We start from the raw sequence: 144,179 nt of genomic DNA on the forward strand, positions 1-144,179 counted from the left end.
TGTGATATCCCGAGACTTTTCCATTAAAAGAAAGCTGGCCCCTGTGCCTTTTTCCTCTCTCATTTCCCATCCCCTTCCTCTCAACAGGGCCCAACCCCTTCTCAGTAGCAAAACATCAGCTTCTTCAGGCTGAGACTTGTCTGGCTGGTTAGCTGTTGGCATCTAGAGCCTGGAAGATAACAAATGCTCAACACATCATGGCTGAAGTTTGCTGTTATTATCTTTGTTTTGTAGATAAGACAATTGAGACTCAGAGCTAAGTTCACCAGCTGGAGACTGGCCTGTTCAGATGGCTCCATGGTGTGTCGATGTGTCCTGTCAGCAACTTGGTGTGTCCTGTTCAGCTGACACCCAGGACTTTCTCTCTGGCATCTGAGGCAGATGGCCACAGGACAGGCAAAGCATGCTCTTTACCACTGAGCCAGGGGCCTATCAGGCTTCACTCTTCCTGCAGCTGACAGAGCTCCAGCCTGCCTCTCAGCTACATTCTGGCCATGGCTGCTGGACTTGGTAGTCTTTTAGAAGAGTTTGTGAGGTTGAATACAAATTGCCCACCTCTCTCACCTTGGTTTCTCAAGAATAAAGAATGAGCTGGGTGCGGTGGCACATGCCTATAATCCCAGTGGCTTGGGAGGCTGAGGCAGAAGGATTGTGAGTTCAAAGCCAGCCTCAGCAAAAGTGAGGTGCTAGGCAACTCAGTGAGACCCCATCTCCAAATCAAATACACACACACACACACACACACACACACACACACACACACATGGCTGGGGATGTGCCTCAGTGGTTGAGTGCTCCTAGGTTCATACCTCTATACTTAAAAAAAAGTGAGCTGTCACTTTGAAGAAAACTGCTGACAGTACGTGTTGACAATCATAGCACTCTGGCTTTCTAGTGGAATGACAGTTTTGGAAAACCTATTTACCTTTGTAAGCCTGATGGCTTCCCAATACTTAAGGACTTTTCTGATGAGAATGATAGTGATATTACTGAATGTGACTTTTTTTTTTTTGATACTGCTTAATGAAACATGTCAATGTCTGGAAGATTTGCATAACTCTGTGGACTAATATTTCCCAAATGCTTAATGAATGATGCCTTGAAAGCATGCATAGGTAAAAGATCTATTCAAAATGCAAAATAGACCAGTGAATTTTTATGGAACAGTATATAAAAAGCTCATTGGGATTCAACATTGTAAAGACCCTTTAGGAAACTACTACTGTTGGAGTTTTGGTATAGTAGCAAAGAAGAGTACCTAAAATTAAACTGCAAGTGTTATTAAAGTAATCTTTCTTTCTCTTCTATACATCTTTATATACTTCAGTCAAAACAATATAATAGCATTCAGATGCCAATGTGAGAATCCAACTGTCTTTCATCAAACCAGACATGAAAAAGTGTTGGAAAAATGAAAACAAAAAAAAAAATTGCTTCTCTTCTCAATAAATTATTTGTTTTAGAAAATATAGTTATTTTTATTAAAATGTTATTTATGTCAACAAATACTAAGTTTAAAATTGTAAAATTGTTATTTTTAAATGAGTTTACAACTTTTTAAAATTTCCTGGTTTTATTTTCTAACATAATGAATGTTGATGGGTGTAGCAAATGAAAGCAATAGCTCTTTGGGGTTCTAAATCATCATTATTTTTTTAGGAATATAAAGGGTACACCTTCCCATGCTCAATTTTTTTAAATTGCTGGTCTAGACTACACAAACAGGGACAGGTATTGTGGCTCAGAGATAGAGCACTGGCCTAGCACGGACGGGACCTGGGTTCAATTCTCAGCACCACATAAAATAAAGGCATCGTGTTGTGTTCATCTACACCTAAAAAATAAGTATTAAAAAAAAGAGTTAAAATTTTTGAAAAAAAATAGAATATACAAACAAATTCTTCAAATCAACAAGAATAAGATAGGATCCCAATAGAAAAAAATAGACAAAGAATGAAAAGGCAATTTATACAAAAAGCAAACAGACATGAAGCTCAGTTGAATACAGTGATATCATTCATAGAATGATATTGTTCATAGAAAAACCAATGTAAATGTGACAATTTATTTTGTGGGTAGTGCCATGGATTGAATTCAGAGCTTCCAGTGTGCTGGGCATGTACTCTACCATTGAGCTACACTCCCAGCCCCAACATTTCTTTATAAGTTGACAAAATGTACAAAGCCAAATAATGACAAGAGTAGATGGGGCTTTAAAAATAGAGAAACCGGGCTGGGGATGTGGCTCAAGTGGTAGCGCGCTTGCCTGGCATGCGTGCAGCCCGAGTTCGATCCTCAGCACCACATACAAACAAAGATGTTGTGTCTGCCGAAAACTAAAAAAAAATTAAAAAAATTCTCTCTCTCTCTCAAAAAAAAAAAATAAAGAAACCTCATGGGTTGCAAAGAGTGAGAAAAATAGTCATCTTGGAAAGCAATCTAGGAGTGGTTGTTTCAATTATATATGCACAATCCTTAAGACATAGCAATCCCACTTTTGGCTACAACTACAATAAAATTGCCATACCCAAGGCATCTGACTGTGGACAGATGCTAATCTCAGCTGTTTATGGTGCAGGTAGCTAGAAGCCATCTGTGTGCCCACCACAGGTGATGCGTTGGAAGTATGTGGATGCACACAACTACCAGATGGATGCATGCTGTGGGGCTATCACAAAGAAGCTAAAATCAGAAACGAGAAAGAGCCCGTGTTCATTAGTTTTCTGTCACTGTGACAAAACACCTGAGAAAAACAATTTAAAGGAGGAAAGATTTAATTTGACTCAGGGTTTCAGATATTTCAGTCCACGGCCACTTTGGTTCCATTGCTATGGGCCGGTGATGAGGCAGAACATCATGGAGGGGAGCCTGTGGCAGGGCAGAGCTGGGAAGCAGAAAGAGAGGAGGAGAAAGATAAAAGGAGAGAGGGGGAAAAAAGAGCAAGAGAAAGAAAGAATGGGCCAGGAACAAAACAAACTCTGCAAAAGTACGTATTCCATGACCTACTTCCTCCAACTAGGCTCCACCTCCTCATATTTTTATTACCTCCCAACAGCACTGTCAGCCGGGACCATTTGGGGGGACATTTAAGATCCAAAGCATAAGAGAACTGAAGTGATCCATGACACCATATCATTTATGTAAATTAAAAATATACTAAAAGCAATTCATCCTTTTCAGGAACACAAAGACATAAAGATCTTCCTTGTATTAGTTTCCTAGGACTGATAGGAAACACCAGAGACCAAGTGGCTTAAAACAGGAGAAATTTATTCTCTCACAGCTCTAGAGGCCAAGCCCGAGATTAAGATATGAACATGGTCGGTACCTTCTGGAGTCTCTGAAGAAGAATCTGATCCATGCCTCTCTAGCTTCTGGTGGTTGCTGCTAATCCATGGTTCTTCTTGGTTTATAGAACACATCATTCCAATCTCTGCTTCCATCTTCCTTCTCTCTGTGTGTTTCTCTCTGAATATAAATTTCTCTCTTCTTATAAGGCCATCACCAATCACTGGATTTAGGGGCCACCCTAATACAGCATGAACAAATCATAACTTTTTTTTTTTTTGAAGACACTATTGCCCTATTTCACAGATTCTGGGTATGCATGAACTTTTGGGGACACTATTCAACAAAATACAACAGACATATGAGAATAGTTGGCTATGTTGGGGGAGGGAAAAGGAATGGGAATGTGAGACGGAGGTACACAAGAGTAAACAAGCAAATAGGGAACACAGGAACAAGAGATGGTAGTCACAGCACCAACAGTGACTGCACACACACACTCAGCTCCACAAAAGGAACAATCAGTCTTGGCTCTAGATTCAGGAAAGCAACAGTAAACCAAACCAAAACAAAACCAGCAATGGGAGCCCAAACCGAAAGCGCTGTCACCTAAGGATTCTTCCTGCAATCTGGCCTTCATATGAGTTTGGAGCGAGAAGTCATGCTAATGAGGAGTTCCAGAAGATCCCAAGCAGAAAATTAAGTTCAAAGTCGTCATGATTTGGTCGTGCTTCCTGCCATTTGGCTTAAGTAAGTAAACACAGATATCCTTTGAAGAAAAAACTTTTAACCAAAGCCTCAAAGAACTTTCTCCATCAAAGTTCCTCAAAAACCAAGAAAGGTGAAGCAGAACATCTCTGTTGGTCAGCTTTCTACTACAACAAATACCTGAGTCAATCAACTCCTTTGGAGGTTTCAGTCAATGATGGCCCCCTTGCTTTGGGCCTGTGGCAGCACATCATGGTAGAAGCATGTGGTAGAGCAAAGCTGCTTACCTCATGGAGGCAGGGAAGCAGAAATAGAGGAGAGAGGAGAAAGAGAGAGAGATGAACCAGGGTCCCAATATCCCTCTCAAGGGCTCACCCCTTGTGATCTAACTTCCTTTCACTAGGCCATACCTCTTCCAACACCTCCCAATGGGCTGGTGACCAAGCCTTCATTGGCCTTGGGGGACACTTGTCCCAGCATGGCGATGTGTAACTTCCACACAAGTAGAGGGAGAAAATGAAATAAGAAAAATTTCAATCCATGTGAAAAAAAGACAGCAAGGAGAAAAAGTGACCTAGGGTAAAAACAATTTACAGAAAACACAAAAGGTAAAAATTGATTCAAATATATGAGCATTCATAATAAACATGATCTAAACACATCGCCCGAGACAGAGATTGTCAGAGGGATTTAATTCAGTTATATGCATTTTACCAGAAACATGAGGTCACAGAAACGTTGATAACATGTGGATGAAGAAAATTTTATTAGCAAGTAGTCCATGAATGTGCGTTCTTGGAATTGTATTTATGTAAGGCAAAATATGCTATAGGACAGAAAGGTTTACCAGGGTAAATCCAGAATGTAAGATTGAGTCAAATTAGAAATTGGTTAATATTATGCTTGACAATAAACAGGTTAAAGGAGGAAAAACAGGTTATCATTATAATAAGTGTAGGAAAGTCACTCAATAAAATCTAGTATTTACTCATGATAAGTATTCTTTGCAAACTAGGAGTAGAATTTTTTTTTTAATCTGATAAATATAACTGCCAAAGTAATTCACAATTAACCTCTCACTTGCTAAGCCATTACAAACATTTATAAGAAGTAATGATGCTTGCAAGAGCAGGCTCTTTTAAACTTCATATTGTAATCTTAACCAAAACAATAAATTAAGTGAAAATAAGACATTATTACAGAGATTGTCATTGCTTGGATATGAATATCTATGTAGAAAATCTGAAAGATTTAGAGGCAAATTATTAAAATTATGAAGAATTCATGTTGATATAAAGTGAATCTACAATATAAAATTGCATTTCTCTGCAACCATTAGTATATGATTTAAGAAACACAACATTTACAATTATACTGAAGATAAGGTACTTGGGAAATAAATCTAAACACAGGAGTCCAAGACCTTAACAGATAAAGTATACAAAACCTCATTTAGATCTTTAAAAGGGACCCAAGTAAATGAAAAGATATATAATCTTTATAGACAGAATGGTCAAATGTCGTAAAGGGATTGACATTCCCCAAATTGATCCTCAAAAAAATTGATCCTTTGGACGATCACAAAGTAGTTCTAAAATTTTTATGGAAGATTAAGGGGCTGAGCACAACTCCTTTCTAAACAACCACCATTTCTGAACAACAAACATTTCTAAACAACCACCCAGGAGGATGTTTACTGATACAAAGATTTAAGGTGAAGCTGTAGTAATTAATATATTGAGGGTCCTCTTGGATGGAGTCTTTGATCAGATTGTCCCTGAAAAAGCCATTTCCCTTTCCTTGGCTCTGTGGCAGGAAAGTTCTCTCCCAAAGCTCTGCCACCAGATGGGGAGCATCACCCACAGCCTCCCCACTTGCCTGAAGCAGGTGGGAGTAAGATGCCAATCTCATTGGTGCCAGTGAGACTCGAATTCTCAGGGTCTGCTGAGGTGTAGCCTTGCATAGCATGAGCAAGGCCCTAGCATGGTGCACACACTCATAAATTCTCTGTGCTTTTTGAAATTTCCCCCCTTCAACTTGGAGTGAAGGGACAGGTGGCATTGTAGGCCCTTCTCCTGTGGAGGTGGGTGGGCACCGCTATAGCCTTGCTCAATACCTCCAGAGAATCTCTCTCTTGCTGCTTTTTAAAGTCATGGAGGTGATGACCATCCCATGCTGCAGAATTACTGTGTCCCCTGCATGTGTAATCTACTGCATAACTTTGTAATGGGGACACATGACACCTACTATTGTCCTTAGCCTCTGGGACCTTGACCAAAACTGAAATGCTGAGATAGAAGGATGAGTCACATTTGATATCCTGTTACAGTGATCTCTAAAAATGGTTGGAATTGGGAGAAAGGATCCGATCAATTCCTACTTACTCTGTTCTTATCTGTTTCCTTCATGTGGGTGTTTTTGCTAATTCAGAATGATTATTTTTTTATTGGCTGTGACATCAAAGTACAGAGCTATCTGTGTGTTGTGTGTGGACTTCCTTCTTCATGTGAAGGTGATTGGTAGCTCCATCAAGAGGGGAGTAAAATGGGCAGAGAAGAAGACTCATACTGACACTCGTCTAGCAGGCTGGAGAAAAGGACAGAGTGAGTAGCCATCTGGAAGGAGCCTCCAGAACCCTGTGGAAACCCAAACGTGGTTGCTCTCAGTCACATTCGGGCATTTGCCAGGGGCTCTAGGGTGCAGGGGGAGGGTTCTTTCAGGACATATTTCTATGTGACCGGAAGTTGAATTCATATGTTGTAAACAATACCTTCATCCCAACTCCCTTGATTTTCCTTCCATTTACAGAGGGTGTGTGTGTGTGTGTGTGTGTGTGTGTGTAGAACAGAGAAAATTCCAAGCCAACATGTTCTATTGCAATGCGGTAACCTGAAAGGTGCTTTCTAATAGTCCATTTGTTGACCAAAGGTTTATGGCAGATTTCTTGGGTGCCCCGGCTTATAGTGGTGAAAATAGTGGATGCCTCTCCTGCCTACCTGGAAATTACCTGTCATTGATATTAATCAAATAATCATACAATTTCAAGCCCTGCTCTGTTCTAGGAAGGAAAAGCAAGAGCAACATGAAAGAGGATATTAACTGTGGATGAGGGGCTTTCCTGAGAGACTGGCATTTGAGCTGGGAATTGAAAGGAGAGCAGGGATTATGAGGCTAAGGGAAGATGAGGTGGAGGTGAGAAAAAGCCAGCCTGATGATGGAATGTCAGGATGAAACACTCCGTTGTGGCATCCCGATGGAGGTAAATGCAATTTTCTGGGGTATTGTTGCAAAACTCCTGCAACATAGACATCAGGAGGTCCAGGACTTCCAGCAAATGACCCTCTAATTTGTAGTTAGACTTATGAAGTGAACCTTCCTCCTCTGTTATTGACTTTTCTTTTTCTGTAGACAAAGGCATTTCTGATGTTATGTGAAAACGTGGAATTCAAATGTGGTAACTCTATGAATGTATAGGCTAGCTCACTCTGCTTGGAATAATGATTGGAAATATGGTGAGTGAAGTCAGGAAGGTAGTCAGGAGGTAAAGACAGGGGACTGAAAAGGAGAAAAGACCTCCCTAAACCAGACTTGAGGTCTGAGAGAGATTAAAAATACTGGTATGATATCAGGAGGCATGAACCACCACGATAATGATGTCAACTCAACAGCTCATTCACTTTGTTACAGGAGACCAAGAAGAGATAGGGTAAGAGGAGAGGTTAAAAAAAAAAAAAGAAATCTAATACTTGGATGCAACAAACAAACAAAACCAAAGACAAAAACAATTTGCCCAAATGCCAAGTTGGTAGGACATGTAAGAGCCCAACAATGTGGTGAAGAGCAAATCCCAAACCTCAGTGAGCACCCCCTAGGATGAGACATCAGGGAGCCAAGGTGACCCAAGGCAGTACTTCAGACATAGATGCTTGAAACAGGGGTGGAAGAGTTCTGTGCTATATGTAGCTCCTGCTACTCTGGTACCCTTGGAGTGAGATCTTTGGCAACAAGTTCCTTGGAGGCAGACAAGTATGGTTAAAACCCTTTGAGATGGGAGAAGAGATAGCCATGAATGAAAGACACAATGTCCATGTGAGGGGCTCACATGCCCAAGAGGGATTCACCGCCATTGCAATCTCTTTTTCAGGAACGATGGAGGAGGGGAACCATAGAGGAATGGTTTGAGGATGCGATTAGTAATAGTTTAAGTTTAAGTTGCCTAAAGGTGAAATAATCATCATTAATAGGTATAACAAGTTTATTATTGCATGTGAGCAAAAAAATGTCATGGGGGCCACGTGGAACAATTACAGTATACCAATCATCAGATGAAATACCGTGTTTTGTATTTCCTATCAACTCTGAAAGGCATGATGCTAGTGTCTGGTATTTTTATGCCTTTTCCCCTTTCTGCACTGCCCACTCCTCTTTCTTCAATCTTTGTGGGATGATTTTGGGTAGATTCTGTCAAAGAAAATGAGATCCATTTGGAGGAGATATCTGAGTAGTTTGTGTTGGATTGTAAGGCTCTGGATGGAGGTTGGGGTGAAATATTTGCCTGGAAGAGCTGGAATCAGTATTTTCTGAAAGCTAAATTCAAAAAGGGAGAAAAGGTCAGATGCCATAAAGGTAGATCCAGGAAGGAAACGAGGTATAAGGTGGATGTATTTGTCTATTTTCAGTTGTTGTAACAAAATACCTGACCTTGGGTGTATTTAGCTTACAGCTCGGGAGGTCCAAGAGCATGTTCTGGTGAGGGCCCCCTTGACTACATCACATCATGGCAGATGGCTTCATGGCAAGAGGGAGAGATCACACGGGTAGATTGGAAGCCAGAGAGCTTCAGGGGTCAGGTTCCCTTTTTTATAACAACCCACTCTCATAGGGACTCAGTCCCTGAGGTCATTATGGATTCCTGTAATTAGGTTGTTGGGCTGCAGTGCCCCCCACAGCAACCTAATTACATTGTGCTAAAAGTTTCACCTCTGAAAGATTCCACCATCTCCCAGCATTGCCAAACAGAGGACCAGGCTTCCAATACATGATTCTGTGGGGAATACTCTTAAATCATGCTCAGACCCTAGCAGTGGGTAAAAGTAAAATGTTTGGGAAAGTGGAAGAAGGGGAAGGGAGAAAGAGAGAAAGGCTGAAGTGAGTGGCAGGTGCAGAATAGAGAGTCTCTATGCAACAGCTTGGGCACTTGGAGGCAATGGCAGGGACATCCACAGTTACTCTGTTCTTGGGGCAGTGGTGACTGGGCAGGAGGGTTGTACTTGGGTACTGCAGTGTCCTGATCCAACTTTCCAGGAGTGGGGAGCCTGTTTGGAGAGTCCTGCTCAGGAAGGTAACTTAAGAAGAATCCAGAGCATTTCTGGATAATTTACACGTGAACTTTTGGAGACAATACAAGGTCTGTTCACCATTCAATTAGAATGGCAGAGGATGACTGCCTAAGAGCAAACCTTCCTGGGTACTTTCTTGCCTACCTCACCCAGCTGGGCACTGTGCTGAGTGTTTCTTGCATGTTGACCTTGTCAGATGGCAGCTGTCTTTTTGTTTTATTATTACAGTTAGTTGATGAAACTGAGATGACAGGAGGATGAAAGTCACAGCCAAACTCATTTAGTGACTCATGGCTGAGGTGGGTGTTGAGGCCATGTTGCCTCACCCTGACTCCTTGGACCTGGAATGCTGAGGCCACAGGGTGTCCATGCTGGAAAAGGCACCTGAGGTTGGTTCTCTCTGCACAAGCTCTGTTCACAAAGGAGACAGCCACGGCTGTCAGGGTAATACCTGCTATGTCAAGGAAATACCTGGCTTTCCTCAAAGTTTACCAACCAAAGCAAGCATCAGAGCTAGGATTGGGAAGCCCTGCATTCTGCTCTTTCCCTCTCCTTTGGGTGCTGAGGAATTTTGGCTTCTTGCCCTAGTCCCACTATGACAGAGGAGTAACCCTCAGGCTCTCCATTTCCTCTAGTTAAATTGGAGCCCTTGGGCTTGCTGGCTCCTGGGCTCAGGTGGTATTATTATCAGGATTAATTACATGGCTGGAGAGGAGGCCGAGTCTTTTCCTTAGGATACAAGGCCATGTAAAACGCTATTAACATTATTATTTTTTCCCTCCTCTCGCCATGCACAAAAGTTAACTCAAAGTGGATCAAGGAGCTAGATATCAAATCAGAGACTCTGAGTCTGATAGAAGAAAAAGTTGGCTCCGATCTACATATTGTGGGGTTGGGCTCCAAATTCCTTAATAGGACACCCATAGCACAAGAGTTAATAACAAGAATCAACAAATGAGACTTACTTAAACTGAAAAGTTTTTTCTCAGCAAGAGAAACAATGAGAGGTAAATAGGGAGCCTACATCATGGGAACAAATTTTTACTCCTCACACTTCAGATAGAGCCCTAATATCCAGAGTATACAAAGAACTCAAAAAATTAGACAATAAGATAACAAATAACCCAGTCAACAAATGGGCCAAGGACCTGAACAGACACTTCTCAGAGGAGGACATACAATCAATCAATAAGTACATGAAAAAATGCTCACCATCTCTAGCAGTCAGAGAAATGCAAATCAAAACCACCCTAAGATACCATCTCACTCCAGTAAGATTGGCAACCATTATGAAGTCAAACAGCAACAAGTGCTGGCGAGGATGTGGCGAAAAGGGTACTCTTGTACATTGCTGGTGAGACTGCAAACTGGTGCGGCCAATTTGGAAAGCAGTATGGAGATTTCTGGGAAAGCTGGGAATGGAACCACCATTTGACCCAGCTATTGCCCTTCTCGGACTATTCCCTGAAGACCTTAAAAGAGCGTACTACAGGGATACTGCCACATCGATGTTCATAGCAGCACAATTTACAATTGCTAGACTGTGGAACCAACCCAGATGCCCTTCAATAGATGGATAAAAAAAAATGTGGCATTTATACACCATGGAGCATTACGCAGCACTAAAAAATGACAAAATCATGGAATTTGCAGGGAAATGGATGGCACTAGAGCAGATTATGCTAAGTGAAACTAGCCAATCCCTAAAAAACAAATACCAAATGTCTTCTTTGATATAATGAGAGCAACTAAGAACAGAGCAGGGAGGAAGAGCAGGAAGAAAAGATTAACATTAAACAGAGACATGAGGTGGGAGGGAAAGGGAGAGAAAAGGGAAATTGCATGGTAATGGAGGGAGACCCTCATTGTTACACAAAATTAAATATAAGAGGTTGTGAGGGGAATGGGAAAATAAACAAGGAGAGAAATGAATTACAGTAGATGGGATAGAGACAGAAGATGGGAGGGGAGGGGAGGGGGGATACTTGAGGATAGGAAAGGTAGCAGAATACAACAGTTACTAATAGGGCATTATGTAAAAATGTGGATGTGTAACCGATGTGATTCTGCAATCTGTATTTGGGGTAAAATTGGGAGTTCATAACCAACTTGAATCTAATGCATGAAATATGATATGTCAAGAGCTTTGTAATGTTTTGAACAACCAATAAAAAAAATCACCAGTACAAAAAAAAAAAATATATATATATATATATATATATATATATATATATATGAATAAATACAAAAAAAATTATTATTTTTTATTTTTATTTTTATTTTTCAGAGTAGAAATTAGAAGTTTATTAAAGGACAGCAGAAAAGACTTCTCCCGGAGGAAGAAGGGGACCCAAGAGGTGGAATCCGTGGAAGGGATGTTGTCTCCCCTTTTTATAGTTCTTTCAGTGATGGAATGTAAGTGGGAAGGCCCGAGGGGTGGGACACAGGTGGGCCAAAGAAGTAATCTGGTCAGGAAGGACTTCTGAGTCAGCACCTTTTTGCTGGGGGCTGTTCATTAACATTTCTTTGAGGTGGACTTTGGCCTAGGGCCTTTTCGGGACTTCATTAACATTCCTTGAGTTGTCTTGTGTTTCCCGGAATCATTGCCAGCATGGCCTCCATTTTAGATTTCACTCGATATTATCTAACTACACTGACTACCTAACTTTAAATCTGGCTTCATTCCCCCCTCTAAGTTGGGAACTCCTTACTGCTGTAAGGAAGGGGGGCGAAGAAGATCTTTCTGGCTTCTTCAGGCTGAAAAGGGACGATGTGGGGCAAGCAGTTTGGAGTCCCCCTTTAAAAATCGGGTCTATCGAGTCGTCCATGATAGAAGTCTGATTGAGAAGTAATAGTCTGGAGGGCCATTTGAGTGATGGATGGTCTATAAGAGAAACAAGAATTCATTAGTACTGGAACCATATTGATGCAGCAATAAATGCCATAGCACAGGAATATGCCAATGAGTATGATGGCAAAGACAAAGACTAACAATGTTTTCCACCAGGAAGTACCAAGAACCAGGACCTAAGATGTTGTTTCCATGACAAAGTTGCTGAGGACATGGCTTCTATCTGAGCATGTAAATCTTTAAGGACATTTGTCACATTGCCAGAAATGTCAGGGATGTAAACACAACATTTAACTTTTAGGGTTACAGACGTCCTTTCCCTTAAGATATAGTTTAATAATTTAATGTCATCTGATCTTGCAAAATCCTTTTACTAGTATGACCTCTGTGTCTAATAGAGAAATCTTTAATTCTGTTACTTAGGGCTGGATAACCATACTTGCAAACACTAAGCCTACCTGTGTAGGTTAGAAATAAAGGCCTTAAACTAAAAACTACTCTGGCAGTTCCTTTTGATAGTTATCAGGCATTCCTGTCTGAGAATCTCTTTTGTAGCCTCCAGTTTACTTATTTTTGGAAGTTACATTTAACTATTATTATTATTTAAAATGTCCAGGAACAGCTGTGCTTTGGCTTTGACTGTCTTTGCTAAGTGTTTAAGATGAAGCAAGTCAAAGTGACATTTGTTTCTATCTATTGTTAACAGTCAGCTGAGTTTCCCTGGGAGTCCTCGGGGAACTTCACAGCAGCTTCTCAGTTCTGCTAGTGCCATTTGCGCTAGGATGGGTCCAGGCCTTACTTGACCATGTGGCTTCCCTTGGAAGCATCAGGGATGTCTCCCTTTTCTGATGACTCTCCTCTTCACAGCAAATGCACTGATTGGCTTTCTGTCCTCCACTGGTCTCATTAATCTCCCTGATCGGGAGGTTATGTGGCCTAGAGTTGCAAAGCTCTTTGGAGAAGTCCCCTATTCCCTGATTCAGACTGACTCAGAGGGCAAGAGCCAAATATTGGTTTTCTTGGCCCTTTTAATTTAACTAATTTTAAAACTTAATCTTAAACATCCAGCAAATAAGTTTCAACAGCCTTATACTAAGAGTACTGGGCTTTAATGTCTATCTCTCTATCCTGTAGGTGATAACTCCTTATCTTAAATTAACCCAGGTTGTGTGTTCTTAAAGCAGTACCTCTGCAAAACATTAACAGGCAATCTTAAATCATTTATAAGAAAACTACAAAATAAAATTATCAAGAGTAAAAACATATTTAGTTCATGTAATAGCTACCTTGAATTTTGGTAGAGTTATACATTATAATCCCTTGTTTGAGATCCGGGTAATCGTGACAAAAAACTACTTTTGGACACAACTTTAACTGTACTGAAATCTGGCCTACTTCTTTCATAGTCACTTTCACATGTAGTGAGATGGGACAGAGCCTTATCTCAAGTAAGGCAGGGCTCTTCATAAATCTTAAGTACTGTAGTTCTGAAACTGATCTTTGCTTTTTAAACATCATTTTACAAAGCCTACATAAATTGTTGCTCAAGTTCACATGAATATTAGCTAACACAATATAATATCACACCTAAAACATGAATTAAAGAAAGGCTGAAAGCTTTTAACCTTTTGTAGAAAAGTAGCAAAGTACTTTTGTGTTTTGCAATAAAACCTTCACACAAATTAGGCTCTCATTAACTTAAAAATACATTTAAATTGTATCTCAGTGTAAAAAGTAACATAGAACTTTACATATCTTATGGATAACAAGTCCAGTTATAGAATACAAATGATATAAATAAATCAACATGTTTTTCTTTTTAAATCTAAAATTACCATACAATTTTAGAACACCAGCTTGATATAATGCTCTTTCTAAAGCTTCTAACTTACAGACTTGTATACCTGGAAGATATGGACACATTAACACCACAATTACATTGATGTTTTTATATTAACCAAGTTTAGCTTTTAAAGAAATAACATAGCACAATTCTCTAAAACAATGGCACTTGTTTGACCAGCTGTTTAATTTCTTTAAGATTACTTGCTCAAAAACTTACACTTATAAGCAACTTACAGAGACCTTTTTTATATCATTTACTTAAACCCTCTTAATTACTTAATCATATAGACTCTTATCCAGAAACACATTTTCCCTCTATTAAATCCATATCTAGAACCTTCTAGTTTCTCTTTTTTATCTGTTAACCTCCTTCTGTTCACATTTTGAAACAATACTTGTAAATTTTTGAATTTAAGCAGATTTAACATTTTATTAGGGCCTTTTTGAACATCTAGAAAAACTTATAAGCTTAATTTTAAAGACATCTTTACTTTCATCTGTTTACCCAATTTAAATTGAACCATTTGAATCACGTGAATCAAAGATATTTGGATCCATTTTAAAAAAATTTTTCATGAGCGCTCCTCATCTGTCAATTGTCATATCCCTGAATGATATATGGACATACACACAGACATACCGACATACAACACGTAACACAAGTGTAACACAACACAATAGTAAAGGCCTTGTAGCTTTTTCAGGTGAAATCTCATTGCAATGTTTAAAAAAAACTCCAGTTGATCAAAAATAGAACTTATCAGAAAAACATTAACTTGTCTGTAGGATCAAAATCATGAGCTCAAAAAAAATACAGAATCTAAGAAAAAGCAAAAGTTCTAGAAAAAATTGACCGGCCAGTAATTAGTAAATGCCATACAATTTACTCTTTGGTTTAATCTAGTTTGAGTTCCCATAAAAAGACACTTTACTCTTTTTTCTTGGGCCTCAGATCTGTCTCATACTGAGTGCTCTAGGCTTCTTCTATTTGCATATCAACTTAAGTCCTGGCTGAGGTCTGGAAGGAACTGGGAAAACTGGAATTCTGAGCAGAAACCTCATGCCTAAGGCATTTTAACCATAAGTCACAATTTTCAGGTTTGGATGTTGAAAATTATGATACAAGTTTAAGATACAATTTACAAAATTTCATACCTTTACATTTTCCTACACTAGAAAAACTTGCTCACACAAAACTGAAAATAGGATCTTTCTTGATAATATAAAAGCCACCATCAGAAGAAATTCCTTCAGGATCATTAAGCTACTTCCTTTGTTCTGAAGTTCCTAAAGTAGTATTAAGTTACATTAAATCACCTGAAAAAAAATCTTAAAAGAGAACCACACTACCATGTATATCCAAAATTAAGCTTTAAAAATTTAAGACTGTTGCTATTCAATGTTATTTCAATAAGCCAGACCAACATTTTTTTCCTAAATCTTACACACTGAGGGGAAAGATACCATATCATAATTTACTATCCTTGCCCAAGTTAATGCACTGGTACCCCTAGTGAAATCTTCTCAGGCTACCCAATTCAAAATAAAACTAAATGATTGGGAATTACTTGCCAATTTGGAAGTAGAATTCTTTTAATTTTCTATCCTAAGTATTTAAGTTCTCCAGCATGAATTATCTGAAATCACAAACTAAACAATTACCTAACCCCAAATTTTAACTGCAAGATTATGCAATGCTTCAAACTCATTTAGATACCAGATTGTTACAATAAAAAAATCTTTTAGATACACATTCAGCCAAGATCATCCCCAAGAAACAATCTATAATAACCTTTAAAATAGAGAGACCAGATAAGAGAAAAATCTCTCCAGGTTTTTAACTTCCATTTAATTATGACTCCTATCAGTGGCACCTTAGATTTCCCATGAATGGACCAGATGTTTTCACATAGGGGCAGCTATAGGTGTAAAATCAAGGGTCTCAGTGTGACTGACTTTACTGCATTCAGTGTCCCTTCTTTTTAAGTGGACAGAGATGGAGCAATCCTTACAGTGCAGGGAAGAATGAGGAAATTCCCCAAAGCGAAAATGGCTCTGGCAGCTGCTGGGAATCCTCAGTTTCCCTTTTACTTACAGGATTAGCTCCTTTGGATAGATCCAATCCCAGGCAATCTGGCATATCTCCTAATTTTCCAGTAGAGTCAGTTTTTATCTGCCTTAGGTCTTGAAGGGGGAAGGGGGTATGTACTTTGATCGGCCCAAATTTTTCTCTTGATTCTTTTTCCTCAGTGAGTCCAAGATTTTTCTCTTCATGGCAGATATCATAGCTAAGTCTACTTTACACTGTTGGCATAATTTAGGATTTTCCCTTAGAGCAAAGAAAATCTGAACATACAGCACCTCACACCATTTCCTTTTTTTGTAAATTTTATCAAACTGTAAAATTGTATTAAATTGATATTTCCCTCTGGTGGCCAGGTTTCTTCATCAGAGAGTTTGTATTGAGGCCAGGCCAAGAAAATGAGGCGCTTTTTCTTGAGCGTCTGAGGTTCAAATTTATCCCAATTTTTCAATACACAGGCTAGTGGTGCACCTGGCGTATTGGAGAGAGAGAAGCTCCCGTCTGAGTGAGAAGAACAGGACTCAGGCGCCCACGCCGCGCCGGAGAAAACTGTTCTCATTAAGGATGTCTCCCTAAGCTTGAGCTTCCTAAATGGTCCAGAAAACCCGTCTCTCACCTTGCTTTGCCAAGGGGTTTCTGGTCCCCTTTAGCAAAGTGCTAGGGTCTCAGTTTGCCCTGTGCCAGAGACCCTGGGAGGATTCAGACTTAAGGGCATTACTGCTTATCCTCCCGGCCACTAAAAACCCATTGCAAAAGAGAATCGTGTGCTCTTTTGTTGCCTTTGCTCTGTAGACTGAAGGAGCCGCCTAAGTGTTAAGGGATATCTACTGGTTGTAAGGTAGCAGATTACCAGAGGAGTTGATTCTAAAAATGCCTCTCTAGCAGCTTAAGGAACACAACACATTTTAAACATTGGGGCGGTAAAACAGACTAGTGAAATTTACCTATGCATCTTAGGGAACCTGGGCAGATTTTACTAATTATCCCATGCCTTTCTCTAAGTCCTACAACCTTAATTGCTAACATTTCTGACCTGCGAAGGAAGGGGAGCATCCAGGAGGAATGGATGCGAGGTTGGGAGTGTTGCATGGCCCATACGGAGGCAAATGTGATTGGGGCTTTCCCTCAGTGCCATTCATCTACCGATCACCCTAGATACCCCTGAGGGCTGTCGGGAGGGGGCTCAAGAGAAAGGAACCTTAGGAATCGTCTGAGTGTAGCCCAGACCGGAATTCCACAGTTGTTCCAAACTCCTTCCTCCACCTCCACGCATCCAAGGCAGATCGGGATTCGGGACACTGTGTACTCACGCCAATTGCTCTCCGGGCCCAGACAGAAAAGTTGGAAGCGGCTTTGGCAGAACCCAACATGCCTGCTCTGTATTGAACAGGTGATTGAGAGCTGCCTAGGCCGGGAAACCTCTCACCCGAGTCTTGAAGAGTGGCGGCTGCACTAATTGCGTTTAAGTAGCCGTCGGGTGCCCACCTTACCCTCCAGAAAGAAATAGAGAGAAAGATGCACCTCAAACAGACATGGGGTGCATGCACTTACCTCGGTGTAGAATCTCGGTCTGGGACCTCCAATATGTTACCGCTGTTGACCGGTGACGAGTCCTTGATTCCCCAATGTTGAAGAATAACACCAAAGTAGTACGCCGAGGCAAGGTCAGAGTAGAAATTAGAAGTTTATTAAAGGACAGCAGAAAAGACTTCTCCCGGAGGAAGAAGGGGACCCAAGAGGTGGAATCCTAAATTATTATTTTTTAATTGCTCTGATCTATTTGTAACCAGGGCCTATTAGAATGATATTAAAAAATAAATAGAGAAATGATCCAAAGTTTAAACTGCAATTCTTCCTGCCATTTCCTGCCAGCATAAGGAATATTGAATTTTCTATCGAAGTGCTCATATGAGATAAAAAATACCTGGGTAGAGGGAGCAATTTGCTACTTAAATTGGAACCTTGCAAATCAATTATCAGGAACTGGAGCATGCATTTTTCTACTAAGCCAAAAAAAAAAAAAAAGTATTCTTCAAAATGACACTTGGCTGCTCACCATGTCATCATCAAACCGGGAGTGAGCTCCGGTATAGAGGCTGCACAGCTAGGTGAAAAAGGGAAGAAAAAAAATGATCTGAAAAGCTATAAATATTCTAAGACACACGATTCTACATTTTCAAGATTGAAACTAGTGTTAGGAATCCAAAGAGCTTAAGAAAGCAAGATTTCACTCAAATTCACTTCTTTACTGAATCATGCAAAGCAAATATCCTGTTTCTTTGGGTGACACCTAACTGCTTAACTCAAGTCTAGAATCTGGGGGTTGGGGGTGTGGGGACATATAACAATGGAAAAGGAAATGGTTCTCTCTGCACAAGCTCTGTTCACAAAGGAGACAGCCGTGGCTGTCAGGGTAATACCTGGCATGTCATGGGAAAGGAACATAGAGGGTCTTGGGGCTAGTGATTCTCATCCCAGCTGCCCAGTGGAATTTCCAGAGATGCTTTTAAAAATCATGAATGCCTAGATCTGATGCAGAGAGATTCAGATTCAGTTGATCTGGGTTGGAGCTCAACCGCAGTGATTTGAAAGAGCCCCAGATGATGCTTACATGCAGCTTCTCACAGAGATGTGGTGTAAGAATTAACTGAAATGACTAAGAAAAAGCCCACCCAGGACAGGACCTGGCTCAAGCAGCGTGGCTTCCCTCCCTTATCTCTTCTGGCTCTCCCTACCTCTCCCGCACTCTCTGCCTCCCTGTATCCCGTATTCCCATTCCTTGTCCTCTCCCCCAGGCTCCTGATGAGCCAGTGTAAACAAGTCTTTCCCAATCCCTTCCAAGTGCCTGTGGTTATGTATGTGCTCCTGTACACGTGTGTGTGCATGTGTACAGGTGTTTGGGTGGGAAGAGTGGAGTCTATGATTTCTGGCAGAGTGCAGGGTGCTTGCTGGTCCTTTGCCCCTGAGGGTACCTTCTTGGAACATTCACTGTCATTGCAGTTAAAAGTTTTTAATCCACAAGCACAGAGTGTCCTAGACGTGTGACAGATGACTGCGTAGGGCTAGAGTTGCATGTTTCCATGGTCTGGGGGCTCACTGGAAATGAAGAAGCGAGGTGATTGTAAGGGGTGAGCTCAGCATTTGGTCTTGTTCAAGTGCCTTCCAAGGGAACAGGGGCAGCCCCAGGGTCCTGTTTGCTGGAGGCAGGGCAGAGCAGGTATGCAGCTGGCTAGTCCTCAGGAGCCTTCTCATGCTGCCCTCAGGCCCTCGGGCCTGACTCTACTACATGTTTGGGCACATGGAGGTGAGGAGGCCCAAGCTGGAGTGTTCTTTTCCATCATGTGCTTGGGCTTCTTCAGCTCTGTGAGGGCAGCAAGGGAAGTCCACCTGGACTGGAATTTGAGGTCTTGACCTTTGGCAGAGATGGACAAAGCAAAGGTCGCCTCTTGGATTCTTTAAAATCCCGTGGCATTTGGCTATGGGGTAATTTTCAGATCTGTTATGAAGAATGGGCATCTCAGCTGGGCAGCTGCCTAGAGAGACCACAAGGAGCCTCTTCAAACAGCTGAAGAACTTCTTTGAGTAATTAGTGGACCTAGGATCAGCCCTCAAATGTCCTCTTCAGGTACCAGGTGAGGGACCCTTCTGGGACTTGCTAAGTTCCTTTGTTATAACTCTCTTGCTAAACATATTTGTTTGGTGATTTGTTTGCCTTTGTAGCTAAGGAGTGGCACTGGCCTGGCCCTTCGTTTTCTTTTGAAATTGCGGAGCACTTGAGAAACCAAGTAACCTTGGAAGTTTATCCGAAGGAGCTTAACTTTTTAAGAAGAGCTTTAATTGACCATAGAAATGAAAAAGTTCTTACCAAGGACGGATATTGAAAAGACATACATCAATGATTTTATTTCCTTATTGCTGTTTGTATTGGAATTCAACTCTTTCAAATGAAGAGTCTGGGTGTTGGAGAAAAATTATGGGCCACTTCTGAGATTCACACCCCTAATATGGTGTATCTAGACACAGAGAGAGCTTTTCATCAATACTCTGCCAATATTAAGTCTGCTGCCCTCCGGGATGAAATTGCCTGGGTGGGGAGAGTAATTTGATCTTGGAGTGACTTTAATCAATGTGCTTCTGTTAAGCAAATATTTCCAATTTTTCAGCAGGTTTGTTTGCTGTGTAAATTTCTTTTCTCTGCCAATATGCTGAGCTGGCACCATTAATTTCCACAGGTGGGACAGGACTGTTGGCTTCCCTGGGTTACTTTTCAGCATGTTGGGGACTGGGAGGATAGAATTTCATGAGCCATGGCAGCCAGCTGCTCAGCACCTGGGGCAACGTTTGCAACAACTCGACTCAGGGTGACCACCCTCTAACTCTGAGTGCCCCCCACGTTGCCGAGGAAGGTTCAGTTGTCTGAGGTTTACTTTGGATGCATTTTTAATCACGGTGGTTGGCACAGACAGGAAGGCTGAGCCAGGAATGAAATATCTGAGAGCCACAGATGTTCCATCTGGGGAAATTCTCTGGAATGTGGTCCGCTGAAGGATCTGCTGGTGGCAGCGGCCATGATCCAGGCTCTGTTTCTCATCAGTCAGAAGCTTGGGAGAGAGAAGTTGAAGGTTTTGTGCCCTGGGTTTCTTTCTGGGTCACTCAAAAGTGGAGCTGTTGTTCAAGTTATGGAAACAGATTGCATAAAATTCGCTCAAGGGGAAGCATCACATCAATGCATTTTTAGCCACTCGGTTCCTTCAGCCCTCAGCAGACAAGAGAAAAATTCCCTTTGAATGGATCTTTTAAGTTTATATTGCCAAGAGACAAATGACAAGCAAAGCTGCAGGATCACAGAGGGGACAGGACACAACCCTTGTGTACATGAACTGCCCATGGCACATCCATACAGTGGCCCGGAGGTCATCCCAACACCCCTGGGATCTGTTTGGTCAGCTCTGCTTTTCCTGATAATTCTGGGGATATAGGGAATGTATTCCCCTCCAGTTTTATGCCTCTTCAGATTTTTCCTATCATCAAGGCTTAGCCCAAGTGCTGGTGGTCTCAGTGGGCCTAAGGCTCCATTCAAAGGCAATTTTTCTCTGCTGAAGCCTGAAGGTAGAGGAGCTAAAAATGCATTGATATGCTTCCCGAGAACAAATTCTACGCAATCTTTTTTCATAATTTTACCAAAAGCTTGGTCCTTGTCCCTGATGCCAATCCAATAACAAGGACACGGTTTTGAGAAAAGAAGATTAATTGCTTTGCTACAAAAGGAGAAATACAGGGGACTACTATCCCAGAGGCTGTGATTCTGCCCATCAGCAGGAATAGGGAGTGGGGCCAGTGGGGTGGGGAGGCTTTTAAAGAGGTGACTCAAGGCTATATTCCAGGTGTTCTCTGTTGGAGTAGTTGTAATTCACTTGGTAATTTCAGAGATAGTTATTTTTGAGACCTTCTGGCACCACCCCCAAAGTCTGGATTACTTCATTCCTATGGTGGGTATGTACTTAGGGACAGATAAATCTGCCCAAAATGGGGAAAAAGGGTAATCCTGTTTCCCCTGAGATTAGGGAAGGGGAGAGATTAGGGAGGAGCAGGGAGAGAGGAAGAGAAAGAAACAAGTCCATTTTAAAAATAAGTTTTAGTGGCACAGCAACAGGGCTGTATTTAAAGCATAAAGTGGGCCACTGTTACACCTCCCCACTGCCAATTTTTCCATTCCATTTCTATGGGAAAATGGGCAATGACTTCTCCAAGTTGCTTCCTGTTGAAAGAGGGCCAAGTTGTGGGAAGTAACCTAAAGTCCCTTGTTCTCTATCAGGTGGGGCAGGACAGTTAAGGGTATTCAGCATTAGAGCAGTCCAGAGGTCCACAGTGGCAGATCGCAGGTGACTGGACAGGCATACACAGGGCAGGGATCATGCTAAGACAACAATAAACACGACAGCAAAACATTACTTTCTTTGTAAACAATTAGCACAAAAACAATCAGTATTTCAGCTAGTCTCTGAAAACCGTGAAGACAGTAACTTTTAATCATATCAGTGAAAAATAGATCCGAGTTTATCAATGCAGGAGGTTAGGTAGATTTGTAGGTCTATGAGATCAGGTTCAAATTAACTCAGGGCCAACTTTTGATTCTAAAGTTCTTTGTGATCATTATTACTAGGCACTCCCACACAAGAACACTTCCTTTATAGTCTCCAGCTTTACTTACATTTGGTAAGGCTGACAAATGCACATCTTAAGTTACATTAAACAAAACTATTGTTTTTCCTTTTAAATGCCCACGTAGGACTGTGCTTTGGCTACACCCTCCTGCCAGGTGTTTAAGACCAAGTTGGCCCAAACTGACCTTGTTCCTAACTACTCTTCAAGAGTCAGCTGTGATTCCTTAGAGATCACTCTTGAGGATGTGTGTGAAGCCTCTTAACTCCTTTAGCTTTCCTTTACAAGTGGTGCCATCTGCCAGGATGGGTCAGAGTCTTGTTGACCATATGTGGATTCTCTTAGAAGCATCAGGGACATTTGCATCTTCAATGAGCCTCCTCTTTGCAGAATGTGCACTGGTTAGCTTCCTATTCTCTATGGTCCTCTCAATCTCCCTGACTGGCAGATCAGGTGACTCACCAGAGTTGCAGGGCCCCAGAAGGGTCCATCATTCTCTGGGTCCTGGCTAACCTTGGAGGGCAAGGGCCAAAATGTTGGCTGCCTTTTCCTTGGCCCTTTTACTTCCTTGACTCTGGTCTCCAAGTTTTTGATTTTAGACACCCAGCAGGCCAATTTCATAAGTCTTAAAGTGGGAGCAACAGGTTATAACTTCAATATCTATAATTTCACAGTTACTCATTTCATTTAGTTGGGGTCAGTATTAGTACTAAATGTCAGCATTATATCTGTCTTATAGGTGATGGCTTGTTATCTCAAATTAACTCAAGTTGTTTTCTTAGAAGCAGTACCTCTGCAAAATACTAACAGGCAACAGTTAGAAAGCTTATAAAGGAAAATACAAAATGAAATTAACTGAGCAAAAACATTCAATTTGTGTAATAGCAATGAACCAAGAAAAACAATTTTTATAATCTTCAACCTTTAGTTATATATTATATCTGCTCTTTATTTTGGGATCACAGTGATCTTCACAACAAAAGTTGATCTTCTGAACCCAACTTTAAGAGCTGAAGCCTAGCCTGTTTTGGAGCCATTGTAACATGGAGTAAGGTGAGAGGTAGAGCTACCTCAGATAAGGCGGGGGCTCTTGACAAATAACACAATACAATACTGCATCTGAAACACAAATCAAACAAAAGTCCAGGAGGGCTTTTAATTTTCTTTTTGTGTAAAAAGTGGCAAAATGCTTTCATGTTTTACAATGTCACCTTTAAACAAATCAGGCTCTTATTACCTTCTAAAAATACATTTAAATTCCAATTCCAGTGTGAAGAGTAACACAAAATTGTATATATAACTCATTGACAATAGGTTACTTTATCCAGTTATAAAACATTAAATGACATGAATAAACACAAACCAAATTTGTTATTTCTATACAAATCCTAGACTATTGCTACAGATAATTTGAGTTTAGAGAACACCAACTTGGCAAAGTGCTCTCCTAAGCTTTCCATTTAACTAAGTTTAACTTTTAAATCACAATTTATAATCCATAGTGCATGGTAACAATAATCACAAGTTTGCATGGGTTAGCAACAACCAAAGGATAGCCTTAAATCTCTTATACATTTAGAAAACAGTATTAATGATGAAATTGACTTAGTCAAAGCATACAGATATAAGACAGGTCTTCAAATGATAGTGTGGCCCTTCTACGTCAGATACAATTTATAAAAGAGAGCACTTTTTGGTTATCTTGCCACTAAACTTTCATTTTATAAACCTTTACACAATACTCAGGTAAAGTTTAGACAGATACAGTTCTCAGATGCATACATATACCTAGTCACATATATTTAGGGTGTCAACTATATTGTTATAACCTAAATAACAGTTGTTTGTCTAACCAGTTACAAAGTAACCATTTAAGACTTTAAAAACAAGTACAAGCCCTCTTTTAAGACTTATTTTTCACAAGTATTAAAACCTAACAAATACAAGAAAATTATCTTGATAAGAGCAGATCAACGTTTCAGTCCTTGCTTCATATCATCAATACAGTAAAGTTCAAATAACTTCATGCTAATTATAGCCAACTTAATCACAAACAAATTTTTGAGATTTACCTTCTGCAGACCTTAGACATTCACAACTTAGTTTACATTCTTAGTTTTGTCCTCTTTCATCTTGGACTTTAGCACAAGAAATATACTTCCTCATCTAGAAACATTTATTCTAATTAATTAATTTTAATTAATTAATTTCAGAGATAGTTATTTCTGAGATCTTCTGGCATTTCCCCCCCCCCCCCCAAAGTCTGGATTACTTCATTCCAATGGTGGGTAGGTACTCAAGGACCAATAAATCTGCCTAAAAGGTAACCCCCCTCTTTTTCCTGAGATTAGGGAAGGGGAGAGATTAGGGAGGAGCAGGCAGAGAGGAAGAGAAAGAAACATGTCCATTTAAAAAATAAACTGCAGTGGCACAGCAACAGGGCTGTATTTAAATCATAAAGTGGGTCACTGTTACACTTTCCCACTGCCAATTTTTCCATTCCATTTCTATGGGAAAATGGGCAATGACTTCTCCAAGTTGCTTCCTGCTGAAAGAGGGCCAAGCTGTGGGAAGTAACTTAAAGTCTCTTAGAACTTCTTGGTGATAATAAAGAGATCTTGATGAGTGAAGGAGGAGTATTATCAGAAAGCATGCAGCTCCTAAAATCTCTCACACCTCCAGGGTTAGATGCTACAAGCAGGACTTTTGCATAGGAGGGCAACTGGGAACACACATGTCATTTCTTCCTCTCCCTGATTTCCACTGAATGAAAAAAGTAGACCTTGCCTTGAGGCTGTAGTGTGGCATCCATGTTCTGGAAGCTTTCAGGGATTTCTGCTGCTTCTGGATTGAGGAGGAGCTCCCTTGTGACTCACACCTTGCACATGGACACAGTTTGCTTGGGAAGTTTTGCTTGAGAGAGCTCAGGGAAACTGCTGGGTACAGGCCTGTGTCCAAGGTTCCAAAAGGGGAGTAGATTTTGAAAAAAACATGGTTTTTGTTTTTAAAACCGGTACCCAAACTGGAGGATGCAAAATGTGATGGATCATAGCCATGACTTTGTGAACACAGGAGGAAAAATTTCCGTAGATGAAATGATGAAAATAAGCAATGCATCCCAACAATGTACACTTATCTGTGAGATGATGGCTGCTAAGTCCATTAGAGACTGTTATGGGACAATGAGATCACTGAGAGCAAGCACACAAGTGGAAGCGTAAAAAAAAAAAAAAAAAAAAAAATCCATCTTTTGTGGTGTTGCTTCGACACCTGAGCACCTGTTTTCAACCCTCCACCCACATCCCACTCCAGCCTGGTCATGACAGCAACCTCTGAGTGACATTAATGCTTATTGCAGGCCAAGGTAGAAGCATTTAACTGAGTTTGGAACAATAGGACTTTATATGCTTCTTATGCTTTTAAGTTTATGCTTGCTTGCCTTCCTTCCCTCCTACCCAACCCTTAACCAATGACTGACTGGATGCCTTGCCATGGTGGGTGCATCTTAAACATATAACTCACACAAGATACTCACACAAGATACTTTTCTGATATCACAATCTTCCTCCTCCTACCTCTATTTCTTTCTCTTGTCTTTTAGGACCTCATGCATGCTACCCGCTCTTCCCCCCTGTAGTGCTTTGCCTCTTTCTGAATTCTGAAACACAGCTGACTTTAAAGGATTCAGAGAAGACATTGTATGTCCTCTTCCTTGGAGGGGCTGGGGCTAGGGCTAGCAAAAGGTGTAGACCTCAGAGCTTAAGAAGGGCTCCTCTCCATCCCACCAATACTTCCTGGAGGCTCACCAGGCCTTGAAGCCATATGGCCTGGAGCCTCTGCAGGGTGCTTTCCTGTCAGTATGGGCTGTGAGTAGCCATGCATGCATGGCTGACTCCTAATAAGGACAGCTCTTCCAGACAACCAGTAGGTGCTGAGGCCTGAGTAAATCCTGAAAATGCAGACAAGAATTTCTGGAACATGTTAACAAAGCTCCTTGCTCTAATAGCTGTTGGTTCTGGATCCTCCTTGTAGTTCCCAATGGCTGTGGCTTTCAAAGAGCAAAGCAACACAACATTTTTTCCCCCCCAAAATATCCCATTCTCTCTTAATTTGGGCCTTAATGATATGATCAGAGGCCTTAGGTTTTTTTGACAGGACTCATCTCAAATGCCAGTGCTGGGCAAACAAAGATCTTCCTCTATAAAGTGAGAAAAAGGAGGAAAACATTACTGGATATATTTTAAAAATTTCATTTGAAGAGAAGACGGTCACTCTGAGGAATTAAAGTGAATCAATACCCAGAAGGTGGTATCTTAGTACATTCAGTCTGTCATAACAAAAACCTTAGACTGGGTGGCTTATAAGCAACAGAAATTCATTTCTCACAGTTTGGGAGCTGGAGGTCCAAGATCAGATGGCCAGCTTGACCAAGCTTTGCAGACTGCCCTCTGCTCACCTCGGGGTGATGATGAACTTTGCAGCTATTGTCACACAGTGGAAGGGAAGAACTCTGATCTCTTAGCCTCTGATATAAGCTAATCCCATTCATAGGGACCCACCCCACCCTTATGACCTAGTCACCTCGCAAGAGCCTCCCCTCCCTAATAGCACCACACTAGGAATTAGGTTTCAACATATACATTTTGAAGGGCGAGCCCAAGATTTCAAAACCATGAACTCTTCCTGAAAAACTTAAAACACTTCCTCGCTGTCCTTGACATATAAGGATATTGAGAATGAGAAACTTGTGGCTTAAAAGAATTGGCAGTTAGCAGTGAAGCTTATAAGACAGAAGTCAAAACAGTTGTTATTGATAAAACTGTTCAAACATCAAACTTATTCCTTAAATAGTAGATAAATGATGTTAAAATATAAATCTTAAATCACAGAGTATTAACACCCAATCTGGAGAATTAGGAAAAGCAAGGAAGAAAAAGCAGAAAAGGTGGGCTAAACCCCATTGCTCACAGGGTAGGTTTATCAATGCCATTTCCCTTTGACATTGAAAATTAGAGGAAAAGGAGCTCAAGTACACTTTTTAAAGAAATCACTTGTAGAATAGAAACAGGCACAGCTGTAAATCAGCGGATTAAATATATATATAGCATTTAGCATCGAGCGACCAGAGTTTTTGTTGTTACAAAAACCCAAAAAGGAAGAGAGCAGGGGAGCACGAAAAACCAATGGCAACTGACAGAAGTGGAGTCATTCAACAATAAATTGGCCATAAAGTCTAATCAGGGTCTGTGTGACTGCACAGAAATCCAAATGTTACATGTTGAACTTAAAAGTGAAATAAATGACATAAAATAGATGTGGGAAAAAAAAATCAAAGACAAAGCACAGATGGTATTTTTATTATTAGACAAAATAGAATTTGGGGCACAAAGCATTAAATGAAACAAAGGACTGACGTGTGAAAGCCACAGTGAGCATTTAGAAAGCATTACTTTGTGATGAATAGCAGCATAAAAATACAAAGTAGTTAGAAATATTGAGGAAAAGGTAAAAATCTAGTAGCAATAGTATAACTAACTGCAGTGTTCATCTATGGCTAATAAACTTTATGTAAAGAATATTTGAATAAATGACTTAGTTCAATTTACTAGATATAGAATTTTATGTTCTACAGGATACAAACATTTTCTCAAATTACTGTCCAAATTTTAAGAAAAGCTGATCATATACAAACAGACAGTCAATAAAATTCCAACATGTTAAAGATGGACATTTTTTAAAAAAAGTTTAAGATGAAATGTCACTGAGAACCGTGGAGTAGAAGGCTGTAAGTGTTCCTCCTTCTACTGAAGGGCAATTCTACTACTAAACTGTAAGATTCAACTCTTCCAGAAATTGAGAATCTAAAAGCTTAAACAAAAGGGCACTTAATGATGGGAGAAACTGCTAAATTTTTGTGACAGTGTTGTGGAGTTTTTGTTTCAACTGTCTCTAACCCTCCCCCCCCACCCCAGCCCCCCATTCCCCAACTCAGCAGTGGCCAGGGAGCTGACACCATCTCATGGTCTCAACGTGGCTTGTTGGTGTCAAAAGGGACAACTTGGGCCTTGTACTTAAGAATTTGTGGCTAGTGTTTCCACCGGTCTGGTGGTACCCTGAAGGACTGGCTGAGTCATGTCTTTGTTTCATCCCCACAGAACACTCTTGGGATTGGAATGACCTCCTGGATGGTGGTTGTCCAAAGCATATACTAGTTTTTCCTGGGTTTAGGGACAACAAATGAGACAAGTAGCAGACAGCCTGTAAATCCTGGGAAGAAGGAAACTGAGGAGGGAGATACATGGTGAGTCAAGGCTTTGAAAGTCAAGGCTTTGAAAGGCTCCTCAGTATAATGGGGAAACCAGTACATGCCTACATCTAGACGGGCACTCAGAGCAACCTGAGAAGACCCTGGCTTGCTGACCGGGCTGGTATGTAGGCTGTGCATGACAGGAAGACAAGGCTGATGCAGAATTGTAAGCAGAGAAATGTGGGGTGGAAAGGGCACATTGGTTCCCAGGTAATCTGCAAACATTGGGAGACTGTTTGATTTTGTTTTTGTTTTTCATTTTGTCTTCAGATATTTGAACTCTTGTCAAATCACCAATTGACCACTAAGCCAATGGAAGAGGAACTTCAGTGATAGCACATGACAAAGAACACAGTTCTCACAAAAACATTTTAGGAAAGTCACTACAACTACAGTCCCCCACATAAGTCACAAAATAAATGCTAGGAGGCAGAATCTGACTTTCAGAGTTACTACGTTATAATGTTAAAAATGTCCAATATTGAAATTTTAACAAGAAAATTGTGAGGTGTGCAAAGAAAAGAGGAAGGTATGTCCAATTCCACAGGGTAAAAAGATCAGAAACTGTTCCTAAGGAAGTCCAGGCATCGAACTTATGAGGCAAAGGCTTTTAAAATTTAAATCAACCATTCTTAAAAATATTCAGCAAACTAAAGGAAACCAGAAGAATGGTTATCAAGAAAGAAATAGAAATTATTAAATGGAATCAAATAGAAATCCTGGAGCTTTAAAGTATAATAACTGAAAATTTACTGGAGGGATTCAACACTAGATTTGAGGAGGCAGAAGGAAAGAATCAGCAATCTTGAGAGTAGTTCAAATGAAATTATCTACTCAGAGGCATAGAAGGAAAAAAGAACAATGAACAAAGCCAAAAGGACCCGTGGGACATGATCAAACACTGAAATACATAAAAGAATGTGGGAAGAACTAAAGGCCCAAGTCTTCTCAAATTTGATAAGATACAAACCTACAATCCTAAGAAACCAATGAATTCCAGATAGGATAAAATGTGGAGATCCACAGGCATACCATAAATAAAGTTGTGATTTGTGGCAATAAAAACAATGAGGGGCCTGTAATCCCAGTGGCTCCAGAGGCTGAGGCAGGAGGAAAATGAGTTCAAAGCCAGCCTCAGCAAAAGTGAGGCACCAAGCAACTCAATGAGACCCTGTCTCTAAATAAAATACAAAAAAAAAAAAAAAAAAAATAGGGCTGGGGATGTGGCTCAGTGGTTGAGTGCCCCTGAGTTCAATCCCCGGTACCTGCCCCCACCAAAAATAAAAAATAATAATAGAAAAATGGGGTGAGGGGAGCACAGAACTGTATAAAAGCAGACCATTCAGATATTCTTGAAGCTAAGTTGGTATCTATGCAAACCAGACTGGTATAAATTAAGGATGTTAATGGGAATCTCCAGGAAGCCAGTAAGAAAATAGCAAAAATGTATAGAAAAGGAAATGAAATACAAATAAAACTAAACTTAAAAAGAAGCAAAATGGAATAATTAAGGGACAAAAAAAAAAAGGTAAGACATATAGAAGGCAAATAGTGAAGTGGCAGAAATTTATTTTTCCTCATCAGCAATTACATTAAATGTAAATGCATTAAACTCTCCATTAAAATGCAGAAAATATAAGAATGGATTAAAAACATGATTCAATTAACTATACGCTATCTGTAAGAGACTCACTTTAGATCTGAAGACACACATGGGCTAAAAGTTAAAGAATGGAAAATATATTTTGTGAAAATAGTGAACCAAGGACAGGGTTGTTACACTAAGATCAGACAAAATAGCTTTTGAGAGACAAAAATCAACAAACAAAAAAACCCAAAACAAAACTGTGTCTAAGGAAGCATCACTTTCCTGATCTTGTTCTTTTTCTTTTATGATTTTGTTCAATGTATTTTTAAGTTGGGATATAATAACATACAGAATAATGCACAATTTGATGAATTTTGTCAATATGTTTGACATCTATGTAACCAATCAAGATATAGAACATTCCCTATCATCTTTGACCAAGAATCTCAACTTCTGCATTATTGGCCTGTGAGGGACTCTTCATCTTTGTTGCAAGGGACTGTCCTGTACATCAGGGGCCAGTTTATAGAAACCTGGACCTCTACCTACTAGATTCAAGTAGCACCACAACCAAAATGTCTCCAGACATTGTTGTGTGCTCCTGGGGGGACAAAAGTCACCCCTGGTTGAGAACTGCTGCCATAAATGTCCCTTTTTGACCTTTTTCAATCAACCCCCATTCTCCCAAAGGTAACTACAGATCTGATATTTGTCCATACAGATTAGTCTTGAACTTGTGAAGCACAGTCTGCACTCTTTGGTGTCTGGCATTTTTTGCTCAACTTCCTGTCCATGAACTAACACTTCGTTGTTGTATCAGTCCCATGATATCAATATATCACAGCTTATCCATTCTCCTGTGGGGGCACCGATGGGTCTCCAGGGTTAGCTATTAGAAGGAAGCAGCTGTGAGTATTCATAATGTATAACTCTTTGTGTAAACACATGATTTTCTTTTTCTAGGGCTATTCTATTACCAAGGCACATGGTAAATGTTTATAAGATCTGCCAAACTATTTTTTGCAATGGTTATATAATTTTACACTCTCACCAGCAGTGCATGAGAGTAGCAGTTTCTCCACAACCTCCCTGACATTTTGTGTCATCTGTTTTCAAATTTAACATCCCAGGAGGTGCATGAAGCATTATCTCGTTGTGGCTTGAATTTGCATTTCCCTAATGACTAATGATATTGACCATCTTTTAATGTGTATATTTCAAATACACACCTTTGACAAAGGGTTTATCTCTAGAATATATGAAAAGCTCCTTGACGTCAATAACAAAAAGCAAACCACTCATTGAAAACAGGGAAAGGACTGAACAGACACTTTACAAAAGAAGGCAATATAAATGTCACATCAATTTTTTAAAATATATTTTCCTGATCACACTCATTACTTCTGCATCAGATGTTTCTCTTTAACAATAGTGCCAAGCATATTTCTAAGTACTTGACAATATTAACTCATGTGTCCTTCAATTTTTTCCCATCTCACTTTCAGGACAACCTCATAAGGCAGTATTATCCCCGTGTGACAGAGGAGGAAAGAGATGCTGACTAAGAATCACAGGTAGTCAATGAGGATGCAGGATTCCTGCTGAAGCAGCTTGACTCCAAGCTGTTAAGTGGTGTACACTGGTATACCTCTTGTTAGAAGGTCACTGCTGGTCTCTCTGACCTTTTAAGTACAGAGATTTTTTAAGTACAGAGGTGTTAGGTTTCTGACACCCAGAATTCAGGGATGGTGATTTTATTCTCATAGCTATTTCTGTTGCTGTTTGCTGTGATGCAATGTTTCATAGCAGTGGTATCATAGGGGCTGTGCCTTGGCTGCCCCCTGTGATTTAGGTGGTGTTTCCCAACTTCCTTTTGGCTACATATTTTCTTCTGGTGCAGACTGTAGAGTCTTCTTTTTGGGGGAAAAAAAGACACACTAACAGCAGCAGCAAGAGGTGAGACTTGGGTGTGAGAGCTGCCTTAAACCCAAATTTTGTCCATTCTAACTCAATATTTCACTCCATCGTGTTTCCTAATATCCATGCAAATTCTTACCCTCTTCTTCTGCCTGTTTCCCCAGACCTATTAGAAATGGGTTTTACTTCACCTAAAGCAAAATTCTGACTCACCTGGGTTTGCTGCATTACCTTTTCATACCCACTGGATGGGCCCCAGAGGCACTGTTTTATCTGAAACTACTATTATCACTTTCCCAATAATGGAGGATTTTGTAAGACTCTTCTCAATATTTTCTTATCTTTTTGAATTTGCCTCCTTTTAATAAAGCAATATTTGGGTTTGCTTTGGGAATAGAGAGTATATATGTATGAATAGACTCTTGGGTTTGTGCACAATCACAAATTAATGTTCATACAAGCATAGGGAACTACATTCATCCAATTAATCCAACAAACATTTATTGAGTACTTTCTAGGTGCCAGGCAGAGTGTAGACACACAAATGGAGTAGAATTGCCTGCTGTCACCTGGATGGTGGAAACCCTGGGTCAGATACGTTACATGCCACTTGCCTTTGAATCGCATAGGTTCTTCATGGTGAGAGAGGTAGCAGAGAGGGCCTCCCAGTGGCCTGGAGTGGGGAGCAGCCTTTCATGGCACAGATCTAGAGCAGGCCTACTCCACGTCAGCAGAGTGACTGACCAGTGTGCAGGCTCTAGACAGCACTACTGGTACATGGATGAGTATAGATAAAGGTGTGCAGCCAGGTGTCCAGTGTGGAGGGCAAACCACTCTGAGTGCTGGGCAAACAAGCTCTGTGGCCAATGGGCACAGGCTCTTTCTACTGTCTCTAAACAGTAGAAACAGGACTTGTACATCCTCCTAGGTATCCCCTTTCCACCCGACCTTTCTCCCCCTGAGATCACATGGGACTATTATAAAGACTTGAAAATTCAAAGAGTATTAAAATGAGGTTTTCTTTAAGCAGGCACATTCTCTCGTGATGAACAGTGGAGATGTTCCTCAGATTCCCTCTTCTGAAATAGTCTTTTGACTACTTTTTTCCCCTTTCTTCAAATATTTTGGAGGAAGTGCTGCCAAGTGGGTAAATACGGTCCCCAGGAGTTTGTGTTATATTTAGGAAGTCCTCCAAAAAAGTATCTAGAGTTCTCTGAAGACCCTTTAACACTTTTATTTAATTCATAATATATTAAAATTTTATAAAAGGAAATGTGCCATAGAGTAATTGGTGAGCCAAATTTATGAACCACCAAAATTCTTCCCTCTCTACCATGAAGGGCTTGGGGCATACCATGCCAGATAGCCTGGATCTCAGCTTCCCAGATGATGTGATTTTTAGCTCACAAAGCATTGCAGTCAGAAGGAATGGTACACTGAGGCTGTTCCAAGTCTCATGATGCCAAGGGAATGGTTTTGGTGGCAACACTGTGCTCCATGAGAGGGAAGTTGGTGGCTTTTAAAATTGTCTATTCACCTGGGCTGCTTCTTCCAAGGCCCATTAAAGTGAAAAATCAATCTAGAAGGTGGCACTTTCTCTACCCAAGCAGAGGGGTTCATGGTGTCAAATGCTCCATTCTCCCCATTCAGCAATGGAATTAAGAAGTCCACAGGTCATCAACCCATAGGAGAAGCAGCCACCACTGTTAGAACAGTTGGCTTAAAAGCAAATATCCTGTGGCCTTGCCCATGCAAAAGTGGCATGAGCTAAAGACCATGAGAGAGGAAGACCCAAGATGATAAAATGTGGCCAAGGGAATGGGGAAATGCTTTCATGTTGAAATGACACTTGGCTCAGATTTGGAGAAAGACTTGATTTTTGCCACGTAGGGAAGGGGGAGCCTTCCAGGTGGAGAACACACCCGGTCTCGGTGAGGATGCAAAGTAGTGCTGAGTTTGGAATACATGAGTGGGAAGCCAGGGGGAGCTGGAAGATGAAGTTGCCATGGTTGCCAGGGGCCAGGCTGTTACAAGTCTTACCCTGTAGCAAAAAGGATATAGACCTGATCTTCCAAGTCTTGGGGAGACATTGAATAGGTTGTGCTAGGGAGATGCTGAAAGCAGTGCTTTGGATAGACAGTGGCGGCAGAAAGGAGGAAGCCGTGACTTGTGCAGGGACTGGGAAGAAGGAATTACTCTGGGAAGAAATTTAAGTGTAATTGTGTGACAGCCTTTGTGGTATGAAGAAGCATCGTGCTTTGGTTCCTGACTTCTTGGGTATGGATCCTAGCTCTGCCTCTTCCTGTCTGCTTATTCTTTTCCAAGTGACCTAGCCTCTTTGTGCCTTGTCCCCACAAGGTATAAAGTACCTATAAAAGGAGCAACTACAGCAGGGTTTCCCAAGTTGGAAAATGCCTGAACATCAACTTGTCAATATGCAGACTCTGACTGAGTTGACCTGGGGTGGAACCTGAGATTCTGCATCTCTAACAAGCTCCTGGATAATGGCAATATTGCTTGTTCATGCACCAGCCTTAAGTAGGAAGGCACTTAATGACACTTTTGAAGATGATATGAGTAGGTGCATGCGGGAAACACCCAGGAGTGACATCATTATTATGATCCCCGAGAAATACTAAAAAACATGCCTCAGCTATTGCTTTTCAAATGTTTTGTACACTAGATTATAAAGACAACCACTTGGTACCCTGGTGCACTTTCTGGCCAGCTACCTGGAGAGGGTGGTTAAGTGTGGCTCAGGCAATCCAAGCCACCTACAACCTACAGTTTACGAAGGTACTGCTGTGGATCTTCCAGGCCCCACAAGTTAGGAGAAAGGACCAAAAAAAAAAAAAAAAAAATCTGTCCTGAGTAGACAATGAGGTTTCACGTGCAAGGAACTCCAGCAAACATGAGCTGACTATTAAGACTTTCAAACTCCAAGAATTTTAGCTGCTGTTCTATTTGGAGCGGGTCTGAGCTACTTGCTGGCTTTCTTGTAGAGAGGATCCTAAGTGGAAAAGCACACACTCAAGTTTTTGGAGAAATTAAGAAAATGGGACATATGAGACTGGATCCCAAAGAACAAAACCAATCCGATAAAATTCTATAACATTTTATATTTTTAAAAGTGAGGTTCTGGCCAGCAAAAAAAAAAAAAAAAAATTAAAAAGTTTCAAATTTTCCTCCCTCCCCCACTTTTCCTGCCCCAAGTCACATTCATCCTCCCTACTTTCAGCAGCTCTGCCCTTTGTGGAGAAGAATAAGTGCCCTGTGGGGAGCAAAGAGTGATTCTCCAGTGAAGAGCTTCAACAGCAGGGCTTCGCAAACATCACATTACATGCCATTTGACAGGAGAAGAAAAGACAGATTTTTAAGCAGAAATCCTGCAAGATGCAGATACTTGACCCTGTGAAAAGCCAGAGCAGCTGAAAAGAAAAGACCTCTCCAAACAAAACTACAAATGGCTCCAGAGATTCATTCCACAGACATTTCTCTATGGTATTTCTGATACATGTAAGGAACTGGGAAATAGTGATTACCAGGCTTGAAGCTTGGCTTGCTTTCTAATATCCGATTAGAAAACCATGATTGTTAAGCTGTATTACTTGGACCCCAAACCCTGAATAACACAGGAGATTAAATAAAAGACTGGTTTTGAGTGTTCCTAGTGTTCCAAATATACTTAGCACATTGTAGGCACTCCAAAAATGTTTGTTGAATAAATGAATGAATGGATGGATGGATGGATGGATGGAAAGATTTTGTTTAGGTAGAACCATGCACATCCTTGAGTGCTGACTTGGATTTCCACTTTCTTTCAGAAGCCACTTCTGTCTTCCCTGCCAGTCTTTCTAGATTTGTTGTTCTCTCCATACCCACATCACATTCACAGTGATAAGAGCCAACTCCTCAGTCACAGTATGCGTCAACCACTATGCTTCAGAGTATGGGGATTGCAGTCCACGCAAAACCTGTGAAAAATTCTTCTTGCTTCACAGACAAAGAAACAAACCAGAGAGTTTATGGTCCTTATTCAAGACTAGCAGCAGGCAGGTTCAGTGTCCCAGCACTTTGACTCTGGCCATTTCCAAAAAATCAAGGGGATGCATTTGTGTATGGTTCTCCATTTCTTCTGAGTTGCTTAAGCCACATACTCCTTGTTCCCCATCTTTAGACTTCCAGTTCTCAGGGGTCAGGTACTTTGCCATCTCTTATTTCCTTCTTTGCTCCTTCCCAAACCCCTCGAGCAGACAGATGCAGAGGAAGAGGGGCCTCGAGTGCCTGGGAGATCATCTCCCAGGCTGCATATGTGAAGGTGATGCTGCTGATTTGGGGAAGAGGCTTTGCCATATCAGCCTCCTCAACAACCCCAACACAGTTTCTGTGCACTATGCAATAGACACAAAATCACAGGGGTCATGGGGATTCTGGTTGGTCCTTCTGGGGAGACTTTCCATAATGAAATCTGTCTCCCTTGCTCCTCTCCCACAGTACATAAGTAGCAGCTCCAAGGGAGCAGGTAGGTTGCTGGCAATGAGGAGTGAGCTTATTAAGCAAGTCTTGGAAAATCTCAGCTCTTGGTCTCCTGGTTAACAATTACAGCATGGGGAGTCCTGACTTTCAACAGAAAAAGACAACAAAGTGAAGCATTTGCTAAGGCTCCCATGACAAGCTTTTTTTTTTTTGGTTGTTGTTGATGAGAAAGCTTCACTTCGCTCCACTCTGTGGGTGGGTTTTCCTCACGCATCCTTCAGTCTATGGGTAGAAGGTTACTCGTTGCCTGTTTTTTCTTTGCCTTTGGTCTGCCCTTGCCTACTGCGTCTCTCTCAAAACCACTCTGTTACAGACTCCTACACAATTTCCAACCTTTCCTTCTTGAAACTCCCTCCTCTCTTTTCTTCCATGATTCTTCAGGGTCTCCTCTTGTCCCCTCAGAAATGGACTTCTCCAGAATTACAGCCCCAGTGCCCTGGCAATGCGTCTTCTCTAGGCTCATCTCTCATACATGCCTGTTGTGCTGACCCAATAAACTGGCCACCCAAACACTTTCCTGCTCGCTCCCATGAGCTCTACTCTGGATGTCCAGGTTCCTTTATCTAGCAGGGGGCCTTTCACCTGGCAATTCCAGGGGCATGTCAAACTCAGAGCCACCAAATTGTCTTTACCCCTCAAATCTTCTTCTGACTCTCTTCTCAAGTTCTGTGAACAGTTCTCATTCATCTGTCATATCCCAGACAGATACCAGTTAAAACACATATCAAATTTTTATTGGTCATCTGTCGATCAGTTGTCTGAAAATGTGCTTGCTCCTTGGAGGGAAAGGGGAAAACACCGTGCCTGCCCTCAAGGAGCTCACAGTCTAGCAAGGATGGCAGATGTGCCAGCTCATGTGGGACCTGCCTGGTGGACTGGCATCTAGCCAAGAGGAGGCAAGGAGGGAGGGAAGTTTTTGCTCTGTCCAGGCAAGACCTCTTTGAGGAGTGGGCAGTATTTCTTATGGAGTAGGGGATAAAATAATTATTTAAGTTGAAATTTCTGTGCATCATTTGCAGTATTAGTGCTAGGGCTCTAGGATTTGAGGCACACTTTCCATTGCAGAGTGTTAGGGTAATGTCTGAGAAGTGACTTCACTTGATTCCTCAAGGTAGAGGGTGACTGATGAGGAGACCAGGTCACTGTGATTTAGCTCATCAAGAAAGGAATGAGTGGAGAGTGGAGAGAAAGAGCCAGCTCCTCTTCTGAATTGTTCCCTTTTGATTTAGAATCCCATTTCCTATTACAGGAGGATTGCCTCCCCCACTTTTTTTTTTTTTTTTTTTTTAACTATAGAGCTACTTAGGGATCTATGGGAGCTGTTTCAGGCCAAATTTGCAGACCACTTCTGGCTACCTTGTGACTACTTTAAAATAGTCCACATCTTTTCCATACTTTTTATTTTATTAAAACCAGAAGAGGATGAGTTTGTTTATCCTCAAAACAATTCAGCTCCCTTTCCAAGAAAGGCCTCTAGAGGACATGAGGACAAAGCCTTCCATTTTACAGGTGAGGATACTGAGGCACATCTATGGGGCCCCCTTGGCTTGGGCGAGCTTGCAACCAGGGATCAGATAGAGCTGGGACTCAGAGGGTGGCCCTTTCAACACCCTGTCCACATTATTTTTCCAAGGCTGGGCAAGTTGCTGAGCATGTGTCTTGTGCTTGAGTCTGTTAACACTGTCTGTGGGTGGGGTGACCATCTGGATGGGGCCCTCCTGTCCAGGCCAGCTATGCTGAGAGCTGGGTAAACAACCAGGTGACTGAAATCTGAGGCAGGGCGGTAAGGTCTGAAAGAAAATCAGCGCGGGTGATGTGTACCCAAAGGAAGGATGTGCTTCTCCTCATGGGGAAAGTGGTCCCATTTATTGAGCCCCTATCATGAACTCAGTGCAGGTCAAGCGGGGGACATATATGATCCTTATACCATCCCTGTGAAACAAGAGCCACCTTTGCTTTGCAGAAGAGGAAACTGAGGCACAGAGGGGAGTCACGTGTTTGGTGAGCTGCAGAACTGAGGCCCAAAGCTCCAATGAGCTCATCCTTGAACCCCCCCTGATCACTTCTCCATGACCTCGTGGACATGGGTGCACTGACAGGGCCACCTCCTGTCCTTACCTTCACTCCAGTTCCCTTTTTCTTGAGAACTTCTCAGTCATCCTCTAAATGCACCCCTCCCCTTCTGTCTACATGCTCTCTGCCCAGGGAGCTGGGATTCTGTTTCTTTCTCCCTGCAGCAACGTTCACCAAGATTTTCTCTGAGCTGGATATTTGCAGCTGTCTGCAGTCCTTACCCCTCGAGATGTCTCTCAGCAGCAGTTGATCCTGCTGGCCTCCTCTGGAGACCCTGCCTGTCACTTCTGTCACCTGGCTCTGGAGACTCTAGTTTCTGCAGGGCAGATGATAATTTCCATAATATTTACAGCTCCATTGAGTCACAAGTGAGCCCCCATCTCTGAGCACCTCTTCCTGGTTTCACCATGTAGAGCGTGTTCCTACAATATAATGCTGTCTTCCTGTTCCAAATTGGACCCAGGGTGGACATTTGATCCCAAAGGCAAGGAATGTATTAGTGGCTACAAGTGCCCAGAGTCTCTCTACAAAGAATTTCATTTGAGAACTGCAAAGTCTAGGTCAGTCTGCTGTGTTCTACAAGGGTAGAGATCATGCCATGACCTCCCTAAGACTGCAAATGTGGGGATAGAGAGCCACAGAAAATCACAGATGTCCCAAGGAGAAGGGAGCTGAAGTGCTGGACACAGGTCACCTGACAGAAGACTTGTAAGCCACGCCAGGAGGGCACGGGATGGAGGAGCTGAAATGATGAAAATAAGCAATGCATCCCAACAATGTACACTTATCTGTGAGATGATGGCTGCTAAGTCCATTGGAGACTGTTATGGGACAATGAGATCACTGAGAGCAAGCACACAAGTGGAAGCGTTAAAAAAAAAAAAAAATCCATCTTTTGTGGTGTTGCTTTGACACCTGAGCACCTGTTTTCAACCCGCCACCCACATCCCACTCCAGCCTGGTCATGACAGCAACCTCTGGGTGACATTAATACTTATTGCAGGCCAAGGTAGAAGCATTTAACTGAGATTGGAACAATAGGACTTTAAAGTTATACTGAATGATTCCTTAGAAAAAGTCCTAGAGTATTTATATTATGGTCTGTATCATACTGTTTCACCAACCAGCTTAAAACAATGTACATTAACTATGAAAAATCTCTAATTAGATTTATCCCACTTGCTGGGACTCATCCTGTTTGTGTGCAGGTCATTTGATTTCAAGAGGTTCCCTGAAACCTGCCTGCAGTGTTCTGTGAACCCTGGGATCTGCTTTAGTAATTTTGTTTTAATGGGCGTTCACTTCCCAGGCCCAGCACCTGGGACCTGTTGTCTTTTCTTGATGTGCTTCCCTTAGGCTACTGAAGTCTATTTTGTGCCTATGTAGCTCGAAGTGCTGAAAAGTACCCGATCTCTTAGCTTCTTATGCTTTTAAGTTTATGCTTGCTTGCCTTCCTTCCCTCCTACCTAACCCTTAACCAATGACTGACTGGATGCCTTGCCATGGTGGGTGCATCTTAAACATATAACTCACACAAGATACTCACACAAGATACTTTTCTGATATCACAATCTTCCTCCTCCTACCTCTATTTCTTTCTCTTGTCTTTTAGGACCTCATGCATGCTACCCGCTCTTCCCCCCTGCAGTGCTTTGCCTCTTTCTGAATTCTGAAACACAGCTGACTTTAAAGGATTCAGAGAAGACATTGTATGTCCTCTTCCTTGGAGGGGCTAGGCCTAGGACTAGCAAAAGGTGTAGACCTCAGAGCTTAAGAAGGGCTCCTCTCCATCCCACCAATACTTCCTGGAGGCTCACCAGGCCTTGAAGCCATATGGCCTGGAGCCTCTGCAGGGTGCTTTCCTGTCAGTATGGGCTGTGAGTAGCCATGCATGCATGGCTGACTCCTAATAAGGACAGCTCTTCCAGACAACCAGTAGGTGCTGAGGCCTGAGTAAATCCTGAAAATGCAGACAAGAATTTCTGGAACATGTTAACAAAGCTCCTTGCTCTAATAGCTGTTGGTTCTGGATCCTCCTTGTAGTTCCCAATGGCTGTGGCTTTCAAAGAGCAAAGCAACACAACATTTCCCCCCCCCAAAAAAAAATATCCCATTCTCTTAATTTGGGCCTTAATGATATAATCAGAGGCCTTAGGTTTTTTTGACAGGACTCATCTCAAATGCCAGTGCTGGGCAAACAAAGATCTTCCTCTATAAAGTGAGAAAAAGGAGGAAAACATTACTGGATATATTTTAAAAATTTCATTTGAAGAGAAGACGGTCACTCTGAGGAATTAAAGTGAATCAATACCCAGAAGGTGGTATCTTAGTACATCCAGTCTGTCATAACAAAAACCTTAGACTGGGTGGCTTATAAGCAACAGAAATTCATTTCTCACAGTTTGGGAGCTGGAGGTCCAAGATCAGATGGCCAGCTTGACCAAGCTTTGCGGACTGCCCTCTGCTCACCTCGGGGTGATGATGAACTTTGCAGCTATTGTCACACAGTGGAAGGGAAGAACTCTGATCTCTTAGCCTCTGATATAAGCTAATCCCATTCATAGGGACCCACCCCACCTGTATGACCTAGTCACCTCCCAAGAGCCTCCCCTCCCTAATAGCACCACACTAGGAATTAGGTTTCAACATATACATTTTGAAGGGAGAGCCCAAGATTTCAAAACCATGAACTCTTCCTGAAAAACTTAAAACACTTCCTCGCTGTCCTTGACATATAAGGATATTGAGAATGAGAAACTTGTGGCTTAAAAGAATTGGCAGTTAGCAGTGAAGCTTATAAGACAGAAGTCAAAACAGTTGTTATTGATAAAACTGTTCAAACATCAAACTTATTCCTTAAATAGTGAGCCCCCATCTCTGAGTGAGCCCCCATCTCTGAGCACCTCTTCCTGGTTTCACCATGTAGAGCGTGTTCCTACAATATAATGCTGTCTTCCTGTTCCAAACTGGACCCAGGGTGGACATTTGATCCCAAAGGCAAGGAATGTATTAGTGGCTACAAGTGCCCAGAGTCTCTCTACAAAGAATTTCATTTGAGAACTGCAAAGGTAGATATCATGCCATGACCTCCCTAAGACTGCAAATGTGGGGATAGAGAGCCACAGAAAATCACAGATGTCCCAAGGAGAAGGGAGCTGAAGTGCTGGACACAGGTCACCTGACAGAAGACCTGTAAGCCACGCCAGGAGGGCACGGGATGGAGGAGCTGAGGCTGCTTTTCCCATTTCTGTTCTCCGTTCTGTGATAGTCTCCTTTTCTGAGTGAAACCAAGTCCTCGTTGGCCAGAGCTCATCTGGCGGGTTTTTTGTTTTCTTTTTATACAGCTGTGCTAAGCTTCTCCAAGGCAAGTGCCCTTGCATGGAGATATAGCCCAGTAACCCGAGTCCTCTGAATGGCATAGTGGGGTTAACCATCCTGGATCCCAAGGCATTTGCAGGACCACAGTGCCAGCCAGTGATCCAACTCACTGCACAGACCTCCCCCAGGAGAGCTCCTGGCGTGCTGAGGCCCACTTCTGTCAAGAAGCCTCATCAGCCAATGGACAGTTCGCCCAATCATTATGAGCTGTCATGAGAAGACAGGGGTGTCTCAGGCAAAATGCTCTCCCTATTTCCCTTCATTTTAGAAAAAAATCAAGGCACTTGTGCAAGACTCTAATAGGTGGGCTCTGTTAGAGGGCCTTCTACTTCAGTAGGCAGAGAGACACTTTCCCAGATTTTGTGTTGCTTAGCAGGGAGAGAGGCCTGTTTTCGCTAGGCAGAGAGGACAGCCCAAATGGGAACTTGTAACAGATCCAGCAGCTTGGACCAAAAGGTCCTGTGGGTGCTGTTTTGGGTCATTTGGAAATGGATCAGATCATCTGCAAACAGTGGTACTTCGACTTCTTCTCCTGCTTGTATTCCTTTAATTTCCTCTTCTTGCCTGATTGTTCTGGCTTAAATTTCAAGAATTATATTGAATATGAGAGTTATCTTCCTCCTGCTTTTAACAGAAATGCTTTTAGCTTTTCCCTCTTCAATATGATGTTGGCTTTGGGTTTGTCATATATAACCTTTGTGATGTTGAGGTAAGTTACTTCTATCCCTAAATTCTTCAGTGTTTTTAACATGAATGGATGCGGAAATTGTCGAAGGTTTTTTCTATATTGTGATGATCATGTGATTTTTGTCCTTAATTCTATGTATGCCGTGAATTTATTTATTTGCAATGAAACCAAACTTATGAAATGAACTTGATCATGATGTATAATCTCCTTTTTTTTTGAATACGGATTGCTAAAATTTTATTAAGGGTTTTTACATCAATGTTCATCAGCCACATTGGCTCTAATTTTCTTCCCTTGATGTGTCCTTATCTGGTTTTGGAACACTGGTTGCATGAAGCGCTGAGAGTATGAGGTCCGGAGGAGATGGCTTCTTCAAGCAGGAACTCTACCTTTCTTGTAAGACCAGCTGGCTGCTTAGGGATGACCCCAAAGGTCTCCTTGGTGGCAACCTTGTTGTGATTGCTGGCTGCATGTGGAGAGATGGGTGGTGACAGAGCCTCAAATATCCAGGTCATGGGAGGAGCAGAGATGGGAGGCTGAACTGGCACCAGGGTTGCGTTATTCCAAGTTGGTATCTCTGGTTGTCAGGAAACAGAATTGAGGGGGAGTGAAGATAGATTACAGACCAGCTAAGGTTTGGGGGGCATACCCTTCCTGGGAAGGGTTGTCGGGCAGCCTGAATGGTGAATTCTGGAGAAGGATTGGAGACCACTATTTCTGCCACAGTGAGAATGGCAGAGGCCTGAAGCATCGTCAGGGCTTGGAGCAGATCCAAGGGAAATCCCAAGGTAGGATGGAGAGGTCCAGACTGTGAGGCTAGAGACAGGTCTTTGAGCTTTCTAATTCTATTATCAGTGTTCTGAAATGTGGCCAGTTTAGACTTATATCTTCATTGGACAGATCTGAATTTTCAAAAAGGAAAAACAGAAAATTATAATTCTCAAGAATCTATGAAGTCTGCCATGATCCACACCCTTGAAAGTTGGGCAGGACCCAACTCTCAAACATCGGAATAATTTGAATTTGGCATCTTAAGGTCTTAATTCAGATGAAGTAATTAAAGCCTTTGCCTTTTTAAAAGAGGCCATTTTTTTTCCTACTTTAGTAGGAACTTGGTTTCTAAGCCATTTTCAGAGCCAGGAATACCTTCCTTTTAAGTTTCTGCATAAACAATCTTATTCCCATTCCAGCAGGTTTTGCCCTTGACAGTGCTTTAGTGAACTGGTTCCAATGACACCTGCCTTACTCAAGCTTCATATTGTTCGCATCCTTTGCACAAAAAGATAACTGCTATTTATATTCTGTTTGTTTTGCATCCCAGGAAAAGCAAAAGGGAACTGAGGCAAGCTCTCAAATCTTTCACTGTTGAACCTAAATGTCTTATCATTTGACTGAAAAATATTCCAATCAGCCAAACCTCTAAGATGTGAGTGTATACCTTTGTGTAGCTCATCACAAATAGCAAAGAGATTTACAAAGGAATGGTCATTCCTAAAGCCTCCCTCCCTCCCTCTCTCTCCTGAAGGGCAATTGCTTAAGCCATCTGCTAATTCAAAGGAAGGTGTGTTGCTTCCTGGACTGGAGGCCCTAATGAGATGTAGGTTTTCCTTAGAGCTTCCTGTGCCTTCCTCTTCACTATTAGACTGTGAACTCCTTGGGGACAGGGACTGTGTTTGATTGGCTTCTCATCCTTGCACTTGGCCCATAATGACATAAATATTGGTGGAATGAAAAGGCTTTGAAAATTCTATAAGGTTTAGATTTGCGGCTCTGGTTTCTCTCTGCAGAGCAGATACATTTTTTTAAAAAATTAAGTTCTGGTGCAAATAGTAGCATCAGGCCCTGATTGTTAGACCTGCTATGAACTGCTTCCCCAGGGAGAGGGAGACAGGCAGAGCCTGGGCGTTGGATGGAGGGTAAACCAGAGATCACCAAGCCCTTGGCTCCTCTGATATGGGAGGAAAGGGGACGCAGAATTTCTGTGATTCTCCTTACCATCAATTTCCCCCCTAAATACTCTTGGCAAAAGCAGAATTTCAATCCTGCCTAGAGTATTTGCACCCTAATTGCATCTAATGTGCAGAAAAAGACTCAAGCTGGAGAATTCCTTCTTCCTCAAACTCCTTTTTTTGTACACCCGTGGCTTCCTCAGTTCAGAAGATGAGAGAAACAGGGTCTTTGTACATGTGTCAGCAGGGGATGGGGGGACAAGCTGGTTCCTTCCAGTGGCCTCTCTGGAGATGGGGACAATCCTTCCAGTCCCCAGGCAGAGCTCTTCAGGAGAGTAGCATGAGTTCCTTTCTGGAAGTGGCACAGCAGGTACCTGGGCAAGAAGGCTGGGAACTGCACTCAGGGGGTCAGAATGGGAAGCCACACACTGAGCGTGAACCAGCTGCTTACACTAGCAGTAGCTTGTGCAGCTCACTTTAGGGCCTCGTTACCATTTGCTTAGGAGTACCTCTGTGGGACAGTTCGCCGGCTCTGCCCGCCCCACCACCGTGGGCAGCAGGCAAGCTCTTGTGCTATTGAGTGTTTTATAACCAGATGTTGGAAGTGAGACATCCAGTGTCAGACCACAGGGCTCAGGCTCCAAAAGGGGGCCAACACCCATCATCAAAGTCAAGTCCATAGGAGAAGACGCTGAAGGCCCCACTCTTGTGATAATTTACCTTGGAAAGGGCAAGCCCTGAGCGGAGGAAGGAGGGATGGAATGCATCAGTTTGGGGGGCTTGGGAGGAGAGGGCCAGGACTCATCCCAAAAGAGGAACTTCTCTGGGTCTCTTAATTTGCCTCCTCCTCCTCCTCTGTTGGCTCCTTCCCCAACTGCAATAGCCAGACAGCAGCTCCATCAATGACCTGGCTCCCAGCTTTCCCTGGACCTGGAGACCATCCCAGAGTTGAGTGGCCAGAGAACCACAACAAGGGGCCCAGACAGAGAGGAGAGGATTCAGGCTAGTTAGTGGGAGGACTGCCCTCCTGGGGGAAAGAGGAGGCCTGCAGGGCCATGACCTCGGCATTAGGAAAAACATGCCAGTGGATCAGCTCTGCAAAAAGGTGGGCTCAAGATAAATGAGCAAAGGAATGAAAAGTTCCTCCTTATTTTACATCACCCTTAAGGCGAAAGGGAGCACTACTAAACCAGGAGGCGAAAACACTGAGAAAAGGAGAGGAGAGCCCACTCAAACCCCACCCTCTGCCATTGCATTTCTGGATGGTGGGTGACAATATTTGGGTATTCAGTTTTGCAATTACGATTCTTTGTACACACAGAGAGATTAAAGTCCTCATGTTTTTCTTTCTTTTCCTTTTGTACAGCTTTATTGAGATATAATTAGGATGTAATACGACCTCACCCATATAAAGGGTACAATTCGATGGTTTTTAGTAATCTTTACAGGTGGGAGACAATTATCCCATTAGCAGTCCCTTCCCACCCCCCTCTTCAGCCAGGGCAAAAATGAAATCCGCTTTCTGTCTCCATAGATTTGTCTGTTCTGGACATTTTGGATAAATGGAGTCATATAATATGTGGCCTTTTGTGACTGGCTTTTTTCACTTAGCATGATGTCTTCGAGGTTCATCCATGTTGCAGTATGAATCAGTACTTCATTCCTTTTTTTTTACTTTTTTTTAACTGATGAATAATATTCCATTTTTACTCATATACTGTGTTTACCCACTGAAGTCCTCACGCTTTTCAAATTGTAAAATGGTGTTGTGTGCTTACTTAGCTATAGTGTATCCTTGAAAAACACACACTCAATTTGCTAAATCAAGCCAAGTTTTTTTTTTTTTTTTTAACTGATAGTGGATTTAAAATAAAAATACAGCCCCTAACTTCACCCCATATTAATTCCAGAGTTTCCCTACTGGTTTGGTAAGCAATTTGATTTCTCTTGGGCCTTTGTGAATTCCTATAATTGAGCATGGTGCTCAGTTGCTTGTAGTTAATATGGTGAGGAGTTAAAGAGATATTTGGGGGACTTCTAGGAGGTTCCTTCCAACTTGACATACAGAAGAATGCAGCATTAAGAAATGAGAAATGCCTCAAAACTGACTGGAATGATGGCATGTCTTAGGTTGTAGACACATGCACAGGTTTCAACATAGGAGTGGGAACAAAGAGCAATGTCAAGAGCAGCCTTCCTGAAGGAAGGGACAGTCTCTGGCAGGAAGTACTGTTGTGATGCGTGTTCTCCAGCCTGACATCATCTCTGGGGACCATGTGAGCTGGGTGGGCTGTGAGTATAAGCAAAGAAAAAATAAGATCTATGATAAGCAGGATCAATACCATCTTTCTTAATTCCCAAGCATCTTACAGAAAAAGAAGCAAAGGGGTGGGGAGGGCCTCTGTGAATAAGGGAAAAGGAGAAAAGGAAGGATTCGTCCCAAAATGAGTAGGAAAAGGAGTGAAGAAAGGAACATGCAGCTGACTAAGAAGGTTTCTTGGGTAGAGTTTGGAGGAAAGAAGCTCAAAGAATTGGTGAGGATGCAGGAAGAGACAAAGCCCTGGCCATTTGGCGTGAGGGTCACAACCTGGTCTCCATTGGATTCTCAGGGTCAGGGATGGTCCCTTCTGTAGAAAGCATTTTCTGGGTAGAAAAAGGGGGTGTGGGATGAAAGATGGGTGCTCTGTCTGGCAAAGGAAAAGTGGGCAAAAACTATTGTCTGGGTCTGCTGTCCAACCACCAGCCTTGTTCTGGGGACAGGGACAACCCAGCCCCACCCAGGACCTGACATTACCCCCCTCTCCTGTTCCCATCAGAACTCCTGTAAGCACCCTGGGGCTCAGTTCTTATTCTGCTCCCCAAGAGACAAGAGGCAGGTGGGAAGGACCAGAAATGAGATGCAGAGAAGATAGCCACAGAGAGAGGCGGATGTGGGCTGCACCCTGCCCACAGGCAGCCTGCCCTCTGTGAGGCTTTGCTGAAGGCAAAGCTCCCCCACCACAGCAGAGCAGCCAACTCCTGGAAAGCTTCCCAAACGGGAGATGGGGATTGGAGAAGGAACTCTCAGATCAAATTCAAATTCCAAATGAAGTCTGGGAGACAGGCTGCATTTCCCTGAGCATCACCTTGGAGTCCAGCTCATTTTGGAGTAACACAGAGTGGGGATGAGCCATGTTTGAGAAGGAGTCAGGACCAAAGGATGGAGTGCCTCTGCCTATTCATGGAACAACCAACAGCTGGGCCATTTCAGGCTCCAAGGCGCTCTTCCTGGAATTTCCTAGTACCAAGAAGGTGCCATGAGCACTTGTAGAGGAAGCCCACAAGGGGTGCCTGGTTTGGGAAGGGCCACGCCCTAGAAGCTTTAATTGAGCTGGGAATGGACACATGATGCATAGACTGTTTCCTTGGGACTTTACAGTTTCTGGTATGTGCAAACTGGAGGAAGTGATCTGGGTGCTGGGAAGATAAGACAGATACAGCTGGTTGGATTTGGGAGCAGAAGGGAGTCTGTCAAAAGCTCAGAGAAAAGGGACAGTGAGGTGCCTAACACGGAGCTGTGGTGGAACCAGGGGCAAGGGATCCCCTGAGGAGTTTTGTCACAGCTGGAATTTGAGCTGAGTTTTCTTGAGGAGCTCTGGCACTTAGTGGGTTGTTAGCACTAAGAGATAAGAAGGAGCCATTGGAGGACCCAAGGACGGGAGTAGGGGCTCTCACATTCATGCTCTCATCCACAACTTGGCATGTCTGCCTTTCTCAGATTCTCTTTTCCAAATCATTAGGGATCCCCTCCCCCTTTCAAGTCATTTCCACATGATCTGAAGAGTACTTGTCATGTTGCTTCTTCTGCAATCTGGAATGGCCAAGTGCATCAGTCCTCTGATGTACATGACAACTTTTATCTTCCAGGTGGATTTTTTACCAAGAGTTTTTCGAGTTCTGTGACAGACAAGTATGAGTATTAATTAGTTCTGCATATCCAAACGCCACTTGGATATGTTTTTATTCTCACCACGACATACTTAGTTCTCCCTCCATTTATTCTTGCCATTTCATTTTATGATTCTGAGAAACTCTTTGCTTTACAAGTAACTCATTTTAGTGTCTGGAGAATGGCAATTTATTTAGTATTTAATATATTTACTTGCAAACTCTGAGTGAAATACTGTCTGTATATTATCCAAGTCTTTCATGAACATACAGGAATGAATTTGGGGGAGTAAGTTTATCTTATTTTCTTGACAGGTGGTAATGCCAAGCATCATTAGGCCTATGTTAGAGAGAAACGTGAGACAAGCTAGAAGAGTTTCTAGTCTTCATTCTGCCTATTTCTCCCTTGTCTTTTGGAAAGCTATGTACCTGTCCTAAACCTTCATTCTTCATTGGCAAGATGGGATTCCAATCCTTTCTACATTTATATACAGATTTGGTTTGAAGAGTGATGTACACATGTACATACACAACAAAGCTAGGCTAAGGTCTGACATTGGTCAAACCATAATTTAACCTTTACTAAGTTTCTGTGCATCTTGAGATGCCCGATGCTTTCTTTCCGTAATAGATACTGAGTACAGATTCCTTAATAGTGACGGGTTATGGTCCACGACTCCCTGAGACTTTGTATTGCATACAACCACACAAACCATTTTCAATAGTGTTGGACATGTTCCAACCCTCTGTACTTGACCTCTGCAATGCCATTGTGTGATTGTGTCTTTGCCTTCAGCATCAAGACCAGAACAATTCAACATGAACTCCAAAAACAAATGTTTGACAAGACCTGTAGGAACATGCGTGATTAGACCCATGCCTACCCTTTATTTTTCTGTTGGCATCTTGAATATGTCACACTTCTTACCCTGCACTTAGGCACTGCTAATGAAGTTCCATCCATCTAGATTACTGCTGCCCTTACTCCTCCTCTTACCCATTTCAACTAAGTAATTTTTTACTTATCTTTCATATTTTGGCTTCATGTTCATAGAGAAACCCTAAACTAGATTGAGGCTTTCAACTCTCACAGAGCACACACTGCCTTTTAAAACACCTATCACAGATCAGCATTATGGAGTTCTTTATAGTCTCTGTCAGACAGGAGATGTCCTGCTTGCTTTTATATTCCTACTATACAGTGCATAATAAGGGCTCAATAAGTATTTGTTGAATGAAAGAATGAATGTGTTTAGTTAGTATTTGAAACTTGTTTCTGGTTTGTGCCTCTAGAGATGCATCTGGACTTGATATTGTCCTGATTCCCAGTGAATACCCTGTGCAAAGCACCAGCTCATCCCTGTTAGACAGAGGCAAACTCCAAATGAAAGAACTTGTTAGCTCAGTGACTGAGGAAGAGGTTGGGTGCTCTGTGCCAGGTGGGACCCTCAGTAGAGCTATAGTTGCCTTCTGGTGCAGAGATTCCTCTGGGTCCTCAGCTTCTTGGGTATCCTGGACTCTCATATCTTCCTTCTTGTCGTCACAGGCTCCTGTACTCATCCCTCTTTCCTTTGCTCTTTCCCCAGTAACTGTGTTCGGTCTGTCTGCCTTTCTTGACTGCAGGGCCTGCAGGGCATCTCACTCTCTAAGCTCCTCTTTGGAGTATCTGTGCCTCCCTGGACTGTGAATTCTGTTCTTCCTGGGCCTTAATTTCAACTGCTGCCTTCAACTGTCATCAGAACGTTCCATTCTTAACATTCTTAGGGGTTGGTGCCCCGGTTTTGCAACTAGGAGATTAAAAGTCCCTGAAGACAGGGTCTGACTTCACCCCGGGGAGTGGGCTCAGTCTCCACTTAGTACACACTTGCCATATGAGTGCGTGGTTATTTGATTTTTTAACCAAACTTTCAAGACAGTTCTGGCCATATGCATGACACCTTTTCCAAGGCTTCACTATTTCGCCGAGAAGAATCCTCTTATGGACACATTGGATGACCCTGCCAAGAAAAGTGGGGTCCAAATCTTCCTACTATTTTACTTGGCTCAACCCCCTAGGCAACCCAGGACCCTATGCTGCAGGTGCCCAGAAGCAGCCCCCACTTTAAGGTGGCAGATACTTCTGCTTCTATACTCTTAGGGCTGGGGCCAGGTCTTGGAGAAGGAAGGAAGGCCCTAATGATGGCCCAAAGAGACAGTGAAAATATGTCATTTACGATGGCTTCCCCTGAGGTTGCAAATGTATTTAACTCTTAAGAAACATGAACTCATACCTCACCACCCATAATGCCTCAGGCTTCACCAGCTCTCTTCTGGGCTTCTGTCTGTACTGGGAAAATTGGAGGTCTTTCCCTTAGTTTTCTCTTTAATAAAGCCCAGATGTTTTGTATGTGGCAGCCAGAGAGCCATCTAATTAAGAGCTGCCCCTGGGCTCTAGTGCTTACTCTGCCACCTCTTGGTACTGCTAGAACAAGTCAGTTTAATCTTATTCATTCATTCACCTACTATTTGTTTAATATTTATCCAACATCTATATGCCAGGCATTAGCTAGGTACTGGGGATAAAAAGAAAGGGTCAGGTAAACAGAAGTGGACCTTTACCCTCGGAAAGCTCTTGGGCTGATGGTCAGCCTGCATGCAGGGAGCAGGTTTTGAGGATATTTGGCTGGAATGAGAGAATCAGACAAGTCTTCTAGCTGAGGACACGAAAGGAAGCCAAGATACTGCGAGAACCTGAAGAACAGGTTCAGAATTGTAGCTTTTATCCTAGAAGACTTGGGGAGCCATTGAAAGATTTTGCACAGAGGAAGTCAATGAGTACATCGTATTCTTTTTTTAAAAGAGAAGATACTAGCTGCTGTTAAGAGAAGACGAGAGGGGCAACTGATCAGGAGGCCCCCTGAGCAATGGAGGGGGTTAAGGCAGAAGTGGTTTTGAAAATTAACCCAGATTGAGGAAAAATGATAGGCTGTGGGGCTCAGGGGTCCCTTGGGGTGAGAGCAAACCCTGGAGGAGGGCTCATCTGTAGACTAAGATCCTCAGTGTTAAGTTTGGGGCATGCTGAATTGAGATGACTTTGTTAGGAGGGAATATTTGGGTAGGGATCTTATGGGAGCCGTCTGACCTGTAGGTCAAAATTGGTGAGTCACCTGTCACAGGCCTGGTGAGCTTACCAAGCAGAAAGGCTGGAAAAGACTGAGTATGGTTGGGGTTGGGCAATGGAGACTGAACTCTTGATGAATGATGAAGAGGGAAACCAGAGAAGTAGGAAGGACACCAGGAAAGTGTGGTGTCCCTACAGCCTTGAAAGAGTATCTCTTTCTTACCATAGTGATTTACACTTCGGAGATGATCCTCACCCACGTGTCTCCTTTATGCTGGGTGTGAGATACAGAGAAGGTATGTCCCCTGAAAAGGGCCCAGGAGGCAGGAGGACCGCTGAAGGCTCTGGCAAACTACATTAGATTTGGTGGCAGTGAGAGGAACATATGAGGGGTAGGGGCAGGCATGGAGAAGCCCCTGGAAGTCAGAGGTTGGGTGGCAGCACTTTTTCTGTTTGCAGGACCTTGGGTCCAGGAGGTTATAAATAGTGAAGCCAGAAAATTAAGGAGTGCAGCAGAAACGTGGAAGGAGAAGAGTGGTCGGTCATCGGGAGAGTGAGGTCAGCAAAACTGCCAGAACACATGGCCTGCCGTGTCCTGAGCAGCAGCTCTTTTGTTTTCTTTACCTGGCATAGTAGTGTTTCCTAGAGAGGCAAGAAACAGGGGTTTGTTTGTCTAAAAGGTAGGAGAAAAGTCAGAGGGAAGGAGAGGCTAGAATCAGAGAGACCAGTAAGTGTCTTTCTGGAGATTCCAAGAAGGGAGCCCGCCAGGGTTGCTACTGGAAATGCAGGAGGGCTTCAGGAGGGTCTCTGAAATTCACTCGCTCCAGTCTTTTTGGATCTTCCCAGAGCATCCAAGGGGTTCAGAGAAAAGAGCATATGGAGAGACGGCTTAACAGAAGCCTGGAAGGACCAGTGTAGGTCAGGAATAAGGACAGCTCCAGCAGACAGAGGCAGCCCAGCAGTGACCCTGTGCCAGCCCCTGGGCAGCACGGAGGAACTTGGCAGCAAGGCTCCTTTCTAAGCACTGAATTCAGCCATCATTTTGTGTCTGGTCACTGCAGAAAGGCCCCAACTTGAGTCCCTCTTGGTGAATCCTTCATGGAGGCTGTGCCATCCTGTAAAGGTGCAGGCTCGAGGCCCTGGCTGCAGTGGTGGTGATAGGTGGCAGGGAAGGGGCAGAAAGTGCTCACACTTTGAGACTCACTTTGGGGTGTGGCTTCCTGAAGCCCTCCAAGGCTGGACACGTTGTGACAAAGAAAAAGGTTTTCAGGGGGCAACAGAAGACTCATTATCAGCACCAGAGGAGGCCATCATGACCTTGAAGGAATAATTTTAAAGTGGTTTTTCAAAGGCTGAGCAGCCAATAGTGTATCTCCAGCCCTCAATTTCTCCCTTTAGTAAAATGGGAACAGTAAAGTCATCCCTAACCCCACAGAGTTGTTGTGAGGGGCTCATGAGTTAATTTATGTATTGAATAGTTAGAACTGCCAGATACATCATAAATGCCAAAATGCTAGTTAATATTGCTACAATTTTATCAGGCATTGCCTATTTATTGAAATTTTATTGAAATGCTTGGACTTTGTATACACAAACCACATGTCCCATTGATGTGGCTCCATGCTGCTCAGAAAGAGTACATTTCATGTTGAAGATTAAAAGCAATGGTAATATTCCCTTTTAGGACTACTTAGTAGGACAGTTAAGAGAAACTGTTTCCCAAGAGTGGCAGGGATACAGAATTAGGAATCAGAATATCACAGATATTTATTGGCACATCTTCCTTGTGCTGGGACTAGTGGCAGGGGTTGGGAACTGAGTGGCCCATGAGTTAGAGATGACACTTGCATAAATGGAATTGATTTTTGGGATGACAGATGAAAAAATAAATAAAAAAGATTATAAGCTATGATTAATACTGTGAAGGAAATAATATTGGGAACAACGGGATTGGGGTTTCCTACTTTATGTCCTGGAAATCTCTGATGAGGTCACATGAAGTGTTGGACACTCAAGGTGGGAGTGGGGATGTTTGAGAAGTAGGGAAAGTGTTTTGGATAGAAAAATGGTCTCCTTTTCTGATTTGGCGACCTTAGGCTTTGCAAACATCAGTTTCTGCATTTGTAGAACAAGGATAATCCTACCTATCCAGGTGATTGCACAGAGCTGGTGTAAGGACGAAATGAAATGTTAACCATAGATGGAGGCACAAACTCCCAAGTTTACTCATGAGGAAAAACTCACTGCTTCACTCTTATTTGTTTATACCTGTTAAATTTTGTTCATGTATACAGCATGATCTAATGCAAAGACATCTTTTTGGGAAGGACTGTCCCCCCATTAAGTTTCAGAAGAAGAGAAGCAGACATGCTTCGTTCTGGGTGCTCAGAAATGTTTCAACTAGCACATCATCAATAAGTGTTTGACAAATTGAAGGACCAAAGATGAGAGGTGTCCTGAGGAAGCACCGCCAGACTGTCCCTCTGCTATAACAGGGATCTCTGAGATCAGGATCTAAACCTGTGGATTTTCAGAAGCATCTTATTTTGCATACACAGTAAAACAAGTGCTATAAATGATCGAATCTGAGAACAGCTCTCTTCTGGGAAAATGGCCAGACTCCCAGGCTGGACAGTGGTCATTTCTGCATTCACTCTACTTCATGTGAAACTATGGACAATGACATGCTGGCTGCTAGTGATTGCAGAGGGCCACTGAAATCTCTAGTCACCATTGGCCAGTGCCTACAGTTTCAAAATGGGGTTCTGTGTGATGTTGTTGTGTTGGTGATTTTGAGAAAATTTGGGAAGAAAGAAATGTCATCTAGTTGGTGAAGAAGTGGCTCACAACCATGGGCTGGTCATGTCCTGCTAGACTTTTTTTGAGTTGCATTATCATCTCAAAGGACTGAAGCCACTCAAGCAAGACTTCCAAGTGATGGGCCATCTCTCATGTGACCTTCAGGTGAGAGAGTGAGAGAGAGGGAGCCTCTTGAGGTGAAGCAGGTGGGAAGGGAGAGTCTGTTTCACCCAGGAGGGGAAGGTCAGAAGGACAGCAGACTGATTTTGAGGGTCACCTGGGGCCTGAGCCTGATGGGGCTATTTCCCTGCAGAGTCTGAGTCTTATTCTCACGGAGCACTTTCATCAGGGTCCTTGGAAAATAACTTAATAAGAAAAGCAGCCCTTTAGCTTTTGAAATTATAAGAGCAAATTTTTATGAATGATTCCAAGTAGTGAAGAGAGGGCCTAAGGAAGGTGATTTGGGTTTAAAAAAAAATAATAAAGTGTATAAAGGAACAAGAGAAAACCAAAGGCCTTGAACAGAAAGGGAGATTGGGTCAAGACAGGTCAAGGGTCCTGCGGGACAAGATTCCAAAGATCACAAAGAAGGAAAACATTCATTCAGTATCAGCTTCTGGAATGACTCATGTTGGCAATAGTGACAATGCAGAAGTTCAAGGATGTCTAAGTGTATCTTTGCCTCTAGGAGAGGTGAGGGAGGGCAGGGAAGCAGGTGAGAACCCCTGGGCTGTGGGATAGGGTCGGGTGGGGGGTAGGTGCATGCGCAGAGGGTGGTTGGCTCAGACACAAGGGTCAGCCATTTCTCTTTTATTACTAACAGCCTCAGTTGGTGGCAAGGTTCTAGACTCAGCAGGAAATGCTATTCACAGAAAAAGAATGCGAACCCAGCGAACCCAGCGTCTTGTGGGAGAAAGACTTCACATTGTACCAACGAAGAGGTCAGTGCCCCCCAAATGAACTGATACATTTAATGCAGTTCAATCAGAACTGCAATGGGACTTTCTTCTTCTTCTTTTTGAACTTGGAATGGCAGTTCTTACTATTCATTTGGAAAAACAGGTGAAACCAGCGCAGAGAAAAATAACAATAAAGAAAGTAAGTGGGCAAATGCTTGTGCTGGTAGATTTCGAAGTATGTTTTAAATCTGAAATCAGTGAAAGAGCAGGAGGTGGTGGCCAAAGAGAATAATGACAAAGATGAGAAAAACCAGGTGCAGGTCAGTTTTCATCTTACATGCTGTTAGGGGGATGGGTGTTTCTGTTTGGAACTTTGAGTAATGTAGTTAGATGCTTTGCCTTTTGGGAGGAAAATAATGTAAGTGTCCCCATTAATTGCCATCATCATGCAAAGGCTGGGGTGCAGGTGTGACCATGTGAAGAGGGGCATTGCTCTTTTTCTGTCACAAGTCCCCATTGCTCTGTATCCTGTCACATTGTGTTCAACTGCCTAGAAAACTTCCTTATGGTCTTCAGTGCTTTTTGTAGCTGAGACCCTGAGGCCTGTCAGAAGGAGTCTGCACATGCTCACTAGTAGGTGCTCTTTATTTTCTTTGAAGGTCTGAAGGAAGAGGCAAAGTGAGTGTGCAGAGCATCTCCCTCCAGCAGGGCTGGGAGCACGTGGTGGCTCTGACTTCACTCTGAGCCCATATGAATGGCCGTCCTGTTTGCTGAGACTTGTCTCTTCCTCCCCACCACCACCACCAATGTGGTCACTGCGCAGATTGCAAATGTGAGCTTTCATCTTGGAGTACACTGAATATGTGATTTTTATCTAATAAAAGTGGCATTTCCAAATCAGTGAGGAAAATGTAAATCATGCAGTGATTGATACAGAAATGAACTCATCACTTTTTCCCCAGTGCCTGCTTGGGGGCAGGCCAGGCACAATTCCAAGTGCTAAAAACCAGCGTGTGAACAAAACAGATGAAGTCTTTGAAGTCTTGAGAACATGTGCTCTCACTTTCTACAGTATGGACTAGCTGAGAATATTCTGTAAGTTCTGGTTCCTCTTTGCTTAGCAATTCCTTCTTGAGCTCATTTTTCCCTTCTTGCCTTTGTCTATACCTGGTCCAGAGAAATCCAGTGCTCCTTCAATAATTTAGAAGTCTCCTCCACTAAATGTCTGGTTTCATTACATGCAAGTTCTACCTTCCACAAAATATTAGAGTACAAAGATAATTCAGCTGAGTCTTTGCCACTTTTTAATAGGCATGGGCTTTGACATTGTCCAATACCATGTCCATCATTTCCTTATGAGGCTTTTGTCAGAATGGTCTTTATCATCCATGGGTATATCCACATTCTGGGAGATGAGAAGATGCTTTCTCTATGGCTCTTTGATTCTCAGCCCTTTCCTCGATTGCTTTCAGCAGTCCCTACTTGGCCACATTAGCTCTTTCTCACAGCACCTCGAAGCTCTTCTGACTTCTACCCATGTTTTAGTCAACTTTTTCACTGCTGTAACCAAAAGACCTGACAGGAACAATTTTAGAGGAGAAAAAGGTTATTTGGTGCTCACAGTTTCAGAGGTCTCAGTTTTAGATGGACAACTCCATTTCTCTGTGCCAGAGGTGAGGCAGAATATCATGGTAGAAGGGGATTGAGGCAATGATTAGGCCAGGACTCTCATAACTCAATATTCACCTCTGAATTTTATTGCATTTTTCTCATACACGAGCTTTTGGGGGATACCTCATATTTAACCGTAACAACTCATTGCCCTATTCCAAAACTGCTTGCATATTATTAGGTATTTGTTGCTACAATGTCTTGCTTCATGGTACCAGTTTTAGTCAATGGGGACTACTATAACAAAATCCCACAGTCAGAGTGGTTTAAGCAACAAACTTTTTTTTTTTTTTAATAACCTGGAGCTGGGAAGTTCAAGGTCAAGGTGCCAGCAGATTTGGTGGCTGATGAGGATCTGCTTCCTGGCTTATAGACGATTGTCTTCTCTCTGTGTCCTTGCCTGGTATAGAAGGAGGTCATCTCTCTCATGTCTCTTCTTATGAGGACACTAATCCCACTCAAGAGGACTCCATCCCTATTGCTTGTCTTTCATAGATTTTACCTTCTATACCATCACATTGGTAATCAGGGTTCTAACATATAAATCATGAGGTGGAGAGGGACACAAACATTCAGTTTATAGTGGGAGGTAACTCAGATTCTGTTCTTTGACTTCACAGTCATTGAGTATTTGAACCTACTGTTTCAACTCATTTCAACTCAGGGATACATAATGCTTCAAAAATCAGAGCATGTCCTATGCCAAAGCTTGTCAAAACAAGCTCAAATGATTCTGAACTGCTGTGCACCGAACTCTGAGAACACACGTATATGCGTCTGTGTTTAGAGACCTAGTATTTTTGTGTGTGCCTCCTCCATCCCCCAGAAATATGTGGAAACTCAGCATTTGCCAATGAACAATGCCTTGATTGTTTTTATAGCTGAGTTTAGGTTAAGTCAGGTAGTATCAGCTTTGTGGTTTGTACCGAGTTTTTTTTTTTTAAATTTTCCACATTTTTGTGTATGTGTGTGCGTTATATTTGTACATAACAGTGGATGTGGATGTAGCAGGTTCTTTAATGCTGCTGTGAGATGTCCTCTCAGACCTGCATTTCTATTACTTTGACTAGATACATGATAAGCTTCAGTCTTGGTCTTACATTGCTACTCAGACTTGGTCTTACATTACTACCCGTTGTGTGTCTTCCATGGAATTTTACTGCTATGGATTCTATTCCCATGTCACATCTTCCATACACCAACCAATACTGGGCTTTTGTTTACTGTGATGTTCAGTCTCCAAATGGAGGTAGCAAGATGAACATGGGCTTAGGGGTTAGAAGGCCATTATGACCACTCCTAAGTTATCAGCTGTGCAATAGAGTGGCCGCTGCCCATTGTAGTGCATAGTTGGAGCCCAGATCCCTGAATAGGTAACACTGGGCAGCCAGGGAGGTAGCTAAAATCTGTTCCTACCTTCCTTAAATAATGCTAAGGAAATTCATTTCATGAGGTTATAAGCATGCATGAGCTCTGGTTGTTTTCCCAATTTAACTTTGTAAGTTGGAAAAAAATACTAAATGGTGCTCAATTTACCAACCGATTGGTTGTTGGTTGTGTTTTACATTCCCTTTGGTTTCAACTTTACCTGTTTTGTAATTTGCTAGAAAAACAGGAGGCATGTGCCTTTATTTTAAAGCAAGGGTACGGTCTGAGGTCCTAGTAAAGGCATTTTTTTCCTTGATTCATGGTGTCTTAGTGTTTCTGCCAGAGGAAGCCAGAAGCAGGTGAAGGTAGGAGGGAGTTTCAAATGTCTTTGTGCGTTTTGCACTGGAGATGATGTTTTGTCACCCAGCTTTTCCCTAAGAGGATCCATCCAGTGGACCCCTCCCTTTATGGACTGATGTTGGTGACCTGAGGAATGGCAATGCGTACCTTGAGAATATGAAGATTGCTCCATTTCTATACTATGTTTGTGGACCTTTTACTGAAGGGTTTGTAAATAGGGGTTCTGTGGGCTCCCACTTTAAACACTATGATTTGGAATAAGCCAACTGAGCCGACAGAATTACCTCAACCTCTAGGGGAATCCTTGAGTCGCCAGGAGTACCTGGTGGTTGTGGACTCCAGTCTCATGGGTCTCTGGCCACAGAGTATGAAAGAAATCCAGACTATTTAAAAAATGTGTTTGCTTTAGGAAAATGTGTTTGTAAATGTGTGTTTTAAAAACATTCCTAAGGATGACAAGAGGAGATTTGGGTAGCCAAGGGAGGAAACCTTGGGAGGCGAAGAGCTTCACTTCCTCCCAGCCCCACATGTCCCCTGCAACCCCCCCATCCCACTATGATCTCTGTCAGTCTAAGGGAAAGCAATCTTGTTTATTGCCATTTAATTTTTACTCACAGCACCTCATCCATTGGGCGATAGGAGAAACACCAATTTGGATTTTACATTAACTTTTTTGAATCCTAATTAAGTTCCATCTGGACCTATCTAGGGAAGGCAGGTGGCCTCCCGGGAACATGGCTGGGAGATGATTTCCCTGCTTTGCTGTTGACATTACTGACTTTCTCCAACACCAAGGAGTCTCTAGAAACCACTGGAAAGTAAAAGAGAGTTTGAAGACCAGATGTGTCCTCAGAATTTCCAGCTACATCCTCACAGTTGAGTGAAGATCAATGAACAACATGATTCAGAACTTCCAACTCCAAAAAGATCCCAAAGGAGATGACAGAACTCACAGCCTCTCCTTTGAATGTCCACCTATCCTCTTTCAACTCCTTGCCAATGCTTATTGTATCTCATCACCCAAAAGGTAAAGACCAAAAGGAAAATTATTTAGGATCATCAGATCATTAGATTTTAGACTGGGAAGTACCATGGAAATCATCTCATCCTGTATTCCATTTTTAACAAACTAACCTGAGGGCTGCTTACCTGCCATGACACACCTGTGCTTTATAAATGATCAACCTTGATCTAAAGATAGATAATGTGTCAGAAACATGCCCTGTGGCAAAGGATATCTAGTTCTCTTTTTTAAGGCCAAGGACGTGTGGGGGTTATGATGGGAACTCTCTGGTCCTTTAAAAATCATTCCACTTTTAAAAAGCCCAGTATGACAAGGAGCTAACAGTAAATCTGGTAGAAGCCTCTACCTTCTCCGAGGGTGAGCCCCCCCGCCTGAGCCTACAGGAACAAGAGGTACTGTTGTCGTGTTTCTGTTCATCTTGGGGTCCAGAGAACTGGATTATGTGGTGTGTGAGGTCAGTAAGTCCTTGGGAGCCCAGGAACTTCAGTCAACTTTAGCATTTGATGGGATACCACGTGAGTGTCCTCTATAGGGAAGGTCATTCACCTGGTCACATGGGAGGAAAGTACCATTGAAAGGAAGGCCATTTGGTGATGGGACTGGACGTGAATTCCCTCTAGGAGAGGCTCAAAATGCTTTTGGCGACTTTCACGAAGGACGCAGGAGTTCCAGAGGTGGACTTGCCTGCCAGTCGTATGACTATGAAGGTGAGGAAGGGGCAGTGGTCGTACATATGGGAACTGGGGCAGGCTGTCTGTAGAAAGGCTGTGGTTAATGGGGCAGACTCAGCATCAGGGTTGAAGGATGATGGGAGCTGTGGTGAGGAGGCTCTGAGTGGGGGATGTTGGAGGCCACTGTACCGAGAGCCTGGGGTTTCTCAGGGGAGACATTGTTACAGTTTAAGTGATCTGGGTCTCAGTCGGCACACGAGATGCATCCCTCTCAAGGGGACTGACATAATTTTCACTCAGGGACCCACCTGAGTGAAAAGAGCTATTCCACACACTGACCATCGTGAACGAGGTTTAAAGTGGCTGATCTACAACTGGTTACAACCCCTCACTCACATCAAGGGTATAAGTGAGTCTGGAGAGAGATTTTGAAGGGAAATTTTTTGAAAGCAAAGTTTGGGAACAACAAAACCATGTAGACAGCATTGCATCATAATGTCATTGTCAATAGGGGACAGAGTCATCTAGTGCCTTGTTTCTACCTGAGTCAAGGACAAGAAGTGAGCTTGCCAGGTTGTGGATGGATGAGATGCCGCGAGGTGGCTGCTCTGCATGACAAACGCTGCTGGAGTGTGTGGGAAGCAAAGAATGCATTTCTCTGGACAAGAGGTGTGCCATGTGTGAAGCCAATCATGGGGTTGTCTGAGCATCCCATGTGAAGGCCAATCGAACTCCACAGAGGAAAGCTGAAAGGGACTACAGAAAGAGCAATGGCCATACAAGTACTGATCACCACAAAGAAAGGGAGAGAGATCCTGGCGATGGTTCAGGGGACCCCGGGAGTGTGCCAGCAGAGGAAACAGGCGGAACGTCTGCCAAGCCCAGAAAGTGTGGGCAGCCTCTGGTGGTGCCAGGTAGGTAGGAACTTTCCTCTTTTCCTTCTCTTTCTGCTTCATCTAAACATCCCTGGAAGGATCAGCACTGAATTTACGCTGAGAAAAAGGCAAATAGGAAAGGAGTAAGTAGCAGAATAGTCAAGTAGTCAAACTTGAGTGACAGGAAGTGATCCCAGTGATACAGTAACTAGAACAGCACAGTGTTGGACTGCTGTTAAGAATTTCAAGATGGATCAATGAACAAATAAAGATAGTCCAGGAACAGAGAAGAGTCTATATGAGAATAAGGTATATAAATATAGACACAAGTTACCTGATATAGAGAGCTAAGACCAGTGACTATACGCACTGCAGTCCAAAGTAACAACAAAGTGATATTTGGTTTTTGCCAGTATGATGAACTCTGTACCTAGACTGACTCTTTAAAAATTCCTAAATGCTTATAGGATAAGACATTAAAGGACACTAATGCAAACATGGAGTGCGGTCAATGGAGCCATTTTCTAGCTTTTGTTTTGAGGTATTGTTTAGGCCACTGCTTGTATGGTCTCACATTTTGTGGGATTCAATGTCCAAGGTCAATGAAAGGGAGGGATTTGAATAGCAGACTTACTCCATATAACTGGGACTCAAAAGAATTGCATTGTTGGGGCTGGGATTGTGGCTCAGCAGTAGAGCTGTAGAGTGCTTCCCTAGCACAGGCGGACCCGGGTTGGATCCTCAGTACCACATAAAAATAAAGGCATTGTATTGTGTCCAACTACACCTAAAAAATAAAAAATATTTTAAAGAATTGCATTGTTTAAGAACTGCAGGGGATTGAAAAGATAATTGTCAGACTAAAACTTGGAATTGAATTGATATACGAATATTTCCTGAGAAATTGTACAAAAAACTGGTGCTTTTGTTTGCTGTCCCGACACTTGCCATCTGAGAGGCCCACAAAAATCTCAACTTAAGAATTTAGTTTTAAGGGATTGTGGACTGGTAATTTCTACATTCGCCTGTCAAAGTAAAAACTGCTCTATTACTACTGAAAGACTTCATCCTCATTCTCAAAGAATTTAAGTCTCAGATAAAAATAAGCTGTTCAATAAATAAAATAGAAATAAATCACAAAGCATACAAGACAACAAGCGACCTTAAGTGAAGGTTACCAATACAGAGAAACATCAAATCCTTGAAGGCTTCAGATACTGATATTTTCAGTTGCATAAAAATTTTTTTAAATAAGCTTCAAAATGTAAAAGCACAATCTGAACCTGAGTGAAGAACATTTGTAAAGGAACCAAACAAATATTCCAGACATGAGAAATTATTGGAATTTAAAACTCAATGGTAACAAATTTTTCCTTTTGATCAAATTTGAGTGACAGGAAGTGATTCCATTGTTTTATGCTTTTCCTGAATCAACTAGAAAATTAGGCAAAATATATGAAAACAGTTTTAGAAGCAGGACTTCAGGCAGGTAAAGACTGAATTCATACGCAAGAGCAACAAACCAAATGAGACCTGTGACTGTTACAAGCTTGCAACCCATGGGCAATTTCCAGGCTACAGTGCAGGGAAAAGGGACTTAAATTAAGGCCAGTTCTCTTACGGTGTTAAGCAGATAAGAGATAAGACACCGAGCAGGCCAAATGGCTAGAATGTATGAATAGAGTAACAGAATAAGCAGTAGCATTTATAGAAAGATCTCTGGAGAACTGCAGAGAAGACCCCATAAAATTTTGGTTAAGTGCTAAATGTCTGTGCATGCTTAAAATTACCCAAAGGGCCAGGGAGGAAGAACTACTGGAAATGAGCAGAATAATTATCAAGGCTCAATAGAAATTCTAATAATTTGGTTTTGTAGGGGAGAGTGAAGACTTTTCCTGCACCCTCAGGAAAGGTCTGACTATGAAATAAATGGGCAGTAGACAGATAAAGAAAACTTATATACATTTATCACAAGCACAGGTGGATCAGAGAAAAAAGTGAATATCTTCAAACTCAGTGAGATCTGGAAGCTTAAGTAACATTTTGGGCTATAAGAGGTAGTAGGAGCTTGAGGGCCTTGGAGAGGCAGCAAGGAGAAGCTATGGAAGGATGAGAGGAGGGAATAAAAGTTGTCCTGTGTAGATAGAAATTCTATCAGATATAAAAACTGTCTCAATGCAGAACTGTCAGAACAGGTGCCATTTGCAGCAGAGGCGACCTGGGCGATGTTTCCATCCCCAGGCTCTTTCTCTGTGCACCATCTTTCCTGGTTGGTGAGCTCCCCAGGGGAGAGGCTCTGTGACAATCATCTCCCTTTTTGGCAGATCTGTCATTTAGTCAGATAAAGAAACCTCAGAGAAGGCCTCTGTCACTGTGTGCTGATTCCCAAGTGCCTTCAATTCAGACTAGTCAGCACTTTGGGGTGGCGTCCTCAGTTTCTACTGACAGGAGTGGAAAGCACAACACTTGAGGCCTCAGATAAAATCCTCAGAAGGGTGTCACCTTAAATATGGGTCTGAAGTAGCCCTGGACTAATGGCTACTCAGAATCCTTGCTAATAAAGCCTGAAAGCCAGACTTGAGAAGATTCAGCTGATTCCAAATAATCTACCATGTGTGTCAGAATTAAATTACACACTGAATAAAAAAAAAAAACAAAAAAACCCCAAATTTAAGATTTACAATGTCTGGCACCGAAACAAAAATGACCAGACATGTAAGAATCAGGAAAATGTGTGCCTAACAAAAGTAAAACTCACTGACAATGACAAAGATGATAAAAACAGCAAAAAGGACATTTAAAAATAGGTGCTATAAATACTCTTCATATATCCAAGAAAAGTATAGGAAAAATTAGCATATTGTGAGAAACACAAAAAAATAATTTTGTGAAACTTAACAAACAAAAAAAGTGATTCCATTGCTGCCAGCCTGAGGTTGCCTGGAGGTCTTCTTTTTGAATGATGCTTGGATGCAACTGAAGCCGACACTGCTGCTGACTCCCGGAGATTGCCTGGTGACACTGCCCCCATGGTTGCACCTGCAGCTGTTGCTGCAATTGCTGCTATTGTTGACACACTGCCTGCTGCCAACAACCACCACCCACTACTGCTGCTACCACGGCCCAGAGGACTGCTTTGGGGGAGACTCCAGGTTTGGTTGCATGTGGCTGCACACATTTTGGGACACCAGCCAGGGTCTGGGGCCTGGATGCCAGCAGGTTTACCACCACAAGACCCTCTGTCTGGGGCTCCAGCTGGGACCTGCAGATCCGGTGTGGGAGAGCCTGAAGTTTGGAGGAGCCTGGGGTCTTCCTGCTGAGAGTGCTGGTGGCCCTTGTCTTACTGCTGCATCTCAGGGTTGCTCCTTTGCATGAGTGTATTCCTGGTGGTCTCTCTGCAATAGGAGCAGCACTGAGATCTTGGGACTGCAGCATGGCCGAGCCTGAGGTATCTGAAGCCCAGAGCAGTGGGATAGAGATTGGGTTTGCAAGGGCTGATCTGGGTTTGGTGATCCCGAGAGACATCAGAGACAGGACTGAGAAACTGTTGAAAACTGAAAGAGACAGTTTGACTTTCCAGCAAGATTTATTTTATTTTTTGATTCACTAATCTCTCTACCATATTTGGAACAGGATGTTTTTTATGTGTGTGGAGGTCAATGATATATGAATGGTGTTTTGCATTTTTGTTATATTATGTCTTTATTTTTTTTTTCTTTGTTTGTATTCTTCCTCTCTCGTCTATTTTCTTGGATTTTCTTTCTAACATTTCTTCAACCAATAGCCAATCTCCTATTTCACTCTTCCTGTGAATTTTTATTTCTAGCTTCTCTCTTCCTCCCTCATGAGTATTGCATACTATACTACCTCTGTTCTCTCATCCACCATTTGAAATTGTAAATTGTTTTAACAAATATTCTCTTTGTACTATAGATAGTTATTGAACTCATCATTTTAGTTTAATGCAAGAAAGCAGTAGACACCTTAGTGGGAGCTTTTAGGTTTAAGGCTATGTATTGTGTACACTGGGTGCTGTTGATATTGGTATATATCAATATAGATCTATAGGGCAGAATTTATGCTGTCTTAGGTCCATACTTTTAGATGGGAAAACACACTAACAACATGGAAAATAAAAAGGAATAAAGCACCCCAAACAAACCAAGATGCTTCAACAACAGAAGCCACTGATAACACAGTAGAAGAAATGTCCAAGAAGGAAGTCAGATTGTATATAGTTAAACTGATATGTGAAGTAAAGGATAGTATAAGGAGGGAAATAAAAAAAAATACAGGAAGTGAAAGACCACTTCAATAAAGAGTTAGAGATCATGAAAAAACAAAAACAAAAACAAAAAACCAAAAAAACTAGAAATCCTCAAAATGAAGGAATCAGTAAACCAAATTATAAATTCAATAGAAAGCATCACCAACAGACTAGACCACTTGGAAGACAGAACCTCAGACAATGAAAAACAAAATATATAATCTTGAAAGTAGAGTTGAACATCTAGGGAGGATGAAGAAACCATGAACAGAACATCCAAGAATTATGGGGTAATATGAAAAGACCAAATTTGAGAGTTATCAGAATAGATGAAGGAGCAGAGATACAAACCAAAGGAATGCACAAACTTTTCGATGATATAATAGCAGAGAATTTCCCAAATCTAAAGAATAGAATGGAAAATCAAATTCAAGAGGCTTACAGGACCTCAAATGTACAAAATTGCAGCAGATCCACACCAAGACACATTATAATGAGAATGACTAACACACAGAATAAAGATAAAAATCTTTTTTTTTTTTTTAAAGATAGAGTGAGAGAGGGAGGGAGGGAGGGAGAGAGAGAGAGAGAATTTTTAATATTTATTTTTTAGTTTTCGGCGGACACAACATCTTTGTTTGTATGTGGTGCTGAGGATCGAACCCGGGCCGCACGCATGCCAGGCGAGCGCGCTACCGCTTGAGCCACATCCCCAGCCCAAAGATAAAAATCTTAAAGGCTGTGAGAAAAAAAAAAATCAAATTATGTATAGGGGAAAACCAAATCAGATCTTAACTAATTTCTCAACCCACACCCTCAAAGCTAGGAGGACCTTGAATAATATATTTCAAGCTCTGAAAGAAAACAGATGCCAACCAAGAATTTTGTATCTAGTAAAATTAAGTTTCAGATTTGAAGATGAAATTAAAACCTTCCATGATAAACAAAAATTAAAAGAATTCACAACTAGAAAGCCTATACTACAGAGCATTCTCAACAAAATATAGCATGAGGATAAAGTGGGGAAAAAAGTGAAAACCAGCAAAGGAGGATCTACACTAAAGAGACATTCAACCAAATGAGAAACTAAGACAAATCACAAACCAGAAATAAATCAGAATGACAGGGAATACAAATCATATCTCAATATTAACCTTGAATGTTAACAGCCTAAACTCATCAATCAAAAGACATAGACTAGTAGATTGGGTTAAAAAGCAAGGACCCAACAATATGCTATCTTCAAGAGACTCACCTCATGGGCAAAGACATCCACAGGCTGAAGGTGAAAGGATGGGAAAAAAATTATCGCTCATATGGATTGAGTAAACAGGGGATTCCATTCACATCTCATATAAAGTAGACTTCAAACCAAAGTTAATCAGAAGAGACAAAGAAGGACATTTCAGGGAGGACATTAAGGGAACTACATATAAGCAGGACATAACAATTATAAATATTTATGCCCCAAACAATGGAGCATTTATGTACATCAAACAACCCTTCTCAATTTCAAGAGTCAAATAGACCACAATTCAATAATACTGGGTGACTTTAACACACCTCTCTCAATACTGTACAGATCTTCCAAACAAAAACTAAATAAGGAAAATATAGAACTAAATAATACAATCAATAATTTAGACTTAACAGACATATATAGAATATTTCATTCATCAATGAGCAAATATACTTTCTTCGCAGCAGTACATGGTTCCTTCTCTAAAAATAGAGATTTTTTAGATATTAATATTTTAGATATTAAATAGACCATATCTTATGTCACAGAGCAACTCTTAGGAAATACAAAACAACAAACAATTAAAAAAACAAAACCCAGAGAAAATACCCTGCAATCTATCAAACCATGAAATTAGATATCAACAATAAAATAAAAAACAGAAGCAACTGTAACAAATGGAGACTAAATAATAAACAACTGAATGATGAATATATAGTAGAAGAAATCAAGGATGAAAAAAAAATTTAGAGGTAAATGAGAACACTGATAAAACATATCAAAATCTTTGGGACACTATGAAGGCAGTACTAAGAGGAAAATTTATTGCATTGAGGGCATTGATTAAAAGAATAGAAATTCAATAAATAAATGACCTAACACTGTATCTCAAAGCCCTAGAAAAAGAACAAATCAATACCAAAAGCAGTAGAAGACAGGAAATAATTAAAATCAGAGCTGAGATTAATGAAATTGAAACAAAAGAAACAATTGAAAAAAAAGTTGGTTCTTTGAAAAAATAAATAGCACGACTAAGGAAAAAAGAGAGAAAACTCAAATTTTAAAAATCAAGATGAAGAAAAAGTATCACAACATACATATCTGAAATACAGAAGATAATTAAAAACTATTTTGAAAATTTATACTCTAATAAAATATCAAAGACATCAACAAATTTCTAGAGTCATATAACCTACCCAAACTGAATGCGGAGTTCATACATGATTTAAACAGATTAATATCAAGTAATGAAATAAAGAACACCATCAAAAGCCTAGCAACCAAGAAAAGCCCAGGACCTTATGGATTCTCAGCTGAGTTATACAAGAATTTCAAAGAAGAATTAACACCAATATTCCTCAAAGTATTACATGAAATAGAAAAGGAGGGAACCCTTCCAAACTCATTCTATGAGGCTAATACCACTCTGATACCAAAACTATACAAAGACACATCAAGGAAAGAAAACTTCAGGCCAACATCCCAGATGAACATAGATGCAAAAATTCTCAATAAAATTCTGGCAAGTCACATACAAAAATATATTAAAAAGAGTGCACCACAATCAAGTAGGATTCATCCCAGGGATGCAGGGTTGGTTCAACATACAGAAATCAATAAAAATAATTCATCATATTAATAGACTTAAAAACAAGTATCGTGTGATCATCTCAATAGATGTAGGAAAAGCATTTGACAAAATTCAGTACACCTTTATGTTCAAAACACTAGAAAAACTAGGGATAGTAGGAACATACCTCAACATTGTAGAAGTGATATATGCTAAACCCAAGGCCAGCATAAAGATAAATACATAGAATAAATACATAGAAATAAATAAATACATAGATAAATACATAGAATGTTATGTATTTATTTATTTTTATGTGGTGCCGAGGATCGAACTCAGGGCCTCGTATGTGCTAGGTGAGCACTCTACCATTGAGCCACAACCCCAGCCCCCAACATCATTCTAAATGGAGAAAAATTGAAAGCATTTCTGCTAAAAACTGGAACAAGACAAGGATGTTGTCTTTCATCACTTCTATTCAATATCATCCTTGAAACTCTAGCCATAGGAATTAGACAAAAGAAAGAAATTAAAGGGATACAAATAGGTAAAGAACTCAAACCATCACTATTTGTTGATGTCATGATTCTATATCTAGAAAATTCAAAAAATTCCACCAGAAAACTTCTAGAACTAATAAGTGAATTCAGCAAAGCAGCAGAATATAGAATTAATACCCATATATCAAATACATTCCTATACATCAGCAATGAATCCACTGAAAGAGAAATTAGAAAAACTACTACATTCACAATAGCTCAAACAAACAAACAAAATACCTGGGAATCAATCTAACAAAAGAGGTGAAAGACCTCTACAATGAAAAATACAGAACACTAAAGAAAGAAATTAAAGAAAACCTCAGGTGATGGAAAGATCTCCCATGCTCCTGAGGCAGAATTAATCTTGTCAAAATGGCCATACTACCAAAAGCATTATACAGATTTAATGCAATTTCTATTAAAATCCGAATGACATTCTTTATAGAAATAGAAAAGCAATCATGAAATTTATTTGGAAAATAAGAGACCCAGAATAGCTTAAGCAATCCTTAGCAAGAAAAGTGAAGCAGGAAGTATCACAATACCAGACTTTAAACAATCCTACAGAGCTATAGTAACAAAAACGGCATGGTATTGGCACCAAAATAAGCATGTAGACCAATGGTACAGAATAGGGGACACAGTGACAAACCCACATAAATACAGTTATCTCACATTAGACAAGGGAGCCAAAACCATTCACTAGAGAAAAGATAGCCTATTCAACAAGTCATGCTGGCAAAACTGGAAATCCATATGTAGCAAAATATAATTAAACCTCTCTCACTCTGCGTAAAAATCAACTCAAATTGGACCAAAGACTTAGGCACTAGAACAGAGACCCTGCACCCCATAGAAGAAAAAATAGGCCCAAATCTTCACCACATCAGCCTAGGATCTGGCTTCCTTAACAAGACTCCTAAAGAGCAAGAAGTAAAATTAAGAAGCAATAAATGGGATGGATTCAAATTTAAAAGCTTCTTCTCAGCAAAGGAAACAATCAATACTGTGAGGAGAGAGCCTACGGATTGGGAGGAAATCTTTACCACTTGCACCTTGAATAAAGAATTAATTTTTAGGATATATAAAGAACTAAAAAAAAAAAAAAAAGAATAACCCAATCAATAAAAGGGCTAAGGAACTGAACAGACACTTCACAGAAGAAGAAATACAACTGATCAACAAATATATGAAAAATTGTTCAACATCTCTAGAAATTAGAGAAATGCAAATAAAAAATGCTCTAAGATTTCATCTTACTCCTATCAGAATGGCAATTATCAAGAATATAGGCAATCAATGTTGGCCAGGATGTGGTGAAAAAGGGTACACTCATACATTGCTGGTGGGACTGCAAAGTTGTGCAACCACTATGGAAAGCAGTATGGAGATTCCTCAGAAAACTGGGAATGGAACCACCATTTGACCCAGCTATCCCACTCCTTGGTTTATACCCCAAAGGACTTAAAATCAGCATACTACAGTGATACAGCCACATCAATGTTTATAGTGGCTCAATTCACAATAGCTAGACTATTGATCCAATGATCCAACCTAGGTGTCCCTCAACAGATGAATGGATAAAGAAAATGTGGTATATATACTCAGTAGAATGTTACTCAGCTTTAATGAAGAGTGACATTATGGCATTTTCCAGTAAATTGTTGGAGTTGGAGAATATCATGTTAAGTAAAACCCACAAAAACCAAAGGCCCAATGTTTTCTCTAATACGTGGATACTAATTCACAATAAGTCAGGGAGCACTAGGGAAGAATAGTGTTACCTTAGATTAGGTAGAGGGAAGTGATGGGAAGGAAGGAGTGGGATGTGGAGATAGAAAAGATAGAATGAAACAGACATTATTACTGCATGTATATATGTGACTACATGACCAATGTGATTCTGCAACATGTACACTCAGATTTATCTATGTATGATATATCAAAGTGCATGAATCCATTCTATTATCATGTATAACTAATAAAAACAATGTTTATAGCAGCTCAATTCATAGTAGCTGGACTATGGATCCAACCTAGGTGTCCCTCAATAGATGAATGGATAAAGAAAATGTGGTAAATAATTAATAAAAATTAAAACAATAAAAGGAAAAATAATACACTGGATGGAATTAACAGAAATTTAGACATTGCAGAATTAAAAAGCAGTAAACGTGAACAGGTAGCATTAAAAACTAGGGAAAATGACCAGTACACAGAAGAAAAAAATTATATTCCTACATCAATGAGCAGAGAATTAATGTTAGGTATGAAAGTACTAAACAATACAAATAAGTAAACTGGAGTCCCAGAACAAGAGGCCAGGAAAGGTACAAACTATAAAGTGTGAAAAGCAGTGAAAGTGACTGGGAGACTAGTGTCTGAGATTGGGGTCCCTGATGACTTCAGGGCTGTGGCATACTTGGTGACTGGGGAAGTTTCTGTGCAAAGGTATAGGATGCCCAGTTGCTATGGAAATGTCCTCCATGCTAGAGTCTTATCAACCTCGACCTTATTCTCAGGCACAGCAGATCATGGGAATGAAGGAACTTTCTTGCTAAGATAAGCACAATGTTTAACCAGTTCCACTGCTCCTGAATCTGCCCCCAAATTAGTAACTTTAAACAATGGACTTTCTTGAGAGCTGTACAATGCTCCTAACATTGCACATTGCAACTGTAGAATGTAACTGAGGAAATAGCTGCATACTATTGCTAGCTATGTAACTTTTATGACTACAAAGAATAATGCTTGCATAGTCTTTAATCTGATTTAGAAATATATAAAATACAGATTTCTGGTGTAATTCTTTAGACCTGCTTCTCCATCAGAGAGCAGCGCTCCATCTGACCCCAGCTTCATCTTCAAGATCTGCATGAGTTGACTCTTTATTTTTTCTAATCTCCCGTCACCCTTGCCAGAACCTGCTGGTTTAGCTGTGCTAGTCGTGGAAATAAAGAAAACTAGTACTAATTTAAAATTGTTTAAAGAAAAATCATCACAATATATTTATTATTAGGTGTATAATGTATGTCAAAGTCAAAGATGAGATGGTAATAGCATAATAGAAAAGGCAAAAACATATAGTTGTAAAGTTTTTACATAACAAGTGATGTGTTACAATGTCATATAAAGAAATACAATGATAAGTTAAAGGTGGACTTTTTTTCTTATATTTATTTTTATTTAAGTTTATGTGAATTTTTTATTTATATGACAGCAGAATGTATAACAATTCTTACTATATAGAGAAAGCACAATTTTTCATACCTCTGGTTGTATACATAGTATATTCACACCAATTTGTGTCTTCATACCTGTATTTTGGAAAATAATGATCATCACATTCCACCATCATTAATAACCCCATGCCCCCTCCCTTTCCCTCCAACCCCTCTGCCCTATCTAGAGTTCGTCTATTCCTCCCATGCTCCCGCTTCCTATCCCACTATGAATCACCTCCTTATATCAAAGAAAACATTCAGCATTTGGTTTTTTGGGATTGGCTAACTTCACTTAGCATTATCTTCTTTAACTCCATCCATTTACCTGCAATGCCATGATTTTATTCTCTTTTATTGCTGAGTAATTGTAAACCATACCGCAACCAAAAAAGTAAATGAAGAAAGCAAAGCTAATAAACTGAAAGTGGAGATAAAAACACAATTCAAAATGCAATAAAGGCAAGAAAAGAGTAAGAAAGGAACAAAATACACAGAATAAATAGAAAACAAGATGATATATTTAAACCTAATTATTAATAATTACAAGACTTCTAAATGACATAAACTTCCCAGACAACAGAGAGTATTGAATTAATTGAATTAACAGAGCAATCTACAACTCTGTCATTTTAGAGGAAAAGTACAAATATTATACAGATAATTTAAATACAAAAGGTTGGAAAAACGTGGCGTGCAAACACTAATCAAACTAGTTGAACTGGCAATATCAGAAAAAGCAGAAGTCAGAACAGAGACTATTACCAACAATGAAAAGGGGCATTTCTTTTTCTTTTTTTATATACAGAGAGAATTTTTTAATATTTATTTTTCAGTTTTTGGTGGACACAACATCTTTATTTTATTTTTATGTGGTGCTGAGGATCGAACCCAGTGCCCTGCGCATGCCAGTCGAGTGCATTACTGCTTGAGCCACATCCCCAGCCCGAAAAGGGGCATTTCTTATTTAATACGTTGTTATTTTATCATGATAATATAACAGTCCCAAGATGAAAGCTTCAAATGCTTTTCATACATAAAAGTATTAGAACTGAAAGGAGAAAAAATGGACAAAAAACCCCCCCAAAACCAATCATTGCTGGAGCTTTCAACACTGCTCTCAGTAATTTAGGAATACACAGGAAATCAATAAGGATAAAAAAGATTTGAACAATTCTAGTAACTGATATATATGATTGTTATTTATAAATCTCCAAATGAGAAGAGGCACATTCATTTCCAGTGTAAAGGAAACATCAAAGAAGATATAATACCGAATAAAGCAAATCTGAATAGATTTAAGATACTAAAATTAACAAAGCATATTCTCTGCCTACAAAAAAATGAAAAATATATGAAATATATGAAAAAATCTTCAAATATATAATTCTAAATAAATTATAAGTCAAGGAGCAAATCACCAAGTTTGAAAAATTTCCAGCAGAATAAAAAAACCTTACATACTAAAATTTGTTGTATACAGCCAAAATAATGTTTCAGGAGAATGCATAGTTACTATATTGGCTGCATTGCATCCTCTCAAATTCCTGTCTTTGAAGTCCTTAACCCCTATGCCTCAGAATGTGACTGTAATAGAAAGTAGTGTTTTTAATGAGGTAATGGAGTTAAACCGAGGTCCTCAGGAAGGGCTCTAATCCAATATGACTGGCATGCTTGTAAAAAGAGGACATTAGGGCATAAACACACACAGAAGAAAGACCATGCAGAGAAACAGAGACGATGGCTACCTACAAGCCTGGGAGAGTTCTCAGAAGATATCAACCAACCCTGCTGATAAGCTTGTTCTCAAATTTCTAGCATTATGAATTATGAGAAAATAAATTTCTGTTGTTTGAGTTTCCAGTCTCTGGTACTTTGTTATGGAAGCCCTAATAACTTATTGGTATTATAAAATAATAAAAGATCTTAAAGGTCTAAGTTTTCACTTAAAAACAGCAATAGAAGAACATATGAAAACCAAAGCCAGCAGAAGAAAGGAAATACTAAAGATAAAAGCAGAAATGTATGACACAGGAAACAGAAAAGCAATAGAGAAAAATCAGAAAAATTCAAATCTGGATCTTTTAAAAGGTAAAAAGAAGGAATAAGTCTAAAAAAAATCAATACCAGACAAAGCTGGCTCATTGAAAAGAATAGTAACACTGACAGAAGTCAAGCCAGATTGACTAAGAAAAAAAATTAAATGACAAAGATTCATACCTGAAGTAATAGAATCTTGATAGAAAACCTACAAATAGTAAAAGAATTAAAAAAGAATACCAGGGACAATTTAATGCCAATATTAAACAACTTGGATGAAAAGGAAAAATTATTAGACACAAACTACCAGAATCTACCCAAGAAGAAATAAATAAATAGCCACATATGTACTTAAGAAACTGAAATAGTCATAAACATTCCCATATGCAACATTTTAGGTCCAGATGATTTCTGTTAATTCTGTTTAACATTTAAGAAATACATAATCTCTACAGCATTTATAAAGGAGGAAAAACATTGTTTTACGAGGCCAAGATTATTTTGATAGCATAATAATACAAATTATTTACAAGAAAATGAACTACAGACCAATCAATACAAATTTATTACAAGAAAGTAAATTGCTAACTAATGTACCTCATGGATAGAAACGCAAATAACCTTAACAAATTTTAGCAAATCAAATCTAATATGTCAACAGAATAACATATCATGATCACAATAAATTCATGCCAGGAATTCATAGTTGGTTTAACATTCAAACATCATATTTTAATTCACCATATTAACAGACGTAAAAATTCACCTGAATATATACTGAAAAAGGAATTGAGACATTTCTAAATTAAAATGTTTATTTAAATAAACATCTACTGTCTCTTCATGACAAAAGTTCTCAGAAAACTAGTAATAGAAGGAAATTTCCTTAATATAGTAAAACCCTCCAGCTATCGCCATATCAATGTTGAAAGAATGATTTCCTTCTCTTAATGGGCTATTGTATTCATTCTCACTACCACTTTTACTCAACATTATTCTGTACTGCCAATACAATAAGTGAAGAAAAGACATACAGATTGAAAATAAAAAATATAATTGTCTATTTGCAGAATATATAATTGCATATGTAGAAAACCCTAGGGAACTTACAAGGAAATTACTAGAATTAATAAAGTAAATTCAGCAACATCTCTTGAAACAAAGACAGAATACCAAAACAAAACAAGAAAATCCCTCAAAACCTCAATTATATTTCTGTAGACCAGCAATGAACAATCAGAAATGCAAATTTTTAAAAAAACATTAAAAATTTATCAAAATATAAACAACTCAGCAGTGAATTTTTAAAAGTATGCAATACCTGTACACTAAAAATGACAAAATATTACTGAGAATAATGAAAGGAGAACTAAATAAATGCAAAGACAAACCATTTGTTCATGGATTGGAAAAATCAATATTGCTAACATATCAGTTTCCCCAAATTTGGTCTATATGTTATTGCAGTCCTAGTCAAAATGTCTGCAGGCTTTTCTTTCAAAAGAAACTGAGAAAATAATTCTAAAGTTTACATGGAAATGTGAAAAACCTAGAATACACAAAGATAATTATGAAAAAGAAGAGCATATTTGGAGGACTTTCATGATCTCATTTAAGGACTTATTATAAATCTATAGTAGTTAAAACAGTGTGTTTGTTAACATTAGGATAAAAAAATTGATCAATGAAGCACAATAGGGAGTTTGGAAATAGACCCACTTGTACTTGGTCAGTTAATTTTTTACAGAGATGCCCATGTAATTTAAATGAGAAAGGGTCAGATTTTCAATAGCTCTTGCTTGAACCATTGGGTGACGGCATGTAAAAAAAAAAAAAAAAAGAATCTTGGCTCTTACCTCATGTTATGTACAGAATTAACTCAAAATGGAAAACAGAGCTGAATGTAAGGGCTAAAAATATAAAACATCCGACAAAAACAGCAGATAGTTTTGTGACCAAAACTTAGGCAAAGATTTCATGGTTTGTACACAAAACACAGAACTTTAAAAGTAAAAAACCATTCTTAATCAAAATTAAACATTTTATTCTAAAATAAAGTGTCAAGAAAAATGAAAAGAAGCAATAGACTTGGAGAAAATATAAGTAAAACAGATATCCAATAAAGTACTTGTATCTAGAACATATAAAGAACATTTACCACTCAATTATAAGAAGACAAACCAGGTGTGGTGGCACATGTCTATGATCCCAGTGGCTTGGGAGGCTGAGGCAGGAGGGTCATGAGTTCAAAGCCAGCCTCAGCAACTAATCGAGGCCCTAAGCAACTCAGTGAGATCTAACTCTAAAGTGCAAAAAAGGGCTGGGGATGTGGCTCTGTGGTTAAGTGGCCCTGGGTTCAGTCCTCAAACAACCACAAAAACAAAATTAATAATAATAGTAAAAAGACAAGCAACTGATTGAAACAAAGGTTTTGAATACATATTTCACTAAAAGGTACGATTGACCAACAAGCATATGCAAACCCAAATAGGAAAATACAAAACCAAACCATAATGAAATGAAATACCATTGCATATTATTAGAATGGGTAAAATTATAAAAGACTGATGACTGCGATGTTGGAAAGTATATATAGCAATTCGAATTTTCATACATGACATTCTGCATGAATTTTAAATATATGGGAATTTAAAATGGTATAGATATTTTGGAAAAGTTTGCACAATGGAAATGAAAACGTGTATTTGCACAATACTTGTACTCAAATATTCATAATAGCTGTTTTATAATAGCTGGAACATAAACAACCCAAATGATCATCAACTACTGAAAGGATGAATATTTTGTAATATTCCTTATCAGTAAAAGAGGAGGTACTGCTGATATGCAATAGCATGGATGAATGCTGAAGGTACTGCATTTTGCTAAGTAAGAGAATACAGACATGAAAGAATTTATATCGTAGCATTTCCTGTATGTGATATTCTAGCCAGAGCAAAATTACATATGAGTGGTCAGGAATGGAGTATAAAATTAATTGCTCAGTGCTACAGCGCAACATTTTGGTGGTGATTGACACATATTCTCTCATGATGTGGTTGTACAACAGTGTATGTACATTTGCCAAAACTTGTTGAAATATATCCACAAAATTGGTGAGTATTATTGTATGTAAGTTATACCTCATTGATGCTGATTTAAAAATGTATAGGTTAACTAGTACCAAACATATTTTTTTGTATAAGTTGTGTCATTTTTTGTGTGTGGTACTGGGGATTGAACCCAGGGCCTTGTGCATGCAAGACAAGCACTCTATCAACTGAGCTATATCCCCAGCTCACCAAACATATTTGAAGGGATAATTTGTTATACCAGAACATTGATCTGAATAAATTATCCAGAATGGTGTGAGAACAATAAATATGTTTAAAAATATGATAGGCTTAGGTATATACATAATAAATATATAGACATATATACATACATTTTTATGTATACATGTATGTATGTGTACACACTTTTATACACACACATACAAATACACAAAGGATTTGCAAATTTTCCAGTATATGTCTCATTCATTTGATTTTTAAAAGAAGAAAAATCAGGGGGTAGCAACATTTGAATAGGAAGTGGTTGATAATTTTCAAGGACACTGAAAGACATAAATCCTTAGACTTGAGATGTCAAATGAATCCTGAACAGAAAAAGACAAATATACATCTAGAAAAACCATAGAACATTTGGATATTAATAAAGACAAGGAGATCTCAAAGAAGAATATGAAAATCAATTGATTACCTTAAGAGGCATACAAACAGACATAAAACTTTCAAGATCTAATATTGTGGGCTGTGAGAAAGTAATTGTCAATCTAGAATTACAGACTCAACAAAAATATCTTTCATAAATGGGGACAACTAAGTAACAAGATCTTCACAAAAACAGAGTTTGGTTGTTTTTTATCCCTCCATTAGACTGTTCATAAAGTAAGAAATTTTTTTTTTTAGGTACCAGGGATTGAACACAGAGGCACTCTACCACTGAGTGACATCCCTACCCCCTTTTAAAAAATGTTTTATTTAGAGAAAGGGTCTCACTAAGTTGCTGAGGCTGGCTTTGAACTTGTGATCTTCCTGTCTCAACCTCTGCAGTCATTGCAGGCATGCATCACCACACCTGGCTCCTAAAGTAAAATGTTGATAGTACAACTTGGGTAGCTAGAGAATTATCCCAGATGACAAATTAAAAGTACTAAAATATTGTGGAGTAATATAAGTTTTGACCATGTAAGAAAACAGTATCTTGTGGAATACAAAAAGAAAATACTAAAACACACCAAAATAATAGCAGAAAAGCAGTTAAGCCAGAAATTTTGCATGTGTACTCAAAGTGATCTAAAAAATGTTCAAAACAGCAGAGGTGATAATAACAAAAGCTAAAAATAATTCTAACGTCCACTAGTAACAGAATAGATAAGTATGCACAGTAGCGCAATGGCTTATTTTAGAACTCAAAATGTACTTGCATGTAACCGACTGGTTGAAACCAAAAAAATAAGTTTGAGCTAAGAAAGAGCAAGTAATAGAATACCTCACATTATTGAAAGTAAACAAAAAATCAAAACAATGTATGTGTAAACAATATGGTGAAACTACAGAAAGCAAAATTTAGAACAGTGGTTACCTTTGATGAGAAAAGAATGTATGTTATCTCAAGGGACCAAAAGATACTTCAGAGACTATTGTTGATTTTCTTAAACTTGAAAGTGGGTACATAGGTATTGATTATTTTATGATTCTTGTATCTCTTATTTAATCAATTTCTAATCATACTATTCCATTGCATAAGTACCTGGGTCTAGGATACTCACACATAGTTTCCAGTGTCCCCAGTTAACCCACAGGATATATTTTGGTAAGAAGATGATATGAATACAAACCATGTCAACACACAGGAAGGCAGTGGGACAGGGAGTTAGGGGCAGGAGAGGGCAGGAGGATGGTGAGGAGGATTCTCTCAGTTTAAATATTATTTTGATGTGTAACCCCTGAAAGAATAAGTGATTAGTTCCTATTCTATAGTGGGGTTAAAGTACATAAAATGGAAGTGATCAATGGACAAAAAAAGAAAATAGATTGAGACAGAACATTCCCTGATCAGAAATCAGTACAAATGGATCCCTGGAAAGTCCTCATCTATTTAGGGATGATTTTGCAAAAACCTGACTGTATTATTCAGAGTTCTTCAGAGAAACAAATTTAATATGGTCAATAGGAAATATCTGGTCAATAGGTCTATATCAGGATATATATATATATATATATATATATATATATATATATATATATACACACACACACACACACACACACACACACACACACACACACATCAGGTTTTATATATATAACTCATTGCTCTAAGGGTCAAACTATTCTGAAGAAGCTGGAATAGTAAGGTACAGACCAGCTGCCAACATTTTCCACAAAGTCTGCCCCCTTGCCATAGCTTCTCTGTCAAATATTTCCAAAGGTATTTTATTGTAATTTCTATCAAAAGTTTAATACCCAAAATGGAGCATGCTAACACACTGCTGATCTAAGACAGCAAATCATTCAATAAGGATGGAAATCTTCATGAATTTTTGGAAATCCTCTAACTGAGCTATTGTTCTTTCCTTTCTTCCTTTCTTATCCACCATCTCTTAACAGTTTTTTACAGGTACTGAAAGATGCATTGAGCTATGTATCTCATTTGTTTTGAATCAAATTTACTTTTTTTTTTTCCTTTGGCCAACCAATCCCTGTTATTATTAAGGGTTTCAAATTATTCTTTCCCAAATACTTTTTGTCTACATGTTTTTTTTATTAAGTCTATAATTAAAAGCTTTATTTAACTTATTATGTAACGAATTAAAATTTAAGGTTTAACATAGCTATACATCTATAAATGTTACAAAATCACTTTTCATTTATGTCATTTTGCCATATGACATATATTTTCTATAACTGGAGTTTATAGATCAGTTTTTAGAAATTCCAGATTCCATCTGATTTGAGGGCTTAATGGTACCCTAGCAATGGAACTTACTTTTCAAGGAGAGGAGCTTCAAGATACCAATATGAAGCAACATCCACCTACTTGCTTGGGTACGAAACGATAGTAATCTTTAACCTGTCCAATCTTGAACAAATTGTGCCTTGGGATTAGTCAGTTTTCTTCTTATTCAGAGAATCCTGGCCATGAGAAAATAGTAATAAAAACCACAAAGACCACAATTAAGTTTTGCCATAGCAGTCTCACAAAATCAGCCCTATTTGGTAAAATTAACATGGATATAAATCATTTCTGGGTGAGGATACATGCTTTCTCACAATGTTGTTGTTCATTAATTGGTCACCCCATCCATTTGTGAATTGCTTCATAGACTTTCCAGGCCAACTTCCAGCTGTGACCAGTTTATGGGAAGAAAATTCCTTATGGAATACCAGTTTGGGTAAGTAAATCATTTTCAATGTGGTCAAAAGGCCTAAGAAAGCCATTTGTGCTTGACTAAACACACATAGTCCATTTTCCAAGGCTTTTGGTCCTATTTTGTCAACTCCTTTCCATTACTTATAGCTCTTCTCCTTCTCCTTCTCCTTCTCCTTCTCCTTCTCCTTCTCCTTCTCCTTCTCCTTCTCCTTCTCCTTCTCCTTCTCCTTCTCCTTCTCCTTCTCCTTCTCCTTCTCCTTCTCCTTCTCCTTCTCCTTCTCCTTCTCCTTCTCCTTCTCCTTCTCCTTCTCCTTCTCCTTCTCCTTCTCCTTCTCCTTCTCCTTCTCCTTCTCCTTCTCCTTCTCCTTCTCCTTCTCCTTCTTCTTCTTCTTCTTCTTCTTCTTTTTTCTTTTTCTTGTTTTATTGCTTTTGTTAGGTCCACCACCAGTATTACATTCAATGGGGCAATAAATGATAATTGTATATAATAAATTATTATAAATTGATAATAATCTTATCTCCAAATTTAATGAAAAATTTTCTAAGGTTTTAGCATTAGGTGTATTGTCTGCTACATATTTATAGAGATAATGGTGCTTATAGAATAGTAACTCAATGAAATATTTGCTTTATCCATTTCTCATAATACCTATCTTCCAGATAATGAAATCGAAGTAAAGAGAGGTTAAGGAGTTTGACCATGGCTTCACATCTTTTAGATATCTAATTCAGAGTTTAAATGTTTAATTATTTTGTAATAGTGATGATGGGTTTGTGCATTTATCAGGTTTAGAAGAGTTTCTTCTTCAGTTTTCAAAATATAAGCTGCTTAAAAATATACACACAGATATCTAAAGTTTGTATTTGAACTTATCACATACTTTCCCACCAGTTATAGATGATAATATGGTTTTGTCCTTTATTATGTTAATAAATTAAATTTTGTTAATTAATGTACAGAGTTGCACAGATAAATTTCTAACACTTGGAACTTCCTTGCATTCCTAGGATAAACGTATGTATTTATTAGTTTCTTTCTTTCTTTTTTTTTTTTTTTTTGTTCTATTTACAATTTATTTATATATTTGTTTTTCTTTTATTTATTGGTGCAGGATGATTACATTTGTGGATCTAGTGCATTTGATGCTTTGCTAAGTATACATATTCTTATTTAAAACCTGTAACAAATAAGTATACTGTAGCTTCTCAGTTTACAGAAAAGGAAACTGAAGATTTGCAAGTAATGTCCAATGCAAAGCCAACTACGAACCAAAAATTTAAACTTGATCCTGTTCTACTCCAAAATGACACTCTTCATTTTACACTATGCAGCTATTGTACCTATCATGATTATTTTTTCTGAATCATATTTTGTTTTGTTTTAAAAACTGCTTGTTTTGAGAGTGGTCAACCAGGTTACGTGTTTATTTACCTTTCCTCTAAGTAACTCAGCCATTAAACTTTTTTTATTTTTCTGCTACATTTTGTCAGAGTATCATTTTTCCTTTTCATACTCTGGATTATGAGAGGGTATCCCTTAAGCAAGGATTCTGACTGAATCCTGAGTACAGAGACTTAGAAAGCCAGATTTGTGGCTATCAAGTGCCGATTGTGGTTTCCAAATAACTTTCTAGGTCCTTTGGGGAAATCCATATTGGAATATTTTCTCCATCTTTTATTCCATGAAAATTAAGGTTTTTATGTCTTTAAGTCATTTTAGCAAAAGGTCAGAAAGCTATACAAAGGGCCATTTTCTTTTTTTTTTTTTCTTTTTTTTTTTTTTTTTTAATTTTTTATTGTGGGTTGTTCAAAACATTACAAATTTCTTGACATATCATATTCCACACTTTGATTCAAGTGGGTTATGAACTCCCACCTTCACCCCATACACAGATTGCAGAATCACATCAGTTACACATCCATTGATTTACAAATTGCCATACTAGTGTCTGTTGTGCTCCACTGCCTTTCCCATCCTCCACCCTCCCCCCTCCCCACCTCTCCCCTCCCATCCCCTCCTCTCTCTCTACCTCCTCCACTGTATAACCCTGAGGGTCTCCTTCCATTACCATGCAATTTCCCTTCTCTCTCCCTTTCCCTCCCACCTCTCATCCCTGTTAAATGTTAATCTTCTTCTCCTGTTCTTCGTCCCTACACTGTTCTTAGTTACTCTCCTTATATCAAAGAAGACATTTGGCATTTGTTTTTTAGGGATTGGCTAGCTTCACTTAGCATAATCTGCTCTAATGCCATCCATTTCCCTGTAAATTCTATGATTTTGTCATTTTTTAATGCAGAGTAATACTCCATTGTGTATAAATGCCACATTTTTTTTATCCATTCGTCTATTGAAGGGCATCTAGGTTGGTTCCACAGTCTTGCTATTGTGAACTGTGCTGCTATGAACATCGATGTAGCAGTGTCCCTGTAGCATGCTCTTTTTAGGTCTTTAGGGAATAGACCAAGAAGGGGAATAGCTGGGTCAAATGGTGGCTCCATTCTCAGCTTTCCAAGAAATCTCCATACTGCTTTCCAAATTGGCTGCACCAATCTGCAGTCCCACCAGCAATGTACAAGTGTACCCTTTTCCCCACATCCTCGCCAGCACTTATTGTTGTTTGACTTCCTAATGGCTGACAATCTTACTGGAGTGAGATGGTATCTTAGGGTGGTTTTGATTTGCATTTCTCTGACAGCTAGAGATGTTGAGCATTTTTTCATGTACTTGTTGATTGACTGTATGTCCTCCTCTGAGAAGTGTCTGTTCAGGTCCTTGGCCCATTTGTTGATTGGGTTGTTTGTTTTCTTATTGTCTAATTTTTTGAGTTCTTTGTATACTCTGGATATTAGGGCTCTATCTGAAGTGTGAGGAGTAAAGATTTGTTCCCAGGGTGTAGGCTCCCTATTTACCTCTCTTATTGTTTCTTTTGCTGAGAAAAAACTTTTTAGTTTGAGTAAGTCCAATTTGTTGATTCTAGTTATTAACTTTTGTGCTATGGGTGTCCTATTGAGGAATTTGGAGCCCGACCCCACCGACTGTAGATCGTAGCCAACTTTTTCTTCTATCAGACAGCGCGTCTCTGATTTGATATCAAGCTCCTTGATCCATTTTGAATTAACTTTTGTGCATGGCGAGAGAAAGGGATTCAGTTTCATTTTGTTGCATATGGATTTCCAGTTTTCCCAGCACCATTTGTTGAAGATGCTATCCTTCCTCCATTGCATGCTTTTAGCCCCTTTATCAAATATAAGATAGTTGTAGTTTTGTGGATTGGTTTCTGTGTCCTCTATTCTGTACCATTGGTCCACCCGCCTGTTTTGGTACCAGTACCATGCTGTTTTTGTTACTATTGCTCTGTAGTATAGTTTGAAGTCTGGTATCGCTATACCGCCTGATTCACACTTCCTGCTTAGCATTGTTTTTGCTATTCTGGGTCTTTTATTTTTCCATATGAATTTCATGATTGCTTTCTCTATTTCTACAAGAAATGCCGTTGGGATTTTGATTGGCATTGCATTAAACCTATAGAGAACTTTTGGTAATATCGCCATTTTGATGATGTTAGTTCTGCCTATCCATGAACAGGGTATATTTTTCCATCTTCTAAGATCTTCTTCTATTTCTCTCTTTAGGGTTCTGTAGTTTTCATTGTATAAGTCTTTCACCTCTTTTGTTAGGTTGATTCCCAGGTATTTTATTTTTTTTGAAGATATTTTGAATGGAGTGGTTGTCCTCATTTCCAATTCAGAGGATTTGTCGCTGATATACAGGAATGCCTTTGATTTATGTGTGTTGATTTTATATCCTGCCACTTTGCTGAATTCATTTATTAGCTCTAATAGTTTCTTTGTAGAGCCTTTTGGGTCTGCTAGGTATAGAATCATATCATCTGCAAATAGTGATAATTTAAGTTCTTCTTTTCCTATTTTTATGCCTTTAATTTCTTTCGTCTGTCTAATTGCTCTGGCCAGTGTTTCGAGAACTATGTTGAACAGAAGTGGAGAGAGAGGGCATCCCTGTCTAGTTCCAGATTTTAGAGGGAATGCCTTCAGTTTTTCTCCATTCAGAATGATGCTAGCCTGAGGCTTAGCATAGATTGCTTTTACAATATTGAGGTATGTTCCTGTTATCCCTAGTTTTTCTAGAGTTTTGAACATAAAGGGATGCTGTACTTTGTCAAATGCTTTTTCCGCATCTATCGAGATGATCATATGGTTCTTATTTTTAAGTCTATTGATGTGGTGAATAACATTTATTGATTTCCGTATATTGAACCAGCCTTGCATCCCAGGGATGAATCCTACTTGATCATGGTGTACAATTTTTTTGATATGTTTTTGTATCCGATTCGCCAGAATTTTATTGAGGATTTTTGCATCTAGGTTCATTAGAGATATTGGTCTGTAGTTTTCTTTCTTTGAAGTGTCTTTGTCTGGTTTAGGTATCAGGGTGATGTTGGCCTCATAGAATGAATTTGGAAGTTCTCCCTCCTTTTCTATTTCCTGAAGTAGCTTGAAAAGTATTGGTATTAGTTCTTCTTTAAAGGTTTTGTAAAATTCTGCTGTATACCCATCTGGACCTGGGCTTTTCTTAGTTGGTAGTCTTTTTATGGTTTCTTCTATTTCCTCAATTGATATTGGTCTGTTTAGGTTTTCTATATCCTCCTGACTCAATCTGGGCAGATCATATGACTTAAGAAATTTATCTATGCCTTCACTATCTTCTAATTTATTGGAGTATAAGGATTCCAAATAATTTTTGATTATCTTTTGTATTTCTGAAGTGTCTGTTGTGATATTGCCTTTTTCATCCCGTATGCTAGTAATTTGAGTTCTCTCTCTTCTTCTCTTCGCTATCATCGCTAAGGGTCTGTCGATTTTGTTTATTTTTTCAAAGAACCAACTTTTAGTTTTGTCAATTTTTTCAATTGTTTCTTTTGTTTCAATTTCATTAATTTCAGCTCTGATTTTAATTATTTCTTGCCTTCTACTTCTTTTGCTGTTGTTTTGCTCTTCTTTTTCAAGGATTTTGAGATGAAGTATGAGATCATTTATTTGTTGGTTTTTTCTTTTTTTAAGGAATGAACTCCAAGCAATGAATTTTCCTCTTAGAACTGCTTTCAATGTGTCCCATAGATTCCGATATGTTGTGTCTGTGTTTTCATTTATCTCTAAGAATTTTTTGATTTCCTTCTTGATGTCTTCTATAACCCATTGATCGTTCAGTAACCTATTGTTCATTCTCCAAGTGATGTATGCTTTTTCCTTCCTTCTTTTATCGTTGATTTTCAGTTTCATTCCATTATGATCAGATAAGATGCATGGTATTATCTCTACTCCTTTATATTGTCTAAGAGTTGCCCTGTGACATAATATATGATCTATTTTTGAGAAGGATCCATGTGCTGCTGAGAAAAAAGTGTAACTGCTTGATGTTGGGTGGTATATTCTATATATGTCAATTAGGTCTAGGTTATTAATGGTGTTATTGAGTTCTATAGTTTCCTTATTCAACTTTTGTTTGGAAGATCTGTCCAGTGGCGAGAGAGGTGTGTTGAAGTCTCCCATGATTATGGTATGGTGGTCTATTAGACTCTTGAACTTGAGAAGAGTTTGTTTGACGAATATAGCTGCACCATTGTTTGGGGCATAAATATTTATGATTGTTATGTCTTGTTGGTGTATGGTTCCCTTAAGCAGTATGTAGTGTCCCTCTTTATCTCTTTTGATTAACTTTGGCTTGAAATCTATTTTATTTGATATGAGTATGGACACTCCTGCTTGTTTCCGAAGTCCATATGAGTGATATGATTTTTCCCAACCTTTCACCTTCAGCCTATGTATGTCCTTTCCTATCAAATGCGTCTCCTGTAGGCAGCATATTGTTGGGTCTTGTTTTGTGATCCATTCTACTAGCCTGTGTCTCTTAATTGGTGAGTTTAAGCCATTAACATTTAGGGTTATTATTGAGATATGGGTTGTTCTTCCAGCCATATTTGTTTATTTCTGTTACTAAACATGGTTTGTTTTCCTCTTTGATTATCCCCCCCCCTTTACTGTCCTACCTCCCACTGTTGGTTTTCAATGTTATTTTCCATTTCCTCTTCCTGTAATGCTTTGGCGAGGATGTTTTGAAGAGATGGTTTTCTAGCTGCGAATTCTTTAAACTTTTGTTTATCGTGGAAGGTTTTAATTTCATCCTCCATCCTGAAGCTTAATTTCGCTGGATACACAATTCTTGGTTGGAACCCATTTTCTTTCAGTGTTTGAAATATGTTATTCCAGGATCGTCTAGCTTTCAGAGTCTGTGTTGACAGATCAGCTGTTATCCTGATTGGCTTACCCCTAAATGTAATCTGCTTCCTTTCTCTTGTAGCTTTTAAAATTCTCTCCTTATTCTGTATGTTGGGCATCTTCATTATAATGTGTCTAGGTGTGGATCTCTTATGATTTTGCACATTCGGCGTCCTGTAGGCTTCTAGGATTTGGGATTCTGTCTCATTCTTCAAGTCTGGGAAGTTTTCTTGTATTATTTCATTGAATAGACTTCTCATTCCTTTGGTTTGGAGCTCTGTACCTTCCTGTATCCCAATGACTCTTAAATTTGGTCTCTTAATGTTATCCCATATTTCTTGGATGTTCTGCTCATGGTTTCTTAACAGTCTTGCTGAGCTGTCTATGTTCTTTTCCAGTTGAAATACTTTGTCTTCATTGTCTGATGTTCTATCTTCTAAGTGTTCTACTCTGCTGGTAGTATTCTCCATTGAGTTTTTAAGTTGGTTTATTGCTTCCTGCATTTCTAGGATTTCTGTTTGTTTGTTTTTTATAACCTCTATCTCCCTGTATAGTTGATCCTTTGCTTCCTGGATTTGTTTGCGTAATTCGTTGTCGAAGTGATCTTTCATTGTCTGATTTTGCTGTTTAATGTCTTCCTTGATACTCCAGATCATCTGAAGCATGTATATCCTGAATTCTTTATCTGACATTCCATCTGCTGCAGCTGTTACCTCTTCTAAAGTTGTGTTGACCTGCATTGCTTGTGGTCCTTTCTTTCCTTGTCTTTTCATACTGCTTGCGTATCTTTCCTGCAGGTGCGGGCGGCGGCTCTGCTCTCTCCTTATTCCAATTGGGGTGTCGTGGCTACCACGCCGGCAGGTCACTGGGCCTGTTCTGGGAGCTGGCGGCGGCTCTGTTCTGCCCCTACTCCAATTGGGGTGACGAGTGTACCACGCCAGCAGGCCACTGGGCCTGATCCGCCGGTCAGTTGCAGGTTTGCCTACCCTGCAGGCGCGGGCGGCGGCTCTACTCTGCCCCTACTGCAAATGGGGTGACGTGTCTGTCGTACCGGCAGGCCACTGGGCCTGTCCCGCTGGTCGGTCGCAGATCTGCCCACCTTTCGGGCACGGGTGGAGGCTCTGCTCTGCCCCTACTCCAATTGGGGTGTCGTGACTACCCCGCCTGCAGGACACTGGGCCTGTTCCTGGCACGGGCGGCGACTCTGCTCTGCCACTACTCCAATTAGGGTGGTGTTTGTACCACGCCGGCAGGCTCCTGGGCCTGATCCGCTGGTCTGTTGTAGGTCTGCCTACCTTGGAGGCGCGGGCGGCGGATCTGCCCTGCCCCTCCTACCACGCCTGCGGACCCCTGGGCCTGATCTACAGGTTGATCACTGGTCTGCTCACTCTGCGGGCACGGGTGGCGGTTCTGCTCCGCCCCCGATTGGGGTCACGTGACCACCACACCGGCAGGGCCTGATCCGGGCGTGGGAGAAGGATCTGCTCTGCCCCTACTCCAGTTGGGGTGACGTGTGTACCACACTGGCAGGCCACTGGGCCTGACCCGCCAGGCTGTCACAGGTCTGTTTACCTTGCACGCTCATTCGTCACAGCGCGAACCGCGGCTCTGCCCTGCCCCTCCTACCACGCCCATGTACCACTGGGTCTTGGGTCTGCCCACCTTGCGGTTGCGGGTGGCGGCTCCGCTCCGCCCCCTCTCCAATTGGGGTCACGCGGTCACCACGCTGGCGAGCCACTGGGCCTGCTCCGGGCGCTGGCGGCGGCCCGGCTCCTTCCCTCTGGCTCGACGACAAATTGAGGAGACTCGGGTGACTGTGCCTCACCCCCCCTACCAGGAGACCAACTGCTTATGTCACCACTGGTATTGATGAAGTTCCCTCCTCCGCCGCTTTCTGCAGACATCAGATCTCTGCCATGTTGGTATCCTATGCGAATGGCAGCATTTCGTTCCCCTTGCCGGGCAACCAAAGCACCGGGTGAGTCCTGACCGGCCCTCAGCAGGACCCGGACCGAGAAGCAGTTTCCGCGGGCTCCTAGCCCCGGGCCAGGGAAGTTCCGGGAGCCGGAACTCGGCCACTCCGTGCTCGGTGTAAGCTCCTATAAATGTAAGCTCCAAGAAGCAGTCCCCGCGGGCTCAGTTCCGGGAGCCGTAATTCGGCTGCTTAGTGCTTGTTGTATGCTCTGGTAGGCACAGGGTCCAAGAAGCAGCCTCTGCGGGCTCAGCAGCCCTGGGCCAGGGCGGTTCCGGGAGCCGGAACTCGGCTGATAAGATCAGGTTCTAAGAAGCACCCAGGCGCTGAGCCCTAGCAATCTGTCTGCAAGCCGCAGGCGAATTGCAGCCTGAAATTACCTGTTCTATGGCTGAATGAGCTGCGGTCAGTCGAAAACAGCGGTGGTGACGTCAGTTTACCAACATGGTGGCTGCTGGCCTCCTCTGTGGTCTGACCGGTGTGGAGAACTGAGATGGACCGCTTCCTTCCCCCGTCTCGAACCCAGAATTCAGCCCTGAGTACGGTGCTTGCGCGGCTGGCAGAAACTGCAGCGCTGTAACCCTGCCTAGTTTCTTTCTTTTGATAGACTAATAGATTACCTAAGAATGGTGATTTATTAAATATAAGCAGTCATTGATTTTCTAGGCACTAAGATAACTGAAACTTATATATATTTGAAAAATATCTTTATTTTGCCCATTTCCAAAAGCACAGGCTTCGGTTAACACAGTTGCATTGAAAGCATCAGCCGCCTATAGTTTGAACTTTGTGCCTGCTTTTACTTGTAGCATTTAGTAAGGGGTTAATCCTAATTAAATGACCAAATAATGGTTGTTGGTTTGGATTTATATTGCAGGTGTTCTGCCATAGATCAGGGAGTTCCTGTTTGCCTCCTTTTATTGTACTCAATGGAAGCTGGGCCATTTCTTAAGTTTATTTCATATCCTGATCTTTCATATATCTACATACTTCCTGTCTCTGAAAGAACTGCTTGCCATTTTTTGGTTGGTTTGGAAACTTTCCAGGATCACAGAAAGAATGGATTTGAAACGGGAATGATGATCGTATTTATCACTTCATAGGATTTTTATGAAGATTAGACAAGTAATACTTATCAAACACTTTGGGATCTAAAATTCTATGAATGAATCACTTGAAACTCAGAATCAAGGATGATTACTTTTCTAGGATAGTATATGAAAAAATTTTCTAAGGTATGATGTTGCTGAATGGAATTTGTAAAGTAAAACTGAAGCATCGATCCATTATACTCATTCTATAGAAACATACGCTTGAGATTGCAATTTGCCTCCTTAGGGGACACTTATATATCACCTGAACTGCAGAATCTCTAGTAGCCAATACAAGCTGGAGGTCTAACAATATGCTAACTGTCGACAGAAACATGGTGGCTTTGCAGCAGGTCAATCTTGGTGCCCAGAGTTGCTAACCTTTTTGAGTGATATTTTCCTCATTCACTCCACCTGTGCTGGACAGAGAGCTACACTCTGGGGCATGTAACATAAGCTGAGCCTGCAAACTGTTGGCCATCTATTTGAGGAGACAGAAACATTTTAAAAAGAGTATAGTGCATTACAATAAAGATAATAAGGTGATGTGGTTGAAAAGAGGACAGAGTTTGGCTTTATGTGGGCCCCTTGGAAGAGATGATAATTACACTGTTTTGAAATGTCGATACAAGTTAGATGTTGAGCAAGGGTGGAATAAAGTCCAGAATTACTTAGAAAGTAAAAGTGACAGGATGTGGTGACTGGTGGATTTAGGGGTGAGATAGGAAGATTACATTACATTTTACTTTATTAACTAAAGTAAAATGCCTGCTCTCAGTCTCAGTGTCATCTTTACCAAAGTCCAGGCAAGGCCAGGACTTCCAGTTTAGGATTTTTAGTAAATGGGAAGAGTGAAACTACCCTGTAGGCAGTGTATGGATTCTATGAGGGGATGTTTGGGAGGTGCCAAACATATAGTATGATAGCAATAAATGCTAACCCTTCCTTTCTCCTTGGAGGGGTAAACTCTAAATTTATTATTATTTAGAAATTAAATGAAGACATGTGGGTTCATGCAATGGCCAAGTTTTCTGTTGAAATTGGATCTGATGGCCTCTCAACTGCCTTTGGTCAGTGGAGTCCTTCTGGAGTCATTCATGGAGTGATTAGCTCTGCTAAGTCATCTTTTTAAAGTCACTGCATAGGATGAGTGACAAGTCAATTAGCACAGGGATATGGGGGGTTGGGGGAGAGATGTAAGCATTACCTCAAGGGAGTTTTTTGGAATCTGTGTACAAAGGTTGCAAGCAAAGCTTTGGATTGCTTAATACTGCCCTCTCTCTTTGGCTGCTGATTATCAGCATTTAGAGTCTCATTAGGTATATGTGTGCTTTTTTTTTTTAAGAGTCTACATTTAGTCCTCCAATTCTTTTGATTGTCCTAATCTCCTGTCCACCTTTATCACCATTCATTGAGGGCAGGAAATTGGCTTTGCGTTTGCTCAGCTTCCTGCTTTCAGACTCCCATCTCTCAGGATCTCCTTCGGCACTGCCCAGATTTTATTGGTGGTGTCAAGTGTTACCTCAATCCCACTCCCCACTTTTCAACAGGTCTCCCAGAGGGGAGAAAATTCCATTGCCCATGGGTCTCTGGATATGGCCTCCCATCTTACCTAGAGCTAACAGAGCTATCTGCCCAACTGGGGGAGACTTCCTAACTCAGACTAGAATGCAGATTCATGTTAGCTGGTTCTGCAGGCGATGGGTGAGGGTGAGTGCCAGCCCCTTGGCCCTAATGCTGCCTCTGAAAGGAAGGGAGGTCTGTGCCAGGGGAGGGAAACTCAATCACTGTGCAGAGGAACAGGAGGCTTTTAGTCAAAGTGCCAGTCACCGGGGGCTGCTGATACCATCACACACCAGGTCTGGTTACAGCTCTCTGCCTCCCCAGAGCAGTGGAGACCTGAGAAGGGGATGAGGGCAGGTCTCCTAAAGAGCTGAAAGGGGCGGCTGAGGAGAGGAAGGCGGTGGGGGTTGGTGGAGAGATAAAGGGGCAGCATGATTCCAGCAGAAGCTCTTACTCTTGAGATGAAAGGCATCTTGTAGTTCTGCCTAAAATGATCACTTCTACTATAGAAAATCAGATCCCCATTTTCAGGGGAAATTGATAATGGCTAAAAAAATATCAATCGATATTTTTAAAAATAAAGCTGCATTTCCCGCAGCACAGAAGATCATGCCAATTTTTGAGGCATGTAGCCTCTCCCTCTTGCACCAATCATTGCTACCATTTGAATCGCAGACACTAGAAAATAGATGGTACCTCCTCTTCCCCTCAACCAGCAGTTGGTTATTGAGGGCATATTGTAGCCAAGCTCTCTCTCCCCAGAGTTCGGACTCTCTCTAGAGCACACCATCTGGCTGGGAAGAAGATCATGAAGTCAACGTCAAGTTGCTGCAATGAGCTAGACTCATTCAGTTCTGTGTTTGTCTGGCTGTCTTATTTGGTTATTGTTTTGCTATTGAATTGAAGCCAAGAAGCTAACCCCCATATGCTGTCACTTATTATCACTTTCTTGTATGACCACAGAGAGAAGGCTGAACTCAATTTCTCCCTTCTCCTCAGGAGATGGAGACACATCAGTTTAATTCTCTAGATTGTTTCTGTCCAACTAAAGTAAAATGCCTGCTCTCAGTCTCAGTGCTGTCTTTACCAAAGAAGGAGCCTCCCCACCCAAGAATGTTTTCTCTTGGCCTGGTGTTAATGAAATGCTTTGCATGCATTATCTCGGTGATCCTCACAGGAATCCTTCCAGATAGGTACTGTTTTTCATCTCCCCATTTTGCAGATAAGGAAAATGAGGTTTGGAGAGATTAAGTCACAGGCACAGGGTAACGACATCACTGAGGTCTGAGATAACCTAAGCTTTCCGGCTCCTATGCCTCTTGACCTAACTTAGAGGTGTCATCCAGTTTGTTCTCTGGTATCTATCACCACTCATGACAATTTGCAACTGTCTTTTCTTCATCCCCCTTCCCTCTTACTGGAGAGACTCTGCTGTCCACTAGCATTGGGTGCAAAAGTTTATGAGGTGGGCTCTGCCCGTGAGCAAGGGAAGCTTCAGGTAGGGAGCCAAGCTCAGAGCTCCATGGAGTGACTACAGAAGGAAAACTCAGTGCTATAGGGATGCTGATGAAGCCATACCAAGGGTCAGAACAGTGGGGCTCTTTGGTTTCAGGGGACCTTCCAGAGAGAAGGCACGGCATGGCCAAAGCCACAGAGGCAGAAATGGGGGACTTTGCCTGGAAGGAGCTGGGAGAGCCTGCATAGAGTCAAACCAGGAAGGTCCCCACTAGCCATGGGTCTTGTTTTGACTTTAGCAAGTGCTTAGTGGGGTTTTGGGCAGGGAAATGATTAGATAACATTAGTTCATAAAAAATACATTTCCAAGTTCAAAGCAGCCTCAGCAAATTAGTGAGGCCCTAGGCAACTTAGCAAGACCCTGTCTCAAAAACTAGAAAGGTTGGATTGTGGCTTGGTGGTTAAGCTCTCCAGTCCCTTCCCCCACCCCCACCAAATATGTTTCCCATTTTACCTCCTAACTATATAGGGCCTTTCATTTCCAGGCATGTGGGTGAGAAGTCCTTATCTCAAACCCTACTCTGTTTCCAGGTGTTTTTTGTTTTTTTCCCCTTGGTATTTAAATAGATTGTTTCCTCCAAGAATGGGAGGAAATCCCCTTGTTGCTTCTGGACCTGTGTGGGGGATGTTCTGTCACAGAACAAGAACCTGGATAAACACCCAGCTGACTCAAGCCCTCTGGGTCTGATGAAGCACAGATGTTTTTAGAAGAGTTCTGGATGCAGTTTGGTGCACCTGAATTGTTTCCTTCCTTCCTTCCTTCCTTCCTTCCTTCCTTCCTTCCTTCCTTCCTTCCCTCCCTCCTTCCTTCCTTATTTTTAGTGAGGCAGCTTTTCTTTTTCAGTCACTATTTAAAAGATGTTTCTGGCATGTTCAGTGAATCTCATGCAGCCCCACAAAGAACTTTGGGATGAAATCTCAAAGCCACACTTGGAGTTTGGGCCACAAGGTTTCAACCAGACAAATCAGTACAATTCTGCATCAGAATAGCTAACAAAAGTCTTGGAAATTCTCTTCTCCCTACATCTCATTAGATTTGTGGGGCACCAAGGCCCTGATCAGAAATGATGAAACATCACATGGAATTTTGAGTAATTTTGAATAATTTGTATTTGCTTTTGGTTTGCTTCCTCACAGCCTCCTGGGCTCAGGGTCATTACAACCCATTGACACTACTGATAGGTGGGGATGGGAAGTATTTTTACTCTGCAGGTTTGTTTTGTGTGTCTCAGGATGTTTAACAGCATCCCCGGCCTCTACCCACTGGATACAAGTCTCAGCACCTCAACATTGATAATGAAAAATATCTCCAGACATTGCCACGTTTTCCTGGAGGAGAAATTGCTCCCAATGAGAATCACTTGTCTCACCCTTTATTTTAATCTTAGCTTCTCTACTTCTGAGCTGCATGGCCTTTGGCAAGTGGCTGAAATTCCAAGAAACTATTTACCCATTCAAAGAAATGGGGATCATTGTATTTGCTTTTCAGTCTTGTTGAATGAACCTGCTTGACAAATGCCAGTCATTTCAGTCAATTCTCAGAAAACTTGAGTCTGCCTTCTCTAACCACTGCCTAATATTTCCTGGTATAAGAATCCTTTCTACCATTCAAATGGGTCTGAGTTTTCTCTGAGGTCTATCCACAGTGAAATGGTTAGGTTGAGCTTTATAGAGGTAGAAAGGTATAGATTCCCTCTTTGACAAGTGTTTTTCTGGTATATTGGCCTTTTGAATGTTGGTAACTGAGCATCCATCCCATCTGAGGTGTGTACTGTGTGAGCTGCCCATTGAATCCAGTGTTGGAACAGGGTCTGGTCCAAGTTCATTTGAACACTAAGTTAGTTGCTGGTCATTCTTTCTTTCTTGTCTACTTTCCACAGTCTACTTCTACTTCTTTGTACTAGCAAGTTTTTATTTTTATTTTTAAACTTGCTCTCTATGTCCTTTCCCCTCCCTCTCTGACTTGCACAGTGCCTAAAGAGTTAATGCCACTTGCCTTGGCTGCCTCCCCAGTCCCCATAGACTACACTGGAAGGATTGAATGAAATTGATAGTGATAACATTACATCGCTCAAATCCCCAAAGAAAGAGTAGCTGGGTGGATAGAGGGAATGACCCTGGAGAAAACAGCTGTCAAGGGCAGCTATTGGTTTCTCTTTCATGGAAAGAGACATAATGAATTCTAGATGAAGAGAAATGGGAGGTGGAGCAGTTTGTGTGGCTGCCACAGCAATGTGGCACTTTGCAAGGACTGACTGCCGTCCCGTTTGTACAGAGTCCTGGGGCAATCTGTCGGGCAGGCAAAGTCTGAGGAAGGATGTCTGCATGCCTTGCAGTTGAATGCTCTTTAAAGGTCAGGGACCTGCAGCTAAGGGAGCACTGACACTCTGCCAGTTCAGCCTGACAGTGGGATGGTGGACTGTACACAGGTGGGGGTTGCATGTTGGCCTGTCCGTAACTGGGGATCAGTTTCACAGGATTTGACCCCAGAGGACCATGCAGGCTTCTCAGGCTCCTGTTACTACTTCTGTAGCACCTTTACCCTTCTTTCCTGCATGTGTTTTTGGTTCTCTGAGAACAGTAATCAATGGGGCTTTATAAGGGAGGCAATGCATTTTCAATGAAAGAGCCTGGACTTCAGAGGGCAGCTCCCCTTAACTTGAAACTTGGCTCATTTTCTTTTTAAATATGTGACCCTTAGCAAGTTACTTCATATCACAGAGCTCAGCATCTTAATCTTTAAAATGGAAGGTGAAATAGCATCCATTTGAGTTTTAGAAAAAAATTAGATGTAACTTGTGACTTGTATTATTATTTTATTAGTGACAGCTAAGGTTTGGAGTCTGGAAGAGACTTGGATGTGATCACTGAGCCAGGAAATGGCAAAGCAAGGACAAGAACCCCTGTGTGCTGATTTCAGGGACTAACCTTACTCTTTGCCTCAGATTGCAGCTGCCAAACTTTGGATTCAAAGGCACCAGGCAAACTGGACCCTTGCATTGAGAACAAGGACTTATGTTTTAGAATGAGGCTCCTGCCTGGACCCCTCCCACTGCATGTATGTGTCACTTCTGTAGCTTGCTATATTCCAGACCACAAGCGCTTGGTAAGTGAGGATGTTGTGTGCTTACCAGGTGAGTGCTGTTTAAAGGCCAGAAACCTGCAGCTAAGGGAGCACTGACACTCTGCCAGTTCAGCCTGACAGTGGGATGGTGGACTGAACACAGGTGGGGTTTGCATGTTGGCCTGTCCCTAATGGGGATCAATTTTACAAGACTTAACCCCAGAGGACCATGCAGGCTTCTCAGGCTCCTGTTACTACTTCTGTAGCACCTTTACCCTTCTTTCCCTCATGTGCTTTTGATTGGTTCTCTGAGAATGGTAATCAATGGGGCTGGTGCTGAGCACAGTAGTCACTTGGGTTGGTACTGCAGCTGGGAAGGTGAGTGAGGGATACCAGATGCCCCATGGAGGCTAGTCTAGTGGGGGAGACAGACACACAATTGTGGAAATAAATGTCAAGAAAATTGGGTGCAGGATGCCCTGAGAACAAATAACGGGACTGGCGTATTCCTGGGCATAGCACAGAGCTGCTCTAAAAAGCAACTGGCACCCAAGGAGACGCAGAGGAAGGAGGAAAAAAAAAGAGGGAAGGGGACATTTTAAGAGAAGAAATTGGAGGATATGACAATTCAAGTGACTCCCCCAAGGAAAAAGAGGTAGAGAAAATTATTTGTCCAATGACCTCAGATCTCTCATAAGGCCTATGTGTCTTCTGGGGATTGAGGTCACAATATGCCCCTGTGTTCTGCCAAATGCTTCTCTTTCTATTCTTCACAACTGAATACCTTTTGACTAGGAAAACAAGTAGTAACATAAAAGAGAAAATTTTTTGGGGGGGGGGTTATTTTAAAATTGTGCAGGGCTCCTAATCTGTCAATTTCAAGTAAAAAAATAAAAAATAAAAAGAATCCATTCACCTCACATTTACAATTGCTCACATCTCTCTGGTTGACTCTAAAGGCATTGGTTTCAGTAATGGACTGGAAGCCACAACTACTAATCAGTGTTCTCCTGGGTGTTATCTCTGATTCATGGCTTCAGATCAGGGAGGTAGCAACAGAACTTTGTTACCAGGTGATAGTTTTCACGTAGCTTATGTGACATTGCCTGGCTGCTTCCACACAATTTTAGAGGCTACAAAGCCATCTAATATCTATGATCTCGAGTCGCCTCATCCAATGGATGAGACAGGTGCTATGATTTCCATTTCATGGAGAATAAGTGTTCAAGAGACAACAGATATTCCTTTTATCAATGTCCAGGAACTGGGCTTTCGTTGTTTCCAGCGGTGGTGAGGGAGATAAAGTCCCCCAGCAAGGTGAACTGATTCCCAGGTGGTGCCTTTCATAGGTGGTGAATACTAAGAAAGAACCACAATTTCTGAAAATTATGTCATTGATTGTATTAAGTTATGGATACTTCTTAGGTTAATGAAAGAGCTAGAAGATACGAGTAGTGACCTGGGCTGGGAAACATCGTGGTGTCTCCAGCAACTCTTCAGGTGCTTTAAGGTACGTGGATCTGAAAAGGCAAGGCTAGGGGGTGGGGAAACCCAGGCATTGCCCCGATGTTGCCAGAGGTCCTGTGTGGGGAGGTGCTGTGACTTGTCCCCTATGAATGGGATTGGGAGTGGGATCCTTAGAGCACGTGTTCCCAGCTAGTGGCTGGGCAGAAGGGTCATGGTATAATCCGGTAGAATGAGAGCTCTGTAGTGACAGCTCAGCCTGGCCTAGAACCTTGTTTCTGCTATTTGGGAGCTATGTGGCTCTGGTCTACCACTCACCCTCTTTAATTCTCAGTGTTCACAACATCTGTAAACTGGAAATTGCAACCTATCTCTTCGGACTTTAGAAAGAATTAGTGAGATGGTGCCTGCTAAGTGATTTGGATGGTGCTCAGCTAAAAGCAGCTATTAGAGTGAGTAAGGATTACAGCAGCTCAGGGTGTGGTCAGGCACCTGGCACCTCACTTTCCTACACAGCCCTCTGTGGTTGTTACTTACCTGGGAGATGGTCTTTCCCAGTTCAGGAGGGTAGTTGCTTTGCACGTTCTGGGTATCCAAGACCTAATTTTATTTTTCTGCTCCTGATATTCATAACATGGCTCTTTCTTCTTCCTCTTCCAGCCAGGCTGAATTGCTTTCTTTTCTTGGGAAATAATGAGCTTGTTGTTGCCACAAGGTGTTTGGCTATGATCCTCTTTGTATGGATCACGTGGCCTCAGATCTGTCCATGTATTTGACTCTTACAGTTAGGCTTTGGTCTGCTGCTTCCTAAAAGTGTCCTTTTTGACATCAGGGTTTAAAGTAGCCCCTCTCTCTCCCAACCCTGTAGCCCTCCCATCACTTCACCACACCACGCTGCTTGGTCTTCTGTATCACTCACCCATTTGGAAAACAACTTGTTTATTTACTTATTTGACCTCTCCCCCAACTTTAATTTAAACACCACATGCTGCAGGGTTGGAGTCCCTGTGGGCACCCCCTGAGAAGTCAAGGTGTGGAGATGTGAGGAGGAAGCCCAACCTGCAGTGGAGACCCCTAAGATTAAGAAATGCCAGTAATGTGGGACGTCATTCTAGGAAAGCTGCAAGAATTGAGCAGAGAGACAAGCCAACTGAAAGGCCACTTGGGCTGCAAGCCCTTTGGAGAGAATATCATGATGCCATGTGTACCAGATGCTGAACATGGAGCTACAGGACTTGTTTGCCCAGCTGGATATTGGTCTTGCTGTGGTCCTATTCCTTCTTTCTATGCCCCTAATTTTGTGAATGGAAATATTTACTCTGTATCATTATACAATCTCACATTGTAAGCTCCTATAAAATTAAAAGCAATTTTAATTTTATAGGAGCTTACAATGTGAGATTGCCTTGAGTCTCTAAAGAAGATTTTGGACTTGAATTTTAAGCAATATTGGAACTGTTGAGACTATGTGGACTCTTGGGAATGGATTAAATGTATTTTGCATTGTCAGATGAGTGTGAGCTTTTGGGGGCCAGGGGCAGAAAATTATGGTTTGGATGTGAGGTATCCCCCAAAACTCATGTGTGAGACAATGCAAGAAGGTTTGGAGGAGAAATGATTGTGTTATGGCCTTAATCTAATCAGTTAATTAATTCCCTGATAGGGATTAACTAAGTGGTAACAGGAGGTGGGGTGTAGATGGAGAAAGTGATTCATTGGAAGTGTGGCTATGGGGTATTTGAATCTTGCAAGTGGATTCTCTCTCTCTCTCTCTGTGTGTCTCTCTCTGCTTTCTGATCATCATATGAGCTACTTCTCTCTGCCACACTCTCCTGCCATGATATTCTGCCTCCCCTCAAGCCCTAAGGAATGGAGCCAGCTTTCTATAAACTAAGACCTCTGAAACCATGAACCCACAGATAAGCTTTTCCTCCTCTACGATTGTTCCGGTCAGATCTTTTAGTCACATAGTGACGAAGCTGACTGAAACAGTGCTCCCTGAGTTCATCCTTGGTACAAAAAAAAAAAAAAAAAAAAAATCATGTACATATATTTTATATACATAAAACCTTTTGAGATTCCCTCTAACAGCAGCCACTGTCATTCTCTAAAGCCAGTGCTTGCTGCAGTGGCAGATACTGTTAACATGAAGAGAGACTTTTGAGTTCATCTTTGAGACAGAGGTCAGAAGATGAGATGTCCCAGCTCATGATCTGAGGTGAATAAACCCTGCGTCCTGCTAGTGATGATGAATCTGCCCTTCCTCAGGCAACATCACTTACCACATTCTCAAAATGTAAACAATCTTGTGTAGTAGAAAACATCCTCAATGTTTTATTTGTTTGAACAATCGCCTGACCAGGACTGACTCCATAATTTGCGGTTACCAATGCAAAGTGAGAATGCAGGGCTTCTTGTTAAAAAGGTATTCAGGAGCATGCCTGGAATCCTAGTGGCTTGGGAGGCTGAGGCAGAAGGATCACAAATTCAAAGCCAGCCTCAGCAACTAAGTGAGGTTCTGTCTCAAAATTTAAAAAATAAAGATGGCTGGGTATGTAACTCAATGGTAAAATGCCCCTGGGTTAGATCCCTAATACAAATTAAAAAAGCAAGCAAGAAAGAAAGAAGGAAGGAAGGAAGGAAGGAAGGAAGGAAGGAAGGAAGGAAGGAAGGAGGGAAGGAAAGAAAGAAAGAAAAAAGATGATTCAAGGTGGTTACAGTGGAATATTAAACCAAACATGAGGTCTTTTAAATGCAGATCCCTATGTGACAGAGCAACTCACATACCTATGGAATCAGCCTGGTTTTGACCCCCATCGAGGTTTTCAATGTCACTGCAATTTTGTGTTCCTGTACAAGTGTGATTTTTATTTTCAAATGTAATAGCCTCTCCAAGTTTGATTATTTGGGAGGCTCAGGTATCTTCCTCACAAATATGTGCATGGTTTATATTCATTTCAAAGAACAAGATTCATTTCAAATGAGAACAGGTTAAGATGGATGTGTGAAGAATTGAGGGAGGCCAGGTGCAGTGGTGCAGGCCTGTAATCCCAGTGACTCCAGAGGCTGCAGCAGCAGGAGGATCACAAATTCAAAGCCAGCCTCAGCAACTTAGCAAGACCCTATGCAACTGAGCTAGACCCTGTCTCAAAATAGAAAAATAGAAAAAGGGCTGGGGATGCTGCTCAGTGGTTAAGTGCCTGTGGGTTCAAGCCCCAGTACCAAACAAAGATAAAACAGCAACAACCCAACAAAAAATACAGAGGGGACAGAGTCCCAGGCATTTCTGTTGTTTAGCCTTCACATTTGTTCCCATATGCAGAACCCTCCCTGACAAGGAGAGCTGAGTTCAACATCTCATGTCTGTGCTTTTTGTTTTTGTAGAGCTAGTTTACTTACCTGGGTTAAGTGACGCAGTTATTCTCTTCTCCGTTCCCTTGCACGTCAAATGGGGATAACTCAGAGTGCTGAGTCATGTTGGAAAGACATAGTTCTTGTAATGTTTGGATGCTCAGTAGTTGTTCAATTATTTCTTCCTGCTGTCTGGACCTAGGTCTCTAATCTCAGTGGATCAAGACATAGGATCTTGAGCATCAGAAGGATGTTGAGGAATAAAATGATTTGTCTGGCAAGTAAGCATGCACATGCATATGTATTTAGATTTATTTTCCGGATGATACCAGACAACTGCCTGACCCTGCCCTGAGAGAGCTGCCTTCTCAATAACTGTTGAATTTTGTTGTGATATGGGAACCCTAGGACCAAGCTTGAAAGGAGGAAAGTGAGGTAGATATAAACGAAAATTGTAGGAATTGGCTTATGTAACTGTGGTGGTTGAGAAGTCCTATGATCTCCCACATGTAAGTTGGAAAACCAGTAAAGCATCTGGTACAATTCTATCCAAATCAGAAGGCCTGAGACTTGGGGGAGTGCATGGTCCAAATCCCAGACTAAGGGCTGGAGATTAAATGTCCCAGTTTAAGAACTAAATCAAGAAAAAAAAAAGGGGGGGGGGGCAAAGTTTTCTTCCTCTGCCTTTTGTTCTATACAGAGCCTCAATGGATTAGAGAATGCCTACCACCCTGGTTGGGTAAGGGTAAATCTTCCTTTCTCAAAATCAAATGTTAATTTCTTCTGGAAACACCCTGGAAGGCACATCCAGAAATAGGATAATCTGGGCACCCCATGGCCCCATTAAGTTGACATGTAAAATCAACTATGCTAACACCCAGTGGCTTCTCTACCTTTGGTTCTCAAAGTGTATCCCTTTTGGTTCTCAAAGTGTATCCAGGAGACAGTTTCAAGAAGAAAGTGCTAAATCCACATTCCCAGAAGTGATAAATCACAGTGTCCAGAATCACATCTGGTTTGAGAATTCAACAATATTTATTTTAGTCGGCTTTTTTTTTTTTTCCTGCTGTGACTAAAACGACCCAACCAGAACAACTGTAGAGGAGGAAAAGTTTATGTAAGGGATCACAGTTTCAGAAGTCTTAGTTCATAGAAGGCCAGCTCCATTCCTAAGGGATTGTGGTGAGGCAGGACATCATTGAGAAAGAGTATGGCAGAGGGAAGTAGCTCACATGATGATCAGGAGGAGAGAGAGAGAGAGAGAGAGAGAGAGAGAGAGAGAGACTTCACTTGCCAGATACAAATATATCAAATATATATAACCCATATCCCTAACCCCAAGGAAACGTACCCCCTCTGCCTCCAGTCACCACCCAGTTAATCCCTTCAGGGATTAATTCACTGATTAGGTTAAGGCCCCCATAACCCCATCATTTTTCCTCCAAACCTTCTTGCATTGTTTAACACACGAGCTTTTGGGGGCACACCTCAAATCCAAACCAAAGCAGTATTTTTAGGAGATTTGATTAATTATTAATTCATAATTAAATACCACTGGACAAGTACAATCCTTTTAGTTCACAGAGAAGGCAACTAAACACTGGAGTCACACCCTTTGAAATTCAATGATCAATTTTAGGTAGGAAATAGACATCCAAAGTTTGAGGATTAAAACCAGATTCCTATCAAAGAAAATGGAAATGATCACAAGATTTGGACCTATCAATCGTTTCCCAGCTGTTTGAGCAAGAGAATTGGCTAACTTCATGGGGCTGGTACGTGATGGACACAGGACGAGAACCTGAGGTGACTGACTCTCTAAGCAACTTTCTTTCCAGTATGTTCTTTTCTGTTTTGCTTAAAGCGAAGTCTAGCCAATGAGTTGAATTGATTTGACTCAAGTGGTATCAATCCTGTCTGTCTTAATGAGCAGCTCATTTGCTAGACTTCCAAAATCAAAGCTTACCTTTGTTTGGAAGTTTATAATTCCTTTCCTTTTCCCTTATTGAGAAGGGTCAAACCTGCGTACACACTGGGCTCAAGTCACCAGTTGTCCAGGGGACAGAATGCACAGTGAGCTGCCATCACTGCTCCATGTGACAGCCTTCTTCCTCAGGTATGTCCTAGGAGATGCTGCAGCCCATCCTCCTGGCAGTGCCATGATGGTCACAGTTGCTCTACTCTGCAGCCAGAAAAGGAGTCAGAGGAGCATAGCTGATTCTTTGAAAACACGCTCCCTGATTCAGTCAGGTTCACCTACTTTCATCTTTTTTTTTTATATCTTTAATTAAAAACCGAAAAGGTCCTTTGCCTTGAAAGATGAAATGGGATAAATGTCCCATTATTAGCACATACCACCTTTGGAGTGACATGATTCACACTGGGATTAAACGCAAATTGGTGTTTAAGAATAATTAGCCCCGGTGACCTGGAAGTCCAGGGAGCACCCAGTTAATCAGCCGCAGTGTCCATCCAGTTATTTCTTTAGCACACTTTGGGTGCCCGTTGGTATTGTTCCTTTGCTTTGGAAGGCCTGGAAATACACATTCCTAAATTCAGACACTGATTTTTAGATAGGAGCAAAATGAACATTCATGATTTGAAGATTTTTTTTTTCAGTTTTTCTTTCTGATATATAAAAATACAAAATCATACATATTAATGGGTGCCATGTGATGTTTTGATACATGTACACATTACATCATGTCTAAATCATGTTAAATGTATCTATTTATTAAAATAGTAATAATTCCTTTATGGTGAAAACTCTCAAAGACCTGGCTTGTAGCTTCTTAAAATTTATAATACATTATTGTTCTTTACAGTCACCTGACTTTGATGCCATAGCAGAGCTGCTTGCTCCTATCTAACCGAAACTTAATACCCACCTGTGGACTCTCCCTTTCTGTCTCTTCCTCCCTATTCTCCTCAGTCTCTGGTAACCACCATTCTGTGCTCGAATTGTGGGCAATCAACATTTTTAGATTCTAAATATGAATGAGAGTATGCAGTGCTTATTTTACTTACCATAATTATCTTCCGTCCTTATTGTTGCAAATGACGAGATTGCATTCCCATTTTTGGTACCAGGGTCAGAACCCAAGGGTGCTTAACCACTGAACCATATCTCCAGCCATTTTTATTTTTTATTTTGAGACAGAGTCTCAGTAAGTTTCCTAGGGCCTTACTAAGTTGCTGAGGCTGGCTTTGAACTTGTGATCTGTCTATTCTCCTGCCTCAGCCTCCTGAGTCACTGGGATTACAAGTGTGTGCTGCTGTGCCTTGATAGTTTGCATTTTTTTAATGGCTGAATAGTATTCCATTGTGTACATTTTTTAATCCATTCATCAGTTAGTGGACACTCAGGTTGTTTCCATTTCTTGCCTATTGTGAATATAATTTGAGGATTTAAAAAAAAAATCTTAAGGCTCACAGACGAGGACACGAATTTTGAGTCCATGTAAACTTTCTTCAGCAGTGATAAATTAACTCTAGTAAGAGCAAGTTAGCAGAATGCTTTCTCTGAAGAAGAAATTGCCATAAGGGTTGTGGTACCTATGAACCCAGTGAATGTGAGTGGGTTGGGCAGGCCCTCCACAGCTTATTGATCCAACCAACTGCTCAGATGCACCTTTTGTTTATGGTTCTCTTGATGTGCAAAATAGTGAATTCTGCAAAACCTTTATGTGTAAGGCCCTATATGGGATACTGCGCATGTCTTTATGATTTCATAAAGTTAAGAACTTTAGAGTAGCGTAACTGAGTGGTTCTGAATCAGTCTCACTCATGAGGTTGCAGTGGAACTGCTAGCCATGGTGACAGTCATCTGAAGGCACAACCGGGGAAGGCTCTGCTTCCTAGACAGCTCAGGTGTCTGTCACCAGCCTCCCTCAGAAGACCAGCTTCCAAGCTTATGCATGTGGTTGCTGGCCAGCCTGGGCTCCTCACCACATTGGTCTCTCCACAGGACACCTGAGTATCCTCACAACATAGCAGGTAGCTTCCCTCTTTGATGAGAGAGAGAAGGAGGGAGAAACAGAGAAAGAATTGAAATCCTATGGGCTGGGGATGTGGCTCAAGCGGTAGCGCGCTTGCCTGGCATGTGTGTGGCCCGGGTTCGATCCTCAGCACCACATACAAACAAAGATGTTGTGTCCGCCGAAAACTAAAAAAATAAATATTAAAAAATTTTCTCTCTCTCTCTCTTAAAAAAAAAAAGATAAAAAAAAGAGAGAGAGAGATTGAAACCCTACAGTGGATCAGAACTGACACCCATTACTTCTACCATATTCTATTCACTAGATCCACCCACACTCAAGGGGGACAGAGTTGATTTCCAGTTTTATTTAAAAAGGGAGAAATTTCAAATAATGCACCAACCTACCTTTTAAACCATCACACTATTTAAAAGGGTTGTGATCATAGTAGATATTTGATTGATTTTGTTTTGTAAAAATGGAAAAAATTTGGGCTGGGGTTGTGGCTTAGTGGTGGAGCGCTCACCTGGCACGTGCGGGGTGCTGGGTTTGATCCTCAGCACCACATAAAAATAAATAAATTAATTAAAAGATTAAAAAAAAAGAAAAAATCCAAAGGTTACATCATATACCATTTGTAATTTTTCTATTATATATCTATGTGTATTTACATACCTACCTAGGTTGTTTTCTCATGTCTATGTTTAGAAGTGGTACTGTACAAATATTTTTTGTTGTAGTTCTTTGCAATGTTTTATTGGAATAGATTGCTATGGGTATAATAGATTGCTATGGGGATAACAAGGGCAGCCAACCAAAGTTAACTAAGCTTAACCAACCTGGTTAACAGAGAGGGTCCCTTTTCCACTAAAAGTATCTATAATGAGCATGTAGGCTTAACTAAATAAAATCGCAACAATAATATAATAATTGGTGTTGCATAATTATACCCAGAAAATTCATTCTTTATTTCAATGGAACATTTTAAGAAGATTATTACTGAAACAGTAAAACTACATCAAAAGATAAAAAGTTATCTTTTCAAATATTTTCCTTTCTAACTAGTGATATTGTATTTACCCTGTAATATTATTACTATCGTAATATTATAGAAGTGGTTGTTAGAATTGCTTAACTTTTAAAAACAATTGTATAATAGTTCTACTATTATTGTGATAAGTTTTTTTTTTGTTGTTGTTGAGTCAGCAATTTTTTGGGGGGATGCAATTCCCACACCACACAATTTATTTAAAGTATACAATTCTATGGAGTTTAGTATATTTATAGATTGGTGAGCACACAAATTTATTCTAAAAAGAAATAATTACAAATATCTCTTTTTTTAATGGATGTCTGGGAGAGTTTATCTATATCTTTTTTTTCTTTTTTTTTGTGATCTTATTCCAGATGTGTGTGTATACGTGTGTGTGTGTGTGTGTGTGTGTGTGTGTGTATAATTCTACATCCATATGGAATATTAGACCTTATTTCAAGGATAACTTCTGATTTCATTTCCCTCAGAATAAAGAGTTGAAGGATTTTATGCATGAAGCATATTCTGTCAAACATCTTGATGAAATCTTAATAGAAGGTTAAACCACATGCCAAAAAAAAAAAAAAAAAAAAAAAAAAAAGAAAGAAAAAGAAAAAGTTTTGAGCAATCATCAAAGGACAGGCTTCTCTTTACTGACCATGATTTCAACCTATTTTGAACAACTTTTTCGTCTTAAAAGACAATTCTGGTCACTTCACTATTGTTCAGTGAAATCACTGCTTATGGTGCCAATAGCAAAATGATGAAAAAAAGGGAGACCCTTTGGACATAAAGGGAGTGGAAATCAGCCTGTGACCCAGGGCCTGTGCCACTAATTCCCACTTCTTCCCCATGCAGAGGACACCCGTCTCCTCCTCAGGAGGTCAGCAGCAGGAGGTGTAGGGTTACCAAGGGGTCTAGATTCCAAGGACTTTTCAAAAGTAATTGCCCTGCTGGTTCTGTTTAGCTAGAAGGCCACTCTTAGACATAGGCAGTAAGGAGGAAAGAATGGCTGGAAGGCCTTGGGTTGATCCATGCAGAAAAAGATAAAAATATTTTTTTCTTTGAAGCAGGGTGAGCGATCATCATATCTGCTGTTTCTTCCAGATACCTTTGGCATTGATGGCCAGCTGAATGAGAAGAGGATCCTTATGCCAGCCGATTTTCCTGAACCAGGAGACTTCAAAACTGAGCACCAACACTTCTGCCATGTGTGACTCTGCTCCTCTGAAATGGGGAAGAGGGCTTCTTTGTATTCAGTGGCTGAATGGGGTTCCAGATATTAAAAGTCCTGCTGACCCTGCAGCAATAAATCATTCTCAGGAAAGGACTCCTGTAGAGCCGGAAGCTGTAGGAAGCTATAGGTATTTGCATTACACAAGCCAAACCAGAGCAGGGCAGCTCCGTAGGTCCACTTGCATCTTATAGAACACTTGGATTTGGCCTACTTGTAATTCTGTTACTTAAGTAGGTTGTAAGTATGAGTATAGATAAAACCCAAACCTTCGTGTTTCCTCAAACTGATTCTTCACTTGCTCTGCAATTCACATTGAGTTGCTTTAAAGTTTGAAACACACACACACACACACACACACACACATACACATCTTTTCCAGTCTCAAAACAGAGATGCAGATTTTTGAAAGCCTGATTCTTCTGGAAAAACAGGTCTTTTTGATATGAATTATCTCTATCTTTTTGATGTGAATTATCTCTATTCCAGGCGTCTGGAAGTTGATACATCAATGCAGTTTTACCACTTCTCTAAAAGGCCAAGCATCTCTCTGTCTTTTAGAAACCAGACTCGAGTTCCTGATTATTGATCCAACCTAAGGTAAACAAACACCTTGAATTTTTGAAAAGAGCTTGGAAAATTTTGAAGTGTCCTTCTTAGGGCTCATATGCAAACACACCCTGAATAGCCACACACTCACATTCCTTTAACATTCTGATGAAAGTGAATCAGAGAAAATAAATTAGTACCTAACTTTTTTTTTTTTTTTTAAATAACTGGGACTTTTCAATTTGATGAAATCTCAACATTCCATTTTAGGATTTATTGTGATCAGGAAATGGCCCTTTAACCCAACAAAGGCAAGTTGGTAATGATAATAGCACTGCTCAATTCGAAGAGCAAAGGATAGCAAATGTGAGAAGTAATAGGCCACATTTCTTCTGTCTGTTAATACTCTTTATTCTTTTTAAATACTGATTACAGGAGGCCATTCATTTGGACTAAGCTCCTGCTCTAGATTAAAAATTAAAATGGATTCACTCAGGCTAAGAGCACTACCACCAAGGTGAAATTAAGCTATGTATCTGAACTTCTGAGAAATTGAGAGATAATGGCCCAACTTCCCAAACAGGCCAGTTTTAATTGGCATAATGATGTGATTCCTTCTCTCTGTCTTGAGCATTGCACACAAAAGTGACCTGAAACTGCCTGATGTTAATGAATTTTCTATCGTTCTGTCTCCTAGTCCAGGAGACCAAGAAAGAAACTTTGAAATAAACAAACTACTATTTTTTTTTTTTTTTTTTACCTTCTTCAGCCCTTTTCTGTCTATAGAGCCAGCCTCCTCTGCTTGGCTCTTGGAACACTTGTTCTGTTTTATGAAATGAAGCACTGCCCCATTCTAGGGTTGAAAATAATGTCAATTAAGATCTTAAAAATTGTGATAATTTTGTGGTTTGACATATTGTTTAATAAATATATTGTTAAGCGTGTTCTCCTGCTGCCCTCTTTTTCAGCAAACTAGTATTTTGGACGCGAGCTACTTTTGATGTATTCTGGTTTGTCTTTGAGGAGTAAGCAAGGTTACTTAGGGTTAGCGATTTTTTTTTTTTTAAAGACTTGGTCTTGTTTTTCACCTTTCATTTGATTTCATAATAGACAGGAAGGGAATATGTTTCCTGGTGTGTGCTGATGTTCCCAGAGTCCTAGGGTAGAGACCTGACTTTGGGGATCCAACAGACCAGTTTTGACCCAAAGTCAAACAGAACAGGGAATGGTGAAAAGCACAAAAGGAACTTTAATCAGTGCAGCCAGGTCAGGAAGACAAGGGCACCTATGTCCTTAGCCTGTCTTGGGGAGGCTGACAATGACTTTGAGGTTTTATTGAAAGGGGAATGAAAGCAAGGGTTGGAGGGTTTGCACAGCTGGAGGCTTTTCACAGCTACCCAATCAGGTGATCTTGATGGGGTATGATCTGTCCATCATTATCTTAGGATTGGTCAGGTGGAGGCTTGTCCCTGATAAGAAAGTTGTTGCTGCCCTGGGTGGAGGGGTTTATCAAATTTGTTCCTGGAATCTTAGGTGACTAGGGGCACAGGATGCTGATGCAAGATGGAGGCAGAGAAGCCAAGGCTTTAATCCTGATTTTAGCCACCCACTGGCCATTCACAGGTAAAAGTGAAGAGCCTGAGTCCTTGTTGCACAGATAAATTGGTTCCTGAGAGAATCAAGAGCACTTTTCTTGCTTCCCAGGCACTTTTCCTATAGAACTTTGGTATTTCAAACAGAGGCACTTGCAGACTGTTGTTAAATGGCTGAGCACAGAGGAGGAAGTAGATGTCTGAGAAATACCTGACTCAGTAGGACTTCCCCAAGAGAAGGTATCCAGAGGCATCTGTATTTATGTACAATGTAAAGCTGACCCCTGGTCAGCCCTTCTGATCCTGAAGCCCATTAGCCAGATCCAATGGGCTGGCCAATCTGGCAGAGTCCAGCTTGATATTCAGTTACTGTTTTCTTAGCTTTTGCTTCCCTATTAGCATATTCAACTAACTCTACTCCACCCAATGTTCTTATAGGAGGGAATAGCCTGACCATCAGAAAATAGATTACAAAATAGCTCCATGTGGAGTCAATTGGTGTATTCCAAGTTTCTTCATCCCTTCAGATGGACTCATGAGATTGGATCAAACACACCAAGATACTCAAGGCAACTTGCTTCCAGGTTTATAGCTCCATCTGGGACTGTCAAGACACTGTGGATGGGAGTGTGAATGGGTAATAGGGTAGCTTTGTAAAACTCGGTGTTTCCTATTAAAACTATTTATACTCTCATCTTTGGATATTGGTGATCTTATCATTTGTTTGTGTCCTTCTCTGACCATTGAACTTGGCTCAGCCCCTGGGCTAGCCCCTCGCCTCTCAGTCCAGATGTGACATCCTAACCATTCTCTGAGTGTATCCTCATGGGTGAACCTGTTCTTTTTGGCTTCATGGGCTGCATAGTGAGATTCACACCTGATTTACCTACCCTGATTCTAAAAGCACTCCTCTTTGGTGGATGTGCCTAGCAGTAATCAAACCCTCTGGTTTACTTTAAACACAAGTCTAATTTAGACAAATTTGGTCTAAGACAATAGAAGCAAGAGAGAAAAGGCCATGGAGCCATAAGGGCTGAAGTTCAACAGGGAGATTTGGGCACGAGGGTGATTAGGCACTTAGGCATGTGGTCCCTTTTTATTCTATTTTATTTTTATAGTTTTTTTTGGGGGGGGAATCTGAAGGAATTAGTGATCTCCATAATAAATTGCTTTTCAGCATTATGGTGATTATTTTTAACACTATCTTTATAAGGTGTCTCTAATTTTTAGTATGGCTGCTTCAAATTGTTATACAGAAGGGCTATATTGGTTGAATTTTACTCCTGATTCCTCAAATACATTGGAATTCTAGCTTCAAATACTCATAGTGAGACTTTATTTAGACTAGGATCTTTACAGAGGTGATCAGGTTAAGGTGAAGTCATTAAGATGGCCCTAAACCAATACTTATAAAAAGATGAGATTTGGACTCTGAGACAAATAAACAGAGGATGAGGAGGTGAAGAGACATAGGGAGAAGCTGCCAAGGAGAGAACCTGGAAGAGATCTTCCCTCGTGTTCCCAGAAAGAACCAACCCTGAAAGGCAGGAGGATCATGAGTCCAAAGCCAGCCTTAGCAAAAAAAAAAAAAAAAAAAACGAAAAAAAAAAAAAAGAAAGAAAGAGGTGCTAAGCAACTCAGTGAGACCTTATTTCTAAGTGAAATACAAAATAGGGCTGGGATGTGATGTGGCTCAGTGGCCCAGTGCCCCTGAGTTCAATACTTAATACAAAAAAAGGAGATGAATAGGTAAAAGAGGTTTGAAAACACTGGATGTTTTGAAAGTAAGAGATATGATCTCTAGGGAAGATCAATGAGTCAAACCAGCCCAAACAAAGCTCCCACCTTGAATAAAGAAAATGACTAAGGTACCAGTAATCTTTTCCCCACCTAGTTCCCTAGGATGGGCATTCTGTGGATTGCTCCATCACTACCAGTGGGTTTGCTGAGCCCGCTGTCCAAGCAAGTCCCCGCTCTTTTCTACAGTCATGGGAATCTACTCTTTTTCACAGTCAATTGGTTGATAACAATTGCAAAGGCATTTTGAAGAGTACACTCTGGGGGTGTTGGCCTACCTTTCCTTGGCTTAGAAACGAGGCGAAGGGATCAGGACTCACAAAGAAAACCATGCAGCCTGGCTCTTATCCTTCAACAGACGTTTCCTGAGTGCCTGCTCTGCTCCATGAGCTGGCTGGGTGCTGGGGCCAATGCACACGGTTGACTAAAGAAACACGCAGTCCCTGCCCACACGGCTCTTGGACCCATTGTTTAAGCAGCAGGGGAGCCACACAGGGGAAAGCTCACTCTCAGGGAGGCAGGAGAAGACCATGTTTTGTCACGGGAATGGCAGCAGGCTGGGCAGAAGCAGTGAAAGCAGGGAATGGGAAGATTTGAGGGTCTGACAAGGCAAAGGCCCCCAACCCCAGGCTCTGAGTTAGCTCCTGCTCCTCTGAATCGGCACACTGCCTTCCTTAGCTGCCCCCTCTTAGGAACTTGCCTTGCTTTCTTCTCACAGGCAAGTTTTTCAAGGCAATGATGAGCAAATGCCTAATTGCTAATTCTTCTCAGAGCCTGAGCCCCACAGGCTGAAGGAAAACAAATCTTTCTTCAGTGTATTCCATTTGAAAAGTAAAATCCATCCATTTGTTTCTAAATTGTTCTTCCTACCTTGAAGAAAATTAGTGCATGAAAGTGTTTCTCCCCTCTCTCTGCAGCCCTCAATCTGGAAACAAAGGCCAGCTTTTAAAAACATGTTGCAATATGTGCATTTGCCAGGCATGAAAAAAGGAGTCATGAAGAATCTTGTAGATACTTGTAAGACTCATGAAGTTCTGATTCAGTACTATTTCATGCTCCAAGAAAGCCCAAAGGGGCCAATTCTTAATGGAAAGCCCATCTTGCAGGTAGGCGGGAAGCACATACCTTCTGCTCTTAAAAAGAGTTGGGCTCTAGTGGCGATGGCTAGGGGGCAACTGTGGAAGCCACCAGGAGGCCCTAGAGCCCAAGGGAACAAGAGGCAGGAGTGGAGGTAAAGTTCAAGCCCCCCATAGGCCTTGATTTCCCCTGGGCTCTTGTGTGTGGGGCTGCTTCCTTCTCTCCTTTGCTGTGCCCTGCCTCACCCTCCCTCCTCTTCTCTCACCTTTACACTCACACTTTCCAGTAGGACACCTTGGTCACCCAAGCACCTGCCTGATTTAGCCCTTTCTGCTCAAGAGATTCAGATTGCTAATCTTAATTTTGCATCTCAGAATTACAGAACCACAGACTGTCACACAGATGGAACCTCAGACAGAGGAAGAGCTGTTTTTCAGTATTACATGGTTTTTTAGATTGTCCATTTGATATGCAAAAAGGATCTGTAGCTGGAGGTGGTGGCCCACCCCTGTAATCCCAATTCTGGAGGCCTAGGCAGGAGATAACTTCAAGGTTAGTCTGGGCAATTTAGTGAGGCCCGAAAGCAAAAGAGTGAGACCCTCTATCAAAGTAAAAAACAAATAAACAAAAACAAAAACAAAACAAACAAACAAAAAACAAACCCAAACAACCCAGTTAGGGATGTAGCTCAGTGGCAAAGTGCCCCTGGGTTAAATTCCCATTGTCTCTCTCTCTCTCTCTCTCTCTCTCTCTCTCACACACACACACACACACACACACACACACATGGGGCAAAGGCAATTGAAACCAGTTAAATCTGAAAAAGGACACAGAGTTGATTTTTCACTCATTCAATAGTTACAGAGGATTTTTTTCCTATGGGATCTTTTCTGGCCCTGGATTGGCCAAGGAAATGTCTCTCTTCATGTCCTTGGGACTCTTCCCCTTTAGCAGGGAAGAGGAATATCCAAGTGATTACAATACAATGCAGCACAGTATCACAGAGTTTTGCCCCAGATGCATGAGGGACCTCTGGGGGAACAGGGGAGCAATAAATCAGAAAGAATTCAGAAAGCAGATGGTGCGGAGCTCAGCGGTGTAAACCAAAATTGTTGGCCAGCTGAGGAAGGCGTTTTGGGAAGGGAAGAGCAGAGACCAATGTTTCTGAGGACATGTCCAGCAAAGTGCAGAAGAGTGTATGGCCAGCACGTGGGCTACTACGGAGGCAGGGCCAGGGAAGAGGGCAGAAAGTGTGGATGGGGCAGATCAAGAAGAGCCTTCTGTGGCATTTGGTGTTTCTCATGCAGGGGGTGAGCAGAACTAGGGGAAAAAGGAAGTCAGTTTTGTGTTTTAGAAAGCTCCTCCTGGTCCCAGGGTAGAGATGGATAGGAAGGTGTTGATCCTGGAGACAAGGACAAAGCAGGAGTGATTGACATTTCATGGGTCAGTTGCTATGTTATCAGGAGCATTCTGTCATCTCACTCTTCCACACTTAAAGCCCTTGGTGTGATGCATTCTGCTTATTTAAAGATTGCTTGGAGCAACGGTTTATTATTCTCACTAACAGATTCCCTGTGTTCCTTGATCTCACTTTTCCCAACTTTCAAGGCCAGAGAAAACAAACCAGTTATTAGCACTGTCCCTGGCACTGGGGATATAGCAGCTCAGAAAGTGGACAAAAGTACTTTTCCTCAAGGGGCTTACATTCTAGTGGGGAATGAATGTAAATCCTACACATGATGCTTTGATGCTTTGTAGCAATGAAGGCTCTGGCCAAAAACATACATGGAGAAGGGGGCTTGCCATTTACAGTCTGAAACCGGTAATGTCTCAAAGAGGGGATATTTTAACAAATATGATGCCCAAGGGAGCTCTAGTTCAAGTGCTAAGTTATGTAACAGGAGGCCAAGCATGGTCCAATAGTGCATGCAAAGGGTCTCCACAACCTAATGGTGCCAAGTGCTTTGCTCCAGGTCTCCTCAGCAGGCAGCCAGGTTGACCACAGCAAACCTACCTCTAGTGGCCATGATGCAAAAGGTTCAAATAAACACTCTGCTCCTCAGCTTGGAGCTGCTCTTGAATATTCAAAGGTACTGATCACTCCTTTCTCCCCTTGGACTCCCAACTTATTTACAAAAAAAGAAAAAACAAAAACAAAAACAAAACAAAACAAACTAGAGCATCTGTTTTCAGTGAGGTTCCTGCTTTTAATTCAACTTTCCATCTAGTTCGACTTATCAGGACACAAGTAGGTCACCTTTTGGCCCAAGGCCACACAGTGGGCAAGGCATTCAACTGAAACATAAACCCAACCTTCTTATTTTTCAAGTTTCTGAGAGCGCTCCAGTTGTGGTGGATGGGGTGCTAATCAAATTTAATGAAAACTTACACAGGAAGCCTTGGCATAGAGCTGTACATCTGGCTCAAGGAAAATATAAGAATCGATTTTCCTAGTGGAGAAAGGAAATCAGGGTAACCTCCAACCCCTATTGAAAGATCACTTTGCACAGAACTAGAAGGTCCCTCAATATGAGGCCATCATTCCAGTGCTGTTGCATTTTGGGTTAGCATCTTCCTCAAAGACCACACCAAGATCCTTGCCCAGTTAAATGACCATTCCTCTTCCCACCTCCATCTCATCCCCATTTCTCTTGTGATTTCAAATTCAAAAAAAATTATTGCAATGTCAGGGACTTTCTGGACAGAAACTGCATGTACTATCTGAAATCCTGGGGGTAATTGCAGTGAGGTTGTGGTTGGTATAGGTTTAGAAAATTTGCAAAGCACCTTTTGGGGCATTCTCATTTGTGACTCATCTTTTGTTTTCTTTTCAGTAACCTTTGGATGAAGTCTTTCAAGCTAATGCATTCATTTTTAGTTCTTTAAAACTTGGATTTTCATAGATATTTAAACTATAGTACTCTACCTTCAAATGAAGATTAATATGAAGGGAAACCAGATGTTGCTTTTATATAAGTTCCTTTGGGTCCAAAGCCCCTGCCCAACAGGTTTCTCTAGTCCCCTCACCACTCATCCCTTTTGAATCAGGGTCCTGTGGCATCTCAGGCCAGGGCCTTTAGTTCCCTGAGCCTTGGTGTACTTGAGCACAATTATGTGCACCCCAAGGGGTGATGGTGAGATGCAATGAAATGATAAACCCACAATAACATTTACATCCTTCTTATTCTCCGACTTCACTCCAGACTAAGCCCCTCTACTCCAGAGAGTTCTTTTCTTGTTTTTATCCCTTTCCTTGTCTTTTTAAGGAACCCTCAAGGCTTCCTTCCTGCTTTTCTCTTCAAGCCTCTTTGGCTACTTTTTTTTTTCTGTTTTACTATAAAAATTTCAAACACACCAAAGTAGAATTAGTATAGAGTGAATATTATGATGGACAACTATGTTCCATCAACTAGAGGGAACAACTATTAGCATTTTCTTTGGCTATGTTTCATTTTTTTCTAAAGTATTCAGAACAAATGAAAAAAATTATGAATTTTATGTATAAGGAACTCTCTTTGGATGTATGCTCCACTAATAATTAAAGATATATATTCACAGTAACATTATCATACCTTACAAAATAAAAACCCAATTATTCTTTAATGTCATCTAATACCTTGTCCATATTCATGTCTTTTCATGTATGATTGGTAAGAATTGTAATCCAGCTAAGGCTCACACACTGCCTTTGGTCTTCTTTTTCTTTGGTACCAGGTATTGAACATTTGAGGGGTACTTGCCCACTCGGCCACATCCTCAATACATCTTGTATTTTATTTAGAAACAAGGTCTCACTGCTTTTGCTGAGGCTGGCTTTGAGCTTTCAATTCTCCTGTCTCAACCTCCTAAGCTGCTAGGATTACAGGCCTGTGTCACTGTGCCTGGTGCAGTGCCTTCCTTTCCTAATTGATTCTGCCAAGGGAAGTCCTAATCACTGGGTTCATAGCTTTCCTTTCTTATCCCAGTTTGGAAGAGATTAGAAGGCAACATCAAAAGTTAAGACTGCTATGATTTGGATCTGGAATGTTCTCTAGTCTCAGGCATTGAAGGCTTGGTTCCAGTGAAGCAATGTTCAGAGGTGGGGCTTATGGGAAGTGATTGGATCTTGAAGGCTCTGACCTCCCCAGTGGATTAATCCAATGATGGCTAAAGGAACTGATGGGAGGTGGTGAACACTGTAGGCAGAGGAGCATGGTTGGAAGAGTAGGTAACTGGGGCATGCCCTGGAATGGTATTTCCTTCTTTCTTTTTGAGTGGAGTAATATTGGAATGGTATTTCTTGTCTTGGCCCTTTCCCCAATCTCTGGTTTCCTGATATTTTGAACTGAGCAGATCTCCTCCTCCATGCTCATTCGCCATGGTGTTTCTGCCTTGGAGCCAGTGTACCATGAACCAAAATCTCTAAAAATGTGAGCTAAAATAAAGCCTTCCTCTTCTAAGTTGTTTATGTCAGGTATTTTGGTCACAGTGATGAAAAGCTGATTAACACAAAGGCCATTCCCATCTCGGCAGTATATTTTCATTGCTCTTCACTGCACATTGTAAATGTGTAAACCTTGCATTTATAGTTCACACATGAACTTCTCATTCTTGGGGAAAGAGACATTTTGTTGCAGAGACTTCTTGAGGATCCCCTGAAGAAAAACTAAGATAGTGTATGTAGAAGGCTAAACTCTGCCTGAAACATTGAAATAGTCAAAAAGTTTATAGATAATGAATAGGTATGATAATAATAATTACAATGATTTCATGTTAGAAGATAGGTCTTTGGGTCAGCAGACCTAGGATGGCAATATGGGTTTTCTACTTATCATCAGGCATATTACTGAAGAAATATTCCTGAATCTCCCACTTGTCAATCAATGATGAAATGACAGCATCTCCTAGCATCTTGAAGAAAAAAAATGCTGTGCATAAAACACATACAACACTGTTGGATAGAAAATATGACTTCAAGTGGGAGTGTGTGTATGTATATATATATACACCATATATGTAAAATACATAGTGCATCATCCATTACCCACCTTAGTTCTTTCTGTTTCTCCCTTCCTATCTCTTTTCTCTCTTTCAATTTTTACTACATATGCTTAGGAATCTACATGTGTTTTCATGTATACTTGGTATAGTGGAAAGAATGTTTGTTTAGTATTCTACATCTAGACTCATCTTTTAAAAGCAACCTAGCTTTAAGCAATTCATGCTACTTGCTTGAACAGTTTACTTACTTTTAAACTCAAGAGTAATCGTATCTGTTCTGAGAACGTTTTAAGGTTTAGAGTGACACTCACAGAGGTTCTACAGGATAAGAGGACTTTGAGAATGGTGAAAATATTGATTGCAGGCTAACTTTCAAAGTACACTGTACAAATTTTAACTAAATTAATACAAATTCCAGTGACAAAGTAATTCATAAGTATTGTCTTAAAAAATCATATTAATCTTCTCAAGTTTACTTGGTTTTCTTTGGCACTGAATCGTTCCACCAATATGTGTTCTCTTTTGAGGACCAAAAATCACAAAATGCTAAAGGTAGGCTGAGTCTTGAAGGTCATGTGCCAAGAGGGAAATCACCTTCATGCAAAGGTGCCCTCCAGGTGCATTACCAAGCAGTCTATTACAGAAGTCAGGGAATGTGAAAGGCTCAAGTAAGTACCTGATCAAGGTGTTCAGACCATATTATTTAGTAGATTGCCTAAAACACACGGTGAGAAGCAAGAGGAGAGAGAAGATGATCAATACACCTAGGGTAGAGTACAAGCAGGGTGGAAGAACCACACTCTGAATCCTGTATTAGGCAACATTCATGAAGCCTGCCTTGCCCTTCACACACACATCAATGTTCTCTGCCAGGGTTATGAAGAGGACCAGAGTTAATAACAGGTGGAAGATCATAAAGCAGACGTTCACATTTATTTTTGTGAGCCTTGCAGGTACATGTGCTTGGTTGCAGCTCTAACTTAACAGTTATTTGCTGGCTTTTATCTTGTGTTTTTAAACAGAAGACAGGTGAGTCAAAATGGCTATTCCCAAAGGGTAGCCAATTCAAGGCCTGGTGGATTCTTGGTGACTCTGGTTTATGTAATGTAATTTGATTATTTGGCATCTCTGGGCCCTTCCATCCTTCACATCCCCCACAAACACATATCCATGTGTTCTTTCTGTAGCCATGCTTTACTTCATTTCCTCTGTCCTTATTGATTGGTTTCTCTCATTTTCTAGAGAGAAGTTGTGCATCCCTAAAAAATACAGGAAACGTCCTTTCCCGTATTTCGACTCTTTTCTTCGAGCCAAGTGTGAACTGAGGACCATAGCACAGAGGAAAGACTGGCTGCGGCCCTTCCTATTTCCAGTCCGGCACACTCTCCATATTTTTTTAACTATCTTCCTGTTCTCAGAGTGAGATAACAAGGTTCACAGGAGGGGAGGAAGACCAGCTTCCACCATCTGAGAAACAAACACACAAGCAACCCAGCACCACGCTGGGTCTTTTGGAACACATTTAGAGGCGGAAGAGATATCAAGGCATGTTAGCCTTCCATTCTGCAGACTGTGTGATGTGGTAGGGAAGAGCCAGGCAGACCTGGGTTGAAACCCCAGCTTTGCCATTTGGTGAAGTACCTTGACCGTGGGATAGTTCTTCCTTTCTCTAGCCCACAAAATAAGGAGATTGGGGTTGTTTGGGAGTCATAGCAGGAAAGGCATGTGAAGAGCAAATCCTTGAGACTGGCTTAAAGTTGGGGACTCACCTGTGAGTGCTGTTGTTTTTCCACACACCTTTTCTCCCCTCTCCATTCTAGGCTTTAAGTTGTCCTCAAGCCAGTGGTGTTCATGGTGCCTATAGAGTCTTGCTGCAGTTTGACTCAAGGTGGTGACTGGGGTGGTGCTTGGTCTGTCCCCCACCCTCAGCCATGAGAAGGCTTGACTCATGGTGGGAACTCCTCGCCACAGCACCGTCACGCTGCCTTCAGCTGGGTCTCTTTGGGGATGCTTTATTCTCAGCCAAAAGTGCTTCAAAGAAGGACACAATAAATTGTGCTGAGAGCTGACAACCACAGCTGCCAAAGGCTGAGCTGTGCACGGCAGGCCTCCTTGTTCCTTCAGAAGAACTCTGGCCCCTGGGGTAAGGTTTCCTGTAAGTGTGGGTGTGCAAATGTCTTGTTTTGGTGTTGTTTTTGATACGTGCAACTCCTTCCAGAGGCTAAGAAATGAAAAAGTTCTGCCAGAGAATCAACACAGAGGAATAAATAATATCACAGCCATATCCCAGAGTCCAGCAGTCATTCCTGCACTATCATCCTCCAACGCCCTTTTCTCATTCTCCAGCTCCAGACTTGCAGAGGTTTCAGCAAAGAGGCACTAGAAGGAAGAATGTTCCAGCACTGACTTGGCTCAGCTTGGGCTGCCCATGCTAGGATGGGGAGGATTCCAAGAAAAACAGGCTGTGTTATCACTACAGGCTTTCTTGGCATCAACCACCTGTTTCCAGCCCCAAAACATATTTTGTATGGATAATGGACAACCCCTTATCTGGTAAACACTTGGGGAGCCTTCAGGTGTTGTGTATCTTTGTGTTCACCAACCAGATGTTCTTCTGTGGGACTTGCTCTTTGGCCCCCTGGGTGCCTGGAGCTGAACTGAAATGTCACTCTTTCTTCTCCCTTTCAACAAAATCAAATCCAGTTCCTCATGGGAGATTTCTCAAAATGAGTTGTAGATTTCATTTGCAAAGGATTAATGTATTTGTGTCAGTTTCTTTCTTTTTTAAAAATTTTCCTTTTCTCGTCTTCCTCCTCCTCTCCTCCTCCTCCTCCTCCTCCTCTTCCTCCTCTTCCTCCTCCTCCTCCTCCTCCTTCTCCTACTGAGGATTAGACCAAGTAGCACCAGTCAAAATAAATATGTAAATCTTGACCTTTAAAAAAGGAACTACTATAGCAGAGCCATAAAAGTCACCTTGGGGATTTTCAACTGTGAAATCCATTCCCGCATCCCCATGCTTTGGGTTGTCATGGGGTATCGCAGATGTGCACATACACTGCTCCAAGTGAGGTCAAAGGGGAAACATGATGGGGCCATTTCTACTGATCCCGGTCAACACATCTGGCATGCTGGGATATTCATGGATGTGGGTACAACACGTTTTCTCTTATTTTGGCCAACTGTGCTGTGGATCAGTGGGTCAATTTGTAGAAGGTTGAGTACATTTGAATATCTAATGGATTGAGGGTGGCTGTGTTAGTCAGTTTTTCATCATTGTGACCAAAATCCCTGACAAGAACAACTTAGAGGAGGAAAAGTTTATTTTGGGCTCATGGTTTCATAGGTTTCAGCCCATGGTGGCTGGTGCCATTTGTTTTAGCCTAAGTTGAGGCAGAATGTCATGGTGTGTCAGAAGAGTATGGGGCAGAAGAAAACTGCTAAACTATGGCCAGGAAGAGAGGGGACCGAGGGAAGGGGCCAGAAATAAGATAAATACTTCTTGGGTCCTCTCTAGCTAGGTCCTACCTCCCAGAATTCCATTCAGATATCATTTATTCCATCAAATGGATTAATCCACTGATGAAGTCCAAGCCTCATAATCCAACCGTTGCCTAAAAGCCCCTCCTCTGAATCTTGCTGCATTGGGAGCTATTCTTTCAACACATGAGTTTTAGAGGAACATTCTAGATCCAAACCTTAACAGTGACAGAGATTCACATCTTGTGTATGGGAACTGAAACTTCACCAAATACTATTCTGAAGTTTAATATCTATCTTGTGTCATTAGCCTAGAAAGATTCTATCTGCTTCTTGTTGAGTGAATCCTGGCCTGACCCCTAAATTTGCTTGGTTACAGCAGGGTGAAAATGATGTGAAACACTTTTTGCTATTGAGTCATAAAAAAAAGGAGCTCCTTATTCTTCCATTCCCCTTTCCTAGCATAGACATAGTCCTGGGCCATTGCTCCTCAGTTGCTGAGGCTTAGTGTTATCCAGTCTTCCTAAGATGCTTTCAGGGCACTGCAGCTGGAGAGGCTTAGACTTTCTCCTGCTTGGGATCTTCCAGTCTTCTGCTCACTGGTGATAGAAAGAGGTTGTTCTAAAGTGTTCTAGAGGTTGTGAAAAATATACACAGCATGATTGGCTGCATAGAAAATTCAATAGCAACCTGAAGCATTACGTGCTTCTCAAAGTACTAGAGTTGCAAGATCCTACTTGTGATCTTCATTTATCTTGAGTAATAATACTTTTTGCTACGATAAGTAGTTGTGGTTTATCACTCACTTTGTCTTATTCTCCTTAACTCTCAGGACAAATTTATGAGGTGGTGGAATTAGGGTCCCTTCAGTGGTGAATTACCTTGTCTCAGTGAGTTTATGTGATTTACCCAAAAGTCATTTTCAAGTTAGTAGCAAATCCAAACTCAAACTTCTTAATTTTAAATATAGTGGTTTTGCAGTAGCCTGGAAGTTCAGTGGAGTAGACATCACTGTGCGTGTTTTACAGATGAGAACATTAAGCATGGATTAATCGATTTGTCTTCAAAAAGTAGTTTGTTACAGAATCTAAGAAATAATGCATGCATCTTGATTCTTAAGTCTGTTATTTTTCTCTGTCCCTGGTAATTTTTGAGTGAGTCTGTGACAGTGGGAGATATTTTGTTATCATAAGAAAAGAAATCTAATATAAAAATCCTGTTCTAAGGATGATTACAAATTTGTAGTATGTGTATCATAATGAAAAAAATTTTAAAATTCCCTCTCCTATGTATCTATTTTATTTATGGAATCTATTGTCCAACTATCCTTTTATACTATTATGATGTTTGTGTGTGGAATGTTTCTAAATTGTGAAGGTTGTAATTTTGTATTCAAGACGTGATAGATAATTATATACAGGAGCTGCACTTGAATTTTCCATCAGCTGACAAAAATGATGGAGTCAGTCACAGCCCTGTGATTTCCTTTGGATGAAATGTGTTTGTTTCCCTTTCCAATTAGAGTTTTATGGACAAGCTTCCAAGGTTGCTCTAGATTGACAGGGGAAAGGGTGACTCTGGAATTAGATATGTCACACGCAGAAGGACTTGCACTGCTTCCCATCAGTATGCATTGAGGCAGGGGTGCACATCTGTGGGAGATGCAGTAACTCTAACTGGCAACCCTGGTTAGTGGGAGGTTGGCTACTGGGCTAGCTTGGCCTACACCCAAGTAAGGTTTGCCTAGTGAGACACAGACAAGAACTTCACAGCATTAACTTTCTGAGGAGTGGACTCCTTTTTCTGGGCTAGGTCAAGGGTCCCTGAAATGGGGATTTTCTGATGAATTACAATGACTATTATTTATCCTCCCAACTCTCCTGTAAGTCCTTCCAGAGAACCTGACATTGAGCAGGGAATGATGCAAATTTATCGAATAAATACATGGAAAAATGAAACCTAGATGTGGCATTATAGGGATGCTGTATGCTCTGCTAAGGTCAAGGTCCACTCAAAACTCAGCCCATCCTGGAGGACTATAGTGCTTCATTCTCTGGTATCTGAAAGCACTCCTACTGTTGAGTGAATTAAGCCTAAAGTCCTTGGCAGAGCTGCCAAGATCTTGTTATTGGTGCCTTATTTTGTGGTGTGGAGTCAGATCTTCTGCCCATAGCATATTCCTCCCAGAGACATGGTACCAGCTCCTGCCTCCTGCCTGGCCCCTCCACATACCCTTGATCCTCATTGGGAAGACCCTTCCTCTACTTTCTTTACCTGGGAAGCTCCTGCACATATTTGTGAAATGGTTTTTATCCATAGTTTGAAATCAGTAGGCATTCCTAACATGATCCTAGCAGGAGACAAGCTTCTGGAATCTCAACTACCTGGCTTGGTACCTGGTGAATATTAGGGCTTTAGTAAAGTTCTGTTGGTTGAATGAAATGAATGCATGGGTATCTGGCCTGAGATTGTCCTGCCAATGTGCAGGTTGACCTTGACTCCCTTTACTGAGTGAATCCATATTGAGCTTATGTTCTGTCATCTCTGGTTATATGTCTTCCCCTAAGTATTCCTTCTCCTTATTCTCTGTCTAATCCTAAGCACTGAGGCCACTAATATTCTTAAGACATGATGAAAATTGACATAGGAAAGTTTAGAAACTTTGTGAAATATGGTACCACATAAAGGCCCACCGGCTATTTTTAAACTTGACCTTCCTACCTTGGGTTTCTGGCATCCGAGATCATTAAAAATAGATAGCGTTTTAGACATTTTAAACACCTGTCTTACTTTATTTTCACCATTAGTTTTGCTTCTTTCTTCCTGTGGTTCTCTGAGGTTGAAGAGAGAAACCTCAAGGTCACTTTCATTATCAGACAGCCTCTGTGCTCAGGGACCACATTCCTATTTGTAGGTTACTTGATTCTCACAGTGTGTGCCTTTTCATAAAAAGATGGCCTGCGAAACCATCTTGAATTCAATGAACGGGGTTCTAAAAATGCACTGGAATTAATCTAACCACTCAAATGTCATTTCTATTTAAAATGTGGGGAGAATACTCAGGTGGATGATCTATCTGATAATGAGCTTGAGGTTCAGCATCTTGTTTGATATTAACATTTCACTGTCTGTAGGGTGGCAGAACAGTAACATCCTCTCTAATCCTAATATTCTCTCCTTTGATAATGCATCTGGGACCAAAATGAAAATGTTTACTTACCCCAGAGCACAAAAAGTAGGTCAGACCAGATCCTCCATTTCTTATTTCTTCACCCACTTTGATTGCTTTCTGCTAGCATTGGTATCCATATCCATTTACCTTCCTAGATTGCAGATTTCTTTGAGGCTGGGAATTCTCTTATTCATTTTTTTCTCTTCCCCACCCCAAAGCCTACCACGATGTATAATACATGTCTGTGGAGTGAATTCAGCCTTTCTCGAAATAGATCCCAAAATGGTACCAAAGATGGAGTTGTCAGAGCACGCTGACATTTTCATTCTGTTTGGATCTTGTGCACATCAATGGCCCAGGCTCTCCATTTTTTTTTTTTTTTTTTTTCCTGTCCAGAGCACTCCAAAGTACTCTTGTCACAGTAATGAAAATGTTGTCTGGCTGTGTCATTGATCGAATCTCAGGGAGTGAGGAAACAAGCCTCGGAAGGCCTGGCTCTGTTTTCACAGGCTCCAGACAGGAGGCTGCTGGTGTGAAGTCCCATATCAAAGGTTGGCCCCAGTGCCCGACAAGCTGCAAAAGCACACGCTTTCAGTCTTGCTCCTGTAACAGTGTCTGAAATCGATACCCAGGGCACAGAATGCAGTGGAGGGTCGGAGGCTTGCAGTGTTACTTCTGACATTTCAGGAGCATCACGCCTGTCCCCAAGGGCAGTCTGGCCTTATTCAATCTCAAAGTGATGCTGGGGGTAGGGGAAGGGAGGAGGGAGTCTGAGCTGTTCTCCTTAGCAATCCTGGAGTAGTTTTTGATCCGGGCGAACCAGTGGGAGGAAAAGAGATCTGAAACCCTCGGCTTGTGTTTTGTTCTAGTGGGACCTGTTTTAATTCAGTGAATTGATCTGTAGGGCTGATGTCACAAAAAGAGTGATTCATTTTGTTGCTGGGTGAGAGAAACAGGGCAATGTGAGGCTGTGCTTGATGGATCCCCTGGGCCAGCACATACAAGAAGTGGATGGCCAGCCTCGTCACTGGGTAAGAACACCAAGGAGCTCCTGGAATATTCCATGTGCAAAAAGTGCAAAATGCCCAATGTAGTGCCTCCCAGAGCACTGATGCTCCTGAGTGCTAATGCCCTTCTCCAATGTTGTGACATAAAAGCGTTCCTGGAATTAATATAGTGTCCCCATAAGACATATCCAGGCATGTGAACACTTCCTAGGTGTAGAAATATTGGGGCACTTCTCATTGGGTCAGATAGCACCCAGTTTCCTTTATGGATGACCCCCTTTCCTCCCTGATTTGTATCTTCCAGTGACTTCAGAATTCTCTACTTGTTTATTTGTAGTGCCCAGAGGCTTACCTCTTTTGGAAGATGGTAATGGGGCATCCTGACTGGTCTTGCTTTTCTCACACCCTCTGGCTCCCTTGGAGTCTCCTTTTTGCTTTCAGACTGCTCATTCTAACTAGAACAGGCTCCTCCTCATTCTTGGCATTATGCTGACTGGTGCTTCTCCTTATTCTCTACGGGGTATTTAAAAGACTGAGTGGTTGCCTTGTACCTTTGCTTCAGCCCACATGCCAGGTACAGACAGCATCTGGCCTCTCCTTCCCACGTTTCTTTCCTGGGAAGGTAGGACCGTCTGCCCCTCTCAGGCACGGCTGTAGGCTGTGCTGTTACTCAGTTGCCAGGCAGCGCCTTTGCATCTGGAACTTTTTATGCTTTCATGACAGGATTAATTAATCATCATACCCTTTTCTAATTTCTTTTAATGTTATTCATACTTTTACAGTAATATTTATCATTCTTTATTATTTTACTGTTAATATTTACTTGCATATAAATCCCATAATAAGTTGTGAAGGCAGGAACTTCATTGACATGAGAATTTCTGGCACTTGTAATGGTGCCTGCTAGTCATCTAGTGGATGTTTTGATAAAAGTCTGGGCTAAATTGAAGACACTGAAATACTCACCCCTAGATTTCGGCCATTCTGAATACAGTGTACGACTATATTGATATTTGTATTGCTTTGGGGTTGGTTATGGAAATTATGCTCCTTTAAAATTAGATTCCATTGGATTCTAGTCTTAAAAGTGATTTTTTCCCCCACAGTGGTTCTGGGGATCCAACCCATGGCCTCATGCACTTTACCACTGAGTAGTTTCCTCCGCCCTTGGCCTTAATAGGCTCCTGACTCACATTCTTCTTTGCATTGAACATGGTGCTCTATGTTTCTGTTGCCAAAGATTCTGAATCCTGATGCATAGCAAATTCTCTATATAATATTATAGTGGCCATCCACTTCCTGAAATCTATCCTTGAGATAGACTTACTTAAAAATCTCCAACAGAGAAGAATCTTCTGGACAAAGGATTCGTTTTGATTTTCCTGCTTGCTAAGTTCTCTTTGAGGATGGTATATTTACTTATAGGGAGCCATGTTTCATGACTTGCATTTTCACTACCTGGGACCAGCATGAGACTAATTTTTTAGGCACTAAATTCTGCATCATCATTAAGTGGTCTGGTGTGTTAGTCACAAAATACCTGAGGTTGAGAAACTTATAAAGAAAAGAGGTTTATTTAGCTAAAAAATTTGGAGGGTAATAGTCCAAACAGCATGCTACTGGCTATGGTGAGAGTGCCTCTGGCTGTGTCACTTCAAGGTGGAATCATATATAAGAGGGAGACACAACATGGTGAGAGAAGATGCCAGAAACTAGGTAGGGAACAGGCTCACTTTTTATAGCAACCTTCTCTTAGGAACTCACTGGAATCCCATGAGAAGCACATCAATTCCTTCTGAGGGCTGCACCAAATCACCTGATATTTTGCATAGGTCTTACTTCCCAATATTGTTATATGGGGACCAAGTTCCCACCCCACATACCCTTGAGGAACACATTCAAACTATGGCAACTGGTTGAAGTTATTGTCTCAGTGCTAACTTGGTTAGGAGAATCTCCCCATCTCTTTCCATCCATTATCCAGTCTACTGAGGCGGAATTCCTGGTGGATGGGAACACACACTCTGCAGTCAGAGTACCTGGGTTCTAGTCCTGGCTCCACTAAGGTGTAGGCAAGTTACTGACTATCTTTCAGCCTCAGTGTCCTTGTTGGGAACATGGGGATAACAAAAGTTGCCTTCAGGGATAAGATCACAATATACACATCATAAAACACCAAAACACCTACAGAGAGCAACGCTTGGCTTGCCACCTGCCGTGGCTTAAAAAAAAAATAGCTATTTAACATTATTATTTTTATTAGATTTTTCTGTGCATTAGGAGTTGGCAGGTCCGGGACTCATTTTGATTTGTTTTTCATAATTTGTTGAGTGCCAACATTTTGTGGAAGGGAACCTTGTGATATTTATTGAATGCTTAAAATTGCCATTCATTGATTACATACTTTAAAATAACATCAATGGAATCTAGGCCTACAGATTAATTTTTTATTGATGACTTCTATATTTTACAAATGTTTTATTTAAGCACACACTTTCATTTTGTAATTTTAAAGTTAGGAAGATTTTTATCATTCTGAAGTAAAAAAGAAAAATCCAGTCCCTTTGATTCTCATATTTGATCTGTTTTCATTTTTTCTTGTTTTTGATTTTTCTATTATAAATCTTGTAACATAATTACCCTCTGCTGTGGGTTTAGGGATAGGAGATTAATAAACAGATAAAATATAAAATTGCCATTCTTTAACATAACACACACCTTATAAGTTAAGTGATTTTAGGAGAGGAAATACCAAGAGGCCAACCACCAACTTAGCATTCAATACTAATTAAATTTTATGGAGTTGGTATTAGAAGATTATTTTGTATGACATGTTTGCTCGATACCTTTCGTATCATATACATTAACAAGTGATTAGTGTCTCAGTTCTTTCAGTTTTTCTATTCTTTACCCTCTTGATTGTTTAATAAGCAATGGGAGGTAGGCATAAATTCTAATGTGAATTCTACTCTAACACCAGAGAAACTGATTTTAAAAAATACTCAAATTGGTTACACAATTATTGCATAGTTACCATGCACCAATGAATGCCTTCATGTACGATGTCTTAATTTAATTTTTATCTATAAAGTAAGTCGTATAATTTTAGAAGTGAGGAAATTAGGGTTTAAAAAGGTTATATTAAGAGCCTATTTTAAATATATATTTTTCTTCCTGTTGCATGAACAGTAACTTGACCTTTTTTCTAGTTGCCTCTGATTTCAGGTGGAGTGGAACTAGGGAGGGCTGAGCCCTGGCACAGAGAGTGAGCGCTTTTATTTGTATGTCAGGGATATTTGCAGCCTGCTTTTTCAGGAAAAAACATTCCTTTGAATTTTGTTACATGTTTAAAACAGAAATCACCAGTTATTTGCTTCTGACTTGGCAGCAGAGCAAGTGGTAACATGTGTTCCATGAATATCAAGCAAGGGGGGGCCTCCTGGCATGGCAGATTGCCTGGACTTCCCACCCAAAATAGGCCTCCGCCAAGGTCGTGTCCAAGTTTTCCCATGTTCAGCATTCCCCCAGGATGAGGTGACAATATCTTTTGTCTAAACCCGAATTGGACAGTATTCTACGTTTTGTCATTATCAAAACATTTGAAGGGCAACTTTCTGTACTGGCATTAGAAGCAATTTTTTTTTCAAGTTATAATTTTTTTTTTTGGATGTAGAAGGACACAATACCTTTATTTTATTTATTTTTATGTGGTGCTGAGGTTCGAACCCAGTGCCTCACAAGTGTCAGGCAAACACTCTGCCACTAAGCCATCACTCCAGCTCTAGTGGCATTTTTATTTGTGTGTGGTTGGTGAGATCAGTGATCCTCATACAGGGTTCCTTTTGCCCCATCCTCCACCCCAGGGGACATCTGACAACATTTGGAGATATTCGTTGACCACAGCTGGGGGCTGCTACAGGCACAGAGGCCAGGGATGCTGTTAAACACCCCCCAGTACACAGGGTAGAAAATTACTCCATCCAAATGTCCGCAGCACTGAGGTTAAGAAACTCTGGGTTAGATCAAATTGCCTTAAAATCTCTTCCTTGGGCTGGGGATGTGGCTCAAGCGGTAGCATGCTCACCTGGCATGCACGGGGCGCTGGGTTCGATCCTCAGCACCACATAAAAATAAAATAAAGATGTTGTCCACTGAAAACTAAAATATAAATATTAAAAAATTCTCTCTCTCTCTAAAAAAAATCCCTTCCTCATTTCTAACTTGAAGTTATTTAACATATTCCTGCCTTCCAGCAGAAGCAGTGATATCAGTTAATGTGACATGGAATTCTGTGGCTTTGTCTCTACTCCTAAGGCTGATGAGGTGATCAATGCCTCTGATACTTTCCTGGCTGTCAGTTATTGACTTTCTCTCAGTCTCTGATACCCAACTCCTCATTGCTGGGGATGTTGCTGAGTGGTGCTGGGGATGTTGCTGAGTGGTGTGGGAGATGAAGCAAAGCTCAAGCCATCCCCCACATCCCTGAGATGTATCTTTAATTAGAAGAGGAAAAATTATCTAGTACAGTCAATTTTGTGCCAAGCTAGTGAACAGATTAAGGAGCCAGAAATAGATGATTTTGCTGATAAGAATTTGACTTAAGATTTGAATGTTTCTTGAGGAAATAATTTATTTATGTCATAGAGAGAGTTCTTTCAAGTGATTTAGAAATGAGATTGGTACATTCTTCACACTGAGCTCCCTCCTGACTCCCCAGATGTTTGGGGGGGGGGGTTTCCCTAGCATTTCATCTGTAATATTTATTCAATATGCTATGTGGAATAAAGATGTTTGTGTAGTTATTTTGTGTCAAATTGAAATCTGAATTTCCAAACTTTGTCTGTGTTCTTGCATTAATAAGCAAATTGGTTTTCAAAACTAATTTTTTATGCCCAATGTATGTCAGTGCTTTTAGTTCCTGAGCAATGGCAATATGGATAGAATATGACTGCTGTACTTGAGAAACTAATGATGTCCAGAAGAAGAGAGAGATTTTTAAAGGAAATATTTGCAATTAAATGAATCAGTAAATAAAGAGAAGTGCAAAGTGCTCTAGGTACACACATAGAGAAAATTCTGTTTAGAGATTGAGAAAATTTGTATCCAAAAAATTTTTGGATTAGATTGGGTTATTGAAGAATGAGTAGGCATTTAATGGGCAGAGGAATGATAGGAAGCAGGAAGTGTTCAAAGAGCATGGATTGATATGCTGTGGCAAGAATGTTCTGTGAAAAGGGGTTAAATGGCAGGAGATGAAACTGGATATCATTCCATAAACATGAGTAAATCTGTGGAAAGAAACTTTGCCCTTTTCTTGATTTCCCTGGTACCTGCATCAATGCTAGGCCCAGAGCATCTCATCCACATCAGCATCAACTCATCACCAGAAGTGGACTATAGATTTTATACTATGAGTTTATAAAAAAGAACAAAAAATATAATTAGAATTGAAGGTCTTGGGGAAATATAGACCAGAACAGAAGTCAGGTTGTCTTGGTCACAAATAAACTACAATCTGGGCAAGCTGTGATAAGAATTATGGCTGAAAGAGGAACTCTGGAGGAGTTTGGTAGATAAATCTAATAGAACCTAACAAACCAAATAAAATGAAGAGCAATCTAAGGACTGTTGGAGGTGACATATTTGGATAGTGCTGATCAGAGGGCAATATTTCACAGTCACCTTGTTCACAGCTCATGCAGAGCATGAGCATGATGTAACTTTCAGGATGCCTTATTGGAGGCAGCACCATTAGGAGCCATGGGCATGCACTGCTCCAGCTAGGAGATGCCAGCCTGAAGAGTTTCTGACAGCCACAGTGATTTCCTCCTGTGTTCTGTCTCCAGGGACTTAGGGAACTGGCTTCAGACCTATCTTGCTTGGTATCTCTTTTCACCTCCCAGTATGAGTCTTGGTCTCATCCACTCTCTGCCTTTCTGGCCCATCTCTCTAAACTTTTATCACAGATGCAAACCATTGGCCATCTTCAGGTTCTGAAGATAACCTATTTGTTTGCTCTCTGGCCATCAAACTCACTGTCCAAGGTGAACACTCACATGAAGTGGTGAATGAATCTTTCATCATTTAATACTCCAGTTGGTAGTGTGCATTTCAACACAAGGGAGGTGTATTTCAACACAAAAGCTTGCATTCAACCTCTCCTTAACAGGATTTATATAAACTTATTAATATAGAGTTCTGCTAAATTAAAATTCAAGAACCATTTTTTATGTCCTAGTCTAGGACATTTCATGGATATGAAGTGAACTTAGCATGCACAGCAAAAAGAAATTTCAACAACAAATTCTGCAAAGACCAAATTTGATGTGAGATTTACATTTGAATCTCTCCAAATGAATCTCTCAACAAATAGTGCAGGGTAGGAATTCTTATTGCCTGCACATTTTTTATGTGTGATGGTGCCAATATCTTTTCTCATAGTTTATCCTAACAGGAATGTACTTAGTGAATTCCTTAAGTGCAGGGTGGTTCTAATTTTATTTTCTAAGCAGCTCCTCCTTAGGCATCGATTAGTATAACAATGCATTTGAAGACTGCTCTACTGTTTTCAATTATGGAGCTTCATGTAGCATATTTTTAAATGAACAGAGTCATTTGCCCCAATGAGATCTGCATTGGACCTCCCAAACTGCTGTATTCTTGATGCAAGATATGAAGGTCCTCCATGCCTAGGAATGTAAAATCAGTTTTTTAAGCTCGCAGTTGGTATAGATGAGGGAGTATATTGAAAGTGCCAGCATGTGGTAGGTCCTGTAACAGAATTTGAAGGCTCTGGCTTGAAGGCTAGCTCATGTTCAGAGAATGCCAAACCACATAATTGCCTTCATCCTCTGTTAATGAATAAAGAGTTTAACCTGGTCAGTCCATTTGGCACAATGTGATCATAAAGATGTGCATATACAGAGACATGTTTATCTTTATAGTGATAAAGATTATGACTTTATTCTTTTGATACATGGAAATTGAGGAGACATGGAACCTGGCAGTGTAAAGGATCAAATTAGTAATAAGTTGATCTGTCCACATCTACAAGACAGAGCTTGGGCAGATTGTAAGGAATGACAATAGAAGAGCAGATGGACACACTTGTCTACTTTATCCAGTCTCTACACAGATCCAGGTTCTTGTACAGTTGCTCTTTATGATCACCTTGGAAGGATGCAGTGCTCTCTCAATTTACAATTGAATTAACATAAGGTTTGAAAAGTAACTGTGTAAAGTCTCATGACCAGCAGGCACTGATATTGTGATTTAGTTTCAAACTTCTTGTCTTTCTAACAACCCAAGCTGCTTCCTAGAGGCTAGATATAGGTCAAATTTGTTGACATTGAGAAATGTGGGAATTTTGATATTCCTGTTCCCAGAAAGAAACTGCATTGATAGGCCAATAAATAGGAAGACAGATTTAGCCATGGGACGGTCAGTCTAAGTCCACTGGAAGTCTCTTCCTGCCATCTCCACATGTTCTGCTCAGTCTCCCGTCATTGTCCCCATGGGCTCTGTCCTGTTCCCAGCTGAGGAGGGGTCTAGGCTTTATAAGGAGAAGTAATGGCATTTGGCCCAAAAGGTAGGGACATTATAAACTAGTTGTTGGTTTCTTATTCTAACATTCAGTTTTTAGTTATTAGGGTTTGTTAAGAGCAGTCTAGACTGTTCTGATAAATGTCTACTGCCTCATTTTAAGAAAAGCTTTAGGCAGTTTTTTAGAGTATGGTATTAGGAATAAGAGCAAGTTAAATAAGAGAAGAATATAGTGAAAAAATAAAATGAATTGACACACTGAATGTAAGACTCAAAGACTCACCACTGAATACCTTGAATGTTGCCTCAGAAGGGTCCTGGGGACCTGTTGCAGAGATTCCTGAACTGACGATAGTACTGGATGAGGCTCTGTCCCAAAGGTTCTTCTTGCTCAGGACATCTTTGGAATAGATCATTCTTTGTCTAGTGATACCTGATCTGGAAGTTGGGATTTTCAGAAATGATGGCCAGAAATAATGGGCTTCATGGTGGGGGATGTGCCTTGAGGGACGTGACTAGGAAAGGCACAGGCTCAGGGTGTACTGTATTCAGTCATAGATTGCGTTGTGTTATCAGGACTCTGAGAGGGAAGAAAACTATCCTGTTGTCCAAGCACTGTAAGAAGAAGCCTCATCTTGGAGTCTGTCTAGCCCAGTGGTTAGGAACACTGATTATAAGTAGAGTAACAATATGGGTTGTATTATGATCACACCACTTATTAGCAGAGTCATGTGAGCAAGACATTTAATTTAATACTGTGTAGGTCAGAGAGGGTCTCCATATTATATTCTAATGCAAATTCAATAGAATACATTAAAATCCAAACACTGAAGATGATTTTTTAACACAATTCCTGCTAGAAAGTGAAGACACAATTCCAGAGAACCATTATCCAAGAGTTTGGTTCGTCATCACTAGCCACAAATGACTAAATATTACTTAACAAGCATGACCTAAGTGTTAAAGAAACAATAAACGGCTTTATCAATCATTAAAATTAAAAAAAAATTAATTTAAAAAAATCATTGCCTTTGTGCCTCATGTTAGAATAATGGTGTTCAGGCAAAAAATGAAAGAATGATGCAGAGAACGTAGCAGAGTGTGAGCAGAAGTAATTGCTGCATGGTGGGAAATCCACGTCTATCTTCTCCTTCTCCCTCCTGGAATTCTGGTAGATAGGTACACATGGGAGGCAATGAACTCCATGTTTTTTAGTCCCCCAAATATTTCATTCTGATCATTTTTTTGAGACAGAAAAGAATAAATGTTGCTTCAATCTCTTTTTTTTTCTATGAGTGTTAGTGACCCTGGGATATTTAAAAAATATATTATACCAGTGTATTGTTATTCTCTATGTATTATGTTGTCCAAAGGGCAACTTATCTACTTAAGACATTCATTTCTTCAGGGACACTTAGATCAAAGAGATCAGTGCTCCATTTGAGTATCAGATGGATTTTCTTGAGGCTGCATGGAAAGCTAGAATTTGTTGAAAGAGAAAATGATTGTTAATTCCCTTATGTATTGTTGATGGGAATGTAAATTAATATAGCCACTATGCAAAACAGCATGGAGGTTTCTCAAAAAAGTAAAAATAAAGGTACCATATGATCCAGTGATCACCTTCTTGGGTATACACCTAATGGAATTGTAGTCGGCCTACAAAGGATAAAACTGCACACCCATATTTATTATGGCACTACTCACAATAGTCTCTATATGGAATCAGTCGAGGTGTCCATCAACTGATGAATGGACAAAAAGTTATATCTGTACATAAAGGAGTGTTACTCAGCCATAAAGAAGAATGAAATCATGTTATTTGTAGGAAAATGGTTGGAACTGGAGGAAATCACATTAAGTGAAATAGCCTAGAAACAGGTTTCTTTTGTATGTGGAGACAAACAAACAAACAAGCAAAAAACAACAGCATCAACAAAAAGGAGGGAGCAGGGGAGAGAGACGGGGGGAGAGCAAGAGAGAGCAAGAGAGGGCAATCAGGGGGTAGATGTGATCAAAGCATGACACATGTATGTATCAAAATGACATGCTGAAATCCACTAATTTGTACAATTAATAAATGTTAATAGTTATAATAATAAAAAGCTTAAGAGAATCATTTCCATTCATATTCCTAACATATTAAGAACCAAGACACAATAGAGAAAGAAGCAAATATAAAGTTCAAGGACATATTCTATTCTACTCATAGGAAATGATAGAAAGCTCTTCCACCATGTGAAAGAGGAGCTCAGTCAACACAAGGGCAGAAGCTACGGTGAGGTGTTTACAGGGTCATGCAGAGAAACCCTGTAACTTTGTCACCTGGAGGAAGATGGGGCAGGTAGATTGAGGAAGGCAGTCAAAAGTAAAAGATGGGGGGAGGGGAGAGCACTGGTGTCCTATGGCCTGTGCTCTCCCCGTATTGGAATTCTGCGGGCATCACATAGCAGAGTGCCCCAGGCCAGCAGGATGATGTGGCTGCAGTTTCATAGAAATGGTAAGTGAGGGTGAGGCAGAGAGATTCTGAGCTGGTACTGAGCGCTCCTATGACCTGAACATAACATGAAAGAGCCACATCTGAGATCCTCAAGGTAAGGGAACCTGTAAGTATGTGAGAACCAAGATTTAGTGTCCTAAATAAAGTATCCACAGTGTGAATGAATGCCAAACAAGGGTTGGTGTTATAACTCAGGTTTCCTGAAATGACTTCTTGCCAAGTACCATAAGGGTTTAAGCATGTGTGGAAATGACAAACTGACACTGTATGTGTATGTGTGAGGACTGCTTTAGAGGTCATGTTGGCAACGAGTTCAGCACAGAGTGCAGGTGGAGCAAATGTCATTAAAAGGTATCTAATATTATCATCAGACATGCAGAGTGGTCATTGATATGGAGCTACCGGTTGATTTGGAAAGTGACTGATTGGATTATTTTGGTGACTACAGCCAGAATAAATAAAAATAACTTGGGTGTCAGAGCAATCCAGGCATGGGTGTTCATAGGTACCATAATCGGTGATTCCCACGGATGAGGGAGAGTCTAGATGGAATAAAGGTAGGGAGTCCTTAATAAGGGCACACCCATGAGGGTCCATGTGGTACCATATTCTGAGACAACAAGGACAGTGTAAACCCATGAAAAAAATACACCCTAAGTTGGCCCAAACTTGTCATATTATGGTATTCTGGAAGTTGACAGGAGTTGATGTTAGAAAAAGAATTGAGGAGGATAGAGAGATGGAGTTGATTCTCCTGTAAGAAGGTATTCCTGGACTGAAAAGTTGCTAGGATGATCTTTCTTTCACCTGAGAGTAACTTGAGAGGAGAGACAAGGTTTATTCGGACTTGTAACCTTCTCCCCTCAACTCACACAGTGCCTGGTTCATATTAGGTCCTCAATTAATGTCTGTTGAAGGAAAGATTAGAGTTAATGGTTTGTGTCCAATGTAATGGAGCAGGGCGGAAGGTGATTTGACAATCTTGGATGTAGTGGTTGTTGATAGCATAGAGTGAGGCATATCCAGAGGATTTTGACTTGTTTAAAGGTCCAGGAGACCAAACATGGACATACAGTCTTCGTCATCTTGTAAAATACTATGTATGTCTTATATAAATAAGAAACTCAAAGAATAGTGGAGGGATTTCCTCCAAAATTCCAGGGTGCTCTTTAATGTATTTCCTTTCAGAGGACCCAGATCTGCAGAATAAGGTCCCCATGTCTGATCCTCTGCTGCTGATAGATGTGATTTTAAAAAGAACTTAGAGAGTTTAAAGTCTCACTGAGGATATACACAAAAGTCTTTAAAAGGAAAGATTTATTTGTAGAGTACAAGTTCCATTATGATTTGGTTTTCCTTCATGCCTGGGAAGTAGTTGTGTCTGGGAAAAAGTCAACGGAATTTAGATCACTTAATAGGTAATCCTGTGGCACCTGGAGTGACCGGCCCTTTCTACCAGGGGCAGACGTGCACTTTAGTTGGCGGAAGGAGATAGGCAGACTTATAGATGTTGACAGGGTGACATGGCACATGTCAGGCAGTGCAATAAACAGGTTTATTATGAGAGCAGCAGTCTTCCTTCACATAGGACACCACCAAGTGGTGGTCAGCAGGCGCATTCTGCTTTTAAGTTGCCAGGTCAGACCATCTGAACCCTGGATGCAGCAAATGAAAGACACGGAGATAGAGTTGTTTGAAGCTGGGGTGTATGTCAGGGAACATCACCTAAGATGAAGTAAAGTCCCAGGCTGATAGGCTCCTTCTTTTATTAGGAGGAATGAATAAAAAAAACATGGAACTAGAGATAAGATGAAAAGTCAGGCTCCTTGAGTTCTGCTCCTCATCCTTTTATTATCATCAGCAAGCAACCCTATGTGCCAGCGTGCAGGAACTCTATTATTATCAGTCCAATATGTTAATATTCTGTATCTAACAAACTTTTTCTCTGGGGCAGTGTTCTATCATTTGGGGGCATTCTGTTTACAGAACTTAGATAAATCTTTGCTGCGTGGAGCGTGGTTGCTGTGTGCAGCAACTTTTTAAACCTATTGTTGCTGCGTGCAGCAATTTCCTTAACCTCATGTAACTCTCTCCTTATGTGCTCCTGCCCACAAAATGTTTCTGCAAGATGGAGTCACTGAGGGCAAGCAATTTGTTTCACCATGACTCCAACATAACCTGTAAGTGGGCCAAGAGCCTCCATAGCAAGTGTGTTTTATTTGGTCTTCCCTGTGTAGACCAACCCAGCACTTAAATATTAAAAATAAAAATCTGTCACTCGCATTTACAATTTTGTTTTCCTGTATTAATCTGTATTATCAAAATTTCTTGAAAATTCATAAGCTCTAGAAACCCTGGGTCCAGATTTCTACGTGGTGGTGATTTTTGAGCTGAACAATGGTGGCTCTAGCTCCCCATACCAACTGTCCCCTTAATGCAGAGGCTGATGTTAGTGACCATGAACAACCATGCTCGTAGTGCTATTTCCATGTAGAGAATGAACGGGAAGTTGAAATATTTTCTGTACCCATGCATATAAAAACAGGAATAGTAGAAGATACATTGAGAGGAGGCCATATTTGAAGCAGGAAACGGAAAGAGCAAATTTCTTTATGGATATGAAATGTGTTCCTTGGTGTTTAATGTGCAAAATCAATTGAGTCTGTGCAAAAGGACTTAATTTAAGACATTCTTATGAAATAACCCCATTAAGAAACTATGAGCCAAAGTGAAAATGAAATTGCTAAAAATTTTAACAGGTTCATTTATTTGACAAGTTTTATTCAAAATTCATTTGGATGAACATAAATTATGATGCTGTTAAATTCAGTAAGGGTGAAAAACTTGTCTGGGTAGTGAAGCTTTTAAGGGGATTGGAAGTTTATAGAAGAGGATTTCTAGGTGCAGCACAAATGATGTGTCAGGAACAGACATAAACATAGACAACGAAGAACATGGCCTCTTGGTATGTCAAATGTTTGAGATCCAGAGCCAACTTCATAGACCTGGCTTCCTACTTAAGGATTAGTGAAGTATCGTTGTTGTCTTAAAATTGTTAATAATTTTGATCTCTGGATTTGTGTTTTATAAGTGAAGTCTGATGGGACAGTAGAGGATGAACAGGTTCAGAGCTTTGATACACAGCAGATCCTGTTTCCACACCTCCCTGCCTCTATCTCATCCATTATGTGTGTCACCCCAGGTTCTATGTGTCTGCTGCCACTCCCCTTAGTAGGGGCCTAGGCATAAATGAAGGGGTGGTCAGGGCTTAACCCACATATTCTGTAGCATTTCAGAGCAGAGCATGAAGATGACTGTCTCCACACTGGGCTGGCAGTGCCCAGGTGCATTTGGAGAGTGACTTGTCAGGGATGAGACCCTTATCTGTCCCCAATATGGGTACCTAGCATATCTTGACTTAAAGATTTCAATAAACATGGGAGTTGCCCATTTGCCATGTCTTGAGTTGGTAGGATTACAGTAAGAGACAATGCTGGTTCAACTTTCTCCCCTTGGTTGGGACATGTGTGCTGGCTCTGCAGCTTGCAGGAAGGAATCCTGGAAGTTAGTGAACCATGCATTGCAAGTGCACAGGCATGCATGTGGACCTGTGAGAGACCTACCTTTCACCTGATCCTCACCTTGTTGGAGAGAGAGATTTCCATCCTGGAATTATGGGGATAATGTAAACATGACACTAGACACTACAACTAAACTCAAAAGTTGTTTATTAGCCACACATACTCACAACTTCAAGGGGGAGGAAATCACCGGCCATGCAGGAATAAGCAGAAGTTGTACTTTGGAACAGAGAAAATAAGCAGTCACTATGAGAGACAGGCTTTGTGGTCAGAGGAGGATGTGGTGATTCCAGGTTTCTGCAGGAGGATTCCATGGGTTTGTTTGAATACAGCTATGGGCTAGCAGGGTAGTAAACCTTGCTCCTCGCACATTACCCTGTGTCATGTCCTAATATAAAGAGGGTTGTTTGGCTAGAAGACCTTATCTACAAGAAGAGAGGTGTTTGTGTGTGTGTGTGTGTGTGTGTGTGTGTAGTGTGTGTGTGTGTGTGTATAGTGGGGACTTGTGCTTAGGTCCAGTTGAGAACCTGTGGACTCAAGATGCTGAGGAAACACAATGAACTTTAATTTTAGGTGATACACCACAGGATCTGCACTCACGTGAAGAACATCTCTGTGCTTGTAGAAGCACAATATTCAAAACAAATAAAAAGTACGCTGACAAGTGGTGTTGGTGGTGTGTGGGAGAGGTAGACAGAGTCAGAGAGGAAGCAGAGAGATAGAAAGAAGCTTTTTATTTTAGTAGTGTTAATGTCTTTTCCCCCTTATATTATGAATAAGAAGTATTACATTTTCATTTTGCACAGAACTTCCAAAATTTTGTAATTCACCCACATTGCAAATTTAGAGGGCAAGTAAGTGAACTGGTTACCTGGGACTAGGGTCATTTATTTTTGTTACCTACTTGATCCTAGGGGTACTTGAGTTTATGATCATGATACATAGAATGCACTTGGAAATGATCTGTGAAACATGCAGTAATGGCCCTCTTTGACCTATAAGCTGTCTTTGAAACCTCAGAAGTCAGATAATTCCCTTTTTCTTCTGTAGTACAGTGTCTTTATTCCCAACAATTACTATGATTCTCCATATGATCATTAACATGTAAATTTTAGTCATAAAGCATTGAAATGTGTCCTTGATTATTGCATTTTTGCTTTTAATTAATGCTATGGACCATCTGATCATGAACCTGTTCTCTTTTACATTAATATGTAACATGGACCAGTGGCTTTTAACCTGCTTGTCCCTACATGAGTTTCAAATTATTATTGTACATCTCTGATTATTGACTTTTATTATTTAAGAGCTAAGAAAGAACAAGTAATTAAGCATACTGTGAAACAGTTTTCTTCTTGCTGGAAAATATGTTGTTTGTGGGCCAGGGTTTCAAAGGAATCCTGGAGGAGCTGAGCTGGCTTTGTTTGGCTTTATATATCATGAGCTATATTTAAATTGTGGTTTTGGTAACACAACAAGCTGCTTTACTTTCCACAGGAGAATTGGGTGGGGGGTTGAGATCAACATTAATTAAGCAGGGGAAGAAATTAGAAGAGCCTAAATAACATCTTAATGATTCATTGTTATGAGGGAGAATATGAATCTAATTTATAGAATCGCTCTTCCTCCTCCCTTTTTAATGAAAATAGTTTTATTGCTTCCAATTAAAAACAATATGTCTGACCAACTGCTAAAATAATATATAAAGGTGTTGCCAAAGAGAACTCTTACTCGGTCTAGTTAATGAGGAAAAAAAATCATTTGTAATTAAAATCATTACTCAGAGGTGAATGTTCTTAACCTAATTTCTCTCTGTGTATGAATGTGTAGGTTAAACAACTACTGTATTTGCTAGCAGTATTGATTTGCATAAAGAATCCTATTTCCTAATAGGAAAAGGTAAGTTTCACCCAGGCCAACATGCACATATTCTACAATGGTATGGTCAGGTCACAAAATATGCTTTTCCTGGATTTTGAACCAAGTAAGAAATAAGATAACCTTAGAAGGAAGATATAAAACAAAATATCACCTTTATTAATGGTGAAACCATTGCAATGGGCCATTGCTTGTCTCTACTCAAAGTCTGTGTGTGATCAATTTGTAGACTGAGTTTCAGAAGGTATTTCATTTTTCTTTCTTCAACACTGTGGATAAACCTCCATCAAGCACATACACTGCTTTGCAGAAACAAAAATCTCAGGATCTGATGAAGAATTTATAATTTTATAAAAGATGAGTGAATAGGAAAGGCAGTAAATAGTACCCCAAGAATTAGAAAATTACTTGGATTTGATCATTAGGAGTTTTATGGCATTTGGAAGTTCATGTTTAGTGGGGTGGTAGGGATGCAAACCCGATTTCCAGAGGTGAGAAGTTTAAAGATGATGAAATAAAGAGAAGATAATAGACTTCCAGCTTTAGAAATATGTCAGTGAGGGGCTGGGGTTGTGGCTCAGCAGTAGAGCGCTTGCCTAGCGCGTGAGAGGACCTGGGTTTGATCCTCAGCACCCCATAAAAAATAAATAAAAAATAAAGGTATTGACAATTACAACTAAAAAATAAAAATAAATATGGCAATGAAAGAAGGGATGCAAATGTGTTTGGGAGGGGAGGCAATGTGATCATCTAAAGTTTTCTGTATTTAGGTTTTAAGATAGTTCTGTCCATTGCATATTTGAAGGCAGTGAAAGAGTCATACAGAAATGGGAACTTGAAAGCATAGTTTGCATTGGAAACTCCATTGTTTCCATAGGTAATAGCTACATATCTATGGTAAAAGATGATGCAAATGTCCAAAGCTGAGTGGGATTACCAAGCAGCTGATTGTGTCAAGGTGTGGGGTTAAGTATTTTCATAAAGGAGCTGATGGGCCAAAAGAATTAGAAACCACTAGAGCTCTTGGGGAAGATGTAGATCTGTTTCCCTGAGTGTGGAGGAGGGAGAGAGGCTATATGTGAACAGCATATCCCATCTTCCTTCCTGCCCAAGAGAACCTTAGTTTTCTTGAAGTGTCCCCTCCTGCCTCCTGCTATTGAAAAAACATGAATCCTTCCCAAGCTCTTGGGAGAGCATGGTTAAATTAGTCTTAGAGCTACTCAAAGTGCTGATCTGTAATGGGATAAGGGGGTTACATCAGAATATTATTCAACTCATGGATTCCTCCAACAAGAAAGTCTACCTAGAGAAAAAAATATCAGCTGAACTATATGGTGTGCTTAGTGACATTTCTGGTGCCAGCTCTGTACTTTGTAGTTAATTTGCAACATATAGTGGAACAGCAGCCTACACTTATATTTCAGCCCACACTTAGAGAAGAATTGGTTTAAGCTACTCATAGCAATTCTGTTCCCCTTGCTGGTGAATGATTTCTGGAGATTATGTCACTTGGTTGTTGTTGGTGAGATGCTGGAAGGGCTACTCTAGCAAATTCTTTTTGTTTAAAAGAAAAGGAGACCCAACATTCTTGAAATGTGAACATGGTACCTGGAAGTGCTACAGTCAATACCCACAGAGGAGAGCACAAAAAGCAATGGGCTTCAGCCTGGTGTGTTGTGTCTGGACCCACACTGCCACTGCACAGAGTGGGTGCGTGGTGACACACATCCTCATTGCTAAAGCAAATTCCAGCCAGGGTTTCTGATGCGTTCATCCAAATTTCGTCTGAGATGGTGACCCAGAAACTATGATCTGGCCTGTCTGATGGATTGTCAGTCGGGATCATAGTGTTGTGATGACGTTGGGGCAATCTTGGTGGGGGTGTTGGTAGTGACGATGATAGGAAGAGCCAGATTAAAAAGAGAATATGTGAGCTACATGATGAGATTATCAAAGAAAGTCAAAGTGGTGATACTTCTGTTAAGATGCATAGGGAGTGGAAAGAAAGTAGATATGAATGTAGAAGATGGAGCATAGGGTTTAAATCCAGGTGGACAAAGGTCAGAATTTTAGCTTTGCCAATTATTGCTGAGTGAACATGGAATTGAGTACTCTAGGAATTTACCTTATTTATTTATTTATTATTTATTTATTTCCAGAATGGAACTCAGGGGTGCTTCACCACTGAGTCACATTCCACTTTATTCTGAAAAATAAAGAAAAAGATACTCACTGTGTTGCTGAGGCTGGCTTTGAACTTGCAATCTGCCTTCCTCAGACTCCCAAATCTCTGGGATTACAGGCATGTGCCACTGTGCCTGATATTTGTCCTTATTTAAAAAAACAACATTTTCATGTTTATTGTGGCCATTTGGCCCAAAGAAGGCAATTAAGAGGTGGTAGGGATTATTATAGGATTGGAGAGTGTGATTACAAATAACAGTTGAGATTTCAGAGTGGTTTTAAGTGTCTATTGGAGAAAACTGACATACAAAATAAAATATGAAAGAAATGAGTTCATGTCTTCATATCTCTGTGTTTAAGCAAATTTGCAAGAGTCATAATCAAGAAGAGGGTCTATTCATCAACTACAAAGAATATCTCTGTGCAGAGCTAGGATGAGTAGGAGGTAGACAGAATAATTTTAAATCTTTTTCTAGGAAGGAGTCATTATTAACAGGAACTTGGTTAGTTTGGGACTAGCAAGACCTATAACACTAATATGACTACAAAATGCACATGTAGTTCTTTACCTAAGTTTATTATTTAATTGTCTTGAATTAATAAGTCATGTATTTTAATTAATTAGAACAGGAAACTAAAAGACATAGTGCATAGTGATTTGCAGTAATGTGTTTTACATCTTGCATGTGGACCAAAAATCATTGCTAAACTAATTCTAGGGTAATGCTTTAGTGACATTATGTTGAAACACAGTTTCCATCTGCTACTTTTAATGGAAATTGCTGTTTAAAATCTCCATAAACTAGAAGTCTCTTTGGGATGGTTAACAGTTTCGTGGTATGTTACAGTTTTATATTTGGGTATATCTGAGCAGGAAATGTTCAATGTAATCGTTGGATATACGGTGTCCTCAGTAAAGCTATTGATTTATGACAATGGCAAAGAATAGATTAAGAATAGCATGAGAAATAGTTAAAAATAATTCTTTAATAGAAGGGAAACTTACATCTGTGTAAAAATAACCTCAGAGGAGTTAGAAGTTTTAAAAAAATTCCCTCAAAATTTGGAAGATACAATCCAGAACATTTGGAGACATTGATTTTTAGTTTTCTTCTCTCTATCAAAATAGATTTAACTTTCTCTCATCCATCAGAAATACTGATATTCAGTTCAGGACAAGAAAAGAATAGTTTATGTCATCTTTGGAAGGAGCTTGTTATTTCTGATCATTTGGAAATAAAAGTAGAATTAGTGCTTTTAAGAAATAGTTCAGATTAAACTCATACTAGGGTTTTGGCATTTTTCCTTGATGGCTAATAAATGGTGGACACCTTAACAGTTTTGTTTTTTTCTTTATGCATGTAGTTTACAGTTGCTTTACTATGATGTGTTGAAAATGCTCCTTTCTCCATTGAGTTGCCTTTGCATTTTTGTTGATAACCAATTAATTTCATAGGTGTGGCTATAGTCCTGTATCATCTATAGCCCTCACTGATCTATTTGTTTATCTTTGTACCATTATCATACTATCTTAATTACTGTACCTTTCTAGTAAGTCTAA

This window comes from Marmota flaviventris, chromosome 2 (genome assembly GCF_047511675.1).
Source record: "Marmota flaviventris isolate mMarFla1 chromosome 2, mMarFla1.hap1, whole genome shotgun sequence".
NCBI lineage: Eukaryota > Metazoa > Chordata > Mammalia > Rodentia > Sciuridae > Marmota > Marmota flaviventris.